We start from the raw sequence: 144,179 nt of genomic DNA, 5'->3' as shown, positions 1-144,179 counted from the left end.
TATAAAATAGCAATTTAACATAAAATTAAGGAAATTTGCTATATAAAATAGCAATTTTAACATGAATTAGTGTAATACAGAGTAAAAAGTTTGCTATGGTGTAGAAATAGCAGTACTGAGAAAAAATTAAGGCAATTTGCTATATAAGATAGCAGTTTTACACAAAAATAAGGAAATTTGCTACACAAATTAGCAGTTATAACAAGATTTAATGTACTACAAGGTACAAAATTTGCTATGATCGAAAATTAGCAATATCATCAAAATCGACAATAATACCAAGGGATTGGTATTACCCTGGATAGGGCTAAATAAGGGTTTTAACTGGTATTAGGCCCTGCACCGTGCACTCCAGTCCGACATGGCTCTTCGAGTTTGAAGGGGAAAGGGTGGGGTGTCAAAGGGGAAGAGAGGGGAGGGGGTGCAATGCAGCCAACAATCCCAGGTTACTGGACAGCCTCGTCCTTTCTTGTAATAAGAAATGCCATAAAATATGATTATATTAAGATACTGAAAAATGTAAATGGTGGACTAACGTCATACTCTCATAAAAAATGTATTAAAATAAATAAGACCAGGTCAATACCATTGGCCTGATTTAGAAAGGGCGGGGTAGAACAATAAACCCATAAAAGCTAAAATAAAAGTTGTGTAAAGGAGACACAAATCCAACACAATTACTAGATTACGTCAGTTTTGTGCAAAGATTACACAGTTTAAAGGACAAACAGTCACAAGACTGAATAATTGGGTGGGTGTTGGCTGCTCTCCCTCCCCCAATGACCTAGATTTTGTCAGTTATCTGACAATCCAGAAGGTATTTGGCGAGGGCAGAGAAGATCCGGCCCCTAGCTGCTCCCTTGGGGTCTAGCACGTTGGAAAGGTTTAAAACTAGTCCATGGGAGTGCAATGCAGCTTCGAGGTGGTCGCTCTGCGCCTTGTGGTTAGGACAGTGCAGCAGCATGTGGGGCGCAGTTCCTGGCACCTAGAACATGCGGGGTCTATACAGAGGACATACTTTGCTGAGTATCTGTCAGGCGGCCTGAGGGTTTTCGCGGTTTTGGTAAAAGTATGTCGACGGGAAGACAAATTGTCGGTCCGGAGATTCCACTCACCCACTACAAATTTCTTTGTCAGGGAGTAGATCTCAGTAGGTGCCAGGAGTTCCCCAGCATCTACGGCCCCCCTCAAGAGGCCCTCCTTTTTCCCCCTGTCGGCCTGCTCAATCCCGCTGATGTTGACATGTGCTGGACACCATACTTATGTGACCTTTAAAGATTTATCTAGGCACTGTTGATGAAGTTCCAAAATGTTAGCTTAAATGTCAGACCTAGATCTGCTTTTTCTGTTTTTTTATAGACTCAAGAGATGACATTGAGTCTGATAAAATAGCAGTTTTAGTAGGTTTATTAAGCAATAATCAGCACAAAGAGTATTTAAAAATTGCCAAACGTTCTGCTGTAAAAATAGAGAGAATGTTGCTGAGCCTGTGCGTTTTAGTAATATTTTTTTAGGGAATTACAAAAGAGTTGGCTACCAAACCAGAGTTAGGGCATTTGGAGCCGTCAGTGTAGATTTTTAGATGCTCAGCATACAAATTATCTATAAGGGAGAGAGCTTCTGACTTGATGAGTTGTGGCAAGTCAGTTTTCGTTATTTTATTAGAGAGTGATAGGTCAACATCAATTGGTCCAAGCGTCCAGGAGGGGGGGCTCAGGTCTGCTACAGGTACCTTGATCATAGATAAAGAAGTTAAGGCAATATAAGCAAATTTATTAATTTGACCTTGAGAGTCAAGGTCATTCAAAAGTCAAGGTCTCATTACCAGGTACAGTTCCATCATGATAGTAAGAAAGAATTGGAAGTTTGAAAGCAATAGCCTTGATACTTTAGAAGTAAAGTGGATCTAAACACAAAATTTAACAAAATATTCAAAGTTACTAAGACAAAAAAGGGCAATAAGTCCATTAAAAAGGCCAACCAGAGTTATGCAACTTGCCCTGTACAGTCCCCTTATGATAGTTAGCGAGTTTTCAAATTTTGAAAGCAATAGCTATGCTACTTTAGGAGTAAAATGGACCAAAACACAAAACTTAACCAAATGTTCAATTATTTAAGTATAAAGGGGCCATAATTCTGTCAAAATGCTTGATAGAGTTGTCTACTCTTGTTTATAGATTGAGATCATGTTGGTAAAGAAGTATGCAAAATGTTAAAGCAATATGTCAAGGGACATAGAAAAATATTGAGGTGGTACGCAAACTTTTACATAGATTTATAAATAATATGCATATTATAAGTGAAAAAGGACCATAATTCTTACAAAATGCTTGATACAGTGTTCTGCTCTTGTTTATAGGTTGGGGTCATGTTGGTCAAGAAGTATGCAAAATATTAAAGCAGTATGTAAAGGGACATGGGAAATAATTGGGGTGGTACGCAAACTTTAACATTTGCACGCTATCGCTTATGCTAACGCCGACACCGGGGTGAGTAGGATAGCTCCACTATATATATTTCATATATAATAGTGGAGCTAAAATGATTTCAATTCATAAGTTTTATGTCTTTTCATTTATGCATTATCAAAGATTATTGCCAATGCATTTGCATGATGCTTTGGTTGAGTTTAAGGATAAAGTTAAGCAAATAAAATTATTTGTCCCAAAATGCATGTCCTCTGAAGCCCCTGTTGGGATATGAACCCAAACCTCTTTCCTCTGGCCTGGAAAGTATTCTTCCTTGAAATACAAGGGCATGTTAGAGGAAAATGAGCAACTTGCAGACTATTTACCTTCAACAATATTTTATCTGTGGTATTATTTACAAATTCCATGAAGAATATTTTTACAGGATCTATCTTACACAACATAACAACATCACATTACACGCCTCTGTGAATCTGCAACACATTACAGCTTAAGTTCATTTTTGTATGATTTTGCATGGTTCATATATATTTTCCATTATTAAAAATTAAGTCATTTTTGTTTGAATACAAAAAATGAAATATCAATATACTAAAACTATCAATATTATTAACTAAAACCCCAATATAATAATATGAATCTTATAAGAAAATAAATTGCTTTAATATCTCTGTCTGAGAACAATTCTGAATAAAGATACATTGTATACATTGGCTAGTATCAAACCTGTTCAATACAAGTACAACATAATAAATAATTCAGGGGAGGAATTTCCTGTTACATGTAGATCAGATAATGATTGGACATAAATGAAGGGGTCAAAGTTTCCCTATAATCATGGGTGGTGGTATTTCATTGTAAAATGTTTTCTATCCTCAATGTGCAATTAAATATACTTTGAATATGTTTGTTCGGTTTAAACACGGTTCTTGTTCTAATAGATGCTGACCCCGTTGCAGAGGAGTATGTGAGAGCAAGGAACAACTCTGCATTGAGATTGATTCACTCTCATTAATAATAACACTAGAATAACAATTTTATCAAAGATACTGACAATACAGATTATGGCTTATACATAATTTCATAACCATACTAACAATCATTTATAATAATAATTATTATTATCAGTTATAAGAAAGTTTTATCCCTGATGGAAGAATGTTGACATACTTTCAACCATTCCTTGTATAAACATTATTAAAAAACAACAAAAACAAACAACTGCCACAAAAAACTAATATAAGGTTTTAATTAGTCAATTCATTTTTAGAATGATTGTGCAATACGTTGTCATCTTTTGTAGAGATTTACATATACCTAGTCATTTACTGCTGCATAATTTGTTTTAAAGTTCTAAAATACATTTATATTTAAATTAGTTATGATTTTTTCACTGAAAAATACGTAATATACAAAATGCCAGCAACAACTTAGTTTGGGTAGGCCCAGTTTTCTGGCTCGCTCTAATATCAGAAACTGACCACACTGGATGACATAATAAAAATTGTCAGTGTGTTACAGTACAATACTATTCCCATAGTCATATGTCTGCCTATGCTTAAAATATTTGAATCTTTCTTTTTCTTCACTTTAACTGCAAAGCTTCTCTAGGGCATTGACACACTGCGCCTATACTGGGAGTCTGTCTCACATTGATTTTCATTTTTTTTTTTTAAATATGTATGTTTTTAAGCAATCCTAGTAGTTAATGTTGACATTTTTTAACAAATTCTGTCTGAACATTTGCAAAATAAACAACACGCCTGCATGTGAACATCTTGGAATACCAAGTAAAACGACGCATCACAACGACTATTTGAAACTAAAACTAGGTAGTTATAATAAGCTTTAATAATAAATGACCCAGATTATATACCCAACTAAATAACCGAAATAGCTTGGGCCGAATCAATCTGCTTACATTATAATAACAATGTTATTTTTTGTGTTCACGCAATAAGAAAACTAACGAGTACAAATCGTGACGATCTTGTTCGGGGGTTTTGAGTGTACTTTCCGCATCTGAATTATTCACCATTTGCAATAATCATAAAATAGGGTAAGAATCGTTGATATAATACAAGGATACGGTCTTGCATTCCTCACGAACATGTTTATATCATACTGCGCATGCGCAAAACCTGTTGTCTTCCTGTATATCTTAACTGCCTCACGGTCTTGCAATTCTCACGCGACACCGGTACAGGGGTGAATGAATTTCCTTTAATTCTGTGAATTTTTTGCCAAAAATCCCTAGTATTTTTTTTATTAATGAAAGCTGAATCACAGAATTCTTTCCAATTTTGAGTTTTTGCGTCCAAAATAACCCGCTTTGCCTGATTTTCGAGGGACCTATAATTAAGAAGATTATGCTCAGAGGGGTTCTTTTTAAAACATGTTTACGGACTTGTACCGCATTGGAGCACGCCTCATTCCACCACGGGACCCTATTTCTGGCCTTAACCTTGCCGGAGGAGACCGGTATGCTACATTCTGCTATGGACAGTATCTTGCTAGTTAAGTTGTTACAAAACAGATTTGGGTCCTGGGAGTGAACATCTGCAAGGGAGAGACGCACTTGCTATTCTGGCATTAACAGCAGTAAGGTCAATGTGGGAGTTTAAACCAGTGGGTTTAATCCAATTAATCCAAATAAATAGGGTCAATTGGTGAATTGATAAAATGGTTAAATCACATTTATATTAATTTTAAAACTGTTTTCCTTGTAACAGTTAAATATGATAAATAAATAAACTATATAATTGTCAACATTTTTTTTCATGCATTTATATGTATGTATATAATAAAATGATGTCACTGATATTTTTATTTTTACTAATAACTAATTCAGACTATTTAAAACAGAAATAAATAAACTATATAATTGTCAACAATTTTTTCTTTGCATGCATTTATATGTATGTAAATAATAAAATGATGTCACTGATATTTTAATTTTTACTAATAGCTAATTCAGACTAATTAAAACAGAATTGCACTTTCCTTGTGCATTATTTCATTATTATTGGTAAAATTAGCAAATTTAATAAAAACTTATTGATATTTTAATAATTTTACACAATAATATTAATTATATTTAAAAGCAACAAAAAACTTTTTTATTTAATGAATTTGTGGAATTTAAGGAAAAGTTAATAATTTTACAAATTAAAAAAATGTTTTAAATGCATTAATATGAAATATATCAGTTCTACAAATACCAAATCTAAGCAGTTCAGTATCACACTCCACAATATCATGATCACCAACATTTTAAATCTGGTAACAAGTGTCTAATGGTGTTTTAAATGCAAAAATATTAAATATATCAGTTCTACAAACACCAAATCTAAGCAGTTAAGTATCACACTCCACAATGTCATGAACACCAACTTTTACAATCTATCACTTAGCGTCCCTTGCAGATTGGTTGACACTACTTTCCTCAGAAAGAAGAGAGGTTTGTACGACAAATGTAACGCCATGCTCGTCAGTCGTTGGATTCCTTCGGAGAAATTTCTGACACGTGAATGGAATATCAAGATTGGCCTTGATTGCATTTTTATACTGACGTTGTGTGATACATGGAGATATCAATAATGACCTTCATTTAGAGAAATGTTTTTTTGTTAAAGATCTGATTATATTAGACAATACACAAGCTGACATTTAATAAAAATGACCATAGTTGTATGAAATTTATCATCTATTAGAGCTCAACAGACTGTCTATTAGACTGACAAACAGTCAAACATTCACTGAATACAGATTATAACATGCAGATATATGAAAGATTCATTTTGAATCCGCCCCTGTTAAATACAACTGATGCATATATGACTACCATATATAAAACTATCAATTAAGTCAAATCAAATCTATTAATTAATAATAATTAATGCAGTGATAAACTATTTAAAAACGTTTTTCTGCATGAGAATGTGCTAATCTCATCGTATCCCCCTTTAAAGATGTCACCTAATCTCATCAATGCTGATTAAAGGGCCTGTATATTGCACCCATAATCTAGCTATTATCTTGTGTAATACACTTGCTAATCTAATCAATGCTTGTTTATTGCACCATAAGTGCCTAATATCTTGCATTCTTGTGTTTCCTTTAATTTTTAAAGAGTATTTTTGAGAACTACAATTCAATACTGGCTGTAATAAATCATGGCTTATCTTCATTATGTAACTATCATTTTATGCCTTTAATTCATTTTGAAAAATAAATTGACAATTTAAACAAAAACCTAGCAATTATAATGAAAATTTTACATGGAATTGTAGTGCTCCTGTATACACATATAATTCAAATGATGTTTATCTAAGTCCTTGATGAGAAATAGAATTCTAACATTATATAATTATCTAAAAAATTTGACTTACCACTTCCACATGTTCGATGCTGCCACTTGTGACATAAATCACATTCAATAGCTTCTTCTTGTTCACTTACAATGTTCTTACAATCTAAACAAAGATCCGACATTATGAATTCTAACACAAGAACACTAAGCTAATATTATTATATATATTATTATTATATCCAATTCACAAACTCTGAAAATGTCATTCACTATGGTACGTATGAATAATATTATTGCAGTAAATTCTAATAACAGAATGAATCAGTGTAAAATGTTTTTAGTATATATAGGTATAATTGTATTTGTTTGTAACAAAAGGAATTAATTAAATCAATAATAGTAATTCTTTACTTTGTAACATACCATTCCACTTTAAATGATCATCAAAGAACATAAAAGGTGTTCGTTTACTCAATTGATTAATACAATAGTTATAATTGTTTAATTTGTAACATACTATTCCACTTACAATGACCATCAAAGAACATCAAAGGTGTGCTTTACTCAATTGATGAATACAATAGTTATAATTATTTTAATTTGTAACATACTATTCCATTTAAAATGACCATCAAAGAACATCAAAGCTGTGATTTTACTCAATTTTTCAATGAGCTTAATTAATGCAAGAACAATTTAAGGCACTTGTAAAATCAAGAATAATTAGATATATTTAATTGGTATTTTTTTTGAGGCTTCCCTAAACAACCATATAAAATCATTAATTTATATTTTAATCAGTCAGGACTCAACTTACATCATTTTTTTACACATCAAATGCACTCAATTAATATACTAATACTTTATTTCCACTTTATTACAAATAACTACTGCTAATATACATTTACATATTATGCAGACGTTTCACCCCCAAAATGGGGGTGAAACGTCTGGGGAGGAAACGTCTTGGGGGAGAAACGTCTGCCACCCATGGCGACCGGAAGCTCAAAGATGATGAATGATGAATGAAAATGTCATTTTTTTTTTAATCAGAGTTTATTTTCAGGTCCTACCGGCCCCTTCACGAAGTCTTTGTGGTCCGACCTGCCCCTGTGACCTTTCAGGGGAAAAAGATTAATTTTGAGCCAAAGTAGGTAAAATTTACCCCGCCTTCCCGGGTATTCGCCAAAGATTTAAGATCCAAATATACCAGTGCACGGTGGCCAATGAGACCTTAATGTGCACTGGTAGTTGACAATTCAAAGACAAATTCTTGTCTGTACGCAGCTCCACCAAAGGAGTGCAAGCAAGCAGCTCTGCCTTTATGGCCCCTCTCGCTGTCACCGGCCGTCGTCTTCATCCCCGAGACAGTTTCCCCAGTGTGTTAAGCGTACTGAGTACCGCTGTCCCGGGGTTCCTCTATAAGGCAACCCCCTCGAAGTTCCAGACACGCTTCATTACCTCTCCAGGAAAGAAGCCTGTTCTGGTCCGCCCAGTATTTCCTCCACACTGGTGGTCTTGCTGTCCCACTTTATCCGTCCCTCTACAGACGGGACCTCTGGCAGGTCTGGGTCAGCGAGCTCTCGACAGCAATCCCAGCAGTGCGGAAGACGTCCGGCTCGAGGGTGACGGAATCAGCTGGATTTGCTGAGCCATCCGCAGAAGATCAGGCCACCACAGTCGATCTTCAGCAGGCGGCTCCTGGCCTCGGTCGCGACGAGCACGCTCCAGCTGCTGACCGAGATGAAAAATGTCACGACCCGTTTAAATAGCTGTGTGAAAGATAACGAATACATTTGAGACAACCCCCGTTATGCGAATCGGGTGTTTCGAAACTGACATCTGTACCAGACTGTCTGTTTCACGTGTTTTAATGAACAGTTCAAATGTATCGTATCGAAGGGTATTACCGGTGTAAGGGTAATTCCGGTGTATTCCGAATATCAAATATGTCACACGTGCCATGACGTCACTATCGTGATTTGCATACGCACTGTGTGTATTTCAGTTACCGGCATCTGTCAAACCGAAAATTAATAAGAAAATGAGCTTTTTGAGGGTAATTATACGATTTTCATGACACACCAGCTAAAATTTTATAATAAAAACCAACCTTGCATTGAAACTAACTCATTGTATATCATTTTTCTCAAGTTACACATGCTGCTGTCAAGGACGCTGATGTTTACAAATACCAACCGGTGTAATGGTAGATTTCTCCTCTAAAATGTGTACGATAGTACTCACCCAAACTTCCAGCTTGTTATTTAATTCAAAATAACACAAATGAAATATATATATTTATTTTTTAACAATATCATGCAGAGATTTACAGGTTTAAAGAAAAATTATTTTTTTAATACAGCTTCAACTTTCTGGGAGTAAGAGAAAGGGTCAATATGACCCTGGTCTCATTGCTGAGGCATATGGTGCTGTGAAGAACAAAGGCATGTCTGTGTACCGGGCAGCACGTCTCTATGGCATTCCAGAGAGTACTCTTCGTGACCGTACACTTGGACTACAGCCAATCCCCTGCTCATCAGAACCCCTACCAAGACCTGGGCCCCAAACTTTGTTTTCTGTAGCTGAAGAGGAACAGTTTGTTTGTCATGTCGAGTACATGGCTGAGATAGGTTACGGCTACTCCAGGAGTGAATGTGTGTGTTTAGCCACTGATTCCGCCATCAGCCTTGGGAAGAAGAAAAATTCTGAACCATGTCTTTCAGCTGATTGGTTCAGTGGTTTGAAAAAGAGATGGCCAGACATTCATGTTGCAAAACCGCAAAAGTTGTCTCTAGCCAGGGCTAAGGCCTCTTCTCCTGAGGTACTTCAACACTATTTTTCAGATCTGAAAAATATCATGGAAAAATGTCACCTGACCAATAGGCCCGACTTGATCTGGAACATTGATAGAACCGGATTATTGCTCGAGCACAGTCCAACAAACATTGTTTGCCAAAAAGGATATACTCCTCAGTCTGTCACCTCTCCTCGTGGCAACACTGTCACCATTCTTGCAGCTGGCAATGCCACTGGGTCCAGGCTCCCCCCATTCTACATCTTCTCTGGCAAAAGGTTGATGGACAGTTTGTTACTGGACACTACTCCTGGCTCAGCTGGCACATTAACTGAATCTGGCTGGTCAAATTCAACTGTCTTCTTGGAATTTCTTGAAACCCATTTTCGAAAGCATGCCCCTGTTGGCAAGGAGATCATGCTTATTCTTTTTGATGGTCACAAGTCCCATGTTAATCTCACCCTCACTAAATGGGGAGACGATAACAAGGTTAAATTCTTTGTTCTTCCACCACATACTTCCCATCTGACACAGCCTTTGGATGTTGCTTGTTTCGGACCTTTGAAGAAAGCCTATCACTCTGAATGTCAGTCATTTCTTAGACAAAATCCTGGTCTGAACATTACTCGTTACAACATTGGATCACTTTCTTCCAAAGCATACAACAAGGTATGACTCCAGAAAATCTTATTTCTTCTTTCCGTAAAACAGGCATCTACCCATTGAATCCCAGTGTCATTCCAGCTGTCAAAACGGCTCCGTCTAAAATTTACTCTGCTAATGAGTGTCTTCATCCTGTTGCTTCCAGCCCTTCCTGTTCTTTTCTTGAAAGCAGAAAAATAAAAACAGCCACATCTAATCCTTGAAAACGAAAAGCTCCAGAAACAATTGTTGGTGACCTTTCAAAATACTCAAATAAACTGAGTGAGCTTCCAAATGTCTTGGTACAATCCAAACATAATCAGCCTGCACCAGAACCCTCAACTTCAAGTTCAATGATTATTCCAACTGATGAAGACTCAGATGAACATGAAGGAAATGATCTCTGCTGCATATGCAAACAATTCCAACCAGAGTCACTACATTTGGACTATGTGTTAGACATTGTTCAGTGGGCTGAGTGTTCCGAATGCCAACATTGGGTGCATCTTAAATATTGCACCAAAGTCAAATTTGTGAGAAGAGGAGCAGATATTAAATGTCCACACTGCGACCCTTCAACCTTCATTGTAGAATCATAACTGAAAAAAAAACACAACATCTAATCAAAATTGTTACATGTTATTCATGATGGAATTATTTTCATTTAATGTTTAAATCTTTGATATTTCATTAAAAAAATGACATACCTCTTATAAGACTTTCAAATTCTGCATTTAAGATGGGCATATCTTCTTTTGACACTTTATATCAGGAGTGAAAATGAATGTGTGACATAAAATAATAGAAGTTTTGATCAGTACTTGTTTATGACTATTTTGTGGAGGTAAAATACACAGTGCACCGGTAATACCCACTTCCTGTAAAATATAGGTCAGCTTATAGTGGCTTGAAAAAACACGACAAATATACTGTATGCTGAGTAAATTCTGTGAAATTTTCATTGAAAAATGTAGAAAAGACATCCACCTACCGGATTGACACGCATATGCAGGTATGTACAAGTTATTTTGAATAATAATACTGTTCTAAATGTTAATACACCGGTAATACCCTTCACCATGATAAATGTACACATGTGGTTGTTTTCTGATTCTCTGATTAATATTCTTCAAAGCAGTACCACGATCGCTTACCTTTGATAATGGATTAGGAAAATAATCGTGACTTTCTCATGGATCAACATGTCCGCAGACGGAGTATTCGCGTCATCGAAAAAATGTGCGCGAGCGTTCCATTGATTGTGACTGTTTAGAGTTGTTCGTTTACTTCCGGTTTTTGAGGAAAAAACCCCATCAAATGTTATTGTTCATGACTGAATAATTTGTTTTGTTAAAAGTGGTAAGATTTTTTCGTAAATGATAACTTACTTTCGATTTGTTTCGGAACGGGAGAATTTAATTTTCGGATCTGACGACCTCACTGTAGTAGTAGTAGTAGTATAGTTGTTGTAATAGTAGTAGTAGAAGTAGTAGTAGTAGTAGTAGTAGTAGTAGTAGAAGCAACAGCAGCAGCAGCAGTAGTAGTAGGAGTAGTAGTAGTAGTAGTAGTAGTAGTAGTAGTAGTAGTAGTAGTAGTTGTAGTAGTAGTAGTAGTAGTAGTAGTAGTAGAAGTAGTAGTAGCAGCAGCAACAACATTGCCATCGGTTCCCATGAGTATTTACGAAGGATACAAGCAAACATAGCATGAGCTTTACTATTCGTATTAGTAAAATAAATGAGAGATCCGGCGCTATGCACGACACCATTTACTATTTCTTGTATGGATCGCATGGATAAATGAAATGATGAGGCTGATAATGATAATTCTGCTGCTGTCTGCTGCTTATGAGGATGCCGATTATGACGATGATGATTATGACGTTGGTGACGATGACGATGATCACGATAGTGAACATGTTTAAATTACTTACCACAGAGCATGTTCAATAATAATTTGTTGTACTCATACATTCAAAACATATTTAAAAACTGGAGATATATTTTTTAATTATTTAAATGTTAACCCTGTTTTAATAGGGTATTTCCAGTGACTGAGTAAGACCGTTGTAAACAACGTTTTTTAAAATGGATGTTATGTTATATGATGTTTTTGTATACATGAATTGAAGATACTTCTGGATTCCGTTGACCCAGTAAATGGTCGCAAATTATGTAAATAATCCTTATTTATATAATCCAATTATTATATAATGAAACCACTATATACTTATGTTGTTTCGATCAATATTATTTTCATTTTCCATTTTTCTTCTTAAAAACTCTCTGTGTATATCTAAAAGACATTTAGTTGTAATGCAAAACAATTAATAATATGTACAACTATAATTTGTAAACGGTGTTATACCTGTTGGGATAATTGCTAATCCGAAAATTCTTGTTTCCTATGAAAAATTAAGCATTGCTTAACAAATATAATAACATTATAGTAACAATAAATAACAGTACTTATACCCTAGTCACAAATAAAGACCGATCACCGTCCGGACATCGTATTTGTACGATTATCGGGCTGGCGCCCGGCCGATGATCGCACGTACACCGAGTCATTTTGTAGCATCGGGCGTAGTCCGGATTTATTTTAAGTCTTACTATAAATTTTACCCACGTCGGGCCCGGAAAGGAATAGAATTGAGATCCAAAAAAAATCGGACGATCAACGAAAGCCATTTTTATAAGCGAAAATATCGTAGTAAAAAAAACGACCAGGATCTTGACGATTCAGAGTTCGAGTTTCCCTAGCAAGCACTGCGACAAGGAACCGAAATAAATAATTTCTAATTGTTTTGTTTGGTCGATATGTTTAAGCAGAATGATCAGTGGCTTATTTTACGGATGTTAAAAAGTGCGGAAATTCTAACCTCGTGAAATGGGATTTTTACATAATTCAAAGATGATTGGGTTGTTGTTAGTTTTGACCCCAGACACATGATTTGAGAAAACTTATAAGAAGAAGAGATGAACATTATTTTGAATTAACACACCAAATATCGAACCATTGACCCTTGCGATTTCAAATGAGACGATTCTGGTAGTTGTCGATATTTACTCTACAAGTCTTTATAAATCATTTGAGTCCCTGGATGTGGCAAGTTTTGACGAAGATTTTCGGAGTTTTTTTTAAACACATATTTATTAAACAAGTAACCGATAGGGCTGGGTCAATTTTAATCCAAGAGGGATGATTTTAACAAAGCTGTGACAGGACCAGTATACGATGTTTAACAATAAATAATTCCCTGCCGTTACGTTTTGAGAGAACAATTTTTTTTGTCATTTTTGAGTTAAAAGAATAATAACTTATTCAAGTGCATATTCCAGATGATGATATTGTTCTGGGTTTGTATATGCTTCCGACATCACTTAGTTTTGATTGGACACTTTTCCCTATCAATAGACCAGCTATAATCTTCCTTGTTAAGAAGAATTCTTACAGTTCTCAAGCAGTGGTTGAAGTGTGCGGTTATGATTTGGTATTAAAAACTTCCTTTTGCAGTATGTAGAGGATGAATATTAAATCATTACAATTTGAATATAACAATCAACAAATGCAACTTAAAGTTTGTATAGACTTAAATTATGAGTTTTGTTTCACTATCGAAGTATATGGTTCTTTAATATTTATATATACACTCAAATTACACTTTAAGAGTTGCGGCATGCGAAAATTGGTCTTAGATCGTTTCGGCCAGCGTAGCTCCGGCCCAGCATGCGCAGTCTGGGTAAACGCTGTACTGTCCGCTTTAAATCACGCAAGGCTTCGTGGTCGCATTAGGAATCTCCTGACAAGATTACGAGATGCGCAGTCTGTGCTATAGCTAAGCTGGGCGCATATGGCATAATACCCATTTTCGCATGACGCTGGTCTTAACAATCCCTTTTTTCCTAAATATAAATAAATGGAACATCAGAGCACACTACTTTTCACTAAAAATTGAAGCCAAATTGTGTTATGTATAGCAAACTGGCAAAATTCTGAAGACTATTCTGACTTTAATGACTGATTTGACCGACTGAACGAGTACAGTCAATATGCGATTTTAACGTTACACGCAGTGGGTCTTCCATCATGTTAAACTACTATGTAAATTATACTCTTCCACGTTGCGAACTCTTTCTCTGCGCGGATGTGGATGTTTGAGTGATTTTGTGCCCTGCACACCAATTTTTTAAACACCACTATTTACCTTAGTTTTTCTCGGAACAAGTAAAAACAGCAGAAAGGTCAGTCACCTCAACTTCTTCTGCTAATACTACTATATAGCGCGTTGGAAGCTCCGGGACATTAGGGCTGCCGATGGATTGGTTGGAGGAAGGCAATGTCTTTGCGACATGTATTGCTAAACTATCGATTAAAAACGTGGCATTTCTTGGCTTTTTTCGATTTAAAGTGGCAATTCAAGAAACATATTATGGCAATTTATATCATTACTTTCATGTCAGATATTATTAAATGGACTACAAGACATAGCTTTTTGATGGCCAATGATCGTTTAGAAAGTTTAACTTCTGATGTTGGCTTGGAACCTACATTTTAATGAAATAATGACGATGATGATGATGATGACGATAATGATGGTGATGAGGATTATATCGATGAAGATGATAATGTTGATGATACAAAATCAAATGTCATAATACAGACGATATCTACGTTTATTCATTTCGAATAATTATAAATGACACGGGATTAAATCTCATCATATACATTCTTAGAAGCAAGAAACTAATATACATTAATGTAAGAATATACTGAGTTTACACATTCAAGCGTTACAAACGACTATATATTAGCTTTATTGTAAATGATTATACAATACATTTCATAATAAAACAAGTTATTTTTTTTACAACATGTCGTCTAAGCTAGACTGCCTGATAGTATGTTTCTTTATGTATCAAAATAACATGAAATAATTATTAACCTTTCATCGACAACTGTGTTAGTTAATAATCTCTGTGTACTTTTACGGAATTGAAATTAATGAGTTTTAGATTTTTGTGGTTTTTCAATTGAAAAAATTCGAATTCGAAAGTCATGACTTTAAATAGTAACCATAATACGAATCAATCATTAAATATCGATCCGTTCTTGGTTTAGTTTCCACACAGAGGCGTAGCGCGGCCTAAATCTGTGCTACTATTCAAATGGTATATGCAAATAGAAAAACAATTATGTTCACCTACATGCATCTTTAACGAGCATATACATATACCAGTTTTAGTGCATGTTTCAAACTATTATAACATATCAGCCGTCCGTACAGATTTTAACTATTTGAAACCAGTTATAGTGTTTTATCAGACTGCAATTCTATATCAGCCGTCGATTCGCTTTAATATAAGTATTCACGACATATTAAACAATGTTTCTGTATTACACATCATTACATATGACTTCCTTGAAAACTACGTGAATTGTTATAATGAAGACGTACACATCATACGTTTTTGGGAATGACCTTATATAGTGTCTCATACAAACAGGAATTGTTATATTAAGCTCACATTCTGAAAGTGGAACAACTGAAAATTTAAATCAGACATGTAAGCGCTTAATTCCTTACATTAAATATATATGGCAGTCTGTATGAGCCCTTAAACCCGATATCGGACATTAAAACATCTGAATATGATTGATTGGATGATTTGCAGTACATGTTATGACCATTTTGATGACTTCAATACTGATTGTTCAGCACAAATGCTGCAGTAAATGGCAGAACCCTTTAAGATGTAAATTCAAAAACACATTATAATAAACACATTAGTATCAATAAGAGAGCAAAATATATATAGCAGGCAGAGCAGCAAATAAATGGTTGTCATGGAAACGAACAACCAGCGCATTTAATTTATTTATCACGTTATCCATAAAATTAAAAGCAGCAAATATAAACATAAGGATTATATTGCTTTTGTTATTATATTGTAAAATTAAAGACAATAACAATCGACAAACAATGATACGTATTGGTCTAAATGGTTATCTACACCCGCTTTCCATATAGCATATTTTACCGAAATGTGATGATATTAAATAAATACCACTAAATCTATCAGAACTTTACAGTTAGTGATTTTTGTTTTCAGGACTTTTACTATATTTAGATCCAAAGTTAATAAAACATGAGATCGGGGGGTAATGTATGATATTGAAACAAATAAATTAAGTAAAATCTTATAAGTACAATAATGTCAACACAAGCTTCTCAAGTAAGGAATAAAGACCCAATGAAACAAGTGTGCAAATTAAAAGAATTTTACTTGTTTTAATTGGTCCATTTGCATTTGTTAATAAACAATATATACAGATAAAATTAATGTTGATCAATTTACAAAATGGACAAAATGTGGTCGTCGTCCATATAGAAGAAGTAAATGATGTGATCGAACACGTTTCAAAAATCGTTCGGTATGTCTGAATGTTAGATTTCTAAATGTTAGTGATGTTTTATATTAAAAACAGATAAACCACAGACAGTGCCGAAAGGTGTGCACAATTACAAGTTAAATCTGTATTTACATTGGAAACAGGTGAAGAGGTGAATAGTATTAACAAATACTTCATGTAATGTTACTAGTATATAGTAACATTTCAGCATTGTTGCATAAAAACTTGGTCTACATCATCCATAATAACTTGAATTGATCAGTTAAAACTTAAAATCATTGTGATACTCACTCTCTCGTGAAATTGAAATAGTAAATGAAATATTACAATAAGTGGACTCCACGCAAACCTATACTTAACTAAATAACTTGTTAAATTGTTCATAGTATTTTAACGATATACATATACTGTAAAATTAATAGAACTATACATCCAATGTTTTTAGGTAAAATGGTGATGGTGCAGAAAACTCGTAACTCAAAAAAAAGCTGTTTTTCCAGCGAGAAAGTCTTGCATACAGAATTGCACTATATCTTGATAAGTATTTCATGCAAAATTATTGTAACTTGACTTTTTAGAGACATATTCCACTTGGCAAAATGTTAAAACCTAGTACTTGGAAAGATTTGATTTCATTTTCAGCATGGTTATAGTCAACAATTTCCAGTTTAGTCAAAACTTTAGTTTATATCCTTTTGTTTAATAAAATTCGTTTTGAGAAAACCTAATTTTACGGTTGTAAAACCTCATTTAAGTGGGATCAGAGCATGATGCAAAAACAACCACAATTGCTAATTTAATACACCCTTGGTTATAAGCTTTACGCAATGTTAGGCATTATTTGCTCATCACGATGTCACTTTGTTGTGAATTTTTGTCTGTTGTTTTCTGACCATTGTAAATTAGATTCTACATACATCATGATTGTTGGTGATATGTTGTTTTGCCTAGATGTCTTACTCATGTTTTCTACTTAACTGAGCTTTACGGAGAGCCAATAAAATATTGCACAGATCATCGGCAAGTAGGCCTCATTGAATACTAAAAAAAATCCGTTTTTAACAAATACCTAAGCAACTGGTAAGCACAATCAAAAACGTTATATATTGTCTTCAAAAATAGTTAAATTTTATATCTTAAAAATTGTTTGACAATCTTAGTTATGTTGTATAGAATAATGTATAGAGCAATTGGGGAAATCCCCACCTATTATGTAGATTTGTTTATACAACGAATATACACATTTTTAGTTTTGCAATTCATACGAGTACATGTGTCGGTATGGGTTTTGAGCTTCGTGTAATATTGCAGAAATGTCAACATCGAAGCATAATTCAATTTTATTGTCAGTTTACAAAACAAATTTATTAACGTCATCAAATAAAGGTAATAAATAAAAACTTACCCTTTGCAAATTAACATCAACATTAAAAACAAGGCAAATGCGACATGCAAACCCTATAACATGGGTGGTAATGATAATGATGATGATGATAATGATGATGATGATGATGATGATGGTGATGATGCTTCTACTGCTGCTGCTGCTGATGATGATTGTGATGATGATGATAATTATTGAGGTGATGATGATGATGATGATGGTGATGATGGTGATGATGATGGTGGTGATGGTGATGATTATGATGATGTTGACGCGTGAGCCTTAAGTTTACCACTTGGTGCTTGTGAACAACACAGCGTCTTTTATGTTCTTATAAGTTCCAAGTAATTTAAAGTCCGCCAATGCATGTTGAAGTTACATTACAGAAAAAGCGGACGACCTGTTCGACGATCATAGTGATTTATATCAAGTCATACCTTCATTGTTGTGGTATTTGACCCATTCAAAAATACAGTGGAAATTTAAATACGATTATTACATTGTAGTCATGAATTATTTCCAAGCTATTTGAAATCAAAGTTATTGTGACTCAAGGAAAGGGAGTGATATTGGTGTGTTTAAAGACGTGTTTTGATTTTGAGCTCAACTGGTCGAAATCACATGGCATTTTTATAAGTATTTCGTTTACATAGCTTATTTACTTATAAACGGATAGGGAGGTTGAGGAAAGTTGATGGCGTTTCTCTCTCAGAAATGTAATTGCACAATGATACAGAGTAATGCGTGAAGGTACTCGTTGTTCGGTATTTCACAAAAACAAGCTGAAACCAGACTGTTTATCTTTAGTGTTGTTGTGTTTTTGCAGATATAAAGAAAACTTTACGCAGTAATAACATTATTATTCTTTTTGAAACAACAAACATCTTTAACTATATCGTGTTGGGCGTGATTTAAACGTGTGTTACAATACTACATATACAACTTTAATCTTCCAAAAGCACTCTTCAACAAGAGTATATATACAGAGAGAGAGAGAGAGAGAGAGAGAGAGAGAGAGAGAGAGAGAGAGCGATAGAGGAGAGAGAGAGAGAGAGATAGGAGATCTGCTAGCTATGAGAGATCGATTCGCATCTCTCTCGATCTCTCATCTAGCTCTTCTCGAGCTCGCTCTCTCGCGCGTCTCTAGCTAGATCGACTTCCTCTCTCTCTCGTCTCGCTCTCCTCCTCTCTCTCTCGCTCTCCCTCTCCTCCTCTCTGCGACCCTCATCCTCATGCCACCCAACGTTCATCCCATACAGTCTATCATATAGAGAGATAAGAGATATATTAGAGAAGAGAGAAGAGAGATATATATCGATATAGCGATCTATAGAGAGAGGGAGAGAGAGAGAGATAATAAATGCCAAAACGGTCAATCCCAAAGTATGATATGGAAACATGACTGAATTAGGAATTGTCATATTCACAAACGTTTAAAGTATACAAAGTGTTTAAAACATGGCGTACGTGCAAGACGAGTCGGGTTTAAGGACAAAATCATGCAATCGCTCGAAAAGCTCGAAAATAATTACCGATTTAACCAGGTGCATGACATAACAAGCAAATGAATTGTAAAAGCAGAGAAAGCGTTGATGATGGAGAATTGCTTATGTACGTCTTCATCGTTTTTTTTCTACGATAAAATGGGCAACACAAATGCAGCGAACTAATTAAGGAAAAGAAGCTGTATAATATTGAAGCACATATTCATTCCAGTGAATGTACAATACCGTTAATTATCACCTGCTCATAATCAAAATAATACTATCACAATAATATCCAACATGTAGGTGTGATTTGTCGATGTATGTGTTCATCGTACGCATGTGTATGTAAAAATAAGGCCATTTATCTATGACAGTTTAACCGGTCGGAACAACCTGGCATTATGAGCATAACATCATAGTAGAGACTCTGCCTCAAAATATCATTGGCAATTGGATTAGAGGTCCTGCACTGCAATACCAAATGTAAAAGTTGTAAAAAATATATTACACCTTGATCATTATTTGCAAATTTGTGAAGACGCATCCTTTAAGGACATAATAACGATGATAATGATGATGATAATAATGATGATAATGATGGTGATCGTTCTGGTAAGTGGTGGTGGTGGTGATGATGATAATGATATATCTTTTTATTACATTCGCATCAGTGTTCGCGCACTTCCGGCTATAAAACTTACTTATCCGCGCATGACCGGAAAAACAGCTTGAACTGCGAACAGTTTCTCACATAAGGTGCTTATTGTTCTCAACGCAGTTACAACTTGCTTCACAATGTTACTCGTCGTATTCAGGAAGGAGCTATATCCGGTATAAACTCCATAGAATGACGTGAAGGCCTTATATAACGTTAAATACACGGTGTAGAACTGTTAACAAATAGTAACATTAGCCGACTAAATCGATCTTAAGCCTTTATTTGTAGGTAATATCAAACTCATAAGACTGAAAACAACGATGCAGTTAAATGCCATTAAGAATCTAAGTTTTATTTACTAAACTTAATATGCGTTACCAAGAAATACAAAACATAAAACAAAGTATCGACAGCGGAATGAGTTCATTTATTGGGAATTAAATAATCAACGAATAAGACACTGCAAGATACACGTCGTAACGCGCTGCGATTTCTGACACTGAGTATGCGAATTGAGATGAGCAATATATTTTAAGTAATGCTGGTGTATGTCATCCAGCGTATATAGGTCATCGGTAAAAGTACCGATATCAACCAATGTAACCAACTTATAAGGTTTCAGATTGCCCACATATGTATCATTATTCCTTTCAAATAAAGCATCATTGGCGTTGTCGGTGTCGTTGTTGCAATTATCATATTCATGATGATGGGAAGTGCTGCTTATGATCATTAGGGTGGTAGCGGTAATGAAAGTGATGATGATGATGATGATGATGATGATGATGATGATGATGATGATGATGATAATGATGATGATGATGATGATAATGATGATAACGACGACGAAGACGACGACGATGATGATGATGATGTTCATGATGATGATGATGATGTTGACGATGATGTTGATGATGCAGCGGCTGCTGCTGCTGATGATGATGTTGATGATAATGCTGCTGCTAATGATGATTGTGTGATGATAATGATGATGATGATGATGATGATGATGATGATGATGATGATGATGATGATGATGATGATGATGATGATGATGATGATGATGATAATGATGATAACGGCGACGACGATGATGATGATGATGATCATGATGATGATGTTGACGATGGTGTTGATGATGATGATGATGATAATGCTGCTGCAACTTATGATGATTGTGTGATGATAATGATGATGATGATGATGATGATGATCATGATGATGATGATCATGATGATGATGATGATGATCATCATCATAATCGTTGTTTTGTGTATTATTTAGCATTTGTTGGACGGGCTGAACATTCGTGTGACTGTGAAAAAAATAGTATTCACCGTATATCGCCAGTTTTTCTTAATGACACCTGTATCAATATGTCATCAGTGTAATAAGTGGTCACATGCGATGATTAACAACCAGAAGGGACCATGACTATGACCATGCATTTTTTATCAATATTGGTCGTTTGATCTTATTCGAGCATTCACAACACAAATTATAGGATACCTTCATATTTTTATATAATAATTAAATGCTTATCATTCCCAATAGGGATGTTATTTCAAAAATAAAAGCTACGGTAGCAGTGTGCCTGAGAGTTTTCGGTGAAACATTGTGCAGCCAGTTAGTAAACACATCATGGTTTTGTTAATGAATACAATTGATTAACAATATGGTACGAACACATTTTAACTGGGCAACAAATTGTTTTTCTTTTCTTTTGTAAACAACCGATCAATAAATGCATCGAATAAGAACTGCTGTTTAAAAATCACAATACATCAATTATTAGGGCGATTTTTATCAAGTCAGATCATAGTTTCAATTGAACATGTTTTCTCTGACAACGCCTCACGCAAAAATAGCTGCGGAATGATATCGTTTGAGGTTGTAGTTTCAATAACGACTGCATCCAGATTAACCAACCACACGGATTGAAAGTATGCATACATAATAATTAACAACGCATCCATTGTACAGGTTGTGAGAAATAGCGATTTGCAATCTGATTATGGACGTAGATGGTCAAACGTCTCAAACACACCGTACATTTATTTGGATTTAAAAAACACGGCTCGTGTGTTCGTGGAACCAACTTTCTTTAAATTATCCATTTTATGGCCAGAAAGAATGAGACCATAACTTCTGTCTGCATGGAATTAGCCTTTCATTTATTTACTTCAACAGTTTACGATCATACAAATAATGCTAAGCATTAGGGATTTCTGCCACAAAGTGCGTATCATTTCGAGGGGTCACATATGGGCCATAAGCTTACTACAATAGTCATATGTATTAATGTATTATTTGTTTTTCTGCATATGATCACAACATATTATTAACTACCGGTACACGTACTACATGTCAGACAGGGCATGTGTACCTCATAACAGTGACGTTATTAATAAGCTGAAGTAGAAGTTTCAAACTTAAAACAATGGGTTTTCCACCCTTTATATTGTTACAAATTAACAATTAAAGTTACAAATAGAGTTTATTGAGTTTATTGAGTCAATGCAATGACTTTCTTCCGAAACAGTCTATTATCATATATTTATATTCTTATTTTCTTCGGAAATAAGAAAAAATATCACCATTTGCAAAAAAACTGAGTAAAATGTACAAAAGTGAAGACTTACAGACACAATCATTGATGAATACATTCAGTTCATGAACAGAGTCATTTTAATGTGATACATATTAAGTCAATACTGAAGGTTATTAGGCCATATGAGAAATTTATATAAATATATTATATTATGTTGTATAATTACTTGTATTAACACATAAATAAATAGAAGCATTATAGGGAAGAATCTGGGAGTCTGCAAATTTGAAGTTACACAATTTATTATTTTGGCTACACAAAAGGTTGTTCATAAACTTAAGACGTAAAACATAATATCTCCCAAAGTAAAACTACTCTTTAAGACGTATAGTACTTTCTTGTAATAAGCAGATCATAACTAATAATAAGGACGTATACTTAAGTATTTTTCTCATACGGTATACCGGTTCGATAGCACGAATAGGGATACAATAGTATGAGGTGCGTGACGTTAAGAAAGACTTAACGTCTCCATTTCCAAGTAAAAAAAATGTGCAATTTATATAAACGTTTAGTTGACTATTGTTTGTGGTCCCTTTAACATAACAATAATTTAATATTCACCATCTAATTACTTCAGAAGGAAGTTTTAAATACCAAGTAATGCCCGCGTATTTCAACCACTGCATGAGGACTGTATGTGTTCTTCTTAACAAGAATGATTATAAACAGCTGGTATATTAATTGTAATAAGTGTACAATCAAAGCTAAGTGCTGTCGGAAGCATATATACCATTATTGTTATTATGTACTTTAATAAGTTTTATTCGTTTATCCTATAAAAACACTGTCTGGTAAAGACGTTTTTTCCAGAACATTTAAGTTGTGCACTTATTTTAGTAACACCGTTTTAATCACTTCCCACATGATGCTAAGTTTAGTAATCAGTTGACTGACATTTATAGATGACTCATGGATAGGCTATGTCTCTGATGTCTGTGCTAAGTTAAGTACTATCAGTTGACTGACATTTATAGATGACTCATGGATAGGCGTTGTCTCTGATGTCTGTGCTAAGTTAAGTACTATCAGTTGACTGACATGTATAGATGACTCATGGATAGGCTATGTCTCTGATGTCTGTGCTAAGTTAAGTACTATCAGTTGACTGACAATTAAAGATGACTCATGGATAGGCTATGTCTCTTATGTCTGTGCTAAGTTAAGTACTATCAGTTGACTGACATGTATAGATGACTCATTGATAGGCAATGTCTCTGATGTCTGTGCTAAGTTAAGTACTATCAGTTGACTGACATGTATAGATGACTCATGGATAGGCAATGTCTCTGATGTCTGTGCTAAGTTAAGTACTATCAGTTGACTGACATTTATAGATGACTCATGATAGGCTATGTCTCTGATGCCTGAGCGGACCTAAATGAAGGTCGCTTAACGTGGCCTATATTAGCATGGTGAAACACGCCATACAAATATAAATATAAATACATCTCGAAATAAAAGATCGTTCAGAAAAAAAAATCGTCATATGAAAATACTTATTGAAACATATTAGAGAAAACTTATATTGCTAATCGTAATAACAAAAAGATAGTTATAACAGTAACTTGGTATAACCGCTACAACAACAACTACTATACAACTAATATTACTCTACTACTACTACTACTACTACGACTACTACTACTACTTACTTACTACTACCTACTACTACTACTACGTACTACTAATACTACTACTGACTATTACTACTACTACTAACGACACTACCTACTACTACTAACTACTACTACTACCTACAACTACTACTACTTCTATTACTACTAATACTGACTATTACTTACTAGCTACAACCTACTTACTACTACTTCTACTACTACTACGACTACTACAACTACTACTACTACTACTATTACTACTACTAACTACTACTACTACACTATGACTACAACTACTACACTACTACTATCTACTACTACGAAATACTACTACTACGAAATACTACTACTAACTACACTACTACTACTTCTAACTACTACTATTACTACTAGTAATACTACTACTAACTACTACTAACTACTACTACTACTACTGTCTACTACTACTCTACTACTTACTACTACCTACTACTCCTACTACTACTACTACTACTACTACGACTACTACTACTATAACTATTACTACTACTACTACTACTACTACTACTACTACTACTACTACTACTACTACTACTACTACTACTACTACTACTACTACTACTACTACTGCTATTACTTATGATACTACCAACGCAAGTGACGAATCGAAAAAAAATTGTGTCATAAAGTGAAAAAGAACATTTAAAGCCACAGGTGGTTAGCGTGTGGCTATGATAATAATTAGTGAAAACATCTTTTTCAATGATAAATAATCATGTTATAACGAGAAATCAACTTTTCTATAAAAAAAATCACTATCAAATATATATAAAGTATATAACAAGGTATCCAACTCGAAATCATCGGGATGCATCGTTTTGAACAGCCATTACTTCATCAATTTTGCAGCGATTTTCATGAACCCGGTCTTATTCAACGCAGAAATGAATTTCCTTTCTGGAAATGTATATATCTTGTTATATTTCTACACATCATGGGTCAAATTCTAAGAGATAACGCGATCCACAATTCGCTTGACACAGTTAACAGACCGTATTTATGAATGAAATCTCCAGTTGTAAAGACACACCTCCGCATTGGACCAATGAAATCACTCGTGTGTTGAAAATGAAAGTTAGTTGAAATGTATGTAAACAAAGGTTTCAAAATGCGCTTGACAGTTAGTTTTGATGCATAATGCAACGGCAAGCACGGTAACAATGTTTTTTCATACGTTTTATTGAATTATGGTATCGAGGTTCGGGAACTTTGCAGGGAAAATGCCATTTACTCCGTAAAAATTTCCGTCTTCGAGCCTCTCCGATCGGTGTCAAGTGGGTCATGCAAGTTGTGTATCGTTTTATTTCTTTAAAATTTGCCCAGCATTTATAAAATTTAATATATATATATATATATTTATATATATATTTAATAGTGAATTTGTTTTTAATAGAAAAGTTGATTTTTGTTAAAATATGATTATTTATCATTCAAAAAGATGTTTTCACTAATTATTATCATAGCCATACGCTAACCACCTGTGTTTACAACACGATAACTGGGCAAAGGGCATAATTTCATGCACTAGGAAAGGGAAGTGTATGTCCCTTTTCCCTATATCAGATGTTAAGCTAGTAATTATTCAACTAGCGTTAAGCTTTTTCGCAACAATGTTAACCTTTGCTAAACTTTTGAGCTGTTGACAAATCCAATATGATTTGAAAATTATTTATGTTGTCCACTTAAAGCGACTACGTCGCAGATGGTTAATATAATACGGTCGGCAACCTTAAGAATAAGAAAATAATCATACAATGCTTTCATGTTACCATTGTCAAATAGTATATTCATAAAGCATTAAACCATGATTATGAACGACTTGTGTGAGAAATTACCTACAAAGTAGGCTAGAACATTTCAGTATATGATTGCATGATTGTTTTTATTTTTGGCCGTTTATGTCAAATTTGATTCCCATCTCTTGTTACGCAAGAGTAGTATCATATATGTAATTATTTGATTGATTTTTTTGTACTATTAAGTTTCTTTATAACTTGAAATTCATTGAGAAATATATTAAATAATATGCAAAATTCGTGGACAAAATATAAGCGCGTATAAGGGTTCGCCACGCGAGATGCCTGTTCTGTAATCGCAACGCTGAAGTCATTGACCGGTCGAAGTTAATTTTGAATTGATTGATTGTAAACCAAAGGCCTTCGGTTGTACGCATTCCGGATATGTTGATTCCCTGCGGACACACAAGTTCCCACACAGCACAAGACCACAACAAAATTGACTTTCTTTCAGTAAAATCTCAACGGCTGGAAATCATTCAAAACTTTCCTAAGTCTAAAAAGCAAATCAGGAAGGAGTGCTTGGACAGACTTCGGGTCGTCACGGAATGCTGCTTCAGGCCCGAAAGGACCTCATAAACATCGAACACACACATGAGGAGCTCTGATCAGTACGAACACAATGGTGCCTTGAGCGCGGAACAACCTCATAAACTTCGAAATACACACGCACATAAGATTATTTAAAACAATGCTTTCAAATGACTAAACAAGGAAGTTTCTTAAGCATCTTGTTTTCATGGATTTGAAACAAAGGTTGACATGTGTCATATTCGCAATCTACGATGTGTCATTTATAAGCTAAGTTTTTACTACTAAGAAATAATTGCATAAGTATTACCAGGAATTGAACATTGTTCTCTCATCATGAACAATTTAATTGACACTTGATACTAGTAGTACAATAAAGCGAAACAATTTTGGTATGTAAAAAACAATCGTTATATGTTTTGCTCTGGGTTTATTGACATCTGTCTGCATTCACTAGTGTTTGGAGGACTTCTCAGAAGAAAGATTGTTTAATACCGCTGATACATGTGTGCTTATGCAAAACACATCTGCTGCATAAATGTCGAGTTTTTTCCTGAAAGAACATCGTAACAGTTTATGGTCAGAACCAACGAAGACTCGAATACAGAATTATCGGAGCAAAATAAATACCTAACATTAAGAACCACAACAACTTAAACGGGCAAATCGAAAGTTTTTTCCCGTTAATTTATAAATGCATTAACACATCAAAAGTTCCAAGTTTTAAAGCAAATATAAACGTAGTTATAATAATATATTGATGAAATCGTTACGAAAAATACAACAATCACAAACACATTCCTTCTGATACACGCCTTTATTAAGATTTAAACAACACACATAGCCAACTGCAACATTACAGTCCCGATATCGAAAGAGCGAATGCGTGTATCATCACTTGATGTACATTTCATGTATAACGATTTTATTTTTATGACTGATTTTCAAGGGCCCACACTTGTTTTGTATTTTTGTATTTATAAAATAAATATGTTAATGAACGTTTGTAAAACAAGAGACGAATGTGTTAATCATCCTGATTACCGGTAAATAATGTTTGATTTAAATACGATACCGTGTTTTGAATCAGTATATGGATTCACACTATGTCCCTTTAAATCTTAAACGGTTAAGACTACACCTAGTGGAAATGGTTGGTACTTGTAAGCCTGTGACATTTGAACAAGTGATTTCCGTATGAGCACACTTCTTTCATAAAAGCAAGGCAATACGCGTAAGTGCAGCAGAATGAATACGAGTGGGCGTAACCCAGAAGATTCAGGAGTGCACACAGACCGATATTAACGTATTGAGGAGTGCTACTGACGACTTTCGAGTTTTAGAACAGGAAGTGGCGGACTCGGTTCTACGGATTGAAACTTTTGAAAAGTTGCAGTAAGACACGACAGGAGCAGTTAACAAAACACCAGCTTAAATTGCTACTGTTGAACAGAAAGTGTCAGCTACGCAGAGCAACACTCACACTCTCCAGTAACGGGTTCAACGTCTGGAGGGGGCACATAAGGGATCTTTACGACAAAAACAACGACAATCGAATCACAAGTCCATTTAATAGTGTTCAATAAAACTTACATTGTGCAAAACATGCATTCCTTAGACATATTCATCAGTTGTAATTTTCTGAACAGTGAAGGACAATGTATTACCTTTCTTCAGGTACTTTTGTTTGTTTCTCGACCGAGCTCTTGAAAACAACACATATAACAAAGACACTATCATCAAATTCGATCGCGTTTACTACAACAAAGGAAACCACTACAGCCCCAAGTACCGGTATCTTCACTTCACCTGTGAGTGGAGTATACGTCTTCATGTTTCACGTTCAATTAGATGGTGATCCAAACGACACGAACCGATAGCACATGTTTCATTGTGTGTGAATGGAGATATCTACATACACGCAATTGTCTGAGGGCGTGACACGCAATTTGACTGGTGGGAATGCTGCTGTGTTGGAACTATTAAAAGGGGACAGAGTTTTTATAAGTACCGCACATTTGAAAGAGAATTATATCATTTTTGATGTTGAACCTCGTTCAGTTGCGAACTTTTACATATGATTTCGTAGAATTGAGGTTTGAGCATTGTTTGTAACTTATGTACAAAACCAATTCCCATTACATTTATATCAAAATAGCTCCTCTGATATTCTTTTGGCTTTCTCATTTGTACTTTTTTGTCGATGGTGTAAATTTTGTATTTTTTGAACTACGATATGCTTACTGTTATACATTTAAAAGAGCATATAAAGGGACTGTCCAACAGTCAAAAGCGTCGTTCGACGCGAATCGATATTTAGGCGAACTACGAGGATTGCAGAAATAGCTAAAAAATACCTCCGCATTTGACGTGAGCGTGGATGGTCGAGTTGTAAAGTCGGGAGACATTTTACTCCAAACTCTATGACTCTAGGGGTCAGTGGTTCGAGTCCTGTGGAGGTTAATGTTTTTCTTCTTTTTTAAATTTGTTTTCTTATTTTTTACTGGAGATATTTTTGTTCAAATGTTTAAATTTATCAATATAAAGCATTTAAAGCAGTTAATGACATGCTTTAATACATGCCAAAATCTGTTAGACAGTCCCTTTAAGTTAAACTTATTTAAACTTGCATTTCAAGCGGATCCAGTTTCCCGTGTGATTATAGGAAATATGCAATTGCTCATAGTGTATCTAAACATTTATAAATAAAACAACGTCTTAAACGGACTGTTATATTAACTTTATTTGTATGTATAAACTTGCGATTTGAATCGAGAGCATATTCAAAAAAACCTAGAAAACAAGCGATTAATGATTTAAATCATCGCAAAACGTAAGAGGAATTTTCATTCACTATATTATAGATACATATCATGAAGAAACGTGACCCAGACACAGGGTTTTGTATTAACAACACAATTCGTAAAGATATGAATAACGAAAAGGATAAACCCCATATGTGTGCCTCCGCGAATCATATAAATTTGATCTTGGACTGCTATAATAAGAAAGGGTTTTTTCCGACATTAAATTCACAATTAATCAGCTTAAGCATTACAAAGCAATTTCTTTCATATTAAACTTTGCCTTTTTATCACATAATAATTATATCCCTGCTAAAATGACATCCGTTGTAATTAACGAACTTAATAAGAAAGGGTTTCTTCCGAGAATCAGAATTAATCAGCTTACGCATTTCAAAGCAGTTTCTTTCATATTTAACTTTGCCTTTTTATCACATAATAAATATATCCCTGCTAAAATGACATCCGTTGTAATTAACGAACTTAATAAGAAAGGGTTTCTTCCGAGAATCAGAATTAATCAGCTTACGCATTTCAAAGCAGTTTCTTTCATTGTATACTTTGCTTTTTTATCATATAATAATTATATCCCTGCTAAAATGACATCCGTTGTAATTAACGAACTTAAATGACATGAAAAATAAATAAATATGCAGAATGAAGCTCCAAAAACATTATCGGAAAACTATTCTTATTTAAAGCAAGTGACCAATCAAAAGAAATAAAATACACACAAAATGGCATTACTATTTTAAAAAATCACCGCACAGAGTCGCGCAATTTAAGTTGTTTTGTCTGTTTATGTAGATTTGTACATAAGGGTTTTCATACATTCAATATTCTTATATATTTTATTATTGAGTCCGAAATAGGAAATGTAACGAAGAAAGGTGAACACGTAGGTAATAAATCGTTTGGCAAAAGTCATTTCTAATTAAACAAATATTTACAGTTTATGTTTTATTCCGTAACAAATATTTCCTACGATGTCGCACAGATTTCATATTATGATCGCTCAATATAATGTTCAAATTTTAGGAAGATACGAATTTATATAATCAAAAAATCAATCAGTATGTTGTTACGTCGGTGTCATGTAAACTTAATTTGAATTATCGTTATTTCAACGTCATATGATTAAAATTGAATTAAAGTATTAGCAGTTGGGTTGAAAGAAATGATATGTTTACTCATGTATTTTGAAAAAGGGTTCAATATAAGTAAGTTGATATTATATATACAGGTACTCAATTTGATTAATATATTTAAAAATGTAGTAATGTTCTACACAAATGTTTTCATTTAATACTGTTATAAAGACACACATGCTAATAGTAAAACCCTATTATTAAAAATTGGTACCATACTACAAATTTTGCATCAAATGTGATATGATTATGAATCAATATACTGATTCAAAATCGATTCAATACGAAGAAGTTTCCTTTTGATATTGTCGATTTAATTCATGTATTATCACTCATCTAGATTAACCTTAAAACCAATTGACATTTCCAACCGCGCCTACCCGAAACGGATAAAACTGTAGCCTTTAGTGCGTTACCGTATAATAAACGAACATAAACATTGCAAAACGAGGGAGGAGCCAATTATTCCTAGGGAAAACGTCAAAAAACCACATACGTATGCCGTATAATGTTGTTCACGGAACATCAGGTGCTTCAACTAATGTTATATGTCAACATTTGATATGAGACCACATGAGAAAACATTGTATTATAAGAACGAGCGGAAACAAATGAACCATGTAGTCAAATTGTTATAAACTAGTCTACAAAACAAATAGATTGTGTTACTAGAGAGAACAACATATACTACTTATACTGTACAATGCAAAGCTCTCGTGATCGACCGGAAGTACAAATAACTTCTTCGGGTAGTTTTGGGGAATTTTGGACAAGAACCGAGGAAGTAAAATGAATGCCGAAACTTAGCATCATAGTGTTATGGTTGTTGTTTTTCTTTTAAATTTAAACGTGTATTCAATTGATTGAAATTAAGACTGACAATGTTGAAAAAATATATGGTTGACTAGAGCACCAGTTAAGTATTAATTACAGATACGATTAATTGCCCTGCAAGAAGGCTCGTGGTAGAGATTCTCTTAAACTCGTTAAATACATTTAATATTCACTTACTTATCAGTATCAATATCATCATTGCGAAATTCCAATTGTAATACAAACACATAGTATATCATTCCGATTAAAATTTTACAATAATGATGCACTTTATATGTGTTTGTCGCCTGCGCTTTTAAATGTTTAACTTGCAGTTGTGTTTCAAACGCATAAGCACATTAAAATTGGGTTTCTAGCCGATAAACACAGTGTACTTGTGTTTCAAGAAGAAAAACAAATTGTAGTTGTGTTTCTTAAATTAACTTTTTAAATGTTAGTAAAGTCTCGGTTTACATGCCTGCTAGATGCCTGTTGGCAACATGTCGAGCCCATTTGCAATAATGCCTGTAATGTTTAATAATCTTCACATTGCATATGCTTTACTTTTGACCTAAAGAGTGAACACGACCTATAATTGGTCACATACTTACTTTTGGTTTTAATACATTTTGTGATTAATTATTTAAAAACATAGCATGATGACTAATTCATTTTAGTCAATTCTAAATTTTTTAAATTGCATAATGAAATGTAATGTTTGCTGTCTGTTCGAACTTGATTATGCTCACATTTGACCTTTGGCTTATAGTATACAAGATGTACAATGATAATGATTGTGATACTTGCTACGACCCTTGCTTATGCTCATTGATTCGTGTAAACGCATTAGGTGGGACAGGATGACGTCGATGAATACCGATCGATGCCGAGTAGTGCAGTATGGCAAGCGGTTCGACGCATAATCCCAAGAAACTAGGTTTCTCATGAGAACCTTGATTTTCAGAATGAGAACCTAGGTTCTCGCTTGAAGATTGCACATGGCTTCAAGAACCCAAGTTTTCAAATGAGAACCTAGGTTTTCATTTGAACCTAGGTTCTCATTTGAAAACCTAGGTTCTCATGAGAACCAAGGTTCTCAGAATGAGAACCAAGGTTCCCATGAAAAACATAGTTTCTTGGGATTATGCGTCGAACTGGTTGCCCTATCCATGGTTTTCATTTGGGAACCATAGGTTCTCATGAGGTTCAGGGCGCAGGATCAATGGGGTTCACATATGATTACACACGTGCTGGACAGAATGAAAACACGCCGTTAAGGACTTTATTTGTGCAGATATCTCAAGTTATTGAAATATGTTTTCAAAGTCGTTAGTGCATAAGTTTTTCTTGCAGTGTGGGCCGATATCTTACGATTGAAACAGACATTATTACACATTATCAATAGAGATTAAACTTCTTTTTATTACATTATGATTGCTTACTATATCACATACATACTTGAAATACAAAACTGTACCGTACAGTCGTTTGAGGCCCGAACAAGGGAACTGAACCGAAACTCATTTATGCTGTAACAATGAATTATGTATCGATTGATCTGAATTTGTTTCAATGTTTAGTCCCAAAAAATATTTACAATTAAAGACGTATTTCACAAACAGTTTAATTTTTTATTAACGTGTTCAGACCAATGTCGACCGATTACTTTTCTAATTTCATTTATCAAGAAGTTTCCTCCAAGTTTCGTTGAATATTACTTGGCATTGTCTGAACATTGTTCAAAAAATGTTCTTGGGGAGAAGCATTCACTATTTTACGTCTATTGATTATCATTCTACACATATGCCGTTAGCGTGTGCCAAGCTATGGGAGACAACTGGAGGTTAGTTATGGCAAACGGTTCGACGCATAATCCCAAGAAACTAGGTTTTTCATGAGAACCAAGGTTCTCATGAGAAACTTGGTTATTCATGAAATCCCAAGAAACCAGGTTTTTCATGAGAACCTAGGTTCTCATGAAAACCTAGGTTTTACGTTTTCATGAAGAACTAGGTTTACGAATTCCTAAGAAACCAGTTTTTCATGAGAACCTAGGTTCTCATTTGAACATCTTAGTTTATGATAGACAACCTATGTTCTCATGAGAAACTAGGTTTTAATGAGAACCTAGGCTCTCATGGACACATAGAACTTAGGTTCTCATGAGAAACCAGGTTTTCAAAAGAACCTAGGTTCTCATTCTGAGAACTTAAGTTCTCGTTTGATATCCAAGGTTTTCACAGTAAACTAGGTTCTCGACATTTTTTCGCGTTGTTCTCTCTGATAACCTAGGTTTTCATTAGAACCCAATATTTTATTTGGGAACCATAGTTCTCATGAGAACCTAGCTTCTCACTTTGAGAACCAAGTTTTCATTCTGAGAACCTAGGTTCTCATGATAAATCTAGTTTCTTTGGATTATGTGTCGAACCGCTGGCCATAACTAACCACCAGTGCAGTGCGCGTTAGCCGGCCGATCTGAACCTTATTAACAATGTAAACAAATACTTAATTCAAACATGTGACAAACATTATTGCTTCTTCTTCCTGTTTTTCCGCCTGTATTTCCGCGATGGTGATCTGAAATATTAACTTCACGATGCTATGTTCTTAAAACGTTTTCTAAAAAGAAGGGATGTAGTTGACACTTGATCGTAGTTTAATTTCATCGTTCTCAAAAGTTGTAAATATGTCGCTCTGGTCTCTTTCCTACCATTGAGTAATTAAATGATAATTAAATTGAATGCGCTAATTCTCTTTTATTATTGTTTATTTTAAGTTATTTAATTTCATAGTTTGTTTTGTTTTTTTGGTATGATTAAAGTGCATTGTATATGCTTGTTCAATTAACAAAGGTTTTAACTTGAGTTTATTTTAACAGCGATGAAATAAAATATTTACATATTTGCTTTGTAAACAATTTGATACCAAGGGTTTATTGAATAAATATACCAAAAATATGATTTACTTCAGTGATCTGAATCGTTTGAGAACCTTTCACGTTTATTATTTGGATTATTTGGATTTTATTTAAATTATGGCGTGTCACTCTAATTTCGAGGTTCTTATTTTTGGCGCACGCGTATTCAATTATGTTGTCATCTGGTCACATTGTTGCATAACACATACTGTCGTAGGTTCTTTTGACCTAGCATGTAAACCGATCTTTTTTATAAAAACGACAACTCTCGGGATTTTGGTAAATACTTTTTTGTTATGTATTTTCTGAGGTTTTCCTCGAATAACAAATGTTTCTTTGAAGTAAGTTGCATTTCATTAAATGAAGTCATTATTATTATCATTATTATACCAAATTTATATATCGACCTTTTCATGCAAAAATGCACATTCAAAGTCGCTTTACATTAGAACATTTGACGTATCGCAGAAACGAATACATTTTGCAACACTTTTCCAAAAGAAATCGATCAAAACTACTCAATTTGTATATCTATAAGACAATTAATGAAACAATAAAATCTAAAACGTATGCTTTAAGTACTACGTAAAAACATGCACAGTAACCGTAGATTAAAAAGATCAGCAAGACGCTATAAAAACTACTCAATGTGTATAGCTATAAGACAATTAACGAAACAAGAAAATCCAAAACTTACACTATAAGTACTTCGTAAAAAACCATTCACAGTAATCATAGACTAGAAATATCAGCAATACACTATATTTTCGGCATGATCACTAGGTGAATTTCTAATTCTTATTTGAATTTATTTCAGCTTATATGTAGATATCTGGTTTCGATTATGTTAGGGCTATACTATAACCTGATCACAATGTGATATCGTTATTCTAACAGAAATCTATTCCAGACGTTTGGTAGTCAGTAAATGAGTCATACATTGCTATTTATCGATTTAATGTTTTGTTTTAACTATATATTTGAATGTTATGTATAAGTATGTATTATTAGCCATACAATTGATGCACAACTTACAAGTAACACGGATTTTGTATAATTAAGAAAATATGAATTTGTCAAATCACACGTGTAAAACCACAAGTTCCCAAACCCCAAAGGAATAAGTATACTACCTTTAAAAATGTTTAATTGCAGATCATGTTGATCGAAATGTTATGTAATGAATTGAATAAACCACTGCTTAGGTTACATACGATTGGAGGAAGAGGTGAGTTTTCAGTACCTTTTGAAAGAATTCATTGTTGAAGAACCTCGAATGTTTGATGGAAGTGAGTTTCATAGTTTGGGAGCAGTGTACATGAAACTTCGCTCCCCGTATGATACGGATTGAATCTTAGTTGGAATCACTAATGAAGTCGCTTCGTTCTTGGATCTTAAGTTTCGCCTTGGTACGTAGACTTCAAGAAGTTTTTTTCCAGATATACAGGCGACTGTCCATTCAAGGCTTTGAACGCATTGGTAAGTATTTTGAAGTGAATTATTTTTTTCTACAGTGAGCCAGTGTTATTTCTTTAGGATCGTTGTTATATGACTATAGCGGGATGTTCTTGTGATAACACGCGCCGCAGTGTTTGAACATGTTTTAGTTTCTTGATAGCTGATTTTTGTGTTCCATTCAGCAGTACATTGCAATAGTCCAGCGTGGCCTATGGTGTAAAATATTGCCTGATGTGACCTATTTACCTGATTTGACCGAAACATGTTCTATTTATAGCATTAATATCCTGTTTCATGTTCATTTTTGAATCAAACCAAGCACCGAGATTTCAAACGAATTGCGGTGGTTTAATTGTCGAGTCCCCTACTTTAACAATTAACCCGTCTACGTATTTCGCGTTGCTTTGACTTAAAAATACTATGAACTCGAATTTGTCGGTGTTAAGTTATGTACTATTATGAATCATTTTCCATTCACCGCTTCATTCAGGTGAGTCCAGTGATTTGAAGGCCATGTGTCTGGTAGTCAATAAGCAATGCTGTATTACATGCAAGCGATAGGCACTTATGCAGTGATGTATCAGTTCTTAACAAGAAAGGTCTTTTAAAAAGTATTGATGTTAATTTTTTTTAGTTAACAACGAACGTCAATAACATTAAAAATTCATAATACATACAGTCGCGAATGTTTTTTTCCTGAACAACTCTTAGACTCATTACAGCCGCATACATTAAATGAGTGCGATGATAGTTTACAATCTTATCTCGGAGACACTTCTTAGAATGTAAACCCCCAGCGAAGACAAGTATTCTCGAAAACAAGCAAACTAATAAAAACATATTGTGTGTCACTCTGTTTATTACCCCAGATAATAATTAAAAAATGGTTCGGTGAATCAACAAGTACTCGTGCATAACAATGAAAGCCTATTAAAACATGATACATCGGTATATGTCCTCTATGTCGCATTTTGCCATGTTTGAAATATGGAGTTTAATTTGCAAATGAATATTTTACATTTTATACGTTTCGCTTAAAACAAAAAATATATATATTATGTTCAAACATGCAGTAAACTTTATTTAAATGTTTGATCTTCCACAATATTACCGTCAAAAAGTACAACGCTGATATCGACACGTTTACTCGTCGATATTATAAACCACCGCACCTACCTAATTCAGGGGAGATAAGTTTTTTGTATATTCCCGAAAACCGACCCCACTGTAGGTTGCCAAAATACGCGTCAATTACTCGTTGAAAACGTACTTTTAGCAAATAAAAAGTACATGGATTTAATAGAACGATGAACAAACTTGAAGAATTTGACCAACATATTTCGCGATCGCGTTGATTTCTTTGCCGATTTTTTATGGTAAGTTTTCATTTTAAATTATTATTTGTTTTATTAATAATTCTAAGTATTTAATGGTGTTATTTAGTAGAAAAATGAAAACTTTACATAATAAATAAAAAAGAAATATTTTGCGCGTACATGTTATGTTTGTTATTTTATCATTACCTGGTAAAATACAACAAGGGAGGTAACTGTTACATTGTAAACAAACAACAACAACAACTTGGCTGTAACACTTGAGAAGTATATTGGTTTGTTTAATAATATAATTATAATACTAACACCTGTGTATGTTTTTATTTATTTATTTGAACAAATTGAACTTGTTTTTGTGTAAACATTAAGGATAACAATCGAATGTAGCTGTTTAATTTATGAAACAAAATTTTACGATTTGTACCAAACTTCATTCGTACCAAATTTCATTTATTTTACATAATTATGGAAAATACATTGATACAGATAGTCTTACCCATTGATTAAAATTGTGTATATTTTATAGATTACACAGTCACTAATGAACTATGAGTTAAGAACTGTATGAGTATGATTCTGAAGGAACTGATGGCAGTGATGCAGTTATAGAGGTACAGACACTGGCAAGCAAGGGGAAAGCAAGGGTTATTTGAGAAAATCGTTTTATAAATAGTTTAACAATTTGTATAAGTGCTATGTTTTAAAAGCAATACAATTTATGTAATATATATTTTTGGAAGGTATAATTATTTTATATTCTTTAAAAGATATAAGATTATTAATTTAATTAAATGAGCAAATGCGATATCGATTTGATCATAACATTAATACATAAATATGGCATATTTTCGATGAAAGGAAATTATTTAACGCATTGACTTGTTTTCGTTTGACATGAAACAATAACTTGTTTGTATATTAAATAAAATATCATACACATTTTCATACTGTTTTACGTAACTATATACAATGTACAACTAATAACTATAAATAAATACATGTGTTTTAATACATTTATTACAATGTTATAATACTTTTTAAAATTAAGATTTCAGATTCGGACGAAACTTTGCCGCCATCTGACAAACAAACACAGCCACCTCTGGAGGAATGTGGTCAGGAAGTTGAATGGTCCCAGTCACCTTAGGATATTTTGTAAGTCATGGTGAAGGTAAGCATGTGTCAAGTGATATTTAACAGGACTACATTTTTATGCCCCCAAAGGTGGGCATCTAGTGATTGCATTTCCGTCTGTATGTCCGTCTGTCCGTCATATTTTTTCAAATGTCTGTGCTTTGAGGTTATATGTTACTTTTTACATAGAATGTCAATGGAGAAGGAGTATCAGATTGCAGATTGTAAGCCATCATCCAAGTTATAAGACTACATCAATGTTCACTTCATTTTCATCAACACACAGCAATAATATCAGTATTGTGGTCTCATTGGAGCAATTAAGCACTGAAATGGATAAACATTTTTCACATTCACATGGTATAAATGCCTTTTTCATTCTTTCTAACTATCATCAGCAAACGTTAAACTAACAGTTCAATTTACTAAATAATGCAAAATAAGGTTATGGTTGTTTTTCAATGTCATTGTTTACAAAAACATATATTTGGTAATCATATAGTATTGCTTATACATATTTCATCTCTATCATTATCCCCACGTTTTTCGGAGAAAAAGTGGAGATATTGTGATGATGTGCGTCTGTCCGTCTGTCTGTCTGTCCATCCTGGCCACCTGCTCCTCCTACACTATTAGCACTAAACCTTCAAACTTACATAAATGGTAGCTATGAGCATATGTGCGACAGTGATAGTGACGAAAGTTTGATCTGACCCCTGGGTCAAAAGTTATGGGGGTTGGGGCGGGGCCGGGTCAGAGATTTTCACTCATTTTTTTATGTTATTTTACAAAAACTTCTTCATTTCTGCACCGATTTACTTCAAATTGATACTGAGCCTCTTTTATGACAATACGGTAAATCTCAACTGTGCGTTGCCCCTTTACCAACCCTGGGGCGCCCCGGCCACATAGGCCACGCCCACCAAAAATTGCCTATTACTATAATTTCTTCATTTCTACACCGATTCATTTCAAATTGATACTAATCCTCTCTTATGACAATACGGTCAATCTCAGCTATGCATGGCCCCATTACCAACCCTAGGGAACCCCGCCCACATAGGCCACGCCCACATAGACCACGCCCACCCAAAATTGCCTTTTACTATAATTTCTTCATTTCTACACCGATTCACTTCAAATTAATACTGAACCTCTCTTATGACGATACGATCAAGCTCAGCTATGCATGGCCCCATTACCAACCCTGGCCCCGCCCACATAGGCTATGCCCACATAGGCCACGCCCACCTAAAATTGCCTTTTGCTATAATTTCTTAATTTCTACACCGATTCACTTCAAATTGATACTGAACCTCTCTTGTGACAATACAGTTAATCTTAACTTTGCATGGCCCCATTACCAACCCTGGGGCGCCCCGCCCACATAGGCCACGTCCACCCAAAATTGTCTTTTACTATAATTTCTTCATTTCTACACCGATTCACTTCAAATTGATACTTAACCTCTTTTATGACAATACAGTCAATCTAAACTATGCATGGTCCCATTACCAACCCTGGGGCGTCCCGGCCACATAAGCCATGCCCACCCACAATTGCCTTTTACTATAATTTCTTCATTTCTACACCGATTCTCTTCAAATTGATACTGAACCTCTCTTGTGATAATACGGTCAATCTCAACTATGTATGGCCCCATTACCAACCCTGGGGTGCTACGCCTATAATAGGCCACACCCACCAAAAATTGTCTTTATCCCCACGCTTTTTGAAAAGCGTGGGGATATTGTGGTTTACTCCGCCATCCGTCTGTCCGTCCTGGCCACAATATCCTCCTACGCTATTAGCACTAGAACCTTGAAACTAACACACATGGTAGCTATGAGCAAATGAGCGACCCTGCACTATTTGGAATTTTGATCTGAACCCTGGATCAAAAGTTATGGGGGTTGGAGTGGGGCCGGGTCAGAGATTTTTACTCATTTTTTAATGTTATTTTACTATAATTTCTTCATTTCTACACCGATTGTCTTCAAATTCATACTGAACCTCTCTAATGACAATACGGTCAATCTCAACTATGCATGGTCCCATTACCAACCCTGGGGCGCCCCGCCCACATAGAGCACCCACCCAAAATTGCCTACTTCTATTATTTCTTCATTTCTACACCGATTCACTTCAAATTGAAACTGAACCTCTCTTATGACAATATGGTCAATCTCCGCTATGCATGGCCCCATTACCAACTCTGAAGCGCCCCGCCCACATAGGCCACGCCCACCCAACATTGCCTTTTATTATGACTTCTTCATTTCTCCACCGATTCACTTCAAATTGATACTGAACCTCTCTTATGACAATACGGTTAATCTCAACTATGTATGGCCCCATTACCAACCCTGGTGCGCCCCGACCACTTAGGCCACGCCCACCCAAAATTGCCTTTAACTATAATTTCTACACCGATTCACTTCAAATTGATATTGAACCTCTCTTATTACAATACAGTCAATCTCAACTATGCATGGCCCCATTACCAACCCTGGGGCGCCCCGCTCACATTGGCCACGCCCACCCAAAATTGCCTTTTACTATAATTTCTTCATTTCTACACCTATTCACTTCTAATTGATACTGAACTTCTCATATGACAATACGGTCAATCTTAACTATGCATGGCCTCATTACCAACCCTGGGGCGCCCCTGTGTCAAACATGCGGCGTGGGGATACGCGTCGGCCTCTGCCGCGCCATTTCTAGTTGCATTTAAATTGTATTAAAATGAATCTAAACGTATTGAATGTTTATTTCCTTTTCAATATTTGTCATCATAATTAATGCAGCAGTACTGTGGGATAAAGTAAAGCCATTTATTATTTATTTTTTATCTTTATTTCAGGATTATTATTTTTATATTCCATCCTATGGTGATCGGAGACTAAGAAAATAATGTAGACAAATGAGGTATTATTGATATTTTTAGTGTATATTATTTACATTAGTATGTTCACAGTCCCAATTTTCGAATTATGTACACAATATTATTATTTTAACAAAATATTATATGAGCCTAAATCTGGGAAAATGAGCTTTATGCATAAAGTGTCCTCCCAGATTAGCCTGTTTATAAAGTGTCCTCCCAGATTAGCCTGCGCATAAATTGTCCTCCCAGGTTAGCCTGTGCATAAAGTGTTCTCCCAGATTAACCTGTGCATTAAGTGTTCTCCCAGATTAGCCTGTGCATAAAGTGTCCTCCCGGATTAGCCTTTGCATAAAGTGTCCTCCCAGATTAACCTGTGGAGTCCGCAAAGGCTCATTAGGCACGACAATTTCTACCTAAAATTGATTTTGTTAAGGGTAGAGATCTTTAAACAAAAATACAATAAAAGCGGAAAGCGTCTTCCCTGATTAGCATGTGCTATTTATTGTACATAAATAACCATTTGAAAAAATGGTTTGCAAATAAAATGTCATATAAATGAACTTTCATGTCATGAAATTACATTGTGCAGGTATAATAAATTAAATACTCATTACACAAGTATGCACTTGAAATTATATTATTACATTATATTTTCTTAATGAGGTTTTTTTTTGCAAAAAATACACAGTATTTTACTTTATTATCATAAAAAATGTGCATTTCAATTCATTACATTGTGCAATCCAGGAGGGGGAAGTTCTAAATAACTCGTATACAGCACTGTTGCAGCCAACCGGGTTTCCTAATCTGTGTGAAATGTGTAATATATGTAAAATATGTTAATGCAATCTTTAATTCTGTCATATAAACAAAAATATAAAACTTTTTAATGTGGGGTTATATTTTCTTTCTAAAATGTATATCCATTTATTACCTCCCCTGAACTTTGCAATTTTTATCCTATATTTAAACATTAACTCTTTTACATACAGGGTACACAGTGTATATTTTCTGATTAGTATTCACACTTATAATTGAAGAAAATGTATAATTTGCCATTGATTATGGTGACATTAAAAATATGTGGTGGTTGTTAGACCGTCACCGTCACTAACTTAGTCTATATGCAGAAACAATCATGTGTTTACGTGCCGTATTAACAAAACAAAAGAAACAGTGTAAATAGTGGGGATCCCCCAAACGCGTATATTGTTTGTGCTATACTACACAACAATGAATACACAGTTTTTTAGATTATAATTTAACACCGTAAGATAAGACAGAACGATGTCTATTTTGGGTAGTTAAGATATGTTTAACAAATGCAAAAATTGCAAATATATATTCTGGCATAGTGGCGGGAAATTTCTTCAACATTTCATTGGATTCAGTAAAGGTTAATTATGGTGAAAACCTGGGGACGACAGCTTTGCCGAAAGGAAAAAAACGCAGGAGACGAACACTTCATACCGCTGCTTTTTGAAAACTATTTCCGTTTCGAAGTTTTGACGCAGGATCGTTGATTACGAACATACTCTTTAATTTTTAGAAACATTAACACTTTTCTATTCATTATATGTTAAATTGTATATTTGTTTGCGATCGCTTTCATTTATTGCGTCTGGTGCAATGCTACCAGGTGGATTATTTATATTAAGAACGAACCACCTCAATCTTGTAGCAGGTAATTTTAGCGCTTAACTGATGATGTACTTGTTCGCAAAAGTTACTTGTGAACTATCATAGACTCGTCATAAACACATTGTGTATATATCCACGCGAATCAACTTGTCAAGCATGCAAATACATGTAAATATATTAAAAATAATTTAGTGTTTGCTCGTAAAACGGTTACTTTCTAAAGAAAAAACCTTTCCTACCTATGAACACGCCACTTTAGGTTTCATAACACATCTAAACACAGCTCAACATTGAATTGTAGTAACATTTTACAGAAATGTTAATCTACTTTGAGCATTTCTTTAAACATGCTCTGTATAGTAACTTTATGGCGTTTAAAATTCACTATATTTTTGTTTTCGTTAACCTGGTTCTTTGTTCGACTTTGAGTTCTTCGAATATTTGAGCATTCAAAGTATCACTTTTTCTGTTTTTGATATGCTTCGGTACACTCAATAAACAAAATTACACGAATGAAAGACTTAAGTTTGTGTTGTGTTGCGTCATCAGAACTGGTGCAAAACACTATTTGATGTATTCTCTTCCTAGAGGTGTGACATCACATGTTTCGTCTTATTTCAATATAAGATTTATAACGACACTCACTGTTCGACGGAAGGTGCATACACTTAGATATAAGTCCGCGGAAGAAGAAAATAGTTCCCTTACAAGCATAAAATCTGTATTAATTCGTATATAAACCATGTTTGGACACAATCACTGTATAATAATAATATTATTATTAATAATGATAATAATAATACTAATAATAATATCAATTTCCAAAAGGTAACATATTGAGCAGCATGTATCATTAAAAACCGTTTAGAAAAACAACTTTATGTAAAACATATCGGTTTAATACAACAAACAATAACAACATGTATACAAATCAAAACAGCCCATTATATAACGAACAGTATAGTATTTAAGTTGATGCACGCATATGCAATTTCACAAAGCACATTTCAAATAAATTGATATAACATAATACCGCTAGATCAGAGACGTTGCATCTTTACCTTAAAGAACATTACGCAGAAGCCGACGGAGAAGCCACAAGAGACGCCGACGGAGACATACGGTGAGAAGTCATGCTCGGACTGTGCGGTGAATATGGATACATGTAATTATGTTATGTGACTATTTAGCCACAAATGTTTGCCGTAATCGATCAGCCCGTCTGAAAATCGTTTCTAAAAGTCTAAATAGGCTAGCGCAATTTGCTTATTTGAAACAAAATACACAGTGTAACATAAAAAAATTTAAGAGCAGTATCGTGCTTAGAAGTTTGATTTACAAGACGCATTGAGCTTTTTAAAGACCAGCGTCATTCGAAAATGAATCTTATGACATATGATGCAAGCGTAACTGCTGCGTTGTTATAGACCATCATGCGCATTTTGTTCAGGAGATCCCTTATGAGACTGTGGTGCCTTGCGTGATTTTATAGTGGAATGCTTCGGTCCTTACACGACTTCGCTTGCCGAAACGTTATTAGACCCATTTTAGAATGACGCTGGTCTGAACGTGAAATATGAATGTGTAGAAAGAAAACTGCATGTTTATCAAATATTAACAATTTAACATACCATATCTTTCGATGATGAAGAAATGATATAATAATAAGCCTTTTGAGGACACATTATTCGATAACCCGAAGTATATTGCTTATCTACCAACACTATAGTGTGGTTCGAATATACGAGCATTTATTAACACACCTTTCCTGCTGAAGATATGCGATTAACAAGTGAAATACAACAACAACAATACATTGGTTGTTACAAATTCAAACATGTTTCCCTTTGAAAAAAAATATCAAACATGTTAAGAAAACAACTTGGCGATTAGAGTTCAATGTAATTGTTGAATAAAGAAACTATTTATTTCTCTAAACGAAAACGCGTAAAATCGGGGTTCATGTTTTCTTCAACTCGCTAAATAAAATAAATCTACACTAACTGTATCAATATCAACATCGCTAAATGTCAAATTACAATTCTTAAACAAACACAATAGTATAAAGTTTACGATTTTTTATAGTTAACAATAATCATTAACTTAGAACTAACTGATATCACATTGTCTACTCAAATACATTTATATGATTGTAAACATTAAAATGTTTTAATATTCAATATAAATTACTTATTAGTCGCTGCACACGCTGAACGTGCCAGTTAGCAGCATTGTTTGTACCGTCAAAACGCAACGATTCCTCGTAGTAATAACACGCCCTTGAACAGTCGCCTTCCATTTCATAGCAGTGACCAAGCAAATTGAGCGCTGTCTCAGGATGATGAATGTTGATGTCATTTCTTGGATCAAGTATATACGACTTGAGTACTTCAAGCGCATATAGCTGTTTGGTGCGTTCACCTTGTCCTCCATACGTAAGATACTGTAAATAGTGAAGAAAAGGACAAGCATCTACCTCAGCGTAATCCATCCAATGTTTGGAATGTTGATCTCTCTGTGCAACCTCCTCTTCAGTCATAGCGCGGTTCATTTCAAACCACATTACGTATGGGGCGCAGTGCGCTTCATGTCTAATAAACCTGACACAGAATGAGAATGGCGGTTCTCTGCGTACGTTGTCACAATTATCTGAGATCATGCTAGCGAAAACCTGGAGATCTGTTTCTCCTTCCACTTGTAACATTCCACATAGAGCCTTGACCTTGCAGTGATACCTCTTCTCCACGTCCTCTAACGCTCTAGCTGCCGCGTGAAAATGTCCAAAGCAGTATAGCAAAGAAGCCAACTTTAAATGACTAGAGGCAATATCTGTGTTTAAACAAAATTCAAAACGCCTTATAATTTCGATGAAATTAGGGTTTGGAAGTCGCAAACAGTTAGATGATTGCACTGAATTATATACGGCATACAGGTGATTAATAAGGTCGAACGCAACGTTTTTCAAATGTTCATTCGTGAAGCCTTGAACAACAGTGCGTAATGTATTGTATATACCTTGTTGGAATGTCGAATTCGAACTCTGTATTTTATATATTATCTCTGTCAAATTATAAAGTAATGTTTTCAAGTTCCCGAACATTAGCAATAAACTGATACTGTTACGTAAGACTACACCTCCCAGTTCTCCCTCTCCACCTTGTCTGATCCTCCGTATAAAACACGCTTGCAATCGACATCCTAAGTTGTCTATATCAATATGAAATAAATCTTGCAAGCCATTCTTTATTAAGTAGTTAACGTATTTATTTCTCTAAACGAAAACGCGTAAAATCGGGGTTCATGTTTTCTTCAACTCGCTAAATAAAATAAATCTACACTAACTGTATCAATATCAACATCGCTAAATGTCAAATTACAATTCTTAAACAAACACAATAGTATAAATTTTACGATTTTTTATAGTTAACAATAATCATTAACTTGGAACTAACTGATATCACATTGTCTACTCAAATACATTTATATGATTGTAAACATTAAAATGTTTTAATATTCAATATAAATTACTTATTAGTCGCTGCACACGCTGAACGTGCCAGTTAGCAGCATTTTTTGTACCGTCAAAACGCAACGATTCCTCGTAGTAATAACACGCCCTTGAACAGTCGCCTTCCATTTCATAGCAGTGACCAAGCAAATTGAGCGCTGTCTCAGGATGATGAATGTTGATGTCATTTCTTGGATCAAGTATATACGACTTGAGTACTTCAAGCGCATATAGCTGTTTGGTGCGTTCACCTTGTCCTCCATACGTAAGATACTGTAAATAGTGAAGAAAAGGACAAGCATCTACCTCAGCGTAATCCATCCAATGTTTGGAATGTTGATCTCTCTGTGCAACCTCCTCTTCAGTCATAGCGCGGTTCATTTCAAACCACAATACGTATGGGGCGCAGTGCGCTTCATGTCTAATAAACCTGACACAGAATGAGAATGGCGGTTCTCTGCGTACGTTGTCACAATTATCTGAGATCATGCTAGCGAAAACCTGGAGATCTGTTTCTCCTTCCACTTGTAACATTCCACATAGAGCATTGACCTTGCAGTGATACCTCTTCTCCACGTCCTCTAACGCTCTAGCTGCCGCGTGAAAATGTCCAAAGCAGTATAGCAAAGAAGCCAACTTTAAATGATTATAGGCAATATCTGTGTTTAAACAAAATTCAAAACGCCTTATAATTTCGATGAAATTAGGGTTTGGAAGTCGCAAACAGTTAGATGATTGCACTGAATTATATACGGCATACAGGTGATTAATAAGGTCGAACGCAACGTTTTTCAAATGTTCATTCGTGAAGCCTTGAACAGCAGTGCGTAATGTATTGTATATACCTTGTTGGACTGTCGAATTCGAACTCTGTATTTTATATATTATCTCTGTCAAATTATAAAGTAATGTTTTCAAGTTCCCGAACATTAGCAATAAACTGATACTGTTACGTAAGACTACACCTCCCAGTTCTCCCTCTCCACCTTGTCTGATCCTCCGTATAAAACACGCTTGCAATCGACATCCTAAGTTGTCTATATCAATATGAAATAAATCTTGCAAGCCATTCTTTATTAAGTAGTTAACGTATTGTAAAAGAAGTTTCTGTTTCACAATTGACAGTTTTCCATCGAATAAATTCACTCCAGCTATGATATAATGAGGAAGGCACCCCAATCGCAGCCATTTCCTTAATTCTTGTAAGCATAGTAAAAGGAGATACATGATGTTATGTTCCTTCCACAGAGAAGGGTGTGTTCTCTCTATGGTAATGAACATTAACGTTTTGCAATGAAAACTTGTGGTACAATCCCCAACAATTTTACTAAATAAGGATTTTTTAATTAATTTTAGAACTGTGTAACATTTTATTTGTGTCATATTAAAACTAAACATTAGCATTCGTTCAATAAGATTTGGAGACAGTCGCCATTCTTCGCGCTTGTAATCACTATCTGGATGTCCTGCAGGTACCAAGAAACAAGGGGCTTTACGTGCAGCCTTCAGTAATTGGGCAGGCGGCCAGTGTCTTCCTCTACATCTGTCCATCCAGTGCTGTATTTCTGGAAGAGGTTTGCAGACGTGAAATGCCGATACCAAATCCCAGTTGGGATCATTACTCACAGAAGGTCCATTTTTGGTTACCTCTCCGAAATGTGATGCTACCTGCTCTTGTTCCTGTTTCCATCTTTCTGAGCTGAACAGTACTTGCCCGGAATCTTTCCTTACACATCTGTCATCGTCAATAATGGTTACCGCTTCAGGTGTGTATTTGTGTATGCCCTGAAGCAAGTACTGTTGAGGTGGAGTGATGTCGTCACGAAGCATCAGATAATTACACATCCCAATCTTCCAGTCTCTCCAGTCTGTCATGATGTTCGTATCTTTGTGACTTAATAGCAAATCAATATCAGAATTGAGACCGGGAGTTGTGGTGCCTTCAGATTGGCTACCAAAATGAAAATATTCCGCACGTAGTTCCAAACATTGTCCAGCTATCGTCATCATGCGTTCTCTCCGCAAATATGATTTTCTCCGCTCCATTACAGTGCGTTTTCCGGCCCCGATATCATCCAGTACATCTGATATCCGGAAAGATAGTGCAGGGAAGTACTCTGAAATCTGGACGTAAAGCTATTGTGTTTATTATTATTATTTAATCATAATCAGTGTTATAAAAATACATTTACAATAGTTATGTATTATTATTGAAAACACCCATTAATGCATTAATTTTCAATTATATGTTTTTATTTAGTTTACACCAATGTATCATGGTCGTATAGCATTACAATTTACTTGTTACTACTGCGGTCGTGGTTTAGATACAATGAATTGCATGTGTATGATTAACATGGCCTTTTCCACGAATGAACGAATGACTATTTTTTAACTTTGTGTCATTGATGAAAAAGAAAGCAAGAACTGTGTGCATGGATCAATATAACACTACATGATAGCCGTATGTGTAAAATACATGTTTGTTCATGATTAAGAATCATTTAAAATTAACGATATTAAAACGCATTAACAAACACCAAACCATGGGTTGTTTCTCTTTTAGTTTTTTTAAATGTTGATTTCATGAGGTCACTTTCAATAACTAAATACTCTTACAGAAGTACGACAGTCAGGATGGCTGAGAGATTAAACCGAAAAATTCGGAACAAGGACAATAATCTTCTTGATTTAAATTTTTTTGTAAAGGTACCGATTCCATTTTATATCCTTCTTTAGGTTAAATCTGCTTGCAGTTTGTTAATTGTTCACTATCTAAATAATTTCGTTAAAACTATGAGGATAAAGACTTTCATGACGAACTTCGATGATGAAAAAAATCTGTAGACAACCACTATAATTAGTTTTATTAAAAGAATCACTTTTGACATGTTTCGCCTCATTTGAAACACAATACACATATGTTTGTTACATATATTACGTGTCTTATTCCCAAATGTAAACTGATCAAAACGTATCTGATTTAATATCACAACTTAAATGTGTGTCTGTCAGATCGTCCGTAGATAAAATGCCAATACAAATCACGAGATCAACAATTGACACCTAAGCGAAATTATAAAAATTGTATCGATTGCAAATAAATATATTAATGTCTTCATAACCATCCGGGGTTATTTTGTTTGAAAACAAATACCGATAAATACGAAACAGTTACAACGACTCAAGTATAGGAACACGCTTTTGTAATTTATATAAAGTACCAATATTCTTCACGCTCACATTAGTGCATTTGAAACGCTTTAAAGATGTATAATTTATTTATTAATAAAAAACAAACCATCGCGTTATACCGGCAAATTTGTCAAGAGATGTTGATCCCGTCTGCTGTTTGAACACCTCGGTCGATCCACATTGATACAAAACCTCCCAGCACCAAGATTGAGTTTCGAATTGGGAGCACGTACCTTGAATAAAACATATCAGTTTATGTTAAAAAGTAACGAAGTATGAAGAAACATATCAGTATTCTATAAAAGTGATGATGTTTTGTAACCTACGCTCACCACTCAAACCAAGTAATATTATGAAATGTACAGTCCGCCAATACAGTCTGTTCTTTCAAATGGTGTCAGTTAACATAACAATTCCAAATGACAAAGTATATGTTTCTAAATACATTGTTTTTTAATTTTCGAAAAAAAACACGTTGACCGAACGCGGACATATGTAAATGATAGATTTTAATTGTTAATTGCAAGTAAAGTTTCATTGGGCTACATAATTAAAAATTAATGTAATTACTTAACATTTAAAGGGGCCTTTTCACGTTTTGGTAAATTGACAAAATTCAAAAAAGTTGTTTCAGAATCGCAAATTTTCGTTTTAGTTACGATATTTGTGAAGAAATAGTAACAATGAACATTTACCATGCTCTAAAATATCCATTATATGCATCTTTTGAAGATTTGAAAACCTGAAAATAAGCATTGCAACGCGAAACGATTGAATAATTTCTAAAGTTCTGTTGTTGTCGTTATATTTTGTGAAACTACGAGAGATTGCTTATATAAAGTACAAAAAATACGTCCCCTCATAGCATGAGCACGGATGGCCGAGTGGTCTAAGCAAAAGCTTTTAACTCCAGGGGTTCGTACCCTGTCGAGGGTTATTTTTTTGTTGTTTTAATTTAATTTTTATTTTTTTACTGGACATTTTGAAGCCCAATGTTTAAATTTATCAATATAAAACATTTAATGGCAAACTTCAATACATGCCAAAATCTGTGAAAAGGCCCCTTTAAATAACGTGAACACTTTCTTCAAAACACAATGGTCAGAACAAATCGGCTTCGTCCATAATTATGTTGCAAAATAAAATAACATGGTCAACATAAACCGGCTTCGTTCATAGTATGTTGCACAAAAAGTACATGATAATTTACTTCTTTTATAGAAGGAAAAAAAGGCTTCTGTCTTGGAAGCACGTTTGTATGTATCCATCACAAAACACAAACCTTGTTCTGTGTGCCTGTTTCATGAGGCAATGCCGGCATAGACGGTAGACAATTGACCGTCCTGTTGATCGTATCCGGTTCCTTCTCCATTTTGTCCAGCCTGAAGATATGAAGAATGACTTTTTCATATTGTGTCGTTCGAACATTTAATTAAAGCATCGATGGCATTCAAATGAAAAGAAATAGTGTATGTGTTTTTATTTTTAATTTTTCCAGCTGCTAAATGTTTCGCGTGCGTGCTTTAAAGAGCTTAACTGGAAAACATCGACGTATAATTTTATATTAATGCAATTTCATATTAAAATACAGTTTACGCAAACTGAAAATACTCATAAGAAATTGTAAGTTAATCTATTGTGTTCACATTAGAACGCTTTAGAACAACGTTTTCCACATTCGTTACTAATAAATACGAGCTATTTTTTGATAGTGTCATCGATTTTTAATCTTTATTTTTATCAAAGTATGTTCAACTTAAACGAGCGATTCTCTTTCAACAACGGCTAAGTGTCATAACAAGTTATCTCTGTCTCACATACAGTACAGCGATGGAACATTGCAAAAATATAATAGTAAAACTACAAACAACACATGAAACGATATCTCCTATTAAGACCACAATAATCTTAAATGTTCTGTTAACAAGGTTTCACAATAAAACCAGTGAGCCAGTTGTTCACCTATTGTAAGCAAATACCGAACTCGGACTAGTATAGGAACTATTTTTCTTGTCAAGCTTCATAAAGATTGGCCTATAAATGCGGCCATTGGAGTGTTTCCTTGGCAAAGATTAAAGACGAAAGAAGTATCAAAAGAAAACGCAATAAGTACGACAAACGACGGGAAAAGTCAATTACAAAGCCACGCCATGATCACAGATTTATCATTTTAGATAAAAGTGAGAAGAATAAAAAACAAATGATAACTATTTTAGTAAATGTAATATGGTTATGATGGCGATGATGATTACAATGATGTTGGTAAAGCTGTGGTTACGATAATGTTAATCATTGAAATAATGATTAAAGTGATAGCTAGCACGACCTCCCTACGAGCACATAATTAGGAGTTTTAAAAACGCGATGATCTTCAAATCAAAACCGAAACAAATTTATTTATGGTGGACATAGCAATATATCTATGAATTACGTGCAGTCGCAATGGAAATTTAGACTTTCTCTGGTTTTCGATTTATAATAGCCATATAATTGATGTACTCATTGAAGTACTGCTACTACTACTTCTACTACTACTACTACTACTACTACTACTACTACTACAAAAACAAACAAGAGATGTGTTTGTCAGAAACACTATGCCCCCTAATGCGTCGCTTTTTTTTACCTCAGACCTTGAAGGATGACCTTGACCTTTCACCACTCAAAATGTGCGGCTCCATGAGATACACATGCATGCCAAATATCAAGTTGCTATGTTCAATATTTTAAAAGTTATTGCAAAACTTTACTGTAAGGTAAACGTTTTGGTGACAGAATGACAAAATGACGCAATGACAGAAAGAAAGAAAGAAAGAAAGAGAGAAAGACAGGCCAAAAACAATATACCCCCGATCTATCGATCCGGGGGCATAAAAAACAACACAAAAGCACAATTATTTCTACTACTTCTGATACTACTTCAGGCGCAAATGAAGTTCCGGTACATTGGAATCGCGGGTGGGGTAGTTGCGACATTTTTTTAAACTCACGATGCAAATTCACGGCTTTTCCTATCGTTTCCTATGTAAAGCGGAGAGTTTCAAAATACATAGTTTGACCATTTATTTCATTACATAAATGTCAGATATTCGTAAATGGAATTAAAGACATAGGTTTTTGGGACTGAATGATTTTAGACAATTTAAAATTTGATATTGGCTTGGAAAATCAATTTTAATGAATAAATGATGATTATGGTGATGGCGATGGTAATAAAAATGACGGTGATAAAGTTGATGATTGTGCAAAACTAAAAGTCATAAAGACAGACGATATCTACACGTCTATTAATTTTGAATAATTATAAATATGCACCCATATACATGCGATTATATCTCGCTATAAACATGATAAGAATCAACAAACAAAATTTGATTATTAAACATTGTTACATCATATGTACTGATTTAATGCATACTAATATACACCAATTGAAAAATATACATTTACTCAGTTTATATAAGCGTTCAAAACGATTTGATTTACTGTATTGTAAAGGATAACACAATACATTTCTTAATAAACAAATATACAACATGTTGTCTACGTTATGCTGCATGCATCTTAAGAACATTAAATAATTAAAATATATTTACAATAATTAATAACGATTACCTTTCATTGACTTCAGTGTAACTTGACAATCTATGTATACTACAGCGAAATCGAAAGTAATGTATTAAAGATTGTTGCGGGTATTTCCATTGACATAATTCAAACGTCATGAATTTACATTGTAACCATAGTGCAAAGCAATAATCAATTATCGATTCGGTTGGGTTTTACTTTTAGTGCACATGCGTTGCGCGGCCTAAATTCGTGTTACTATATATATTATTTACGAACATAAAATTAAATTTTAATGTACTTGTGTCTTCAACAATTCTTATATGTTCGGCAACCCACATATTTTGGGCACTATGACATTTTTTTAAAACGTGCGTCATTAATCTTTGTTTAGAAAATTGTGTCACATAGATGTTTTTTTGTTCAAAACATCGAATCGTAGATTTTATTTTGAAAAACACATCAAGGTTAACAATTCGCAAAATTTGTTAATGGCAAGTATTATATTTCAGTTTTAAACAGTATGCTGGCGTTTATTTGTTCATCAGACTATTAATTAAATGATTTATATCAAAATTACTTCAAACGTTTCACGGTTTCCTATAAAAATGATAACTGATGATTGGTAGGAAATATATGAATAAATCAGTGTTGCTAAGGTGCCTTCCTAGATTTGGCCTGTTACTAAGGAAATACCCGATAGGCAAATTATCTTTCCTTTATATTGCTGTAAGGACATACGATGTGTAATAAAATGTCTCACATGTGTGGCAAGCTTTTGTCAATTTGTGGCCGAATATACCGGAAAAGAGGCTACTATGTATAGCGCTCTTTCAAACTGTAGATAATCTGTTAACATATTATCGGTCTGTAGAGCTTTTAAATATTTTAAACGAATGACAGTTTGTTATCATATATATTATATTGTTTGGGAAAAAAACATTGCATTGTAACGTACATTCATCTGTATCGATCAAATCCCAGTTATAGCGCTTTTTCAAACTGTAATAATATTTCATCCGTCTTTACACCTTTTACATAATTGTAAAACGAGCTATATTTTTTTTATCAAACTGAAACAATAAGCCATCTCTACGCACTTTTCGATTGCTTGTAAGTTTTATATAAACACATATATAAATCTAAACACAATAAATCAGGTAACTTTACCTTTAACATGGATTAATAACACTGTTCCACTTTTCAAGCCTATATTTTATGTTTGAAATCTTAAAATCGAAAACAAATCTCAATTAACTTTATGTATACTGTTGTCCTAAAACATCCAATTGTTTTCAAATCCACTTAAAAACGCACACAGCCAGATCCATTATGTGTGCGATGCGTTATCTCTGCTTGTTTAAGGTTTTACCCACACATGAATAGAATCGTTCGTTGCAATATTGATTAACTGAGACAAGCTAAACGTTTTAAATTTCACAAACTATTAATAGAATCGTTGGTTGCAATATTGATTAACTGAGACAAGCTTAACGTTTTAAATTTCAAAAACTATGTTTCCGAGCTTATTTTTAAAAACTTATTTCGAGTACAAAACAGGATTACTTTTCTTCCTTTTCCTTAAAAGATTTGGTCGACAGGAATGCTTTTTATGTAATCTGGTAACGCAAACGTTTCAACTTAATGACAAATATGAATGCAAATAGTGTAAACGTTTATTTTTTGTTGCAAGTATATACGTTTTAAATAAGCATAAATGACAATGTCGTTTTGTTAATGCAGTACTTTATAGCTCGTGCAAATGATAGACAAGAACTTATTAATCGTTTGCCGCATACATACATTAACACACTAACAAACTGGTTCAGCAATTTCAATGCTGACAACACTTCCAATTAGAGCTTTATTTTATTATCTAGCAATTAAATCTTCAATCTTATAATATAATATATCTATAAAAAAGTGATGATAAAACAAATAAATCATCCATCTTTTAACACAAAACCCATTACCTGAAAACAAGACTCAATAAAATATATATGCTGCGCACTGTGAAAACAGGACTCAATAAATGTGATTAAAGTATTGCTCTACATTAGCCGGTGCACACCACATAGGCTAATCGGGGACGATACTTTCTGCTTTAATGGAATTTTTTGTTTACGATTAGTCTCTTCTAAACGAAAATTCAGTTCAGGGGGAACGTGTCTAATATAGGACGACACTTAACGCACATGCATTAAGCCCCGTTTTCCAAAAAAGAGTCTCGTTTGTATTCCCGTGAAAATGCATCTTATTCCAAGAAAAGATTCAGGTTTCAAAGTTTCTAAAACTTCACTGACTTCAGGTTTTTCTATAACATCACTGATTCATAGATTAAATGACAAAAACAATAATAAAAACTTTACATTACCATGGTACGGCTAAAAGCCTCAACTACCTTCTCCATTCTTCTATGTGTACATATTTGAAACAAACAATAGGCTTAATTTTAAGTTTGACATTTTGTAACAATAGACCAAAGAAGCCTTGATAAGCTTATTACATATAATATGATACCATTTTTGTTAAATGATTCTTTTAAATTTCTAAGTTTTTCTAACCATCACTATTTTTGTACTGTCTATTTGAGGCAATGAGTTTTTTCTATCCGTCTTTTTTCAGCTTTAATGGGCACACAAACAAACAGGTAAGTTTTTTTCTAATCAGCATAATCTTGTTATTGCCTAATTGAGGCAGAGAGTTTTTTCCCAATCTTTTACCAGCTTTACTGGCCACATAGTAAACCTGATTTTGCACAACTGTAGGTTTACTAGCTGGAACCCTGTGCAGTCTCATCATTTATAGAAACCTCCTTCATTTCACCTGCTTCATTGTCTTCACACACACCACCCCTGCTACCATTCTTACAATTTTCATCTTTTAGATTATCAACTTCACCAGCAGTAGCATTATTATCGTCACTACAAGCATTATCCACAACATTAGCAGTATCATATATTACATCCATATATCCTTCTTCTTTAATATCACTACAAACTTCATCATCAACATCTTCATCGTCTTCTTCGCTGTCCGAGTCGGAAATAATCAGCGTATCGAAATTGCTCTTGTCCCTTACGGATTTATCAAAGAAGTAATCAAACGCATAGTTTTTGTCACTTTTTTCATTCGCAATTAGCTCTTGACTTTTCTCTTTTGCATATCTCTGCACCTGAAATACATTAACAAATTATACCAGATAGGCAGATATGTATTTCAATAATATTCACATACTGAACAATCATTTTTATTCATGGGACAGCAATTTTCATTCATTTTGTGGGTTTCTAAATAATTTTAATTAAACACATCTGAACATGACCAATACAAATTCCTACATGTCTTTCTCCAAAAAATCTGAAATCTTTGAATTTACGAGTCAACAAAACTGTCATTGGAAAATAACACATAAAATTTCAGGCCAACAAATGTTAATGATTTCTGCAATGTTCAAAAGTTACTGAAAAACAACCGTTTCAGGTTTACAGATAAAATGTTTTAAAGCCTGTTTAAACTGATTACTTCACAGATTTTGGCTCTGGAATTAGTGAAGTCTGTTCTTAAAGGCCTTAAATTGACAGATTTAAACATTGAAGATTAAAAGCTCAAAGAAAATATTAAGAAAATAATTCAAGAAAGAAAAAAAGCACCAATAGGAATTAGACCGGGGGGCCCTTCGGTTTAAAATGTTGTACATCTTTTTGTCCACCCAGACTGTTGTATTGCATTTTATGCTTCATAAAAGATATGAAAAAATAAAATCACAGAAAAACATGCCTCCAAATTATTCAATCATTTTGTATTTGTACCACGGCACAGTTGTATCAGTTTCAAGCGATGATCATTTTTGAAATTCAATGTATTTTGAGTATTTGTCTTCTTCAAAAGTATTAAATACTTTTCTCCTTAGTGTGCAATATTGTTCTTTAAATCTGTTTGATAAAAATTTAGACAATTTTCCTTCCATCTGTCAGCAAACAAGTCCCTAAATTAAAACATGTGAAAATTAAAAGGATTTTTGGGGTCTGAAATGAGCCTAGTCCTGAGTAATGGGGTTTACTGCATGTGCCTAAAGTTTTGTCCCAGGTAAGCATCGCACATGCTAATCAGGGATGACACCATCAGTCTAAACTAAATTTTCTCTCAGAGAATTCCTTTCAACAAAATATACCATACCAGCAGAATGTGTTGTCCCCGATGAACCTGCGCAGATTGTAAAGGCTAATAAGTGACGACATATTACACACATGCATTAAGCCCAGTTTTCCCAGAACGAGGCTAATATGTGTCTTGTTCTGATAAAACTGGGCATAATATATGTGCATAAAGTGTCGTCCCAGATTAGCCTGTGCAGTCCGCACAGGCTATTCAGGGACGACACTATCTGTCTAAACTTGATTTTCTTTAAGGAGGGACTTCCTTGAAACTAAAAATACCATTAAAGCGGAAAGTGTCGTCCCTGATTAGCCTGTGCGGACTGCACAGGCTAATCTGGGACGACACTTTACGCAAATGAAATAAGCCCAGTTTTCTCAGAACAAGACACATATTATCTTAAACCTGACACATTTAGGTTTCTCACATAAATAGTCATCCACAAAACATATACGGTCACAAGAATGTAAAATATCCTCTTGGACAACTATCCAGATGAAACCGAGTGACGATGTGTAGCAAAAATTGAACTTTCATGAATCATTTTCCGAAAATGCAAAAGGACTCAACAGCTTTCGATGATTGATTGGTTACAGATGCATGCATACAAAAAGGCACTTCGTGTCCATCATTAAGTTAATGAATAATTCAAATCTGTAATAAGGTGTAAACATTTGTTCCATATATTCTTGTACCTTGTACTGTATGACATTACAAATAAGAAACCGTCGGAGACGGGTGATGCTCCCCAAAGTTTTTTTTCTGTCACAATAATGCACTTTATATTCAGATAAAAGGAAACGTCTTGAGGGCACAGTAGTTGGGGGGACAAGAATTTTTTTATATAAAATTTCAAAGTGCCATAACTCTGTGAAAAATCATCCGACCAAAACCTGCTGATAATATGCACATCTCCTCTTGGTAGTGAAACTTCCCATAAAGTTTCTTTCATTTCCGGTCATTAGTTGCTGAGAAATAGCCCGGACAAGAATTGCACTATATATACAGTTAATGAAAAATTTCAAAGAGCCATAACTCTGTGAAAAATCATCCGACCAGAACCCGCTGATAATATGCACATCTCCTCTTGGTAGTGAAGCTTCCCATAAAGTTTCATTGAATTCCGGTCATTAGTTGCTGAGAAATAGCCCGGACAAGAATTGCACTATATGTACAGTTAATGGAAAATTTCAAATGGCCATAACTCTGTGAAAAATCATCTGACCAGAACCCGCTGATAATATGCACATTTCCTCTTGGTAGTGAAGCTTCCCATAAAGTTTCATTGAATTCCGGTCATTAGTTGCTGAGAAATAGCCCGGACAAAAATTGTGTCCAGACGGACGGACAGACGAAGCGGCGACTATATGCTCCCCCCAAATTTTTTTGGGGGAGCATAAAAATGTACAGATAAAAACCATAACAGCTTGTTGTACAAAGAGTACAGATTTTCTTCCGAGACTTAGGAATTGCAACTACAAGTCTTATAAAGAGAGTAGCATTAAGGGGGAATTTTACACCACTTATTCATTTGCTTTTGCTTATAATGATTCAGCTCCTAAACCACATACCTATACATTATTCTGTTTGCCTTTGCTCTACTTAGCTGATACCAATAACTTATTTTGTTGGCCCTAGTTTTACTGACCTGTGCAATGAAGTCTGACCCTTGACCCCTGATATCCAGGTCGGTAACCTTGTTAAACAGCTGCTCAGGGGTCATCACTGCATGGGCTCCACTTTCAGAGAAGAACTGAAAACACACAGAACAAAATGGCGATATCACAAAACACAAAACATGGTGTAAAATGGCGATTTTACTTTAAAATAGGGGGCCATAACTAGGCAGTAAAAGTGTTTGCTATCTATGATAGGTTGTCTTCTCAAAATCATAAAGCATGATAGGTCTTTGGTGGTTATGTTGACTATATTCACCATTGTAACAGCCTCATATATTTAGCCTCATTCTGGCACATTCCGTAAAGTGTCATCGTAGATTAGCCTGAAAAGACTTAATGCACATCCGTAAAGTGTCATCCCAGATCAGACTGAAAAGTCCGTAAGGCTTATCTGGGATGGCACTTGATGCACATACAATCACCCCAATTTTCCAAGAACAACGCTAAATTAAGCACTGAAATTGTGAAGAAAGAAATTTAAAATACTGTGCCTTCAACTGTGCCTCTAACAATATCATTTATTTTAAGCATTATTTTTAACTTATTTTGACAACTAGTTACTATTTTCACTTACGTTAACCACATTGGTGGAGTCCCTATAGAGGAACTCGAGAGCTCGAGGGTGGTCTAGGTACACCGCTTGTGAAACGTCAATGATCCACACTGTGTCTGCATGCCACAACATGTTGTACTCACTGAGGTCCGCATGTACCAGGCCACACTTCAGGTACATCTTACGCATAATCTGGGATAGACATAGGTACATCTTACACATAATCTGGGATAGACATAGGTACATCTTACACATAATCTGGCATAGACATAGGTACATCTTACACATAATCTGTGATAGACATAGGTACATCTTACACATAATCTGGCATAGACATAGGTACATCTTACACATAATCTGGCATAGACATAGGTACATCTTACACATAATCTGGGATAGACATAGGTACATCTTACACATAATCTGGCATAGACATAGGTACATCTTACGCAAAATCTGGCATAGACATAGGTACATCTTACACATAATCTGGGATAGATATAGGTACACCTTACGCATAATCTGGCATAGACATAGGTACATCTTACGCATAATCTGGGATAGACATAGGTACATCTTACACATAATCTGGCATAGACATAGGTACATCTTACGCATAATCTGGCATAGACAAAGGTACATCTTACACATAATCTGGCATAGACAAAGGTACATCTTACACATAATCTGGCATAGACATAGGTACATCTTACGCATAATCTGGCATAGACATAGGTACATCTTATGCATAATCTGGGATAGACATAGGTACATCTTATGCATAATCTGGGATAGACATAGGTACATCTTATGCATAATCTGGCATAGACATAGGTACATCTTATGCATAATCTGGGATAGACATAGGTACATCTTACGCATAATCTGGCATAGGCATAGGTACATCTTACGCATAATCTGGCATAGACAAAGGTACATCTTACACATAATCAGGCATAGACAAAGGTACATCTTACGCATAATCTGGCATAGACAAAGGTACATCTTACACATAATCAGGCATAGACAAAGGTACATCTTACGCATAATCTGGCATAGACATAGGTACATCTTACGCATAATCTGGCATAGACAAAGGTACATCTTACACATAATCTGGCATAGGCATAGGTACATCTTACGCATAATCTGGCATAGACATAGGTACATCTTACGCATAATCTGGCATAGACATAGGTACATCTTATGCATAATCTGGCATAGACATAGGTTCATCTTACACATAATCTGGCATAGACAAAGGTACATCTTACACATAATCTGGCATAGACATAGGTACATCTTACACATAATCTGGCATAGACATAGGTACATCTTATGCATAATCTGGGATAGACATAGGTACATCTTACACATAATCTGGCATAGACAAAGGTACATCTTACACATAATCTGGCATAGACATAGGTACATCTTACACATAATCTGGCATAGACAAAGGTACATCTTACACATAATCTGGCATAGACATAGGTACATCTTACACATAATCTGGCATAGACATAGGTACATCTTACACATAATCTGTGATAGACATAGGTACATCTTACACAATCATAATCTGAGATAGAGATAGGTACATCTTACGCATAATCTGTGATAGACATAGGTACATCTTACGCATAATCTGGGATAGACATATTATAGATAGATATATTGGGAATATAAGCATAACCAGGCCACACTTCAGGTACATCTTGCCTATAATCTGGCATATATATATACAGGGAAACATAAGCATAACTAGGCCACACTTGACATACATATTGCGCATAATCTGTGATGTATATAGGTACATCTTGCGCATAATCTGGCATAGATATGCAGGGAATATAAGCACCAGACCACATTCACCATGCATCTTATGCATAACCTGGGAAAGATATGTAGGTCACACAATCTAATGCATAATTTGGCATAAATATTGAGAATATATGCATAACTGGGCCACATTTACCGTTAAGCTAACACATAAAGATATGTATGGAATATAAGAATAACCTGGCAACATTTAGAAAACATCATACGCACAACCTGGTAAAGATATGCAGGGAACATTATTATGAATACATTCAACATTTACGATCCATCTAACGCATAACCTGGGATAGATATACAGGGAATACATGTACATTGTATAAGCATAACCAGGCCACATTTAAAGGACATCTTACGCATAGCCTGCAATTGATGTGTAGAGTGTAAATGCATCACCATTGAAACTGCATTGTAACCCCTCAAAATTTCAAGTAAAGGGTTGTTTGACTCCTTATATTCAAAATCTATCAACAGCACTTAGACTCAAGTGCTTAATGGAGCAAAACAAAAATGTGTCCTCACAGAACAGATTCCCATTCAGTCTCAAAACTCACTTTGTCAAAAAACGAGCAGTTATGTAGCCTACATTGCTTTTTGACCTACTTTTGACCTCTAAGTGTTTTTCATCACCTTTGAATTAGGTAGACAGGTGACACAGGCAACATGTTGTCTCCTGCAGGTGGTCATACAGGCAACATGTTGTCTACTGCAGGTGGTCATACAGGCAACATGTTGTCTCTTGCAGGTGGTCATACAGGCAACATGTTGTCTCCTGTAGGTGGTCAGGAAGACAGGTGACACAGGCAACATGTTGTCTCCTGCAGGTGGTCATACAGGCAACATGTTGTCTCCTGCAGGTGGTCATACAGGCAACATGTTGTCTCCTGCAGGTGGTCATACAGGCAACATGTTGTCTCCTGCAGGTGGTCATACAGGCAACATGTTGTCTCCTGCAGGTGGTCATACAGGCAACATGTTGTCTCCTGCAGGTGGTCATACAGGCAACATGTTGTCTCCTGCAGGTGGTCAGGGAGACAGGTGACACAGGCAACATGTTGTCTCCTGCAGGTGGTCATATTAAGAAAGCCATATGTCAGAGTATCAGTCTGGACAAGCTGTTTTATGGCAACATTTGACCTTTGACCTCTGAGCATGAACTTGACCTTTGAGGCAAGGAGTTGGGTGCTAAAAGTCTTATGACGGATAAAAATTGCGCCAAGTTATCCATTAATATTTTGCAAAATTTTGGATGGTAAAAGTATTTTCTGACAGATATTCAGACACGTTTGAGACTGCTATTTGCTGCCTTTGTCAAAGGGGGCATAACAAAACAATCCTAGCTCTGGAAAAACAGGGCTATATGCATGTGCATAAATTGTTGTCCCAGTAAAGCCTGTGCAGTTTGCACAGGCTAATCAAGGACTACACTTGCCGCCTAAACTGGATTTTTACAAAGAAGAGACTTGTTTTAATTGATAAATTATCTTTACATGGGAATGTGTCATCCCTGATTACCTTGTGCAAACTGCATAGGCTAATCTGTGACGACACTTTCTCACATGCATTAAGGTCTGTTTTCCAAGAGAGCGACACAAAACTAGTCCACACAATTTAACCTTAAATTCATACCTTCACCACCTGGTCATAAGCGTCCTCTATATTTTCTGCTGACAGTTTGGCATGTTTCAGTTTCGGTGCAGGTTTGCGGTCCTCCCCTATGAAGGTCATCACCAGGACATGCTTCTTTATGATCTGTACCACTGGACATGGGATGTTGAATTTGTGCATTCTGAAACAGTGATTTTAGGGGGTTCAAAATTGGAGCCTCTAGAAGGACCGATGCCAGATGGAAAAACTACATATTTTACCAAATGATACCTACATGGAACCAACAATTCCAAAGTAAAGGTTTAATTTTTGTGTTGTAGTTTAAAAGTCTCAACATTTAGTTCATCTTCTATCAAGCGCTATTAGTTGTACCTCAGTAACTATACCAGTGAAATCACTTTTATTCTAAATTTTAAAGCACTTGTTAGCCAAAAAACAACAACACTTATCTCCCAATTTATAGTCAAAATGACGTGATTTTTCCCATTGCAAAGGGACAAGGCCCCATTCGCAAAATGGTGAACAAAAATACTGAATCAAATTTGAAATAAAGCGCTCCTAATCAATTGTCATTTTTATGCGAATCATAAAAAGTTTGAGCTTAACGAACAAAATAAGATGCGAAAACTGCGCCCGGAACTGAGAAAACACTTTCAGGCATCCAAAATTTTGACCTTCACAAATTTTAGCCTAACGAAAGAAAGGCAGCGTAGATGGGATTTTAAGACCGACCAGCCCCCCCCCCCCCTCCAACACACAAACAAAGGATCATAATACAGCCAAAACTGGTCGCAGTCAACATTCCTCCTCTACAAATTAAGAGAATTCACAAGTCAATGTTTGAGCAACATCTGCAAAGCAATTATAGAGAGGCACAACACACAAAAGCACCATGTGTTAGACCTATACATTCGATTGTTGGAAAATCTGACATCAGGCCATAATTCTATCAACTTGTCACAGCCAAAATTCCTTTTTAAACCATCCTCAACACATAAAGGTCATATAGCTGCGAAGTTTTTAACGAGATCTGTCCATGCTATATATTCTATTGTTGAAAAACAGACAGCCATAATTTTGCAAAAACTCATCAGGGCCTAAATTCCTTTCTTAACAATCGTCAACACATTAAGATCATTCATCTGTGAAAGTTTGAGTGAGATCAAAATTGTAGAAAAAAAGTGGAGTTGAAAACACATGTTTCGGGACATAAAAAAGAGACATAGAGACTTGATGCAGCAAAATAACCCACTTGAGATAGGTTGAAATGGTGACTTACCAACCCAATAACACAAAACCATATATAGAAAAATATTGTTTTGGGGCGTACAATCAGCGATGTTTTTCATTCTTTATAAAGTACTGGAAAACAGAACAATTCCAATCAGGAAAATAACTACAAATTTCCCAATTGCTGTCCAAAAATATTCCCAATAGAAGGTTTTCTTTAAAAAAATATATAGATATCTTTTTATAAATAAAATACAACATTTAGTAAGTTTCCATACTAAGCTCTATGTCTTGAACCTCAGTAAATATAATATTGATAACTTGACAATACTAAGTTATCACTTTACAAGTTTTTGGGAGCAACAAATCAAATACATCACTTACCTGCCCAGATTAGCACACTCCTTCATGGCCCACATCTTGATGATCTTCCTGGGGTTCTGTTTCTTGTAGTCATCCTTGGAGAAGCGATGGTCGCCATGAACGTACTTCTCTCGAGTCTTGAACTCGCTCAGCGTTGTTTTGAACACCTTGATTGCCACTTCTGTCGCGAGGGTTCTGCCCTCTATCCTGAAAAGAAATGAAATAACAATCACAGTTGTTTGTTGCATTGACATCATTGACAGTATCTGATGGTTCAGGTTGGAAATTAAGTCTTTAAAACTTACATTTTATCAGAAAGATTTTAAGTCAAATTTGATTTTCTTTGGCACTGCAAACGCATACAAATGCATATCTGAGTCGTAAACAGTCAATTAACTCCGCACCTTCCTCCATAAGCGTGTAGCACGACAGACTCCTTCCCAGTGCTGATACTGCCACTGATCGACTCAAGGGTGCCACTGTTCACCAGCTTGTAAAGCAGGAGGCGTGTACGTGGATCCATGGCATGCTCCTGTAACACAAATATATGTAACAATATATGCCTGCAGGGTGCCACTGTTCACCAGCTTGTACAGCAGGAGGAGCGTGCGGGGATCCATGGCATGCTCCTGTAAAAGGCAATCGCATAAATATGATAATGAAAGGGGATTAATCACAGATACTCCAAGAGACTAATCACGAATATTCCAGGAGATTATATCGTGAAATGATTGAGTTGACTAGTATTGTCCACTTATACACTTTACAGGATGAAATTAAACCATCCTATCAGGATGTAGACATTGCCAAAATACTCATCCCTGGGATAACCTTATACCCATCCCTTGGATACCCTAATACCTATCCCTGGGATACCCTAATACCCATCCCTGGGATACCCTAATACCTATCCCTGTGATACCCTAATACCCATCCCTGGGATACCCTAATACCTATCCCTGGAATACCCTAATACCTATCACTGGGAAACTCTAATACCTATCCCTGGGATACCCTAATACCCATACCTGGGATACCCTAATACCTATCCCTGGGATACTTTAATACCCATCTCTGGGAGACCCTAATACCTATCCCTGGGATACCCTAATACCTATTCCTGGGATACACTAAAAACCATCCCTGGGATACTCGTATACCGGTCCCAAGAAAATTTTTTGTCACTTTGTCATTGTGTAATAAACTAAACATGCATTGATTGTATTATGAAGTCAGTCATTAAAATCCGCTCACAATTTTGTAATAAGTTATCATACAGTCTCTTTACAAATAAAAATAAAACAAACACAACGTGCTTACCAAGCGCACAGTAAAGTCTACATCCATTCACACCAAGGAATCCAAAATCAACAAATAAAATGTAATTTCCTTCAATCATAAGTAGGGGAAAGAGCCTTTACATCAACCAAGGGCCTGTACGTACCGCAGTGGAGTGTTCCTTCTTCTCGTGTAGTTTTTGCTGACGTCTGTCTGCTTTATTGCTGTGTCGTTTCAGATGATTATAAACGTTGTTTGGCAGCCGCATGTCCATTTCTTCACAGTCCCCACTCTCAAACTCGGGCGTGAACTGAGCACAGAAAACACTCAAGTCTAGTGAAAGCATGCGAGTCTAGTAAAAGCACCAGAGTCTAGTGAAAGCACTCGAGTCTAGTGAAATCACTCAAGTCTAGTGAAAGCACTCGAGTCTAGTGAAAGCACTCGAGTCTATTAAAAGCACTCAAGTCTAGAAAAACTTCATTTAAGTAATAGATAATGCACTTCGAATTTTTATCATTTATCTTTAAAAAAAATCACAAAATATGACTGAATTTAACCTAAGAGAAAATAAAAGAACCTTTCCCTGGGAAAATGAGATGAATTCATGTGCCTTAAGTATTGTCCAAGATTAGACAGTGCAGTCCACATAGGCTAATCAAGGACTCGTCCCAGATTAGACAGTGCAGTCCACATAGGCTAATCAAGGACTCGTCCCAGATTAGACAGTGCAGTCCACATAGGCTAATCAAGGACTCGTCCCAGATTAGACAGTGCAGTCCACATAGGCTAATCAAGGACTCGTCCCAGATTAGACAGTGCAGTACACATAGGCTAATCAAGGACTCGTCCCAGATTAGACAGTGCAGTCCACATAGGCTAATCAAGGACTCGTCTCAGATTAGACAGTGCAGTACACATAGGCTAATCAAGGACTCGTCTCAGATTAGACAGTGCAGTCCACATAGGCTAATCAAGGACTCGTCCCAGATTAGACAGTGCAGTCCACATAGGCTAATCAAGGACTCGTCCCAGATTAGACAGTGCAGTCCACATAGGCTAATCAAGGACTCGTCCCAGATTAGACAGTGCAGTCCACATAGGCTAATCAAGGACTCGTCCCAGATTAGACAGTGCAGTCCACATAGGCTAATCAAGGACTCGTCCCAGATTAGACAGTGCAGTACACATAGGCTAATCAAGGACTCGTCCCAGATTAGACAGTGCAGTACACATAGGCTAATCAAGGACTCGTCCCAGATTAGACAGTGCAGTACACATAGGCTAATCAAGGACTCGTCCCAGATTAGACAGTGCAGTACACATAAGCTAATCAAGGACTCGTCCCAGATTAGACAGTGCAGTACACATAGGCTAATCAAGGACTCGTCCCAGATTAGACAGTGCAGTCCACATAGGCTAATCAAGGACTCGTCCCAGATTAGACAGTGCAGTACACATAGGCTAATCAAGGACTCTTCCCAGATTAGACAGTGCAGTACACATAGGCTAATCAAGGACTCGTCCCAGATTAGACAGTGCAGTACACATAGGCTAATCAAGGACTCGTCCCAGATTAGACAGTGCAGTACACATAGGCTAATCAAGGACTCGTCCCAGATTAGACAGTGCAGTACACATAGGCTAATCAAGGACTGTCTTAACTGGACTTTCACGAAGAAAAGACTTCCTTTCAACAAAAAACACACAATATAAGCGGAAAGTTATGCCCCTTATTAGTCTAATCTTTGACGACACTTTATGCATATGCGTTAAGCACTGTTCTCCCCAAAACGTTTCAGATATGTGGAAATTGATTGCTTCAAAATTAGTTAAATATATGCTGACAAACCAAATGACAGACAGACCAAGTAACTCCCATGCACTCCCTTTCAGGGGGATTATAACTACTCTAGATGTTGGATACGTACGTCCATCATTTTTGAAGCGTTTTTCCGCCCACAAATGACTGCATCATGCTTTGTAACGATGTTTTTTCCTCGGCCAGAATATCCTTTGGATGATGCCACTACTGGACTTTTCTCTGGAGAAACAAACCATAAATAATGATAATAAAGTAAAAGATATGAGCCTTGCTCTGGGAAAACAGGGCTTAATGCATGTGTGAAAAGTGTCATCTTAGATAAGCCTACGCAGTCTACACTGGCTTATCAGGGAAGACACTTTCCGCTTTTATTGAATTTATATTTGAAGGAAGTATTTTCTTAGTGAAAATCTGGGTGGAAAGTGTTGTCCCTGCTAAGCCTGTGCAAACTGCATATGCTTATCTGGGAGGACACTTTACACACATGCATTTTACTCTGCTTTCCCTGAGCAAAGCTCATACTTGATAACACGCTGCTGAACCCATAATCATGCCCCCACCTCCATGGAAATCTTGTCTGCAGTGATTTATGGGACCATTGATTAAGTGTAGGATCAAAAGTAAATGTTCGAAGACATCTTGCATGCAAGTATGAATTTAGTATCACAGACATTAAGGAAGTGTTATTGGTGATAGACTAAATAGGTCATTTGTTTTTCAAAACGTTCAACCTTCTGAATTATTTTACGCCAAAAGCAATGTAAATGTAAACATCAAGTGAGGTCAGGTGATGAGGTTTTATTGGGTGTGCTCATGGACAACATTTATGCAAGTGTATAGATTTTAGCAAGCGTTATTCATACATGTATGAGACAAAGGACGTCATTGAGACATTGAATCATCAGGATTAGTAAATGTCAAGGTCAAAATGAGGTCAAGGTCAAAATGAGGTCACGCCAGTGGGTGTGTTGGTAGTGTTCATCTATGCAAGTATCATAGCTTTGTATGAAGAATATTGATGATAGAAAGGACAGGCCGATTGCTATATGGCTTCCTGTATCTGTAGATGATGGGGCATACAAAACTATAAAAGAAAATGTATTAAAACAAGGGCCTGAATGCCTAAGTCTATCACCTCAACCATATGGAAACTTAAATGTTCTGTATAGAGTGTGTAATGTTTGTGTAATAACTGGTAGGTCATTATGTTTTAAAGTTCGATATTTTATTCAATCCTACCCCATTCTGTCTTCTTGTTCTCGTACTCATCATCAAAGCACTGGCTGTCTTCCTTTTCATCATCACTGAAAGCTGGGTATTCTAACTTGTACTTCTCAAACGACACTTTCACTGTAAAACAGGGAATACAAAGAATGATTACAGTTGATTATGAATAAATCGAGAATTACCTTGTTCAGCTAATGTGACCAAGTACCGTACCTAATATTTGAATGCAGTAAATATCAAACAATTAGCTTTGTTTGAAAAGAATGCATTTAAGTTGTTAAAAACAACAAAATTACCCTGTCCACAAGTGTTGCTTTCATTGAATTTTATGACTAAGTTCCTCACAGTGTTTCTCTTATTGAGGAGTGAAAAAGTTACACACAAGTATTGATCTTATTAAAGTGTGAGGTGTGACTAAGTTTCTCACCAGTGTTTCACGTTTTGAGGTGTGACAAAAGTTCCTCACCAGTGTTGCTCTTATTGAGGTGTAACTAAGTTCCTCACCAGTGTTGCTCTTATTGAGGTGTAACAAAGTTACCCACCAGTGTTGATTTTATTTACATGTTGGTGTGACTAAGTTACCCACCAGTGTTGCTCTTATTGTCACCAGTGTTGCTCTTAATGAGGTGTAACAAAGTTCCTCACCAGTGTTGCACTTATTGAGGTGTAACTAAGTTCCTCACCAGTGTTGCTCTTATTGAGGTGTAACAAAGTTCCTCACCAGTGTTGCACTTATTGAGGTGTGACTCCTGTGCCTGGAGCAGCTGGTTGTGTTCCTGGTCGTACTGCATCTGAAGCATGCGGGCCAGAACTACGTCACTGCTTGTGTCCCCTTCACTGTTCGCTGCTTCTATAAGCTCCTGGATTTCTGGCTCTACATCAACACTAAATCACAGAGGATTACACAGTTTTGAATGAATGTTGTTCATCAGATAAGAAACAATTTGGAGGTATACAGCACTACATCGCTACAGATGTCCCCTTCGCTGTTTGCAGCATTTGGGCACTTCAAACTTCTTAACATCAAGTTTCAATGTCAACGCTGAATGATAGTACATGTATTTGGTATTAACTTTTTAGTAACCATCTTTAGTAACCACTTTTGGGAAATTTTTAGATAGCTATTGGGAATTTTGTAGTTTAACCTTAGTTGGGAAAGATCCTTTTAGGGGTACTATTCAATGAAGGAACAAAATCGCTGCATTTCATTAATATAGTTTATAAAGGGTTTCTGTCAATGAAAATTGGTGTCCTATTAAGTATCTGCCAATGGACAAACCAATTTTATATTAAAATCAGAAAAACAAAGGACTAATAGATAATGTACTAAAAATGATGTTTTCTATGTGGATTATAATTAAAAAGACAAGGATTCAAGGTACTTTCATGTTGTGCTTTTGTTAATAATTTACATGCATACAAGGATTCAAGGTACTTTCATGTTATGTTTGTGTTAATAATTTACATGTATACAATAATGAATTTCAACAAGAAATAGTATCAAGTAAAACAAGTCACACAAAATGTGCATCTTATCACAGATTGCAAGTTTAACAAAAGGAGGGTCCTGACCAACAATTCAGAGGTATTTAATGCAGAAAACTGCTTACCGTGGAATCTGTGATATCAATTTACCATAAAACTTACCCGGCAGCCTCCGGAAAGCCGCACGTTTTGTCTTCTTCTTGTTGAAGCTCGCTAGCCAACTGTTCGCTCATCACTTCTTCTAGACTACAAGGGGCAGCATTCTGATTGGTTGATTGACCCCAGGGACTTGATTGGACAGCCTTTCCCCATGGTGATGGTTTCACTAGTGTTTGGGTATGCCCTTCTGCTACGATGCCTTCCATTTCAGTGTTTGTAAGAAAATTTGCTGTTGAATGATTTGATAAAATGGCCGAGAAGTTTGATTGACCTGTCCTGTGTGAATGTTGTCCGCCTGTGTGGCCTGAAAATGACCAGTAAATGAGTAACAAACATGGTTATTAAAATGATTGCCTTTAAAACATGTTAAGTAGTTTAAAGTAGAAGATTGTTAGTTCAAATAATTAGACATAATCTACCGATGTATATTGCCCTCAAATTTATAGCTTTTGACTTTGTTTCCTGAATAAAATTATTACTTACCACTCGTGTGTATCAATCAAGAAGCTGTTAAGGAATGATGTGAGGCGCCGTATTTTGTATGGAAAAGACAAACATATAATCTATTTTTGGAAAACGTCCTCAATAATTATTTTTAACCACATACTTTCAATTTGTTGTGCAATTCGCTGTACAAAATTTAAACAAAGCGTCTGCTTGATTTGGACGAAAATGTCACTCGTCAAACACCGAAGTAAACGTTGTAAAGTTTCCTATTTATCTATAGGCCTAAACATTAATGTTTCCACTCTGGGATTAATAGACATACCTTTCACTAAAACAAATGCATATATCGTTGGTTATAATAATTTTTGCATTACGGAATTTTATAAATCTAAAATTGCCGTCGTATTAACCAATCGCTCAATGCACCCCGATTTTAATAAGGTTGCAAGGTACTATATCATGGTGGTGTTAACTTCATAGCAACATCGTATTCTTGACTTGTGGTTTCTGTCAACATACTCGAATAAAGGTACCGTAAAAATAAAATCATTATTCTGTTACTGAAAAGTGTATGTATTAAAATTTATGTTACACAATATTTACCAAATGTGAGATCTATTAAAGGGGCCTTTTCACGTTTTGGTAAATCGACAAAATTGAAAAAAGTTGTTTCATATTCGCAAATTTTCGTTTGAGTAATGCTATTTGTGAGGAAACCGTAATACTGAACATTAAAAACCTGAAAATTATAAAGCGTTGCAACTCGAAACGATTGAATAATTTGGAGAGTTCTGTTGTTGTCGTAATTTTTTGTGAAACTACAAAGACCGCTTATATGAAGTATAAGATACATCTGTGGTTGTGAAAGGAAGGATGGCCGAGTGGTCTAATGCGCAGACATTTTACTCCAGGACTCCATGGGTCAGTGGTTCGAGTCCTTCTGAGGGTTACCTATTTTTTCTTTTTTTAAATTTTATTCTTGATTTTTTACTGGAGCTTTTTAGATCCAATGTTCACATTTATCGATATAAAGCTTTTAATGACAAACTTCAAAACATGCCAAAATCTGTGGAAAGGCCCCTTTAATTAAAAAAAAAAAGCATCCTTTCTTGAACAACAACAACAACTAAGCGTTAAACTTTCCTATTTATGTGTAAGTTTCGGAATTAACTCCTTTAAATCAATAGAAGGTAATATTGTGAATTTTATTCTTATATTGATGAAATATTTTTTCTTTAACATGAAGTGCAGAAAACAAATACCAAATTTTAATTGTTTTATCCATAGATACATGTAGTCTTAAACTTAAAATCCAGATTGAGAAAGAAATAGCCTTCAGTAATGACAAATTGCAAATCTTTAATCAAAAATGGAATCGAATTAAATTCTCATAATGCTTGTCCACTGATATACTATTCACTGACTCTTATTTTAAGTTATCTTTTTCAAATATTTTTTAGTATTATTGTTTTTGTAATCTTATAAGATCATTTATTATATATAACAGAACCCTCACTGTTTTCATTCAGATCGAAATGTCATACACCAAGGTCTAAAACTTTATCAGGCATAGTTTCTGTATACTTTGTTAGAACCATTGTTTGCAAATAAAAAAAAACATGTATGTATACAATATATGCTTTAAAATGAAAAAAAAAGTAAAACATATGTTTATATGTAACATACATGATTAACTATTTTTAAGTCGAAATGTAAATATTTATAAAATACTAAATAATGATGAAGAGAAAGTCACAATATTTTATTCAGGAATTATAATAATACTGCCTCAAAGTTGTACTTTTATGTAATACATCATATATATTATATGCACCAATATGTATTTAAAAGGTTTCTAATCATAATTGTCATCCTCCTAAACATTGAATTGTATTTTATACCATTTATAGTTTTTTAAGTTGACCCTTAAATTCTGACCCTTTTAAATGACATTTTATTCTTTACAGGTCGAAATGTAGTGAAAACTTTGAGTTTAGCTATATGCCTAAATAATAATAATAAGGAATTACATAAACATTTTTCAGAGGACATTAACCTCAAAGAGTGTACACAAGCCAGGTGTCTGTCTTAAATATTGGCATAATGGAATCAAACCAACATAATCAGCAGCCAAATTATACAGAAAGGTGAGCTGTCTTTCATGTTTCATATTATCGATTTGAAAATATACTGCAGTCATACATCTGTGTACAAATAATTTCTCAAGTTGATCTTCCATACATTTTGCCTGCCAGGAACCTATGTGTGTTTGCTTGGTTGGTATGAATAACTCTTTCAGTACTGGAACCGAATTATGAAGGCCTTTGAAAACAGTTTGGATCCAGATGAGATGCCACAGCATGTTGCCTCTCATCAGGATCCAAACTGTTTGCAATTCTGATAGTATTCTTTGAAAAAAATCGAAGAAAATGCTAATTTAAGATATTCAGCAGACGACATTTTAGCAGACCACAAATATCCCAGCATGCAAAGGGTTAATGACAGACATTATTTCCATTTTGGATATTGGTCCTGCACAATAGGGTAATGTATTCTGATTCATAGCATATCAGTCTAGTATGGGCTTGCGTGATTGGTATATTTTATAACAAGAGATGTGTTTGTCAGAAACACAATGCTTCCTATTGCGCCACTTTGAAATAAAATTTCAATACATCATTTGGCAGGTTGAGAAATTATCTCCCTTTAAAGCTTATTACTTCCATTGGATTGTATTTTTTTTACTTTTGACCTTGAAGGATGACCTGGACCTTGACCTGTCACCACTCAAAATGTGCAGCTTCATGAGATACACATGCATGTCAAATATCAAGCTGCTATCTTTAATATTGCAAAAGTTATGGCCAATGTTAAAGTTTTCAGACAGACGCTCAGACTGAAAGACTGGCTGACAGTTCAACTGCTATATGCTACCCTACCGGGGGCATAACAAGGCAGCCATGATGGCCCTGGTGCGCTCCCCTGAGTGCTAGGGAAACGTGACCTAGTGACCTAATTTTGGACACCAACTGTCATCAATATTGAGGTGTAAAATGTGGCCTCTATGGTGATTACCAAGTTTAAATTTGGAGGCACGTGACCCAGATTAGAATTGTCCTAGATATTGTAAAGATCCATATTCTGACCAAGTTTCATCTAGATTGAACTAGAAGATACATTAAATGGAGTAATAAAATAGGATGAATTTACCTATTTGACTGATGTAACGTTTTCATATGCCCATCAATGGCATATTAGAGCATACAAAAAACCTCAAGTTTGCTTATTTTATAATGGCATTCAAAATAAAAACCAGCTCATGCGTTTACCGTTATTTAAAGGAAAGTTGAATTGATAATTAATCATGATATTAAAATTATAATTTGTTGTATCACAAAGTTTGCATTGTGACCTGAATAAGTGGGCACACCTTATAACTCCAGGAAAGGTCCATGGTCAGCCGGAAACCAAATAGGACCAGCGTCACGGCGTAAGAGGGATCGCCACGGGGCACAGCATACCCGTGCCATCAAAGGCACCAGCACTCCAGCTAACACAGACACCGACATGTCAAAGCATATCGCATTGGAAACTGAAGCTGAACTACGTGACTCATCACCCATGTCAGACCTGGATGCTAAAACATGGACTTTGGGATCAATCCCTTCACCAAATAAGTTCAGTCCTTTCAAAGTCCCAACAAAAAGTGGCAATGTCACACCGGGCAGTGCGTTGAAACAGGACTTTGTTTATAAAGCCAGCGGTCAAGTCACGCAGAGCAGTAATACCACGGTAGTCAATGTCCACAAATCTGACCTTAACAAACTCGGCTACAGGGACTTGGAGCACTGGTTGTCAGTTCCGGGTCATGTCTACATAGGGCGCGACATGAGTCGTTACGTGCCCGGAGCCATTGGAAGCATTTGGGGCAACCCCTTCAGGTCTCGGAAGCTTGGCAACGCCGAGTCCTGTCAGATGTACAGGCAGTACGTCATCAATGATACTCGTATACAGAGCAATGGCAAAACTCTACTGGAGTCATTATCAGAGCTTAAGGTATTGTCATTCAAGTCATGTATTATTTTTTATTCAAGGATAATTTTAGAGAATCATTGTTCTAGACTCTATAGAGGTTAGTCATTGTTCTAGACTCTATAGAGGTTAGTCATTGTTCTAGACTCTATAGAGGTTAGGTGTTCATTGTTCTAGACTCTATAGAGGTTAGGTGTTTATTGCATTGATAAGTTTGATTGCTCGTTTTTTGGAGACGTTAAAGGCACTGTTTAGTAAAATAATTAATTGCCTGCTAATATTTGTATTAGTTCCAATGAAAGAAAATTATGTATAGTTTGCGGAAAACTCGTTTGTATGGAATACACTTAAGTTTTCCATTATTAATAATTTCTGCAGTTTATAATTGTTTGGAGTGGGGCTTAAAATAAAGGTACCAACTGCTTTGTTGCATAGTGCATGGCAACTCCTTGGCAACTTAGTTTGTCCTTTCCAGAGTGCCTCCTACTTAGTAAAACCTTCCAACTCTCCCCCCCCCCAAAAAAAAAAAATTGCTTTTTTGCTTTACTGTTTTGCTTTCTTTGCCAGGGAAAGACCCTCGGTTGCTGGTGTCATCCCGAGCAATGTCACGGTCACATGCTAGTGGAGCTCATAGCAGAGTACTGCCCATGATCACCAGAAGTTCAAGTGAATGGACTGTAAGGTCCTCTATTTGGACCAGCATCATCTCCCTATGGACCAGAAATTCATCTACATTGAACTGAAGTTTCTTATCAATGTAGTGGAAGTTCATTTCTATAGACCAGAAGTAACAGTAGATATATGCAGGATTTGCAATGAAAAGTTTTTTAATATGGAATAATTTCCATTCATCTAGAATCACCAGATTAACTTGTGCCCTTTGAAGAATCACACACAAAATGTGCATGCTCTTTGTATAAGTCTGTTTCTGGGAAAGCAGGGCTAAATGCATGTGCGTAGTGTCCCAGATTAACCTGTGAAGTCTGCATTGTTTATAGGAAGTCTCTTCTAAATGAAAAACCGTTTTATGCACAAAATGACATCTCTGATAAGCCTGTGAGGACTTCACAGGGTTTGTATGGAACGACACTACACACATGCCTTAAGCCCAAGAACATTGCTAAAAAAGTTAAACCGCTGAAAATGTGATGATACAGTGCATTGAACACTGGTTGGATAGTAATATTTTATATCATATGTCTTTCATATGGGACAGAAAGATGCAATATTTGGGAAGAGCAGTAGAAAAATAGGGGACAGAATGTTGGTGGGTATAAGTTGCATTAATTTAAAATAGACAATTGTTTACATTTATAAATCAGATATTTTTATATATTATTGACACACGTATTCACATAGAATGTCGAGTTGTAATAATATCGCAGTATTAGACTTGTGGTACATATCTGTGATATTTATAAATCTGCATCATTTAATTTATGGTGTCAACTTGTACACTTTATGAAATGTACTTGCTGTTGATGTTTTTGAGTGATAATGTTTATCACACTAAATGTCTGAATACACTGTTAGACTATTCATATGTATATATACATAGATATATATACACATACACACACTGCTTTGTTGATGTTTATTTGTGTGAGTGTTATTACAATAGCTATTTTGTTAAACTGTTCAGTGTGAAATATATATTCTGTTACAGACCTGTGTTCAATTTTAAGTACTGGCAACTTATTTCACTTCCTGGTCACAAGTGTCGAAATTTTTGTTTGTACTTTAGATCCCCTATTATATTCTGATTAAAACAGTCATTTCCAACATCGAGGGATGGAGTCAACATACATGTAAAAGTTAACATTTTATTCCGACAAAATGTAACAGTATACTTAACGAACACATCAAAAAGAATTTGGTATTGAAATGTACAATATAAATGAATTTATCAATATACATATGATCACATTCAAAGGATTTAAATAAAATCAAGTAAAAACCTAATTGCCATCTTTTAATAAATGTGGCCAACAGTATAAACTGTATTAGCATAAATTACACATGCATTTTGTCCTATAGTATATTCAGTCTTGGTTTTGTCTGTGCATATGTTTTAAGAGCTACATAACATTTGTAAGTTGGATATCCTTTTATCTATTTAACTTACGTTTTCTTCATAACAGTACTTTCAATGTATTCATGTTATTGCGGTAGTAGATAAATAATCTTTAACTAATAAATAAGTAATACACAAGCACATTCAAGCATGAAATGAATTGCCGTTAAGCTATTTAAGACCAATTCAGCACACACGTTTCCAACTTCTTCCTCATCATGTTAGTCCTTCACCTCAATGCAGTTGGTCTTCATCATCGTGAGCCGTGAAATGGGGCATCATGGGGCATCTGAAATAAGCACAGTGTTATATAAGCATTACAGCCACAAGAGAGCTGGAGTGGCAATGTGGCGCTCTCCTGAATAAAAGGATCAACATTACAAGAACATAATTGAGGAATGAAGCCATGGACTTTTCAAACAAAAACAGTATTTTTGTTTTAGTTTCTGTCATATTTATATTACTATTTATTATATAATACCGGATTTATATAGCGCCCTTTTCATGCAAGAGTGCACGTTCAAAGGCGCTTAAATCATCATCAGCAGTAATGACAGACTTTGATTTGAGACTGCAAAGAAAACACAAAAAAAAACTGTAAAGTTAAGTTGTTTCAGTTTGATTGCCTTATTGAGATGCTCTGCTTTCTGGATAGAAACAGTGCTTGGTTTCTTTGCGAGAAAGATGTTATGAATTAATGTTATGGGGATAGAACCTGGTACCTTTAGACACATTGACACCATATTACTACACCACTGCATGTTTTTTGAACAGACATTTAAAGGCATATTTATAAGATTATAAATTACTAAGGACTGGTATAAAAACAATAAACTGTCTATATAATACAGACCAGGTTATATAGAATGTGCAGGTTGATATACTAACTAGTGTAGAAACACATAAATTAGTGTGTTCATATTCCTCAATTCACAAGAAGGAAGCAACATTACTATATGCACAGATTCCACACCAAGTCTAAAGTACAGTATAGGCCAGGCTGGATAGAATGTGCAGGTTGCTATAGTTACCAGAGTAGAAACACATGAAATATAGTGTGTTCATATTCCTCAATTCACAAGGAGGAATAGACATCACTACATGCACAGATTCCGCACCAAGTCTACATTATAGTATAGACCTGGCTGAGTAGAATGTGCAGGTTGCTGAAGTTACTTGAGTAACTTAACATGTGTCAGAGACATTGAAGCCCCCCACAACAAATGTTTGGCCACGGACAAATCCATATAAAACAGTAGTTACAAAGACAAATGGTAATAATTCAGCCAAAACTGGTTGCAGTTAAAATGCTTGACTTTAAAATCATATACTACTAGAAATGGCGCGGCAGAAGCCGACGCGTATCCCCACGCCGCATGTTTGACCCAGGGGCGCCCCAGGGTTGGTAATGGGGCCATGCATAGTTGAGATTGACTGTATTGTCATAAGAGAAGTTCAGTATCAATTAGAAGTGAATCAGTGTAGAAATGAAGAAATTATAGTAAAAGGCAATTTTGTGTGGGTGTGGCCTATTTGGGCAGGGCGCCCCAGGGTTGGTTATTGGGCCATGCATACTTGAGATTGACCGTATTGTCATAAGAGAAGTTCAGTATCAATTAGAAGTGAATCTGTGTAGAAATGAAGAAGTTATAGTAAAAGGCAATTTTGGGTGGGTGTGGCCTATGTGGGTGGGGCGCCTCAGGGTTGGTAATGGGGCCATGCATAGTTGAGATTGACCATATTGTCATGCATAGTTTAGATTGACCGTATTGTCATAAGAGAATTTCAGTATCAATTTGAAGTGAATCAGTGTAGAAATGAAGAAATTATAGTAAAAGGCAATTTTGGGTGGGTGTTGTCTATGTGGGCGGGGCGCCCCAGGGTTGGTAATGGGGCAATGCATAGTTGAGATTGACGGTATTGTAATAAGAGAGGTTCAGTATCAATTTTAAGTAAATCGGTGCAGAAATGAAGAAGTTAATGTAAAATAACATAAAAAATGAGTGAAAATCTCTGACCCGGCCCGCCCCAACCCCCATAACTTTTGACCCAGGGGTCAGATCAAAATTCCAAATAGTGCAGGGTCGCACATATGCTCATAGCTACCATGTGTGTAAGTTTCAAGGTTCTAGTGCTTATAGTGTATGTCAAGATATTGGCCAGGACGGACAGACAGACGGACAGCGGAGATAACCACAATATCCCCACGCTTTTTTAAAAGCGTGGGGATAATAATTGACAATCAGGTCATGAATCTGTGAAAGTTTTAGCAAGATTCATACAGATGATTAAGACGAGTTGAATACACACAATTTTGGGACTTTCTATTCTACTATATATGGAGTTAAAACTGAGAAAGAGTCATAATTTTGCCCAAAACCAATGCAGCCAATATTCCTTTCATTAAGATCATCTACTGGTACATATTAAGGTCATTCAACTGTGAATGTGTGAATGATCCAGAAGATCAATGTAATTTAAAAACACACGCACATGGTAGTAGTTACGGATGGACGAATAAGTGCAATGCTTATTGCCTCCATTGTCTGAAAATAGATATGTCTCAAGCATATCTGCATGATTCCCACAATGACTTTTGTCTTGATACTCCATTTAATTCAAAACAATCAACTAAAATACACTGACAGAGGAGCTCAATTTCCAATGATGGGTAATATATGTTTGTTGAAGTTTTATTACTCAAGCATCAATATATTTTTAGTTAAGCATGATACAAAAATCACTTTAACAGACGGACAGATGGACAGCAGCAAATACTAGAGTATGTCCACTCCACTTCTGAAGAATGGGACAAAGAATACAAAATGATGTGACAAACCAATGACTCATCTGACATAGTTATAGAACAAGGTTAAAAAAGATTATCTAACATTAGCTGATGCATTAAACCTTTCCCACTCTGAAGCAAAGTGAGAATAGTTGAATGCAAACAGCATAAAACCAGAACAGCCTGTGAGTAACTCGCAGTCTGTTAAGGTTTTACGGTGTTTGCTGCTCATCAGTATCTAAGGGTTGGAAATGAAGCCTTACAAACTTGAATCTAGTAAGAATTGTTTGTATTTAAATTTAACCTTTTTAGGGACTACAAATGCTTAAAAATACGTTTCATCAACGATTAACCACTAGTTGTAAATTACGTTTTACATAAATTGCGATGTTTAAATGAAATCGCGTTTCATCAAGGAAATAGTAAATAAAGAAGACATGAATTTCATACATATATGTAATGGTGGTCCATTTTCTCATCGACGATGACAGGAGACGAAAAATACCAATGCCAAGGCTTTTTAGGGAGAGAATTGTTCTCAAAAACATAAAGAGATGAGAACATTGTTTCAAGGCATCCTCTAAGTAGGGGCAGAATAGAGCGTTTGTTAGTTTTGATCCACTTGCTGGCGATCTCATGCCATTGATCCCGTCACTCAGGAATGTAAATAGGGCGAAGAAACCTTTGATTTCAACAATTACAATTATAAAATTGTATTGATTTTCAAACAGCAAATTAGTAGAATTTAACCCAACAATTTTAGAGTAGTTGCCCTTTGTTTAGTATTTGACAACACATGATTCAGCAAAACGTTTCATGGATGAATCATTGTTGCCTTTCTTAATAAAAGCTTATGATGATCATTAAGTTTATCCTAAATCGTTGTGTTGCTTTATAAATGATTTATGTTTAACTCATTCTATTTTGTGTTGACGTGTACTTAGTGATTACTATAAATGAAGACTGATTTACCCCACCCGCTAATGTTGAACTTATAATACTTTTACAAGTTGTGCTTGAACAGTACTTAACCTTGAAGGTGTTGAAAATCACACGTTTTTAAGCGAGTCTCTCTAAATAAATTGAATGGTGATTATACCATCATGATCATGAAAATGAATATGACATCAAAATACTGTTTGTGTTTGCCATTTTCAACAAGTTTATAGTATTGTTGAGTTAATTAGATGGTACCTTATGTATTTAATAATTGCAGAAAATGTGCCATAATTGTTTCTATATTGTTTTCTTGTGCTTAACATTTATTTATTTGTTTACTTCAAAGGTAAAGGGTTAATGCACATTTTGGATGTATAAATTAGGTGATATATTTTACAGTCATTCACATTGTGCACACACCTACATTGTATTATTTGGGTACTGCTCCTCAGAGTAATTTCAACTTTCCCGTGATGGAGTCCACGACATCCAGTTTGCCAATGATACCCAACACTGTCTGAGACCCAGCAGCAATCTGAAAAACAAAATACAGTATATTATTATTTTATGCTTTTCGATGGTTTATAGAGAAATATCAGTGAATTAAAACTGATATTACACTGTATCAAACTGTGAAAAATAACAGTGAAAATTATCGATAATTGTTATTGTTTGACAGGAACTATTTTTAGATATCTTTGGTTTCCCAATTATCACCCACAAAGTTACCAAAGGCGAATAACTCTGCATTGAATGTTTATAAAAACAAACGGATTAGCTTCCCTTTAACATACATGTACTAACATTTTGGGCGCCCAACGGGTAGTTATATTGTCCGAAATAAATACAAAAATAATCATTTGTGAGAATAAAATAAAAATAAAAATTGCTGGAGTTGGTAGAATATGGATTTTAATTCACTAGTGATCATAGAAGTACATATTTCGCCACTCGTGAAAATACTATTTTCTATGATCACTCGTGAATTAAAATCGATATTCTACCAAATCCAACAAACATCCTCTATATAATCAATATTATTGGGACATTAATTTTCTTTTTCATGGGTCAACAGATCACTGAATTTTACACAAAAACACACATTCCTTGGTTTTTTTACAAAAATAAGAATTTCATGAATTTTCTTGTCAAATGCTTTTTTTAACAGCACAGAATGTGATGCTGATAAATCTTAATGATTGTATAGTAGTAACCTGTGTTCTGCCAGCATCCTGTACAATGTAGTTTGGAAGGTCTTTGGCTTGAGCCTGCTTTGACAGATCCACAAGCTGTGCTGCATTGTCTGCCTTTAGGACAATCTTTGTCTCCCTGTGAAGGAAAATTTCAAAATCGGAATATAAATGTGACTTTTATGGAGGTTTTAGAGTAGCCATAAAAGGAAAATCGTCCACCCCTTGGTGGCCATGTTTTTGGACTAACTAAAGCCATTTTTGAACTCAGATGACAAAAAATTAGAATAAATGTCCCGACCAATTTTATGATTGGACTAAACATGTGACTTCTGAGTGTTTTCAAACTTCTTCTTTGACCCATTTATGCCTGGTGGACTCTCCCATCCTTCTGAATTGAATCAATTTATTTTCCAAACTAGGGATGTCTAGTATATTTATTTCTATATTTAGAACATTTCTTACAAAAATTCCTTTAAGCAAACAGCGCAGACCCTGATGACACGCAGAATCATGCTGCGTTTCATCTGGGTCTACGCTGTTTGCCAAGGCCTTTTTTCTAGACGCTAGGCATAAATGGGTAAATCTGACCTAGTTTTTGACCTCACAAGACACAGACTCCCACTCCGCCAAAATATGAGTCTTGTTCTGAGAAAACTGGGCATAATGCATGTGCGTAAAACATTGTCCCAGATTAGCCTGTGCAGTCCACACAGGCTTATCAGGGAAGACACTTTCCGCTTTTATGGTATTTTTAGTTTGAAGGAAGTCCCTCCTTACCGAAAATCAAGTTTAGGCAGAAAGTGTCGTCCCTGATTAGCCTGTGTGGACTGCACAGGCTAATCTGGGATGATACTTTACGCACATGCATTAAGCCCAGTTTTATCAGAATGCGTCTCATATTATTGGGACAGATGTTGTGACCAAGTTTCATGAATATGACCCACGACACACAATGCAGGATAAAAGAAAGACTAAAGCGATTATAAAAGATCAACATGAAAACCTTGTGCTAAGGTGAGCTAAACAAATGCGATCCAGTTTTCAAAATTGTCTAAAATATTATTGGGACAAATGTTCTTCCCATCGTTCAAGGGTATTGGTCAATAAATGTGGCCACTAGAGTGTTCACAAGATACATGTTGACATAATATTGTGATTGACCACAAACAGATTCAGAAAGGTGATCACAAAAGCTTACAATAGACCATTAAATTGGGAAAATTATACATTATTAATATGATTATAAATTACGTAAAAATGGTGAAACAAACTATTCTTTTGGAACCTTACCCAAACTGTTCCCAGAACCCCAACATTTCTCCGTACTTCTGCAGGTTATCGATCATCATTCTGTGCAGCTGCACCGCGGCGTGCGCGCACTGAGCCCCAACCTTCCCCACCCCCATGTTCAACTCTGCGTTCACCACGAGCACCATCTTGTACATGTCCAGGCCCTCGGGAAACTCAGCTTCATCATCATCTTCCGCGCCCTCGAACTCAACGTCCTCCTGCGTCATGTGGTGTATTTTAGAGCCACGTTCTCGATAAACTGGGTTTAATGCATGTGCAAAATTAGCCTTTCCCGACAACAAGGTAACTACTTTTTGCCTACATTGGATTCTTGTGTAGAAGAAATAGAATATGTCCACACAAGCCAAAAGTTAGGGCCCGTATTCACCAACCGATTCTTAGACTTAAGAATAAAGAATAGACTTAGAACCAAGAAAAATGTGTTCAGTGTTTGAATATATACAGGCCTCCACTGGTGATTATGTCATTAACAAAATGTTCTATATGAAGAATAATATAGATAGAGATATTTACTGCAGAGTTTGACTCAAAATTAAAGAAATTCTTGAATATTCTAATTTAAAGAATTTTCTTTATTCTTAGACTTAAGTCTAAGAATTGTTTGGTGAATACTGGCCTAGGACTGCACAGGCTAATTTGGGATGATACGTGCATTAAGCCCAATTTTCCCAGAACACAGCTCTGTTTTGAGGACCTCATGCAATGTTCAACAGCAAAAGCAATTTTTTTACAGACATAGTAACAACAAATGTCAGTAAATACTGAATTGTTCACTGGGTAATCCAAGCACAGGTTTTTTGTAGCCATTTTGGGAAAAGTTTGGGAAAAGTCTGGTGAAATTGCGACTTTTTTAATCAATAAAATGGCAAAATTTGGAAAAAAAATATCTACGAAAGGGACCAAATTGGGATTTTTTTATCATCAAACATTGAGACATCAGGCCTTTTCATGGCCATTTTGGGAAAAAGTGCAATTCATGCGATAAGTTATAGTTATATACCCTGTAAGATGTTAATGGAAAAAAAATTAGATATAATAATCATAAGACACTTTCTTAAAAAAAATTTTTTTATTTTAAATTGGGATTTTTTTTTTTGGTTTGGGATTGGGTCTGTTTGCTTTGGGATGGGGTCCATTTTAAAGCCTTTTCTAAAAGTCAGAAAAAAACCTGAATATTTAGATGTCTTGTTCATAGTCTGAAATAATGACAACATTCACAAAAATGTTGAAAGATTAAAAAAATGAATAATGCATTAAAACGAGAAAAAAATGAACTAAAAAAAAAAGAAAGAAAAATGCCATAAATATGTTTCTTGGATAATATAAATCATCAATCAAAATCAGAAAAATAATAAAGCACTTTTAAAGCTATTCAATCATATTTCAACAAAAACTTGAACTACCAACATATTGTTTAAAAGTGCCTATTCACAGATTTTGGCATGTACAATGTAATGAAGTTTGTCAAACATTAAATGCTTTACATTCATAAAAAACAACAACATTGGGCCTAAAAATCTCCAGAAAAAAAAACAAGAATACTGGGCTCGAACCACTGACCACTGGAGCACTGGAGTAAAAAGTCTTCCGCTGAGACCACTCGGCCATCAGTGCTCATGCTCATGCTATGAGGGGCTGTGTTTTTTACTTTATATAAGCAATCCTTGTAGTTTCACAAAATATGACGACAACAACAGAACTTTCCACATATTCTATTGCTTCGCATTGCCATGCTTTATAATTTTCACGTTTTCAAATCGTCAAAAGATGCATATAATGGAATATTGGATATTTTAGAGCATGTTAAATGTTCAGTATTACTATTTCCTCACAAATATCATAACTAAAACGAAATTTTTTGAATCTGAAACAACTTTTATATATTTTGTCAATTTACCAAAACGTGAAAAGGCCCCTTTAACTACCAGCAAAGGAACTAGCAAGGTTTCACTGTAGCCATGTAAGGAAAACCACCTCAATCTTGGTGTTTTTATACAAACTGGAAATATTTTCAAACATGCCCATGACATCATTAGGGCAAATAATTTACCTAAATTCCTCATGATTGTACTAAACATTTGACTTTTAAACTTAACAAGGTAAGTGTTTATAAGGCACAGCAAACAATAGACAAACGGCAATCACAAAAGCTTTTTTCTATAAAAAGGGCCACAACTCTGGTTGGGACAAAAAGATCTGGTGGTTCGCAAGTTCACATCCTCGTTAATATCTTTGTAAACTTACATCCTTTTGTAGCAATACATTTTAAGCAGTGCGGGACAAAAGTGAAAAATGTTTTTGTTCTTTTTTAAAGTGGCCATAATTTAAGTTGGGTTAAAACGTGCAAACTCAACTATGAATGTCCCCAATATGTTTGAAAAGTTTAATCCCTATAGCACCAATGTTACCCGACAAAAAGTGGAAACAGACTTGAAAAGCGTGAATCTATATGCCAAGACCCCAAATAAATGTAGGGACATAAAAACAACAACAAACAAGAGCTTTCTCCATAGGATGACATATGCCCTGACGCTTTGATAGAAGTTATGAGCATTTTTCCAAACCTAAATGCTGATTTAGAAACCTAAACGCAGACCCTAAGTTCAAGGACAAGGTCAAAGGGGTAAGATTTTGTGTGCGTTTGGAAAGGCCTTGTCCATAAACACATGCATACCAAATATGAAGGTGACATCTGAAGCGACATAGAAGTTATGAGCATTTTTCGAAACCTAAATGCAAAGTGTGACGGACAGACAGACAGAGGGACAGACAGATGGACTCCACTATATATGGCCTCCTTCAGGGGAATAAAAACTGTGCAAGATTCTTCAGTTGGGCTAAGAATGAAGAGTCATTACTTGGGGTGTTCTAGCTACCTACCTCCAAAGGTCCATCAAGATTTTTATCCTGGTTCTCTATGACCCAGGCCGCAGCAAGGTCCGCATTGTAATTCCCTGTGTAGTAACATCCCTGTGAATACAAGATTTGAAAATACTAGAATCCGAGTTACCATTGAATAAAGATTTGTTTATTTGCATGAAATTACATCAAGCATGACAAAAGTTACCCTCCCCCCACTCGGACAAGCATTTTAATGGCAAAATTTCACCTCTGACATCCAAGCGTAACCTTGACAGCTGTCTTAGTAAGACAGTCAGGAGTCTTGTAAACACAGAATTTTTATTAAAGTACATTTGACAATGGAAGCTTATGGCAATAATCCAAACTTCCCAGGATGCAGCTTTTCTGCATGACTTTGGAATTGTTTATAATCTATTAAGGTGGTGGATGAGCCATAATACTTGGAGCAAATGGAAAGACATACACACAGACTGCTTTATGCTGCTGATTTTCATGTAAGTGGCAAGTCACTTGAGCATCAAGAGCGTATCATTGAAAATTATTAAGGAAAAGTGCTTAAACCCACAACCACAGGAAAATCAAGCAGTCTAGCATAGCTACATAGGCACTCTAGCAACTAAGTTGTGTGGCTGATTCAAACCCACAAGCACTCATCTCCTCTCATGAACCATTAAGAATGTCACTAGGCTTTTTTATTGTAAAGTATTTATTAATAAAGGGCATGCATGGTGCAGGGAAAGAACCAATGGCCGCTAGAATACTAGCACAGCTCTCAATCAACTGAGCTAGACCGGTTCTTGTCCCAGCAAACTTCAGGATGATGAAAAATATTTAAATTGTCTTTGTACATGTACCTTGATTGCAGCATTACGAGAGAACCCTAGGGAAAGCAAAGTCTGTACAATTTCTTCCTTAGGCTTGAACTCTGGGCCTGTAAAAAAATGTTCAAAGTTGTATAATGCAAAATTAATACTCTTTGAAATATATCAGGGCTCAACATTAACCTAAAAACTAACTTGCCCTGCCAGGCAAGTACTTACAAAATCTACTTGCCCTGAACGTAAAGCCACTTTCCCAAACATAAAATATCACATTAACTGTAAACCTCATATTTTTTAAATAAAATCAAAATGATACACCACAAAACCTTTTTTTATTTTTGCACATTTAACAAAATGATTACAGCAATTAAGGTCTAATTAAAGTCTAAATGTAGATTTGTGCCAATATTTGATTAGTAATGAAATAATGAGTCATTTTCCTCCGAGTCTTCGTCAGCAAACACAGGTCTACGTTGCTAAATAAACTAGAAATTTTCATCTGCTAACAGAACTGTAAAAAGCAGGTGAACCGTAACAAAAATGTCGATTGAAGAAAAGCAAAAGATTGTTGAAAATGTATGTCGCAAAAAAGAAGACCTAAGCTATTTGTTGTTTTTAATATAGTTATATAATTTTAGTAGTTTTCTTCGTGACTGAAAACACCAACAATGTTATTTATAACTGAATAGTTATGAAAAGATAAACACAATAGTATTTGAAAGCGGATGTTTGGAATCCTAAACATTTACAGCGTTTCAAAGTTTGGAAATGCATGCGCACCATGCATAGTTAGTTCGGACTTCCGCAAACAATAATTGCCTAGGTAAATTATATTCGTGCATTAAGCAAATTGTTCGTGATTATTTGTAGAATTTAACCACAGAAACACATGTTTTTCTTTGTTCTTTTTTGCACTTCCCTGTGCGGACAACTAGAATATAAAATAACTTGCCCGGACCCAACTTTTACTCGCCAGGGGCAATCGGACAACCATTAATGCTGAGCCATGTATAATGGTAATTTTGTAATTTTTCGACAAAATACGCACAATTTACCAGTATCTAGCACATAATGATTTACATATATGATTCAATGTGTGGATCACCAGAAAATAATCTATTAATAAATGTCGAGTTTACCTGAATCTTCAACATTCATGGTAGTGGAGAGAGGTGTGATGTCTTTAATGTCCAAGGGATCTAAAACAAAGTGTTTTTAAATATTCATAGAATGTCTTGTCTGTCTGTACCAAATGTGTTTGTCTCGGGCATAACTTTTCTTAAAACTAGATCTTTTAGTATCAGCGATAAAAAAGCGGTACCCATAAAAGTTTTCTTTTTTAAAATCATGCAAAAGGCAAAACGTTACTCAGCTAACTTACTGATCACAAGTAACAGAGAACACAATTAAAAATCAATAAAATATCAATGAAAGTGGACTAATTGTTAGATATTTCTTAATAAAAAATAAATTATTTTCCATGAAACTTACTAAGTCTCGTCGAAAATGATTCGCAACACGATTGTTGTCCGAATGAAAACGTAGGCGAATTAACAAGACACTTATTTAGGTTAAAAAACACTAATACTAGTATAAATAAAACAAGCATTTACGACATAATACCCTTAAAATAACGCTTAAATAAGGTAAGGCTTCACAAGTTTCCAAAAGCTTAGACATAAAGTAAAGCAGTTTATCAACAGTTCTGTTATTTAAATGAATACTCGGTACAAGTAGCGTTGCCTCTTCGTGCACGCTTCTTATGAGGAAAAATTTAGTCGAGTGGCGCATTTATCCAAAACGACAACAACAACTTTCAATATGGTTCTTGCATCAGACAAAATTATAGAATAAAGGATCATTGGTAGTTTTCGCTAGCTACAATTAAACAAATTCAGCTTTTGTATTGTGTAAGTACAATCATTACGAAATGTTGTAGTCAATTTTCGGAAAACAAATGACCATCCGAATTTCTGTCTGTCCGAAGTAGACTAGATCAGGCTACATGCTACTAATTGTTGTTAGAAATGAACTTGCTATTTATTAGTTTCTAAATTACGTCAATCGGTATCGATTTTATAGTTTGTTACACTTTTTGTGTTGAAACTTTAATGTGTATACTTTGAAGGTTTTTATATGGAATTGTCTATCGTATATAAGATAACAGAATAAAGCAGAAAATTAAAGTGTTCACACACTGGTCAGCTCTTGTGGGTGTATTGCATATAACCCATAAACGTAACTAATGGTAATGATTGGGCCTGGGGACAAATACAATTTAATGTTCTTATAATACCTTAAGCACAAGGGAATGTCAGCCTCCATCGGATTGGTTGCGCGTCTCCACATCAGGCAGCTTGACCCGACAGCATGTGCATATCACAAGTACACAACCCCGGTGCCAACTCTGCATGGGGGTGTGTCACCAGATGGTCACCATGGGGGTGTGTCACCAGATGGTCACCGGCACTACAAAATAAAGAGGTAAATTTGAATGTGAAAACAATTTTAATATGACATACATTTCATGAATGTTATCATTTTTAGGATAAAATGGACTCAGATGACCAAGGAGCAACTCCTTCGGAAACACAAAAGGCAAAGTCTCCAAGACAAAAGACAGCCAAAGGTAATACCAACTTTGTTAGTGGCTTTCTTAATAAAAACATGATAGTCACATATTAAAAGTAGGAATTGGAAAAAATATTGAAATATTTGCATATTCTTAAACCCACCTATAATTGAAATCCAAAATTCTTATTCGATTGAAAATTATCTAAAAAGCAAACTATTGGAACATTTTAGTGTGTAAAAAATAATTACAGTCTTCATAAAAACACAGAAGTTTTAATACTACAAAATCACATTTAGATTGATTACATAATTAGATGACTGTCATGTACAAAGCCATGTTTTGATAAATATGCTGTAATCAATTATTGACGGTTTTATAGAAGGGTAGCTACCAGTGATTTTTTTTCCTTCTTTATAAATTACCCGTAAAATCTACTTTCGCAATTGAGGAATAACTTCAAAATTCTTATAAGCCGGACCCATAATTCACAATCTCAAAATTTCACGACGCATATTTTCTCAATATCAGGTTTTTTGGCGCTTATTAGCTCGGCTGTTTTCGAAGAAACACCGAGGTATTGTCATAGCCAGCTCGCCATCCAATGTCCGCGGTCCACATCGTGCTAAAACCTTAACATTTTGTTAAGGTTTTGAACATTGGCTCTAAAATCAAAGTGCTTCAATCTACAACTCTGAAACTTCATATGTAGTTGCACCTTGATGAATTCTACATGCCACGCTCATTTTTGGGTCACTAGGTCAAAGGTCAAGGTCACTGTGACCTCTTAAAAAAAAAAAATTCTGACAAGCTTTCATTTATTCAAAAACTGCACCCGCAGCTGAGCGTGGCACCCGTTATGCGGTGCTCTTGTTTTTCAAATTGATATGATACCAGTACTTTTCCCATATGGGCAAACAAAATCGCTGTCTGCATAATTGGCTAGTGAATTTCCAGTCAATTTGCGTATGATCTACATGGCTACGCTAACATTACACTTCCGGACTGTCAATATGGTAACGCTAACATAACCCTTGCTTATGGTCTATATGGAAATGCTTACATCACACTTGCTTACGGTCTATATGGTAACGCTAACATCACGCTTGCTTACGGTCTATATGGTAATGCTAAGATCACACTTGCTTATGGTCTATATGGTAATGCTAAGATCACACTTGCTTACAGTCTATATGATAACCCTAACATAACACTTGCTTATGGTCTATATGGTAGCGCTAACAACACTTGCTTATGGTCTATATGGTAATGCTAACATAACACTTGCTTATGGTCTCTATGGTAACGCTAACATAACACTTGCTTATGGTCTATATGGTAATGCTAACATAACACTTGCTGACGGTCTAGACTATATGGTGACACTAACATTGATACACTTGCTCACAGTCTATATGGTAACACAAACATCACACTTGCTGACGGTCTATATGGCAGGGGGTTTTCCAGCCATTTTGGTAAAAAGGAATCTGGTCAAATTTGGATTTTTTAAATCGATAAAAGTGGTAAATATGGGAATTTTTTTATCGACATAAAGAACCAAATTGGGATTTATTTTATCAACAAATATTGACTCAACAGGTCTTTTTCCTGGCCATGTTGGGAAAAAATCTTATAAATTTGAGTTATATATTTTGTAGGTTGTTTAACAAAATATAATTGAGATATAGAGTCTAATAATCATAAGGTCATAAGACACTTCTGTCCAAAACATTTTTTTTCTTTTTTTGGACATTGGGATCATATTTCTCCTCCAGTGAAACCTGAAGATCAAGAAGGGGCGGAAGGCACAGAGAAAACCCCAAAAGGTAAAGGAAATAAACAGCAAAAATGTGACGCTCAACCTAAGAAAGAGAAAAAAGAAGCCACCAAGACAGCAGATAAAGCTCAGTCAAACAAAGAGAAAGGGAAGCCTGGGGATGCAAAGCAATCAAACACAGAGCAGAAAGAGAAAACCAAGTCTGGGGATGCTGCCCAAGGGAATAAAGAGAAGAAACAGGCAAGTAAAAAGCCTGATGATGGCGAAAAGGAAGAGAGCCAGGGTGATGCAGCACAACTTAGCAATGCTGAGCTTAGAAGAATGAGGAGAGAAAAACAGGTACCATATTTTAGCCTTGCTTAGGGAAAATAGGTCTTAATGCATGTGCAAAAAGTGTCATCCCAGATTAGCCTGTACAGTCAGCACAGGCTTATCAGGAACAACACTTTCAGTCTTAAATGGAATTTTGTTTAGATGAGACTTTCTTTCATGGTAATTACCATAAAGGTGGAAATTGTTGTCTCTGATTAGCTGGTTCAATCTAGGACAATACTTTATGCATATCCATGAAATCACGTTTTCACAGAGTGCAGCAGGTCCTGTTGATCTCAATTAAAAAAAATTGCAATTCCTGCTGTACCAAACTTCTATTTGTATTAGTTTCAAAACCACACAGTGTATAGTTTTGGAATTATCAGGAAGAGAAACAAACTTATTACGGTATGTTGCCAAGATGGGAAATTATCTCTAGTACTGGTACTTTGGTACCCCAGACAAAAAATAAGAAGCCTAGATCCAAGGACACTTCATAGTTATATTATAGTGATTTTTATTAAAACTAAATCAGACCAATACTTTACAATTGAACACTTTTATAAGAACGAATCTTGGAGATTTGTTTTAATAACCTGATTAAGTACCAGAATTTGGAACTTGACTTGACCGGACCTGATTAAGTACCAGAATTTGGAACTTGACTTGACCGGACCTGATTAAGTACCAGAATTTGGAACTTGACCGGACCGGATTAAGTACCAGAATTTGGAACTTGACTTGACCGGACCTGATTAAGTACCAGAATTTGGAACTTGACTTGACCGGACCTGATTAAGTACCAGAATTTGGAACTTGACTTGACCGGACCTAAATCTACTTGTCAACAGGCCACCACTAATTTCTACTGATTCTTATGATCGTCACAGGAAGCTCAGCGTGCTGCTAAGGAGAAAGCCAAGACTCAAGTCACAGCGGCTGCACCTAAGAAAGAGGCCCCAGTCCGAGTACCAGACAGCTTGAAGGCTGACGTTCCAGAGACCCAGAAACGTGTGGCAAAGAAGCTGGAAAAACAGCAAGTAAGTCATGGTCAAAATTATGTTGTTTCGTTGAAAAAAAAGTTTTATTTAAATGTAATTAGCTTGATTGCATCTAAAACCTAAAGCTTATTGAAATGTTCTCAAGTCACTTTCCTGGGTAGAACCCGTTCTTGGCTTCTTTGGGGGTGATGGATATAACGCTCTTACACTGGGGACTAAGCCCATAACCTTGGCAGACACCTTGAGCACAACACCATGTTGACTTTTGTGTTAAAAATGTTTGAGAAATAACAGAAAAGTTTTGAATTACGGTTGTATTTTGTTGTAAAAAAAGCTATGAAAACATCATGTAAGTTTATTATCCTAGTTTAAAGCAAATAAACCCTTAAAATCACAAAAAATTGTACAATATTTAAAGAAAATAAAGTTAACACAAAAAATCAATGTTCCTAAACAATAGCGAAAATTTCAATCCTAGATGTGGTCTGGTAACATAGATTTAACAAGATACAAAATGGTCTTTTTTGTTTTTTGCTATAAGGAATGTAGATTTCTTATGTGTTTACTTTATTATTTTTGTCACCTACCGGTGAAACTGAAGGGGACTTGCGCTCTGTGTGTCTGCAGTATGTCAGTCAGGCAGTCTGTCACACTTTTCTGGATCCTATCATAACTTTAAAAGTTCTTAATATCTTTTCATGAAACTTCAAACATGGATAGATGGCAATGTGGAGATTATGCACATCATTTCATTTTGTTCTTACTTCAAAAATTCTGGTTGCTATGGCAACATATATAAAAAAAAAAAAAATCTGACAGCGGTGGAGTTTCACCGGTAGGGGACCATATTGCTTGACAATAGTCTTGTTTTATGTATTGTGCAAAATGTTCGTTGATTATTAGGGTTTATGTTACTTTAACGGTGGAGGTAAAAAAGTTGTAAAAAAATAGGTAAGTTTAAAGTTATGTTTGTTTTTTATGTTTGTTTTTTGATGGGAATAAGCTGGTTAAAACAACTGGTAAGTTGATAACCATAGTTAACAGTGGTAGCCTGTACTTCAACAACCGAATGGTTTACCCCTCTTTCAGATCCCTACACGTACGTCTGCCCAGCGCAAGGTCCGACTGTTCAACCACCTGCAGCAGTACGAGAAAGAAGTCTCTCTCACCCAGTCACTACAGTGAGTCAATGATATATACAAAAAAACAATGTTTATCAGGTTACTAAGCAAATACCATTTGCCTGAATCCAGACACCCTCAGAAAACAGTGTTTTGACATTGAAATTTAGAACACACAAAAATACCTGTATAACTTAAATTTTGTTACTTGCTCGGCAGTCTATGTGTTTGGACATTTCATTTTTACCCCGAGGTATTGTCATAGCCAGCTCGTTATGTTATCAGACCTCTGCCGTAGGTGCGTGCTAAAACCTTAACATTGGCTCTAAAATCAAAGTGCTTCCACCTACAACTTTGAAACTTCATATGTAGATGCACCTTGATGAGTTCTACACGCCACACCCAGTTTTGGGTCACTAGCTCAAAGGTCAAGGTCACTGTGACCTCTAAAAAAAAATTCTGACAAGCTTTCGCAGCCAAGCGTTAGCACCTGTTATGCGGTGCTCTTGTTAAATTTGTTTAATACTGTATTTTTTAATGTATTGCCAGGCACTGCATATGCAATTGGTCTAGTAACTTTAAATAATATGACTAGTGGATAGAAACAAGAAATTCTCACAGTTCAACGTTTCTGTAGTTTAAAAATTCATGTCCTGTATAATCTTTGATATTTGTTGACATTAAATTTCTTGGTTATTCAATAAATTACTGTTTTGTAGACACTTCAGGTTATAAATTTCAGAATTTGGAAAAAAAAGAGGATTTTACGTGTTTCATTTTCTGATGTGTTTGTGTTAAATTTGTGGATTGGTCAACCGTCAAAATCAATGTAAATTTATGTGCCATTAATAATAATGATTGTACAGCATTTTGTTTTCTTTTTTTAGGTGCCTGGAACCATGGTTAAATGACTTCCAGTGCAAATTATGTTAGTTTTCCAAAACTTTAAAGAAAACATTGATTTTTAAATACTCTTGGGTCCTTTCCAGTTACAATTGTCATCGTGTAGTTACTTTATTATGCAGCAATTCCTGAGCCATTTAGTATTTTGGTTATGTTTAAGCATGCATTTTATGAATAGCAAATTGCATTAGACCATTATTAGCCTCTATTTAGGATGCTACATTTTTACCAAGGAAAAAACTTAAAACTACTTCAGGTTTTTCTCACATTCACAATATTGTAAATGGGGTGAACCTATTAAAGTATAACTTGAAAAGGCTACAAAGTATTTACAGATTTCCACTACAACCATTTTTAATATATATTATGAACAGTTTTAACCCCCGAAAATTCAATTTAAAAAGTTGTTGGGCTTTTTACATTAATACAATGCTATCCTGAGGGCGAGCAAAAAATTGTGCTATCCTTAATATTAATAATAGACAGCATGTTTGGCCTAAAAAAAGTGGGTGCTCCTTATTGTAAGTGTTCTCTGAAGCTCGACAGCCAGCGATATCACCGGTTACTGACTATCTTGGCGCCGGCTAATTTTCCCCAAAATACCATTTCAAAACAGCGCAAAAAAGCCTGTTATAGTTTTTAGTCATTGGCTACTTTGAAAGTATAACTGGCTACTAAATTTTCTATGGAGAACGCGTTATTCATGGTTGGTAGGGTGAATGTTGACAGGTTCTCCAGCAGCGGAATGCACCCTGCCATCATACGTCTGGGCCTGCAGTACGCGGAGGGGGTCGTGAGTGGGTCCAACGCTCGATGCATTGCCCTCTTAGCAGCACTGAAAATGGTGGGTATACGGACATTGAAATAAGTAGTTCTGCTAAGCAAGCCGATGTTCTTATATGAGCTTGTGGGTAAACTTGGCTCAATGAATACGCATAAAGTGTCCATCACATTACCGGTATGTTAGATTAAAATGAATTGTTTTAATGTTTGTGTTTTTTCAAACAATATACAATAAATTTAGTCCACATGATGCATGGCTATTTAGTTACTTTAGGTACTGCCTAGGACATCTTAAAACAAATGAAGTGTTTTGACCTATAAACTTTATAAATTTTCTTTGTAAGCCCTTGGATGTGTCTCTTCCCAAATACAAAACCCTTCCTAATGTTGAACCGTTGAGTGTATATGATCCTCATTCTTTGAACACTGGGCTCAATGCTTGTGCATAAAGAGTCATCCCAGATAAGCCTGTGTAGTCCTAACAGGCTTATCAGGCACAACACTTTCTGCTTTTGCGGTATTTTTTATTTTAAAAGAAGTCTCTTCTAAGCAAAACAAAGTAAAGGTGGAAAATGTCGTCCCTGATTAGCCTGTGCAACTACCATGTTTATTTGAGACGACACTTTATGCACTCGCATTAAGACCTGTATTCTCAGATTACATCTGAATTGATTTTTTATCCAGGTGATACAAGACTACACAACTCCTCCCAAAGAAGAACTAAGACGTGATTTGGTCACCAAAATCAAGCCATGCATCAGGTAATTGGTCTCCGTGCCTTATTTTTATTTTTTATTTGGAAGAAAGTTCCTGTAGCCCATAATTATTTTCTCTGTATATTTTTTTTAATATGGGTACCATAACACACTGATTTAAGACTTATGTACATGTATACTAGTTGCTCAGTTGATAGAGTGCGGAACAAAACAATGGATCTCTTGTTATTCTTTTCAGTTTCCTGAACCAGTGTCGTCCCCTGTCAGTCAGTATGGGAAACGCTATCAAGTACGTCAAGTGGCAGATAGCTCACACCGAGGGGTCCCTCTCAGACGCTGAGGTACAGTCAGAAAGTATCCGAATATATTAGCCTCTTTCTGCGAAAATTGAGCTTAATGCATTTGTGTAAAGTGTCTTCCCAGATTAGCCTGTACAGGCAGCAGAGTAAAGTGTCTTCCCAGATTAGCCTGTACAGGCAGCAGAGTAAAGTGTCTTCCCAGATTAGCCTGTACAGGCAGCAGAGTAAAGTGTCTTCCCAGATTAGCCTGTACAGACAGCAGAGTAAAGTGTCTTCCCAGATTAGCCTGTACAGACAGCAGAGTAAAGTGTCTTCCCAGATTAGCCTGTGCAGACAGCAGAGTAAAGTGTCTTCCCAGATTAGCCTGTGCAGACAGCAGAGTAAAGTGTCTTCCCAGATTAGCCTGTACAGACAGCAGAGTAAAGTGTCTTCCCAGATTAGCCTGTGCAGACAGCAGAGTAAAGTGTCTTCCCAGATTAGCCTGTACAGGCAGCAGAGTAAAGTGTCTTCCCAGATTAGCCTGTACAGACAGCAGAGTAAAGTGTCTTCCCAGATTAGCCTGTGCAGACAGCAGAGTAAAGTGTCTTCCCAGATTAGCCTGTACAGACAGCAGAGTAAAGTGTCTTCCCAGATTAGCCTGTACAGGCAGCAGAGTAAAGTGTCTTCCCAGATTAGCCTGTACAGACAGCAGAGTAAAGTGTCTTCCCAGATTAGCCTGTACAGACAGCAGAGTAAAGTGTCTTCCCAGATTAGCCTGTGCAGACAGCAGAGTAAAGTGTCTTCCCAGATTAGCCTGTGCAGACAGCAGAGTAAAGTGTCTTCCCAGATTAGCCTGTACAGGCAGTAGAGGCTCATTACTTGCCGCTTTAAAAGTACTTTTGGTAAAAAAAAGTTCATAGGGAAAATTAAATTGAGATGGAGAAAAAGTGTTGTACCTGCAGACTGCACAGTCTAATCTGGAGACACACTTTACGCACATACATTTAGCACTGTTAAATCATATTATTTCTATAAGATGTGCATATATTGAAATTCTCTTATCAATGGGCTTTTGGGGGAGAAAAATCAACTTATCCATACCCAATAAATTGCTAAATTGAATAAATAATTATGCAATGCCTAAGAAAATCTGTTTGTATTTTTAGTTGATAGCCATAACCTTGACTTAATAATTTAAAAAAAAAAATGAAATTGTGTCTTTGGTAGACCCAGTACTTTTACTAAAAGAGAACTTGTGAGAACAATAATTTAAAGCGGATCAAATTTTGATCAAACTCTCCATGAGTTGATGGGGGAAGCTTATCCAGAAATCACTTCCATAATACCACAGCACCCTCTTTGTTGATATCATTCCAGGCCAAAAGAAAGCTGTGTGAGTCAATTGACGATTTTCTTCATGAGAGAATCATAGTGGCGGCCCAGGCAATCTCTGGGGAGGCCAGGGCCAAGATATCTGACGGCGACGTTATCCTAGTGTACTCATGGTAGGTGATGTATTTCCTGTCCGACGGCAATGTGATCCTAGTGTTCTCATGGTAGGTGATGTATTTCCTGCAACCTAAGATAGCTGGACCCAATGTCCTCTATAATGTGACTTTGCACATTATACAGACTATTAAAGTAATAACATTTTAAGTCCTCTAAAATATCGCTATGCAAATGCCTTTATTCAGCCTGTTTAAGTAATAAAATTGGAGGTCCTCTATAATATCGCTATGCAAATGCCTTTATTCAGCCTGTTTAAGTAATAACATTTGAGGTCCTCTAAAATATCGCTTTGCAAATGCCTTTATTCAGCCTGTTTAAGTAATAACATTTGAGGTCCTCTTAAATATTGCTATGCAATGCCTTTATTCAGCCTGTTTAAGTAATAACATTTGAGGTCCTCTAAAATATCGCTATGCAAATGCCTTTATTCAGCCTGTTTAAGTAATAACATTTGAGGCGTGCTCTGGGAAAGAGTGTCTTAAAGCATGTGTGTTAAGTGTTTTTGCAGATTAGCCTGTGCAGTTTTCACAGACTCCTTAAGGATGCCACATTCCACTTTGACTGGATTTTCGTTAAGAAGACAAATTTTTTTAACAAAAATTCAATAAGAGCTGAAATTGACGTCCTTGATAAGCCTGTGCTTACTGCACAGGCTTATCTGGGACGACACTTTATACAAATGCATTAAGCCCATTTTTCCAATAGCAAGCAAGTTTTATCATTTTATTTATCTTTCATTTCTTCATCCATCAAATATAGCTTTTTAATAGTTACACGGTGTATCCAAAATCAGCTCAAAAAGCATGGAAAAGAATGGTAAAAAATGTTAAGTCAATACCATTTTGATATGGGGGTTTTTTTCTATAAAAAATACTACTTTCAAGTTGATGCGCATTATGCAAGTATATTAATATTGTTCTTAGCACAATCTTTTCTTCAACAGTTCTTCGATAGTTCGCAAGGTCCTTGTAGACGCACACAGACATGGTAAACAGTTCCGTGTGATAGTTGTTGACAGTCGTCCACGAATGGAAGGTAAACATTTCTGGTTAAAATCTGATCAAGAACATGACTAGTTGCTTATAAACTTGAGGTTGCTTCTGGGTAGACTGGCCTTATTGCATGTGCTTAAAGTGTTGTCCCAGATTAGCCAGTGCAGTCCACACAGTTCCACTTTTGTGAAGTTTTCCCTGCACAAGGCTTTATAAGCTGAGAATCAGGAAAGTGTTCCAGATCTTAAACCTAATTGACTTGACTTGATATAATTTCGCCCTTATTTTCATGTAAAGCTCTAATTTCCAGCTTGTTATGTTTTCCTAAAAGATATGAGCCGTGCTCTGGGAAAACGAGGCTTAAATCATGTGAGTAAAGTCTAGCCCCAGATTAGCCTTTGTGCACTGAGAACAACAATTGTCGCTTTTTGATTTTTCATTAAAAGGCCTCTTTTCTAAGCAAAAGTGAGTTAGGAAGAAAGTATTGTCCCTGATTAGCCTGTTCGGAATTAACCGGCTAAACTGGGACTACACTTTACATACATGCATTAAGCCCTGGTTTCCCAGAGGAAGGCTCATTCATAAGTTAAAAATAGACTTCAGTTTTTCCACCAACAAAACTCATATTGGTGGCAAGCTGGAATGGACTCAGGTTTCCTAGGTGTATCAACCTACCGACCACTGCGGTAACTGGACAGTAAGGACATTCATTAATGTATGGCTAAAACCTCTACGACTTATGTAACTGTGTACTTCCTTCCTCTGCAGGGAAGGAGTGTTTACGACGCCTCGTTAAGGAGGGAATCCAGTGTTCCTACGTACTCATCAATGCTGTTTCCTATGTCATGACAGAGGTATACACAATATCCATATAAGAAATGAACTACAAAATTAGAATGAATGTAGCCATAATATTTCCTCATTAAAAGTCCATCTTTTAGCGCTTTTAATTTTCTTTGACCAGTCTTTAAGTTTAAGTCAATTGTACAATTAAATCATCATCAAATATAAAGCCTTAACTTTTACCATGTGACTTGTTGATTTTTAGAAGTTTTATTTTGACTCCTCAGTTTCATCATTATAAAAGTCAAAATAATGATTACGGACAATAAATAGATGTCAGAAAAAATCTAAACGACTCACTGAACAACGCTTTTTTTTAATCAGTTTTGAATCTTGACTTTTGAAGTCTAATGAAAGTCTCATAAAATGTTCTTATTGTCTCGGCAGGCGACCAAAGTGTTCCTGGGTGCACACGGTCTGTTGGCAAATGGTTTCCTCATGTCACGTGTGGGCACTGCCCTCATCTCGCTGATAGCCAAGGCGAGCAATGTACCCGTGCTGGTCTGCTGTGAGACGTACAAGTTCTGTGAGAGGGTCCAGACAGACTCCTTCGTCTTTAACGAGCTCGGTAAACATTTGAGTCATGCAGAAAGTGTTGTCTCAGATTAGCCTGTGCAGTCTGTACAGGCTAAACAGGGATGACACTATGCTTTTATGGAATTGTTCATCTAATGAAAGTCTTCTAAATGAAAATCCTGTGTGGGCAGAAAGTGTTGTCTTGATTAGCCTGTGAAACCGCACATAAATTAAGACCAATTTCACACAGCAAGGCTTATTTTATTTGCTGAAAGTCACTATGATTTAGGAAGATTGGAAAGTATAAATATGAAATGTTTTGTACCAAAATCTGCATTTACCTTTAATATTTAAAAAAAGTTTAATGAGAACAAACTTTGTTGTGAAAAAAATCTACAGCAAAACACAACTACATTTTTATATTGAAATTATTTTCAATGAAATATCGTTTGGATTTGAAAATTATTAAATTGTAATTAATTCACTTAAGATTTTGATAAGTTCTGTTGCAATAGTTGAGCCAAGTGTTTCTGTTTATCTCTACAGGCGATCCAGACGACGTTGTCGACATTGGTAAGAAGTCCCCATACCTGTGGGACTGGCGTGACTACGGCTCTCTGACACTACTCAACCTCGTGTATGACTTCACGCCACCAGAGTTCGTCTCCGTGGTGATCACAGAACTAGGCATGATCCCCTGCACGTCTGTGCCGGTCGTGTTGAGAATGAAACAGACCGAGACCGGATTCACTTGATTTTCTTTGACCTTTAATTGGTTGAACGGTTTTCAGGCTATTAGTATAATGAAGATTGTGACAGTATGTCAGGTGTTAATAATTATTGTATCAATGAGGTTTTTGAAGTTTTCTTGCAGCAAAAAAATGCATTCTTTTGCTGTTAGCTTTTACATTCAATAAATGCAAAATTGTATTATGTGTGTTAAATAAGTAAAACCATAGGTTTTTTCACTGCAGTAATGATGAATATGAAGATATATATCTGGTGCTAAATGAATATAAATGATCTGAATTGTGGCTTTTGGCTTCCTTTCTACAAACATGAGGTGTCTTTGATGAGGTATCCACAGACAAAATTACTGTTCTTCAGCCTAGTCATATACGGTTGTTGACACCCATGATTTCATTTTCATGCGTATTGCATTGTTGTTGTTGTTGTTGTTCTTTAAATTGAGTCATGCTCTGGTAAAATAAGGCTAATTGAATAATCTTAAACTGTTGTCCCATATTAGCCTGTACAGTCAGCTTAGGCCAATAAGGCTAATTTAATAATCTTAAACTGTCGTCCCATATTAGCCTGTGCAGTCAGCTTAGGCTAATCTGGGACGTCACTTTTGGCTTTCATTTACGAAAACCCTTTAATTGTGTTAAAAGTACATGCACATGCATTTAGCCCCATTTTCCCAGAGCGTTCCAAAATTATTTTCACTTGCGGTCTACATATTTATATAAAGTTGATATTATTGGTGTCACTCAGTTTATTGATAAACTAGTATAGATTTTTTGCGTAAAAAATAAACAAATAAAAATGTGTTCTACATTGTTAACAATTGTTTCATCAAACATACATTTGGTTAAAAACCTTAAATATAGGGTTACATTACATCAGTTAAACATACTTCATTTAAGTTGTCATTTAAGCATAAAATGAGTTTTTAGTCAATATATTTTATATGCAGAAACAAAATGTACAGTTATTTTTTGGAATGGTTTTTAAATAAGTTTCCTCAGGGTTTAAGCCATTAAAAAGCACACATAATGTGTCCCCCAATACATTTCACAAGTTAATGCCAGTATAACCGAACAATATTGTATTTCTTTTAGATCCCTTTAATTAAGTCTCATGAGTCACAATTCATAATTATATTGCAATCTACACATAAACACCTCACTCTTGGAAAACAGGGCTTAATGCATAAGGGTAAGTTGGTCCCACATTAGCCTGTGCAGCCTGCAAACTTTCTGCCAAAACTTGATTTTTGCTAAGAACAGACTTCCTTTTGGTGTACAAAACCATGAAAGCCGAGTACACAGGTTAATTTGGGACAAAACTTGAAACTTGTGCATTAAGCCCATCTTCCTACAGCGCGACTCGTATATCAATGGCATACGAGCCAATATTGCACTAATTTCAACAGTCTTGTCACTAGATCAGCTGGATACAATCTTCATCTCTCTTGCAGCCGTTTCATGAACGTCACCTCGTCTTTGTTGTGGATTCCGTAGCTGTAATAAGAAAAGTACTTTAATTTAGTGTAGCTTGACATCCTTTGGTCACGTGATAAGCACATGATTATCTTAAGACTTAGTCAGATCTGAATTAAGATGACATTTGTATAGATCACGTTCAATCGTCTCTGATAATAAATAACAATAATGATGTTTTCAATACAAAGGTACATGGCAATTATTTTTAAGAGTTACGACTTTTTAATTTTCAATTTACAGCTCTGTCAATAAAGGCTTAAATTTCTATCCATGCACAACTCCAGATCTTAATTTTAGACATTGCAGCAATCTGTGCTTCCCAAGCAAATGTTACATATTAACTTCAATGTTAGAGGAACCCAATCTTTTGCCAAATTGCAACAGGAGCAATATTATAAAACTGACCTTTGACAAGGCCCTGCTCTTTGATTTTCTGGTTTTGTAACAGTTGGAATATTGTAAGACTAGGCCTAACTCTTTTATTCTCTTGTTTTGTAACAGAAGCTATTTTGTAACAACTGCCTAACTCTTAAATTTCCTTGTTTTGTAACAGTAGCAAAATTGTAAGACAATGCCTCACTCTTTTATTTTCTTGTTGTCATCCGTGAGTCGCTGTCCATCAAAGTAAAGCCAGTGTCTCTTCCATACATATTTCCTGTAGAGGTGAAAGAGTATAATAGTAATTCTTGCTGATGAAAAACCAAGAATCAATCGGAGACAAAAGTTTGAAAATTTGAAAGCAATGTATGCCTACATACAAAATTGCATAACTTTACCTACATCCCAACTCAACGGATCCAATGCTGAAAATTTGTTAGAAGTATTCAGTTGAACTATTCAATTAAAAGCCAACCTTAACAATGCGAAAATAATGGGTTTTATAGAATACCAGTGTTGAATACAGACCTTTGTTGTTTTTACTCCGAGCAAATTCTAAGCATTGCTAAAAATAAACTGCTCAAAATTAAACACTAACCTAGTATAATTCCCTGTGTATTCAATTCAGTTTTGAATGCTGCTTTACCAGACATTGACTTACCAACTCAGTGTTGTAGGCTGCTTTACCTGACCTTGACTTACCAACTCAGTTTTGAATGCTGCTTTACCAGATATTGACTTACCAACTCAGTTTTGAAAGCTGCTTTACCAGACATTGACTTACCAGCTCAGTTTTGGTTTTGAATGCTGCTTTACGAGACATTGACTTACCAACTCAGTTTTGTAGGCTGCTTTACCAGACATTGACTTACCAACTCAGTTTTGTAGGCTGCTTTACCTGACATTGACTTACCAACTCAGTTTTGTAGGCTGCTTTACCAGACATTGACTTACCAACTCAGTTTTGTAGGTCCCTTTGCTCTGTTTTGTTGTAATACGAAATGTCTCTTGATAGCATGCTTTAGGTCTAACACAGTTGCATTCTGGGTTACAACAATTCCTGCAAAATAGTTCCATCAGTAAAAACAAAATGCCTTGCACAAAGATCAGAACATTAAATGATTAGAGATGTTTGTACAGTTAAACAAAATACCTCACACAAAGATCCGAGCATTAATGGATTGGAGGTTTTTGTACTGTTCATAACTATATATGAATTAAACTAATAAAAATAATAAAATCAGTGCCAGTTAGGCGTGAAAGGTTGTGGTACCTGATCCTTCATTTTCCAGTCAGCCTTCTTAATTTGCCATAAACTTTACGCTTGTCTATTGTGTATATATTGTTACATATGTAATGTAAGGCTTTAATTAATTTAGTGTATTAACTTCACTGCACATTAACCAGATTTGACATTAAACATTAATATGGGAAAGTTCAACGACTTGAATAATTCCATTAATGGATTTCTGATAATATGAGAGAATTCAAGAACAAGCTAAAATATACTGGTAAATGTAATTGATTTATCTTATTGAATATCTCTTTATCTGAATGAATTGGCGTTAAACCCTGTAATGAAACAAAGCCCTGAATTGCTCAAATCTGCTATTCAGGCAACAGTGTTTGTTTTTTTTTTCAATATTTTTGAATGGGGCCAGGGTTCTTTGGAAAGGAAAAAGTCACATTGTTTTGACTAAATTTGGGAAATTGGTGTTTTTGTCTAACAAATACTTTCAAATTGAGAATAAAAATTGATCAATATTATATTACTATGGTTCAATGTATACAGCTGGATAGGGAAAGGAACTTAATGTTGAAATTTAATTACTTCTGTTTTTGTATTATTTTTGTTTTGGAAACCATCACTTGGAAATTTTAGGTAGTAATTTGTGATACTTTTTGAAAATAGGAGAAGGCAACACATGCGATAAAAAAAAACATTGGACAACTGACAAAACATTACCCATGACTTGGTTGTCAGCCCGCCGTACATTTACCACCATGGCTTGTCCGTATTCCAGGGCAATCTGAGACTGTATCTCGTCAAGTGTTATCTCTGCTGGTAAATCACATAGTAGAGGGTCACCCTGAAATAAAACTAATAGAAATCAAAAGAGGAGATTCCTGAGTTTACACAACTACTAAAGAAAAAGGTCAGTCCAACATTTTTTGGGTTTACTTATACATATTTACAAGTAAACAAATATTTTGTTCAACTAACTTTTGTTTGTTTTGTTAATGTGTATATAAAATAGAGGGGTTACAGCTGGGGGTCCAGATTGGGGGAGTGTGGGGTAGCATCTAATGCTGAGTGCCTGTGGTCTGAAGATGACTGGAATCGGCCTTAAAAAAGGTTGATGGCAAGAGTAAAGTGTGCTCGAGTCAGAGTGTGCTAAGAATGGTTAGCTCTACTAATAGAGCTAATATTAGAGCTAATAAATAATTCTACTAAATAGTAATCATACTAATAATTCTAATAAAACTAATTTAAACTTATCTATTTTAGCTCAATTGCATAGAAATCCTAAAGCTTATTGGAAATGCTCTTGAGTCTGTTTCCTGGGCCTAAAACCAGTACTTGATGTCTATAGGAGAGATATAATTTAGTACAGAGCACTCCCACGGTGGAGATCGAACCCATGACCTCCCAGTTGCTAGTGAGACACCATATCCACCACGCCACCTTAGATCAAATCTAGTATAGGGCCCACTTTCACACCAGGTTTTTTTTCCTGTCAATATCACATTCGGGATTAGGAGTGATAAAGAAAACAGAAGGTTCAACAGTTTTGCATTGAAACACTCAATCTTTGATGGACATGTATACCAACTAGCATTAATTCAAACCTGTATGATATCTGCCAGTTCTTTCCGCACCACTGAAATTGCCTCAGTGTGCGGCAGACTTTCTTCCACTCCATGACTTCCTGGAGCATCTTTGTGGGCCACTTCAGACATCCAGTTCAGTCAGTGATCTTTGCAATTGCCTGTAAGAGGCTGTAATTTTGGGGGAAAATCACTGCTTGTATTAGGTTTTAAAGTGATTTAATTTGGCTTTGCAACAGTTTTCTATAACTGATCACTGAAAGTAAAACCCAATATTTTCCCAACTTTATTTCTAATCTACATCTGCTAGTTGATTGATGTTTAGTGTACTGTAATCTATACTGGCGTTGTTGTTGTTGTTGCGTTTCTAGCTTTAGATCATTTAATTTAAGATCGAATTATTTTATGATTCCAATACATAATTAAGAAATAATCAATATTTCAAAGATAAATCTAAGTTGTCATATTTACAATGCAGCAAATACTATACCATATATTAAGAACTTACTGATTTAGCAAATTTACAAAGCCGCTAGCTGTGCGTTATGACACCCAAATATGACAAAGATACACTTTGCGAAGTCAATGATCTCGGTACGTATCATCAAAACTGCTTATTTTATTTATGTCGTTTATTTCGTGTTGTGGGTCGGTTCGAGTTAACTGGGTTCTGGGCAATGTTCGTATTCCCTGTTTCATGGTGCCGACCCCACTGAATTGTTTAGTCGATTATCCAGGAACCGCGTTTTCCTAAAGTTCCTAAAGCAAAGAAATGTGCTTTAAATTCCACTTCTACTCCAAACGTTATTACCGTTACACCTTCACGTTTTAAGTTAAAAATTATTATTTTTTAAATCACATGACAATGCAGGCTTACTAAAGACAATGTGTTTTCAATAATGAAAATAGATGATTAGCGTAAAACTAAGTAAGCTTTCATCACTCTTTGATTAATTGAGTTTCTAATTCCTTTAATGTGACATTTTCGCCCGGGCATTTTCAGATAACTTATAATTAATTGTCAAAATAAATATTGATGTATTTATTATAATTAGAATTGTAAAATGCTCTCCATATGTTGAGATTTAGACTAAGAGTGTTTGTAAGCCCTATGTGTCATATTCTATACCCCTCTGGCTAGATAGCCATGGGCAAATCATACTATATATATATATATATATATATATATATATATATATATATATATATATATATATATATATATATATATATATATATATATATATAATAAGTGATATCCTTTGCGCTGCGCTTTACCATGACCAGATGATTCTATATAAATTGTATTACATTTTCGAGGCACCATTCCAGGGCAAAGCTTAATTTTGATTGATTTTGAAAACATGAAGAACATATCTAATAGCCCCCCCCACCACCAACCGACCACGTGACTCATCCATAAAGACAAAAGGAATTCGTGATTTTCAACATTACACATTTTCAAGTATAAACACGCCTTTTGAGCATGTTTTGCTTATGTTACATGCTATTTAACTTGAATACAATATGTCAAGCAATATAAACGACAAATAAACAAACTCACATCATTTCACAACAGTGTTCATTATTTAACTAATCCTTAAATCGTCCAATTTATCATTTAAAATGTATATAATTTCTGGTTGAATCCAAATGCTGTCAGTTTTTCTGCTTCGCATACCGAACATTCCATAATAGCCATGTGATGCTTTTTGTAGAATGTATTGTAAATTAGTTTACTGTTCAACATCAAATGGTTTCCCGCAAAAAGAGCAAGTTTGGTTGTACATTAAAATCTCTTAATCAAATTCATGCAAATCGTCCTACCTTTACACAATAACACATTTATAAATTTACATTTAATTATACACGATATGACGAGTTGTAATTAACAGATTTAATTATTTAGTGCATTTGGCATTCTCATAAATAATTGTTAAAGGTTTTATGTATAAATTCGATAAGCTTCTCAGAATATTAAATGATCATTGGAGTGCATTATGAAAATGGATATTATGAAAATTCTATTACACAACTGCCAAAAATAACATCGATATTTCAGTTTGAACTGAATAGAAAAGTGCTGGTTTAAATTTTAAGAGGTGTGCTGATCTTTTTTATGCTGTATAATAAGGTTGACTGTGACCGTCGAAAATACCCTACATGATGAACATGCGGATTGAGTATCTTTTATTGAGTTAAAACGTAAACAAACTTAAACATTTTTTCAGTTGGTCTGCTCGAAGATTTTTTAGGGTAATGTATTGTGTAATTACTAACATTGATTGTATTTATATTTGTGCATCTTTATAACAACAACAAAAACCTTGCACCGTCGAATTAAACACAAGGATATGTGGGTAAATATTTGATTAGGTTCCATTCTTAATAAAAAAAATCAAAAACACAATAAGTAAAGCAGTGTCGACAGACCGTTTATCAGTTAGGTACATGTCAGACGGACGTCTGACCTAATGTGACCCAGATCGCGATTATGAAGGCTTATTTGACGCACGTCAAAAGCTGTGAAGAGAACACCGTTACGGACATAAATACTCGTTTGATAATATAATTTCATTTCAACTTAATTTAAATGAATTTTTTGGCGTTGTTTCATTGTATAAAGTGATCATGAGTGGCTATTACATCAATTCCAAATCGTCAGTGACGTTATCAGAACATTAAGTGCGTAACGGTGTAAATACACATTTTAATTACGTTTTACAACTTTAAGAATTTCTATAAAATGTTTGTGTACATGTTTATATACTTAATTATTCTTTCATTGGACACCTTTTTGAAGACTTTATGATGTTAAAACACGTTTGCAGTTTTTGTTGAATCTTAATGTATATAAAAGTCTTCTTTTTTATGCGGCGTAACGGTGTTGTCACATTTGTAACGGTGTAGACAGATAATCTTATACTTTCATATTCTTGTTTATTCGCATCGTGTTTTTTACTAGAAAGTATGTCAGATAAGTTCCATGTAAAATGTGTAATGTTGTTTGAAAGACAATCGGCGATATGAATACGAACTTTATTCGCATCATATTGTTTGTATAAATTTATCCACACCGTTACGATGTTTGTCAACACCGTTTCTCATTTAGCGTAACGGTGTGGAACGTAACGGTGATGACATTCGGGAATTCTGACAGAACTGATTCCAATTGTATTAATTCTCCATTTTTGTCTGATAAATTCCATGTTAAATTTGCGATATTGTTTGAAAAACAATCGGCGATATGAAAACGAAGTTTATTCACACCATAATGTGTGTATATTTTGTGCACACCGTTACGATGTTGTCATCACCGTTACTCATTCAGCGTAACGGTGTGGACTGTAACGGTGATGACATTCAGGCATTTGATCATCCACAAACAGCATGCTGCTTGTCTCAAAAATACATTACGCACACATTATTTTGTGGCATCTAAGAATACATAATATTTGAGAATCATAAAAGAACAGGAAGTGGAAATAGCAAAGAAAATGGAAGAACGGTGTTGACACTGAATAAAAGTACAATGTACGTTCAATATTTTACTCACTTTTTGATGATTTTCACATTTTTCGCGCTCTGTTCATTGCTTAATTATGACGTAAGAGGTTGAAAGAATGTTTACTTTTCGAAAAAAGTAGTATCCCCGTATCATAACCGTGCGGTAGATGAAATTCTCTTCGTAACGGTGTCGACTTGAAAAATTACGGTCAGAGCCATAACTGACCATTTATAAATATTCTGCATATAAAGCTACTAAATTTAACTGTTATTAAGTTAAGTTTAAATATATTTAGCTCCATATGGTTGTTTCTTTTTTAATTTTCGTTTGACAATCTTTTATAAAACAATCAAGAAAATTACCCTTTAAGAATTCGGACAACGCACCGTTACTAAAATGGGGGTTAGTTGCTTCGACAAAGCATAAAACTGCTTTAAGCGTGTGGACTGCTAAGAACTCTTATCTAATATTGTTAACATATTATTTAAAATTGTAATTATGAAACTTATCTCTGTTAATGTCTACCATTTAGATAATTGTTGAATGTGGACAGTAAATGGAACCTAATCAAATATTCACCCATGTACGCACGCATGCGGTTTCTAAAAATGTATTTAGATATTTTAGGTGTTAATTCAAGTCATGTGACGATACACGTGTGGCTTCTATAAAAAGAACTGTAAACAAACATGTATTTTGTACTTTACGTAACACAGTTTTTATTTATAAATCAGAACTTGTACTTTAAAAACTGTAATAGAAGTTGAAGACAAATATCAAGGTGTGTATAATCTACGTAAACAAACTTACATAAGGCAGGAGCATAACAGCTTAGTCAATATAATTAAGCATACACAGATTTACTCTCGAGTCTGAACGCGAATTGTTTCAGCAATACTTCTCCGATCAACGATTGAGGACGATTTTCTTCCAAGTCTCCCTGTCACATTAACTAAGGTAGGTCATGACTTAGGAACCTAGAAAAATAATGATGGGATGATTGAAGTAACAATTTTGGTCTCACTGATGTGTAGCTTAGTTGTTTTTAATGCTCTGAGCTTTTATGTCAGATTACATACTTACGGCTCATTTTTCTTGATTCAACCAAATTCCACGTTAAAAAAGTGTCTGAAGTCTGTATATTAATTGGTTTCAATCAACCTAATAAATTGTATTAAACACAACTAGAAATGGCGCGGCAGAGGCCGACACCTATCCCCACGCCACATGTTTGACACAGGGGGCGCCCCAGGGTTGATAATGGGGCCATGCATAGTTGAGATTGACCTTATTGTCATAAGATATGTTCAGTATCAATTTGAAGTAAATCGGTGTAGAAATGAAGAATTTATAGTAAAAGGCAATTTTGGGTGGGCGTGGTCTATGTGGGCGAGGGCGCCCCAGAGTTTGGTAATGGAGCCATGCATAGTTGAGATTGACCGTATTGTCATAAGAGATGTTCAGTATCAATTTGAAATAAATCGGTGTAGAAATGAAGAAGTTATAGTAAAAGGCAATTTTGGGTGGGAGGGGCGCCCTAGGGTTGGTAATGGGGCCATGCATAGTTGAGATTGACCGTATTGTCATAAGAGATGTTCAGTATCAATTTGAAGTAAATCGGTGTAGAAATAAAGAAGTTAATGTAAAATAACATAAAAAATGAGTGAAAATCTCTGACCTGGCCCCACCCCAATCCCCATTCCTTTTGACCCAGGGGTCAGATCTAAATTCCAAAAAGTGCAGGGTCGCACATATGCTCATAGCTACTATGTGTGCTAGTTTCAAGGTTCTAGTGCTTATAGTGTAGGAGGAGATAGTGGCCAGGACAGACTGACGGCAAAGATAACCACAATATCCCCACGCTTTTCAAAAAGCGCGGGGAAAATAACAATTCACAGCAGCATCAATTTGGTGTGGATAAATGGTTGCTCAAAACAAAAAGTTGATATAAACCTTAATCAAACTGAAAACTAAACTTTTGAATTTTAAGATTCAATCTATCTTCCAGAGTCTCAGGAGATAGGTGATGTAGCACAATTGGTTGATTACACACGTGGTCTATCTTTCGGAGCATTCCAGAGATAGTCCATGTATAAATTAGAATATTTTAACATTCAGCATACTGTGCGTTTTCCATTGCCAAAACATACACATTTTCGTGAACTGTTGACGTGTTTAAAACTTGGATTAATATAAATATTTTCTACATTCGGTATATGTTTATAATTATCTGTATGTGTTTATTTATGCCAGAAAATGTTTAATGTCACTCATTTTACCTTAAAGTGCCGCCCGGATTCCAGGCGGCAAAGTTTGCATTGAAAATGCAATTACTAGTTGCAACTTCCAGCAACCAAGAGTGTCAATAGCTGGGTGGTGGATTTTAGCTATATATAGCTATATAGTATATACTCATATATAGTTACAATGTTATATAGTATTATAATTTATACATTATATGAACATTAAGTATCAGTGATTCACTATCTGAATGATGACTGTTGGGTTAATGTTGAACAAATAAATAAAAAAATGCTGTAACATTTTACTAAGCATACTGTAATAACTCTAAGCTTTCGGACACTCTAATTTTCTAACAGCCTTTTTTGATTATAAAGAAGTGAAGACTACATAATTATTTTCCCTTATTCTAAATTCAGACATGTATGGGTTTTCATCCATACTTTCTTTTACTTATGCACAGGCTAATCTGGGATGACACTACGCAATGCATTTAACCTCCTTTTCTATGAGTGAGGCTCATGTATATATCTTTTCAGATCATATTGCTGTTGGTCATTCTGCAAAATCCATCAACATGGTTTGGGTATTAGATGAACGAAACTTGGCTCTGTGCGCTATCATCACAGCTGGGATGCAGTTTTCGTTCTTCCTTGTGGCGTGCTCATGCAAGTTCGATAAGGTCACAGACTTTGCGGGAGGAACCAACTTTGTGGTGCTAGCCCTGTTGACCTTTCTCATGGCTCAGGTAAATTTACAAATTATGAGGCGTGCGCTATAAACACTCAGCTCTCAATGCAGGTTTTTTAAGTGTGGTCCCATGTTAGACCGTGTAGTCCACACTGGCTTTATATCAGAAGGACATTTTCTGACTATAGTGGAATTTCTTAACAGGAAGGACTTTGTTTGAACAAAAAAGTGTCATTTAAGCATAGGGTGTTGACCCTGATTGGTAAGTGCGGACTTCACAGGTTTATTTGGGATGACAGTTTACGCACATATATTCAAACCACACACCTTGAAATAAAATGCATAAATCAATACATAAAGATGCAATTTGAAAGTGTGCAAAATTGTCATTAAATCTATAGCCTAGTTAGCAAGTGATTTATTATTTTTATGCCCCCCTTCAAAGATATAGATAAAGGTATATTGTTTTGCACATGTCGGTCCGTATGTCCGTCCGTATGTCCGTCCACCAGATGGTTTTCGGATGATAACTCAAGAACACTTAGGCCAAGGATCATGATACTTCATAGGTATATTGATCATGACTGGCAGATGATCCATATTGATTTTGAGGTCACTAGGTCAAAGGTCACAGTGACGTGAAATAGTAAAATGGTTTTCGGATGATACCTCAAGAACGCATACGCCTAGGATCATGAAACTTCATAGGTAGATTGATCATGACTCGCAGATGATCCCTATTGATTATGAGGTCACTAGGTCAAAGGTCAAGGTCACGGTGACCTGAAACAGTAAAATGGATTTCGGATGATAACTCAAGAACACTTAGGCCTAGGATCATGAAACTTCATAGGTACATTTATCATGACTAGCAGATGACCCCTGTTGATTTTCAGGTCAAAGGTCAAGGTCACGGTGACCCGAAATAGTAAAATGGTTTCCGGATAATAACTCAAGAATGCTTAGGCCTAGGATCAGGAAACTTCATAGGTACATTCTTCATGACTCGCAGATGACCCCTATTGATTTTCAGGTCACTAGGTCAAAGGTAAAGGTCACGGTGACCCGAAATAGTAAAATGGTTTCCGGATGATAACTCAAGAACGCTTATGCCTAGTGTTCTGCAGGGAAATTAATGGATAGCATTTAACCATGAAATTAATAACAACATTGTGTTGCCTGTTATTTACTTTAAATATCACTCTGTTGATAGAGAATTAATTTCACCATGCTCTTGTTTCCTGTAGCAAATTGAATAGATGTTTTGACATTTAAAATAGCTGTTAGAATAAGCTTTGTTTTTAGTTCAGTTAAATTTTAGGTTTTTTAGAGAAAGCAGCATAGACATGGAAATATTTTATAGCAATAATAGGAATAATAGAAAAGAGTTGTTTAAATGCTTTATATGAAAAGTAAAGTATATTGTGAAATCTTTAAATAACTATAGTGTAATAAAAGTATCATATAGTTGAAAAGTGCAATAGTGTGTGTTTATTATTTTTCCTGAGGCGGATTTAAATAGAACCCTATAAAACAATTTGGTAGCAGAGCGAGGTTTGCCTATTTCTACATCTCACAATGGATGACAAAGAAGATGAAGACACTCCTCAAGAGGCCCCTCAGGAGAATTTGGTAGAATTAAAAGTGAAGAAATCACGATGTAAAGCAGCATTCACAAGGGCGCGAAATAAAATGAAAGACATTTTAAGCGATGATACGCCAAATAAAGATCTTGCGAAAGAGTCTCTTGACAAGGTTGAAGAGGCTATGGACATGGCAGTGCAAAGTGTTCAAGACTTAGCCTTAGTGGTTAAAGATTCAACAGAATTGGCAAGTACTTTGAATGAAATTGACATTTTTGAAAAACAGTATGATGACCTCGTAAGTTTATATGATGAAGTTTTCACAGTAAGCTTCAAGTCTGACCACAAAGTAAGCTCCAAGTCTGACCACAAAGTAAGCTCCGAGTCTGACCACAAAGTAAGCTCCAAGTCTGACCAAGATCATGAATCAAACCATGAAGACGACAGTAAATCAGATTACGCATTAGGCAAAGACATGTGGAAAGAACTTCAAAGAGTAAAGATTCCCGTGTTCACTGGTGACAAAACAAAGTACCCTGCATGGAAGGCAGCTTTTCAAGCATGTATTGACGAATCGCCAAGTACCCCACAGTACAAACTTCTGCAGTTACGCCAGTACCTAGGTGGCGAAGCGCTACATTCTATTGAAAATCTGGGACATTCGAAAGAGGCATATAACGCTGCAAAGGAAAGGCTTGACAGGAAATATGGTGGTACCAAAAGAGTAGTGAACCAATTCTTAGATGAGTTAGAGAATTTCCAGCCGTTAAAGAATGAATCACCTAAAGAACTTGAAAAATTCGCTGATTTACTTGACATTGCAGTTATTAACTTAAAGGAAGTAAACCATCTTCATGATCTTTAAGGAGGATCGTTATACCACCGTTTGTTAAAGAAACTGCCACAATCCATGTTAACACGCTATATGAGAACACTCCATGACAAATCGTTACCAGACTCTGTTGAAACATTGAGAACGTTTGTAAATGAAGAGACGGAATATGCAGTTCATGCAAATGAGACTATATATGGTTTGAAACACCAAGAAAACCCGCGAATGAAACCCCAAAAGACCTTCTTCCTAAAAACAGACGCAAGGCAAAAACAATTTGTTAAATGTCAAATTTGCAGAGAAAATCACAATGCATGGGAATGCATGAAATTTAAGGCTATGAATGTAGAAGAACGATGGAAACAAGCAAAAGATGCTGGACTTTGCTTCAGATGCCTTAAAGGTAATCATATGGGGAAAGAATGTAGATTAAAGGGACAGTGTGGAATAAAAAGTTGCACAAAGACACACAACAGACTATTACATAGAGATGTTTTGAATGTTAATGCTAAAGCATTTCACCCAGTACCACAAGAAGATGTCTCGAAGACATATAGTGCTCATAATAGATCAAGTATTGCTCTGAGAACCATTCCGGTAGTAGTATCAACAGGCAATCGTGAATTAGTCATCAATGCATTGTTAGATGACGGGAGTACAACGTCTTATCTTAATGAAGATGTTGCATGTGAATTACAACTCCAAGGTGAAAGAAAAACCATTGAAGTAAGTGTGATGAATGGAAAATCAGATAGATTCAGCACTATGAATGTTATGTTCAAACTCCAGAGCTTAAATAGAAAATTTGAGCGTTCAATGGAAGCACAAACAACACGAAATGTTACTGGGAAACTTCAAACAGTGAATTGGCAAATAATGAAAGAGCAGTGGCCACATCTTAAAGACATACCATTCCCAAGTACTGGTAGAAAGAAGAAGATAGATTTACTGATAGGTCTTGACTATGCGCACCTTCATAGGTCACTTGGAGAGATAGTAGGTGGTGATGGTGAACCAGTGGCTAGATTGACACCACTTGGATGGACATGTGTTGGGCCAATAAATAGGGAAAATAATCATCATAGCACCAGCATGTTTGTGTTTCATGCTAATAATACCTTGGAGACTTCATTGAAACAGTTTTGGGAACTTGAAAGTGAAATGGAGTGTAACCAAATGTCACTAGAAGACAAGAAAGTGCAGGTTAAAATAGAAAACAGTATTGAACACAAAGACAATAGATACATAGTTCCATTGCTATGGAAATCAGATAAAGAAACATTACCTGACAACTATAGTAGTGCCTTAAACAGACTATATGGTACTGAGAAAAAATTGAAGAAATCTCCTGAATTGAAGCGGGAGTATAGTGATATTATTAGGAAATATGAAGAGAAAGGCTTTATTAAGAAGGTTGAAAGAAAAGACAATGAAAAAGGATGGTATTTGCCACATTTTGCTGTAGTGAGGCCAGAAAAGGAGACAACAAAAGTTCGCATTGTGTTTGATGCATCATCTAAACATGAAGGCACAAGTTTGAATGAGTACCTAAGTCCAGGTCCAAAATTGCAAAGAGAACTGTTTGATGTGTTGCTAAGGTTCAGAAGAAATCAGATCGCAGTTGTCTGTGACATAGCGGAGATGTATTTGAAAGTTGGCCTAGCAAGTGAGGATCAAAAATACCAAAAATTCATATGGAGAGAATCACCAGAAAGCCCCATTGAAACATTTGAATTCACACGTTTAGTGTTCGGAGTTAACTCATCACCATATCTAGCCCAGTTTGTATCTCAACATAATGCTGTGCTCCATGCTGACATATATCCGATGGCGGCTGAGACAATTCTGAAGTCTTCTTACATGGACGATAGCATGGATTCTACGAAAAACGTGACAGAGGGAATAGAACTATGTAGACAATTGAGAGAGCTGTGGCAGAAAGCTGATATGCATGCTAGAAAGTGGATTTCAAATTCACTAGAAGTGTTAGAAACAATACCAGAAGAAGATAGAGGAGCAGAAATAGATTTAGGAACAGGAATTCTGCCAACAACTAAAGCTCTTGGAATATCCTGGCAAGCAAAACATGATGAATTTATATTCAAAGTCGGTGACGAAATGACCATGCCAGATGAAATCACAAAGAGAAATGTATTGAAGACTGTTTGTAGGATATTTGATCCTTTAGGTTTTTTAGCGCCATATGTAGTGCGAGGGAAACAAATCATGCAAGACATCTGGTTAAGTGGGGTTGACTGGGATGAAAACGTGAGAGAAGCAGAGAAGTTGAATTTTGAAAGGTGGTTCGAAGAGCTTCAACATTTAGATAAGATAAAGATTTCACGTTGTCTCAAAAACGAAAATAATGAAACACAGCTGAAGTCAATGTCAATTCATACATTTGTAGATGCGTCATCAATTGCATATGGAGCAGTAACATATTTGAGATGTGAGTATGAAAATGACGATGTGACTGTACGCTTTGTAGCTGCAAAAAGTCGTGTTGCTCCCATAGAATCTACTAGTATCCCAAGACTTGAACTACTTGCAGCAACACTTGGTTTAAAACTGACATCAAGGATTTGCAAAACTCTTGAAATAGAAATCAAACAAGTAACATTATGGTCGGACAGCATGAATGTCATATATTGGATACGAAATAACAGCAGACAATTCAAAACATTTGTTGCAAACAGAATTGGTGAAATTCACAGAGTAACAAATCCAAGTCAATGGAGATATGTTCCAACAAACGAAAACCCAGCAGACTATGTGTCAAGAGGTTTACCTGTTAACAGTCTTGCTGTTGCGAACAATTGGTGGGAAGGCCCCAGCTTCCTAAAAGAAAGTGAAAACGAATGGCCAAAGAGCGAAATTGATGTGGGTAATGATGGAAAACTTGAAATGCGAAAAACAGCACAAACATATTTGCGTACATTTTTTGTGTCACAAGAAGAGTGGAGACTTAGCCCGGAAAGATATTCAAATTGGACAAAACTTGTTAGAATTCGAGCATGGGTCATTAGATTTGTTGAAAACTGCAAAATGAAGAAAGAAGATCGAGTCAGTGGGCCATTGAATGTGGTCGAAATTGAAGAAAGCAAGACTGAAATGATCAAAGAGACACAGAGAAGATATTTTGCAGAAGAGTATGATAAACTTAGTAAGAATCAGAAAGTAGGAATTTCCAGCAAACTGATCAAACTGAATCCAAGATTAGACACCGAAGGGGTGATGAGAAGTGACAGTAGATTAAAGTACTCTGAATTTCTTCCGTATGACACTAAATATCCTGTGTTACTACCCAGAAAGAGTCCAGTTACAGAGTTTATAGTGAAAGATGCCCATGAAAAGAACAATCATAGCGGAACAAACCAAACACTCTCTGATCTGTCAGTGAAATACTGGATTGTAGCTGCTAGAGAACAAATAAAGAGACTGGGAAAACAAGTGTTCTGAATGCAAACGGAGGAAAGGCCATCCAAAGGATCAAATCATGGCACCTCTACCAAAAGTGAGAACAAGAGTAACCATGCGTGCATTTAGTAATGTCGCAGTAGACTTTGGTGGTCCATACATTACAATCCAGGGAAGGGGAACAAGACGAGCAAAGAGATATCTCTGTCTATTTACATGCTTATCAACACGGGCAGTGCACCTAGAAATAGCCTTTGGTCTCGACACAAACGCATTCTTGAATGCATTCTACAGAATGGTGAATAGGAGAGGTTTACCAGTTTCAGTGTATTCTGACAATGGCACTAACTTTGTCGGGGCAGATAAAGAACTAAGAGAACTAGTGCAGAATGTTGACAAAGACAAAATCAAAGAAAGTGCTGCTAACCGAGGAATACAGTGGTTTTTCAACCCTCCTGCGGCGCCACACTGGGGTGGCGTACATGAAATAATGATTTAATCAGCAAAACGAGCAATATCAGCAATCTTGACCTCAGCTGATATATCTGATGAAGAGCTCATCACAGCTTGTACTGGTGCTGAAAGTTTGATTAATTTTCGTCCACTAACGTACCAGCCTGCAAATGTTGATGATTGCACACCGCTTACTCCTAACCATTTCCTGTTTGGACAAGTTGGAGGTCAATTTGCTCCAGACTCAGTTGACAACACAGATTATAGCCCAATTAAACGCTGGAGACGAGTACAAGAACTCGTGAAACACTTCTGGAAACGTTGGTTGCGAGAGTTTCTGCCAATGCTTGCTGGCAGAAAGAAGTGGTTTCAACAACACAGAGACTTTAGGATGGGAGACGTTGTTCTTGTTGTCGATCCTGAGCAGCCTAGAGGTCGATGGCCGCTTGGTAGAATAGTGGAGATTTTCCCAGGAGCTGATGGTCATGTTCGCGCTGTCAGTGTTCGTATTGGACAATCAGTTTTGAAGAGATCAATTACAAGACTTTGTTTAATTGTGCCAGAGGAAGAAGATTAGAGCATAAACTCAGCTTCAAGACCAAGTGCAAGTGTAAATAAGCTAATTGAATGTTGGTTGTTGTGTTAAGTGGCATAATAATCCACAAAGCAACCACAGTTAATACTGATAGGTGTAAAAAGTTTTATATGCAGATTTGCAATTTGACTCAGAGTGCATAATAATAACTGTATATCCTATTTTTGGGAAGACAAACATAGTGAACATTTTGTGAAACTGAAGAGCTTGAAATTTTGCTTGATGTCTTGTAATTACATTTTAGTTTACTATACATTGTATGACATTTTGATGATAGAGAATGTATATTATTTGTTGCTTTTATTACAAACTTTTATCATATATTTGCATGTGAAATGTTATAGTTTTGTTTATAAAATAATGCGATTGTGTGTAGTTGAGAATTTGGAGATTAAAGTGTCTTGTTTGTATTGTAGTCTGATATTACAGTAAATTATAGTTAGTATAGTAATAGTAACGCTTCCACTGAATCTAGATAAGCAAATAGTACAGAAGATATGTCATACTGTTAACATTTGATAGAATACAGTATAAGTCTTATACTTACAGCATTTGATAGAATATATTATATGGCATACTTTTGAAATTTGACAGAGTACAGTTAGCATAAGCAGTTAGCATACATCTGGTATACTTGACATTTTGATAAACTAAAGTTTATCAAGGTAGGTGAGAATGTTCTGCAGGGAAATTAATGGATAGCATTTAACCATGAAATTAATAACAACATTGTGTTGCCTGTTATTTACTTTAAATATCACTCTGTTGATAGAGAATTAATTTCACCATGCTCTTGTTTCCTGTAGCAAATTGAATAGATGTTTTGACATTTAAAATAGCTGTTAGAATAAGCTTTGTTTTTAGTTCAGTTAAATTTTAATTTTTATAGAGAAAGCACCATAGACATGGAAATATTTTATAGCAATAATAGGAATAATAGAAAAGAGTTGTTTAAATGCTTTATATGAAAAGTAAAGTATATTGTGAAATCTTTAAATAACTATAGTGTAATAAAAGTATCATATAGTTGAAAAGTGCAATAGTGTGTGTTTATTATTTTTCCTGAGGCGGATTTAAATAGAACCCTATAAAACACCTAGGATCATGAAACTTAATAGGTACATTGATCATGACTCGCAGATGACCCCTATTGATTTTCAGGTCACAAGGTCAAAGGTCAAGGTCATTTGAAAAAAAAGTTATGAGCTATTGTCATCACCTTGGCATCAGCGTCTGGTTAAGTTTTGTGTTTAGGTCCACTTTTCTCATAGCTATTAGGCCTAGGATCATGAAACTTCATAGGTACATTAATCATGACTTGCAGATGACCTCTATTGATTTTCAGGTCACTAGGTCAAAGGTCAAGGTCACAGTGACAAAAAACGTATTCACACAATGGCTGCCACTACAACTGACAGCCCATATGCGGGGCATGCATGTTTTACAAACAGCCCTCATTTTTAATTTTAAAACTGAAAGTAGGATTTCTATACGTATACGTCCATTTAGACAAACGCGATTATTTTTAAGTTTTAAAGCGCAAAAAAAGACGGTTTTCTACCTTGTAACAACCAGATATATTCTTATTGGCATAGATAAAATAAAATATTTAGCCTAATTAGCAAGTAATGTTTTTTTTTGAACGGTACTGCTTTTAAAACAGAAAGTAGGATTTCTAGACATTATGATACGTCCATTTCAACAAACGCGATAATTTTTAAGTTTTCAAGCGCCAAAAAGACGGATGTCTACTTTGTTACCACAAGATATATTCTAAAATTGGCATAGATAAAAAAAAATTATTTATACTTAGATTTACTTTCATTTCAAGGTGTGTGGCTTTAAGCCCAGTGTTCATTTTAAACAGCTTCATTAATTATTTTAGTGGCCCATGGCGGATCCTTTTAAGAGGAATAGTAAATGTTAAAATGGAAATTTTCTGGTTGAAATATTTTAAATCACATTGAACATCATTATTATTTGGTAGTATTATTATAAAAATACACACAATTCATTTAGTCCCATTCCATATCTCATAAAGTATATATTTAGAAAAACATTCCCAATTGAGGGTTTCCAAATAATTAAAAAAATCAAATAAAGTGTAACATTGAATTTATTACCTATATTTAGTAAATATTATGTTGAAAACATTGTCAATTTGAAGTATTCTTTAGCATAAAATAACAAAGAAAACACAATTGTTTCCAAATTTAAGAGAAAATCACTAGTCCAGACATAAGCTACAAGACAGACAGACAGACATGTTTATGAGATAATATAGGCCACTGGCCAAAAGTACAGCATTACATGTAAATTTATCAAGCAGATAGTTGTGACCATCTGTATAATCATTAAACCATCACACTTCCAGTCTCCAGACATATACTTCAAGACAGAGAGCGGTGACTACCTGTATAATCATTAAACTATCACACTTCCAGACATATGCTTCAAGACAGATAGTGTGGACTACCTGTATAATCACTAAACTATCACAATTTCAGACATTGGCTACAAGACAGATAGTTGTGACCACCCAGAGGTGTCAAAGTTCGGGATTATTCCTGAATTCAGGATTTAGGCCCTCAAAAACTGATTTGATATTGATATAAATTAGAGGATTTTTGTTCTGGTATTAAAGATTATTGTCACAAAATGTCATTTTACACATAAAAATTATTTTAATTTGACATATGTGACAACAATGTAACACAGTTAACATAATTAAATGAATTATTAACCCTCTTTTGGCACTGACCCTCCACATGCTAGGCTTATTTTCAGGATTTTAGATTTTAGCCATTTGACACCCCTGTCACCTGTATAATCACTTAACTATCACAATTCCAGACATGGGCTGCAAGAAAGATAGTTATTACTACCTATATAATCACTTAACTATCACATTCCAGACATGGCTGCAAGACAGAAAGTTGTGACCACCTATATAATCACTTAACTATCACATTCCAGATATATGCTACAAGACAGATAGTGGTGACTACATATATTATCACTAAACTATCACATTCCAGACATGGGCTGCAAGACAGAAAGTTGTGACCACCTATATAATCACTTAACTATCACATTCCAGATATATGCTACAAGACAGATAGTGGTGACTACCTATATAATCACTTAAAGCGGGTATATACGATTTTGTCAAATATTTATGAATTTATATAAAATGTGTAAAAAATTAATAAATATATATTTCAATATAAATTAAAATAAAAGTTAAGAAGAACATGTGTCGAAAAATGCGAAATAAGCCAGATATTTAATTCTGAAATTGAAAACGGCTGTACAGCCGAATTCGCAAGCATGTATACCATACATGTACGATGTGAATCTAAACTTAGTTTAACGGTTTATTTGAATTCCCGCAACGATATCTATTCATACGACACACGAACACTAACTCCGATCCTAATACAAGGACGAATGCTTCGGTTATTGTAGGAAAATGTGTACGTCACAATCGGCTCGGGGCGCTAATTTGTCTTTGCTGCATTTTATGAAATTCGGCTTTAATGTATAATTTTTCTTTCCCATTTTATGTTATTGTAGCATATTTTATCAATATATTACAATTAAACACATATAAAAAATCGTATATACCCGCTTTAACTATCACATTCCAGACATGGGCTGCAAGACAGAAAGTTGTGACCACCTATATAATCACTTAACTATCACATTCCAGATATATGCTACAAGACAGAAAGTTGTGACTACCTATATTATCACTAAACTATCACATTCCAGACATGGGCTGCAAGACAGATAGTTATGACTACCTATATAATCACTAAACTATCACATTCCAGACATGGGCTGCAAGACAGATCATGGTGACCACTTGTATAATCGTGTGGGGAGTGCGGCTCTCTGGCTACCTGCTCTACAGGATTATCAAGATTGGGGAGGACAAGAGATTTGACGACAAACGGGATAGCTGTCTGGCATTTGCTGGCTTTTGGACCTTTCAGGTTTGTTTCAGTGTAACTCGAAGGATTCAAGTTCATATCAGGTTAAGAATTTTGGGTTGAAAATGTTAAGAAGGTAAAAACAAATACCCAGCTTCTTATTGTTTTAATATCAGAGTTAGTTATCTTTGTTTGTCCTTAAAGCTGTTTTCTCTATGTCCAATATTTAATTCTTCACTTACAACCTTTATAGTTTTTTTGGCACCCAAAGAGTTCATACGTATTTTAACAAAAAAGCTATTTTCATTATTAATTGTTATATCTGTTCTATTTAGGCCTTCTGGGTTTTCACAGTCAGTCTACCAGTGATAATTGTCAATGCGGGAATTAATGCCGGGGTTCGCGACTATTGGACGGCACAGGACATAGTGGGACTGGTTCTGTTTATCCTTGGACTTCTGTGTGAGGCCATATCTGACCAGTCCAAGTTCATGTTTAGGAACGACCCTGCAAACAAAGGGAAATGGTGTGACACAGGTATGGAGTGACGATTGGCCCTCTTGGTATCCCATGTTTATATTCCTTTCTAAAAGAAACGCATTAGAGAGCGGAAATTTGTTTATATGGCTTACACACAAACTCCATCACACAAGTGCACAAAGATACACACATGGAAAATAATCACGAGTTTTTAACCAGGTTTTCCGAAGGAAAAAACTGGTTATTAGATTGGCGAATGCGGGCGGGCTGGCTGGCTGGCTGGCGGGCTGGCTGGCTGGCGGGCTGGCGGGCTGGCGGAATAAGCTTGTCCGGGCCATAACTATGTCGTTCATTGTCAGATTTTAAAATCATTTGGCACATTTGTTCACCATCATTGGACGGTGTGTCGCGCGAAATAATTACGTCGATATCTCCAAGGTCAAGGTCACACTTTGAGTTCAAAGGTCAAAAATGGCCATAAATGAGCTTGTCCGAGCCATAACTATGTCGTTCATCGTCAGATTTTAAAATCATTTGGCACATTTGTTCACCATTATTGGACGGTGTGTCGCGCGAAATAATTACGTCGATATCTCCAAGGTCAAGGTCACACTTTGAGTTCAAAGGTCAAAAATGGCCATAAATGAGCTTGTCCTGGCCATAACTATGTCATTCATTGTGAGATTTTAAAATCATTTGGCACATTTGTTCACCATCATGGGACGGTGTGTCCCACGAAAGAATCACGTCAATATCTCCAATGTCAAGGTCGCCACGACTAAAAATAGATTTAAAAAAAAAATACAAAGGGGGTTAATTTTTTTTGGTCATTTCAAAAGTTCAGTTTGAGTTTTCTCCCTTTATCAGATTTTTTTTTCACAATGAAAACCTGGTTTTGTGACAATTTTGTCCCTTGTTAATGTATATTATTATGAATAAAATTACAAAACATGAGTCTCGCTCTGGAAAAATGGGGCTTATGGCATGTGTACTCCGCACAGGCTTATTGTCCCTGGTTAGCCTGTGCAGAATGCACTGGTTTATATGAGACGACACTTTACACACACTGATTAAGCTCTGCTTTCCCAGATCGAGGCTCTTATAAAACAATATATATATTATTAAACTGTCATGGCCCCAATGCTGGAAAGTCATGGGCAGTTTTGATTGTACTATATGCTACTTATTATTAGTTGGAGATTGACGGATGGACAAATTTGAAACAGATAACATTCCAAAAATGACGGACACAAAATCCTTTTTCCATAATTCAGAAATCCACAAATTTGCCTGTCCATGATAAAGACATATTTTATAAAACCACAAAATTGCATGCCAATGAATATAATGGCTTTACAGTATATGCATTTATTTTGCTGTGTTCAGGTCTATGGAAGGTGTCCAGGCACCCAAACTACTTCGGCGAGATCCTCCTGTGGGCCGGTATCTTCATCATCAGCACCAGTGTTCTTTCGTACGGCGAGTGGGCCGTGGTACTCTCCCCTATCTTCATATCCGCCATTCTACTCTTCCTCAGCGGTATACCTCTACTGGAAAAGAAAGCCGATGAGCGATTCCGAAAGTAAGCTCTTTTGTTAACGTGTTACCAATTAGATAGGCATTTTGATGTGTTTGTAGTCCTTTAGAAACTAAAATTAAAGTCCTTCTTAGATGTTAGTTTCTAAGAATTAAATTATGATCCTTTTATTCCCCCCCCCCCCTAAAATTTTTTTTTAGTATTTCCCCCCCCCCTTCCCCCCCCCCCCAAATTTTTAATATTAGTAAGCATGCATAAATCCCAGTTTTCGCTGAACGCAGCTGTTTTTGACTAACAATTTGTGTATTACCTTTCAGGAACGAGCAGTATAGAGAGTACAAGGCCCGCACCAGCGTGCTGATACCCCTACCTCCACCTTGTTATGGGTGCCTGCCCCGGGCCCTCAAGTGTTTGTTCTGTTGTGAGTTTCCACTTTATGACCACTTGAATGAGGAAACCGAGAAAATCACGGTCACTAAAGACCTGGTTGCTAAAACTGAGGCTGAAACTGTATGAAATGTTCACTTGAAATGCATGGTTTGCATGTTTCTGGATAAGGAAATGTCTTCTACCAGTTATTGTTATGTCTATTGGTATGATATTCTTAATTACGGTATAAACAACAAACTACAAATAAGTAACACACTGAGACAAGCTTAAGACGTTTTCTTGTCTTTTGTATATCAGTGTAGCTGTCGCCTGTGCGTGGCTATGTTGAGTATCATTCATGCAATATGGGTCTTTTAGTCTGGACAAGACTGTGATGAACGAGAAATACGTTAACATGTGTTGTTTTAAATATAGAAATGGCTAGAGTTGAAGAATTACATCAATCCTGTGTTAACATAGGCTAGGCAAAACAACTTAAATGGCATGTTGATGGCGGTCTGCTGTTTTCACGTGTTACTTGATAAAATAATTGTATTTCTGTTCTGATAAATCTCACGACATGTGACACTTTATCGCTTCGAATGTCTGCTTATTGATCAAATGAGTGAAATTTTGTTAATATTTGTGATATTCTTAACTACATGTATGTCATGTGTGTAAAGTTCAATATACATGGATTCCATGTTGACGTCAACAGTCTGTCTCATTTGCATTGTGTGCTTTGCACTGTAAACCGCTGAATTAGATTATGTGCGGGTTGTCATATTTTGTGTTATTGTCTAGTTTTCTACCCCTTTTTAAAAAAAGTCATAATAAATAGCATATATATGGTTGGTAATTTTGATATCATATAAATAGCAGACTCTGATATCTGCTCGAACTTTTTTGTTCTCACTTGCCTTAATAGTTGAATTGGTGCCTATGTGATCATTTAATGTTTATTGATTCACGTTTGAACGTATATTTTAAGTGCTTCATGCGTGCCATACTGTAGCTATTTAACGGACCATGACGATACACGTACGTGTTTTTGTCCTCTACCGGTTTCACTGGAGGGGACTTATGGTTTGCGCTCTGTGCGTCTGTCTGTGAGTCAGTCTGTGAGTCTGTCTGTCACACTTTTCTGGATCCTGCGATAACTTTAAAAGTTCTTAATATTTTTTCATGAAACTTGCAACATGGATAGATTGCGATGTGAACATTATGCACGTCATTTCATTTTGTTCCTACGTCAAAAATTGTGGTTGCTATGGAGACCAAAAAAAATAATCTGAAAATGGTGCAATTTCTGACAATGGTGGAGCCGGTAGGGGACCATATTGCTTGACAATAGCCTTGTTATTACATACCAATTCACTTGCGGCAATTAAATGTTAGCCAATAAAGATTATCAATCAAAAATTTGATTTGAATGGAAGCATATTCAGTTTTAAGTTGTAGTCCATTATGTGTATAAAGAAAGTATACTTATTTGTATTTAAATGTAAGCAATTCATTTTAAATTTACATTTTTATGTCCCCCACTATAGTAGTGGGGGACATATTGTTTTTGCCCTGTCTGTTGGTCTGTCTGTTGGTCTGTTTGCGCCAACTTTAACATTTTGCAATAACTTTTGCTATATTGAAGATAGCAACTTCATATTTGGCATGCTTGTGTATCTCATGAAGCTGCACAGTTTGAGTGGTGAAAGGTCAAGGTTAAGGTCATCCTTCAAGGTCAGAGGTCAAATATATGTGGCCAAAATCGCTCATTTTATGAATACTTTTGCAATATTAAAGATAGCAACTTGATATTTGGCATGCATGTGTATCTCATGGAGCTGCACATTTTGAGTGGTGAAAGGTCAAGATCAAGGTCATCCTTCAAGGTCAGAGGTCAAATATATATGGCCCAAATCGCTTATTTTATAAATACTTTTGCAATATTGAAGATAGCAACTTGATATTTGGCATGCATGTGCATCTCATGGAGCTGCACATTTTGAGTGGTGAATGGTCAAGGTCAAGGTCATCCTTCAAGGTCAGAGGTCAAATATATGTGGCCCAAATCGCTTATTTTATGAATACTTTTGCAATATTGAAGATAGCAACTTGATATTTGGCATGCATGTGTATCTCATGGAGCTGCACATTTTGATTGGTGAAAGGTCAAGGTCATCCTTCACAAGGTCAAGGTCATCCTACAAGGTCAAACATCATATAGGGGGACATTGTGTTTCACAAACACATCTTGTTTATTATTTGAAGACTGCTTGCTGTACTGTAAACCATCATACTTTTAAACTCGTGAGTAAATCTGATTAGGATGTGGGCATTGTTCTGAACAAAACAACAAATTTCTGTTCAATACAAAACGTGGTCCCATATTTATATATTGTTTTCTTTAAGAAAATTTGTTTTCAAAGTAGCTAGCGCACACTCTTCCGGTGATAAAACATTGCATGGTTCTTAGATTTACTTTTATTCGTACTCTTTTTTGTACTACCTCTTCTGTTATATATACATAACTATTGAACGACTTGTATAAATAAAACGTTTCTAAATATAGATATTGCTGTTGCCATAGTTTTCCTGCATCCACATACATTTACTCTGCTCAAACATTTTCGTCTTTGACTTATGTCAGTGTCTCTGTGGAGTTTCCTCAAGTCTTAGTTACGTGTAGTGCGAACAATTCTCAAGTCTTAGTCACGTGTAGTGCGAACCATCCACAAGTCTTAGTCATGTGTAGTGCTAACCTTCCTAAAGTCTTAGTCACGTGTAGTGCGAACCATCCTCAAGTCTTAGTCACGTTTAGTGCGAACCATCCTCAAGTCTTAGTCACATGTAGTGTGAACCATCCTCAAGTCTTAGTCATGTGTAGTGTGAACCATCCTCAAGTCTTAGTCACATGTAGTGTGAACCATCCTCAAGTCTTATTCACGTGTAGTGCGAACCATCCTCAAGTCTTAGTCATGTGTAGTGCGAACCTTCCTTAAGTCTTAGTCACGTGTAGTGCGAACCATCCTTAAGTCTTAGTCACGTGTAGTGAAAACCATCCTCAAGTCTTAGTCACGTGTAGTGCGAACCATCCTCAAGTCTTAGTCACGTGTAGTGCGAACCTTCCTCAAGTCTTAGTCACGTGTAGTGCGAACCTTCCTCAAGTCTTAGTCACGTGTAGTGCGAACCATCCTTAAGTCTTAGTCACGTGTAGTGAAAACCTTCCTCAAGTCTCAGTCACGTGTAGTGCGAACCTTCCTCAAGTCTTAGTCATGTGTAGTGCAAACCATCCTCAAGTCTTAGTCACGTGTAGTGCGAAACTTCCTCAAGTCTTAATCACGTGTAGTGCGAACCATCCTCAAGTCTTAGTCATGTGTAGTGCGAACCTTCCTCAAGTCTCAGTCACGTGTAGTGCGAGCCTTCCTCAAGTCTTAGTCATGTGTAGTGCGAACCATCCTTAAGTCTTAGTCATGTGTATTGCAAACCATCCTCAAGTCTTAGTCATGTGTAGTGCAAACCTTATTCAAGTCTTAGTCACATGTAGTGCGAACCATCCTCAAGTCTTAGTCACGTGTAGTGCGAACCTTCCTCAAGTCTTAGTCACGTGTAGTGCGAACCATCCCAAAGTCTTAGTCACGTGTAGTTCGAACCATCCTCAAGTCTTAGTCACGTGTAGTGCGAACCATCCTTAAGTTTTAGTCACGTGTAGTGCGAACCATCCTAAAGTCTTAGTCACGTGTAGTGCGAACCATCCTTAAGTCTTAGTCACGTTTAGTGCGAACCATCCTTAAGTCTTAGTCACGTGTAGTGCGAACCATCCTCAAGTCTTAGTCACGTGTAGTTCGAACCATCCTCAAGTCTTAGTCACGTATAGTGCGAACCATCCTTAAGTCTTAGTCATGTATAGTGCGAACCATCCTCAAGTCTAAGTCATGTGTAGTGCAAACCATCATCAAATCTTCGCTGTAAGATTTCGCAGGTAAAACGTCGGATTTTTCCGTAAATTTTTTGGTTAAATGCAACTATACTATGATTCAATTTTGTTCAAAGCAATTTGATATTGTCGCTGGAGCATACCTTTAATGCTATTTAATTTTGTGTTGTTTAAATATTGTGTAATGATTACACATATCAATATCACAATGAAACTTAATGGGACGCGCTGCGGAAAACAATGCATATACATTAATAACATAAAGTATAAAGAATAATATAAAATAGCTTACCACAGTGTCCGATCAATTAATAATAATAAATTTCCTTTATAATTAATATAAAGAGTAACAGATTTCTAACCCTCTTAAATTGTGAAAATTCTTACTGGTTGTGAGGGACGATGGAATTTGGCAGGGAAGAAAGAAAAGGGTGAACGAACAGCCCAAAAGGATCCTCTCTCTAAATCTTTCTTTCATTCAAACATTAAACATAAAGAACAATTGGACGTATACGGTAAACAGTGCTCACACGAAAGCACGTGCAGTAGTTGGATAGCCTCGGCCGACTTCGTAGATATACATTGTTAAATGTATAAATCCGAAGTATTCCGATTCACCAAACCACAGAAGACGACACAATGACAATTCACCTAGACAATACAAACGAGGACAAACGGAAAAGTCGGCGCATGCGCGATGACTATTATACTTTTGCGTGCACTTTAACGGCGCATGCAAATTCAATATAGGTAAAAACTGACATATAGAAAATGTCAAACGTGACATAAAGAAACGGTGTCATATTTCAAAGGCCAAAATTCAGCTCCGTTTTCGCACAAAAAGTACTCGATTTTCGTAAATTATCTAAAAGAAATCATTTCTGACTTTAGATACTTGATTAAACCACTTTAAATTACCCATTACTAATTTAACAAGTCACCGATCCGTCGTTCACATGTTTTTCATGTTCATATATACCTAAGTATTTACTTATTCAGTTGATGCTCTGAAAATTATATAAACAACATTTTTTTTTCAATCAAATGGTTATGGTTAGGGTAAGGGTATAAACGCATTTTATACTTTTTTTATAAGCTCAACAAACAATGAACACGTGTTTATTACTACGTTTGACTACATGGAGCGAAGTTATTGTTAAATACACTTCTCAAGTCGGACTTGTCCAGTATTATCAAACTTAGATAATGTCTTCAAACTTTACATGCTGATGATTTGTACCAAAACAAGGATAGCGTTTAGGTCAGGTGGAATAAAGGTCGCCGTTTCGAAAAATTAATCAGATGGAATCATCTGACTTTCTTTGATTATTAATTAGTTATCGTAATGATACTGAATACAATAATTGAGACATAGATTTGGTTTGCAAATGGTGTGGATTCGGTAAATATAAAGGTCATGCTTAATACATATAGAACAGTAGTTAATTTTCAACAGCTCAAGAATAAATGTAGCCACTGAAATGAAGTTAAATATGTAAATTCCATATAAATTCCATATACATACACATCGCTTGGGTTGCATGTGTAATTGATGAGGTCACTGATAAGATGACTGTTACAAAAGATTCTGCTTACGATTTTTTATAAATTTTGTATCCACTCTTTTAACATTTTGCTCATAACTACGTTATGCCCAGATCTATCATGGGATTGCTTATGTGGCGATATGAGTCAACGTCCATTGACTGAAAATACAGTTGAAAGTGTTGTTTTTTTTAACTCTATTAAAAACACTAGAGAATTGTAACTTACGTCAAGGAATTGCCCAATGTTGCTGTCACTAAATCAGAATCAGACAATGGTGACGGATTAAGATCTGAACAAGATCAAAATCTCAGCTAGTTGAGCTTATGTGATGAAAGCATGTACTAGTATATGCTCTACAAAACTTCATTTTTAATGGAATAAGTGGCACATTTGGCCAAGTTTACTGTATGTTTAGTAATAAGTTGGTATAAAAAGCAAGAAACTAGAACAGAAACAACACAAGTCGAGAGTGCAGTCCTCCGACTCCACTTGTTTATTAAAATAAGAACATTAAAGTCCTTTGCAAGCGTCAGTGCCAGCATATGCTAACTGTACATAATAACTGGTACGGCACTTAACGCACAGGCATTAAGCCAGCATATGCCGATTGTACAGAATGCTCTTGTTCGACATTTAACGCACAGGCATTAACCCAGCATATGCCAGCTGCACTGAATGATCTGGTACGACATATAGTGCTTAGGCGTTAAGCCAGCATATACCGATTGTACAGATTGATCTGGTACGACGTTTAACACGCAGGTTTTAAGCTCGTTTTTTTTCAAGAGCGAAGCTCAATTCATTCACAAAATCAGCATCTTGTATAATAGTCGTAAAGACAGTTTTTTTCGTACCACTATTTTATTGACTAGATCCACACTAAAAAAAACATGTATTAACAGTGAAACAAATGGTTTGAAATATTCACGGGATATGACAAACATGGGAATAATACACTTTTAATGTGCATAACATGTACATTTAAAAATACGCAAGCTGACACAGAAGACGACTATGTAATTTGTGCATGGTATATGCGTTTAAAAAATAGAAATGTAGTGTAAGAATGTTTGATCGGTTGTCGGCATTGTTTACACTTTTGTTAAATGGGATTTCGTCGAGAGAGTGTTTTGACATTCAATAAAAACAACACCTTTATGGATATATTTAAATATTTAAGGAACTGAACAATTAAGTCTCTTTTTGGGAAAATGGGCTTTCTGCCTGTTCGTTCAGTGTCTTCCCAAATAAGCCTGGACAGTCCGCACATGCTCATGAGGGACGACACTTTTCGCCTTTACTGAGTTTTCGCTAAGAAGAGACTTTCTTTGAACAAAAAAAAACATTTTTGCCCAAAACGAGGCTTAAATCTGCCATTGGTCATTGCCAAGCAAGAAGGAGGTCGTCCGCAAACTTAATTCAAATGTAGAATGTATTTGAGAACATCTTCAGAATACTCGAAATTTAAGGTCAGCATGTAAACATGTATTGATGGGGAAGTATAACAATGTATTCTTCTTATATCTAATTGAATAAATATTAGCGGGAATTCTTTAAAAATAATTTAAACAACACAATAATAACTGCTAGCATAATACACAAGAGTAAAAACGTGCATTGGAGAAAAAGTGCTTTTTAAGCCCAAATAGAGCTACGAAAAAATGAATATATGAAAAAAGGATCGTGTCTTAATGAAATGCACATAAGGCGAGTACCTAAGGTTAATACAATCTTATAAAAATCAGATACACTTTTCGTCATGGAATCCCCGCAAGCTCAGGCACGCGAAGAGCAACGTGTAAAGTGTTAGCAAACAATTTAGCACAAAAAAAACAACAACACAAGCCTCGCCGGCAAGCAATTCCACTGACGGGTTGTGTCATTTCCGGTACGGCGGCGGCTTAACGCTGCCAGAGGCTGTACATCCACTCCATCTCATCGCACGTGTAGGATGCGTAGCTTGGCACGCAGTACCCGTAACGGTCGCTCAAGAGGAAATTTTCGCCGCCGGAAAGCCTGATGCAGCAAAGGAACGCGTTCGATCCGTACTCCGTGTCGCGCGCGCAGCAGGAGTCTCGGTAGAAGCCGCAGATCTGCCCCAGCTTGAAGCAGTTTTTGTTATGGAAGTCGCGGTCAGCAAGAGCCGCCTCCGATTCTTTGCCTTGTGATAGTGACCGTTCATTTTCCACGCCGACTCGTTCGCGATTTACTTCCGCGTTCCGGTTCGCCGGACTTCCGTTGCGCTGCTGTCTTATCTTCACGACGTCTCGGATGTTGATTAACTTCTCGAGGGTTTCCACGATATTTTTATTGGTGTCGCCACTAGCCAGGATGTTCTCGACTATGCGTATCGCTTCGTCAAGAGCAGCTGTATCCGGCCCATTGCCACCACCGGAAATGGAACCAGAGAAGGCTCTGGCCATACCGTCGGCATGAAGGGAACTTCCGTCTCGCAGCGAACTGCAATACATATATACGTGTTGAGAAGTGTCTGTTCCTTATTTTTGGAGTGTGTTTTGGACATATGGACAAACCGTTGTTTTTTTTATATTCAAGTGTATTCAAGTATGCATATATTAATTGAAACTGTTCTGTTTTGTAAGACAAAAATGTCTTAAAATAATTGGAAAAAAACCGTCCTAAATGTGACGAAATAATATCGTTTTTTTCCTATTACAATTTGATCACCAAGGAACATGTTATAAAAAGTCTTACATTAACTCAATGTCAATTGATGATACAATGTCACCTAAACTCTTCCTACTGTATATACGGCGAAATTTAGCTTTAATTATTTTACACAATATCTTATTTTATTACTATGTATACTAAAAATATTGCAATATTTTACTTAATAAATGTTGAAAATTCAAGACACGAGTTCCTAGAAATAGAATGATCCTCGTTCTAGGAAACCTAAGTAAAATGCATCTGCGTAAATCGTCGTACCATATTTACTCGTGCAGTGTGCACGGGCTAATTAGACACAACACTTTCCGCCTGCATTGGATTTTTTTGAAAAGAAAGACCTATTTCAAACGAAACACTCCTTCAAAGCAGATAATGATGTATCTGACTAGCCTGTGCGAACTGCAAAGGATCATCTTGAATGACACTTTGCCCACATGCATTAAGCCCGGTATTTCTAGAACGCGGCTCTAATGTACCTTGTCAGTGACTTCAAGAAAGATTTCAGGCTTTCCTCCGAGTCTTTATCCGCAGAAAGATTGCCTAAAAATAACACAATAATTTAATCACACACATTTAGTAGGCAATTGTAGTTGCGGAATGCCTTAGAATTTGGAACTCTTCAATAAATTTTATAAAGTCATCGCATGTAGTAATGTTATTTAAAGACAGTTGGTTAATCGTTAATGCATTTTATGTATGAGTGGAGAAAGATGTTTTTGTTAATTCAGTTCCAGAGCAAAACGTGTTATATTTATTTATTGTGTGTAAACTTCTCTTCAACTTTGTTTCGATTAATTCGAAGGATGTATAATACAGTAGATATGACGATCTGCAAACAGTGTTTTTTTCATATATAAAAAGTAAAACAATTGTTAAATTATAAATGTAATTTTAAACAACAACAACTAACAAACAAACAACGAAGCCACATGTACATTCAAATCTAATTTATTCAAGAATCAGTCTGTAAGCAGGTCTTCTCTAAAAGGAAAACAATGTTTTATCGTATTACATGTTTTTTACGATATTAAGCATAAACAATAATGTGTGTTGCATAATCAACGGAATTTAAATCGAGTGTTAAGAAGTGTTTAAATAGTATGTATATATCCATGGAAATAACATATATTTCATAAGTAAACTAAACTGGTTTCTCCAAATTCACAAAAATAAATTAACATTCTTAACCTAAACATTATTTTATTAAAGGGACCTTTGCACAGATTTTGGCATTTTTTTAAGTTTGTCATTGAATACTTTATATTAATCAAATTAAAAATTAAAACATAAGCACTAAATAGATCAAGTAAAAAAAATAATAATATACATTTAAAACGAGGTTAACACTGAGCTCGAACCACTGACCCTTGGCGTAAAAGTCTATCACATAATCCATTCGGCTGTCCGTGCTATCAAAACCAGTGTATTTTATACTTTATACAAGCTGTCTTCGCAGTGTCACATATTTTAACGATAATGACAGAACTCTCCAAATTTGTCAATGGTTCACGTTTGTAACGCTTTATAATTTTCATGATTTACAACGTCAAAAGATCGTAAGAGATATTTAAGATCATGGTAAATGCTTAGTATTACTGTTTTGTAGCAAATACAATGGAAATTTGCGAATCTGAAACTGTTTTTATCAATTTCGTCAATTTACCATAACGTGCAAAGGTGCCTTTAAAATATACCAACACTGTTCAAAGTTGAAAAAATGAAATAAAAAAACTTACCTCCGAACAGCATAAACGTTATCATCAACACGGAATACGTGCTCCTTAAAGCGGGTATATACGATTTTTATATGTGCTGAATTGTAAAATATTGATACAAATATGTTATAATAACACACACTATGCAAGAAAAATGATACATTTAAGACGAATTTCATAAAATACAGCAAATACAAATTAGCGCCCCGAGCCGATTGTGACGAAGATAATTCGTAATTATTTTCCTACAATAACCGACGCATTCGTCTTTTTTGTAAGTGTTCATGTGTCGTATGAATCGATATCGCTGCAGAAATTTCAAATGAACCGTTAAACTAAATTTAGATTCACATCGTACATGCATGATATATATGCTGGCGAATTCGGCTGTACAGCCTTTTTCGATTTCAGAATTAAATATCTGGCTTATTTAGCATTTTTCGACACATGTTCTTCTTAACTTTTATTTTAGTTTATACTGAAATATATGTATAATAAGTTTTTTACACATTTTATATTTATTACTAAATATTTGACAAGATCGTATATACCCGCTTTAAAGGGATCTTTTCACGCTTTGGTAAATTGACAAAATTGAAATAAGTTGTTTCAGATTCGCAAATTTTCGTTTTAGTTATGATATTTGTGAGGAAACAGTAATACTGAACATTTACCATGGTCTTCTATAGCCATTATATGCATCTTTTGACGATTTAAAAACCTAAAAATTATAAAGCGTTGCAACGCGAAACGATTGAATAATTTGGAGAGTTCTGTTTTTGTCGTTAAATTTTGTGAAACTACAAAGATTGCTTATATAAGGTATAAAATACTTCATGTATATGTACTCGGCGGAATAGCTCAGTAGGCTAAAGCGATTTTACTTCAGGACTCTGGCAGGACTCCAGGGGTCACTGGTTCGAAACCTGGTCCGGGCAATATTCTTTTCCTTTTTTTAATTTTATTCTTGATTTTTTACTGGAGCTTTTACGATCCAATGTTTACATTTATCGATATAAAGCATTTAATGAATAAGTTAAAAAATGCCAAAATCTGTGAAAAGGCCCCTTTAAATGTGAAAACATGTTTCGTTGCGTCTTGATATTCAACTTATTTCTATCGGATTTGATTCAAAGTCTCTTTACTTAACTTGGTATATCTGTTAAATACTGTGTTTTTATCGTACGGGCTTACCAACAATTCGCACGATTATCGAGAATGTGTCGTTTGATTGCTTGTTCGTGCGAAAATATGATAAGACGTGTGTACATAACCAGAAGGCAAAAAGTATTTTAATTTGCAAATATTACCATTTGTAATATTTTCGTCCCCGATAAACAAACACATCTCGTTTTGAGACGTTCAATTATTCATTGCGCAGAAAACAATAATCAAGGGTTCTTTTTTACGTTTGAAGGTCCATAATCAACGTGACATAGACAACGCAAAACTTCACAGTGAGTCTCTCAATTGTTAATTGTCTGACAAAAATGTTTTATTGATTTCCTAAAGGATACTTGTTGTTTTGTGACCTCCATTTCCGGCAATATCGGAAGTCGACTGCATTCACACGCCACAGGCCTATATTCGGCGTAGTGGCAACTAGAACGCCAGTGCTCAGTTGACACTAGTTAAAATTAACAAACCAGTGCCGAGGCTGGCTAGACATCTAAAGTGGCATTGTTGGCGTCGCACTGAAGTGCTGCGACTCGTATGCAATACGTTTTTTTTTCGCTTATGAGAGGAGAAGTTATTTTACGGATCAATGTATATATTATTTTTGTCAGAATATCTTGCATAGTGGTGATTTATTGTGTAAATTAGTGTAAATAAGTACTGCATTTGTGCCTATTACATTTAATACAACATTTATTGCCAATAACTGATCACAGGGACTGGGCAATAATAAAAGATCACAGGGGCTGGGCAAATACGCAAACACTTGAAACTTTCTGGTTTTGTATAAAAACAAAACATAATCAAAATATATTTATTTTGAGGTTTTTCTAACAATAGCGCAGAATTTTGCTGTTCGAGTTTTGGTTAACGCGTATTTTCTTCAATTTTACAAGACGACAGCGATTACACGGTTTATTGCTTTATTGATAACCGTTACACTACAGTTACTTATTAATACCTTAGTTAAAAGGTGATTTTTCAAACGGTTCTGTAGTGTAGCAGTTACACGCTCGCTTCACATGTGAGAGGCCCAAGATTCGAGCCCCAGTAGAATCAAATTATTTTATTTGTGATCTATATTATTTTTTTTGTTTTGATGTAGACATTTTAGTTTAAATAAATATGCTGTTTTATTGTAACCATTTTTTGTTTTTATAAGTCCCATGAAATATGTGTGAGAGGGTGTGGTGGGGAGGGGGAGTTGTAAACACATTAAAACTTTTACAGTGTTTTTATATCAGTGAGAACTCAACCCCTATCGTTAATGAGCAACGTAGGAATAAGTTAAGAATCATCTCCCCTTGAAGTACGATTACACAATGAAGCAGATTTTTTAAAACCTACACAGTTCTGTTCCATTAATGAAAACTGCACACGGATGCCTGTATAAAAGGAAACCAATGTAAATAAAATGAACTATGAAATATTTGGGGGTTACAACACAAAATCATAGATAATGGTTATATTGGGGGTTATAACACAACATCATAATGGTTTTTTGGGGGTTATAACACAAAATTATATATAATGGTTATACCAGTATCTTTTTCTATTTTGTTTAAAATAATCGGCCAATATATTAATATTTACAGTAGAAAAAAAATAAAATTCCCGACGCCCTTTGATGCTTTGTATCAATACTTATCTTGTTTATAGTTGTTATATATAATTATATACAGGATATTTGTTGGATTTGCTGGGTTAGCGATTTTGATTCACGAGTAATCATGGATTTGTTTTCTATGATCACGAGTGAAATTAAAACGATTTTCCGACAAATCCATTGCTTGCAAATGAGTATTAGTATTTTTGCTAAAATAATGACGTCGTAACTTGATAAAAACGATATGATGCCATTTCACATTTAACTGTGAACAATATCGATAATTGACACTGTTAATTTTCACTGTTTGAAACAGTGAATTATCAGTTTTAAATTAATTAAAAAAATGAATTTACTGATATTTCTTTATAAACAACCGTAAAGCATGGAATAAAATACAGTAACGCAAAAACGACATGATATAATAATAATATTAATAATTTACGAAAACAATCATTGGATATATTTCAAGTTGTTTAATCACGGTTTCATAGGCAGTGTCCTTATCTACCCAGTGTGTAATCCGGGACTGGTTGCAGCTGGGGCAAGGTTTGTTGTCTGAGCTTTGTAAGGGTACAAGGAGTTTCAGAAAACCATGTTTATGGGCTGTCACAGTCTCGTTCTGGGTGAAAATGGGCTTAATGCATGTTTGTAGAGTATCGTCTCAGTCATAGGTAGGATGATAGTTTCCATGGAAAGGATTGTGTGACCAATATCAACACAATTTATTCTCTAAGTCCGGGGGTCGAATACGCAATCGTCGGATTTCTAAAGCCCATAAACACTTAAAATCTTAGAATACAATAAATAAGTCCACACATAAAAAACGATGTTCCTTATAGCAATAGCTCTTTTTGAGGGATAATATATTCAATAGATGCCCATGCAACATGTTAGTGTTCGTGTGTCGTATGAATAGATGTCGTTGCAGGAAATTAAAATGGAATATAGTGTTCCATACAAAATAAAAACGAGTTACAAGACCACATATATCGTTGACAGTTTTGCTATTGCTATACATAACTCTGATGTTTAATGGGTTAACATTACTTAAAGAAATGTTATGCAAAATGTTCGTTGATTTTGATGGTTTATGTTATTTTAATCAAGCACTCAACCAACTGATTTAACCAAGTACATCGTCGCATCGTTTGAGAGCTCAATATCGCATGATATCCGTTGAGCTCGCGTTTGGTCCATGGTTGTTTAAAGCGGCTGTAATTTGGCGGGGCATACTTGTCAATAGTTATAGATAAGGCCGATATGAATGCATTTAACGGACTGTCAATAGCATCTTCACAAGTGCAGACCTTTGTGTGTTTAGTTATGCAATATGGTATGCATGTACATTGTACTTATAAAGTTTAAACGTCCAAATGTTGTTTGTGGTGTTGTATGAAATAGTACTCATTACTACACATGTTTAAAAATCTGTTATTAATTCAAAATACCTTTCTCGGCATGGATGCCACCATCTTGTTTGTCATGTGATTACCCCGGCTAAAATTGGTCGAAATAAAATTGCCACGATCTCTTTAGTGGAATTCATCTTGTGATCAATGCGCTAAGTGGTATAAAAGTATTATTTTTTGCTTGACTGTTGAAACTGTGGAAACAACGCATGCTCCAAACTGGATGCATAATTGGGTCGGATGTATCATGCCTCAAACTGGATGTATATTGGGTCGGATATATCAATTGATTCCTCAAACTGTATGTATTCTGGGTTGGATATATCAATTGATGCTTCAAAATGGATGTATATTGGGTCGGATATATCAATTGATGCTTCAAACTGGATGTATATTGGGTCGAATACTAGTATATCAATTGATGCTTCAAACTGGATGTATATTGGGTCGGATATATCAATTGAAATATTAATCGAAATACCAAGTGGTTGTTTAAATTTATTGGCGTAATAATGATTATATGATCATTTAAACTGCTATGTGCGCTATTTGGATAAGCTACATAATTTAGAACAGAGTATCCGTTCAATTTGAGAAAACCGATTAGCTTAATTCAACTTACTCGTGTCGTGAACCCGGATGTCTAGATAAACACCATATACTTAACCGTTTGAGATTAAACTGTATCCCTATGTTTCTATCCATGCAGCCAGTTACATTTCATAAGGTACGACATGGACCAAACGTTTACCTCAAAATAGAACACCTCGGTCTAAGCAATATGTTTTACCTAAGTAAGGAATTGAGAATAAGACGTCATACATATAAATGCGGAGTCTTGTCGAACGTTTGCAACAATACGATCGCTCACGGACGTACATTTTTCAGCGACCACAAACTATATCGAGTAACAACGTCGAATAATTTGTGGTTTTTAATTCAGGCTACTAAAATGTGCGTGATAATGGTCGAGTTGAAGACGTTTTTCTCAGGTTTAACATGAAAACACTTACATTGACGATTGGTAGTAATGAAGTTGTAATATTATAAGCAATTCAAGATTCGACGAAATCTAACTTTTACCGACCAAAACTAAAAACAAACGCTTTGAAATAAGTCAAACGAAAAACGACTTGATAATGATTATTCGTATAGGTTCTATAAGCCCGAAGGCGTGTAATGTCTCGAGCAAAGACACTTCTGTTGTATCAACTGATGAAATTTTAGTACTCTTTGTATTATTGTTTTGGTGAAACAGTTCTTGCTTCGATCGCTTAATGACTGACACATTATTTACGCTATTTTTTGACACCAGTAATATAAAACAGTTGACATCAGTTTTTTAGATTTTGGAGTAGATACCAAAATCATCGCCATCGGCATCAACAGTTTTACTATAGTCAACATCAAACATCGAATATATTGTGCTGTTCACTCTTCAACAACACCAATTGGTTGACACCGTTGCGAATTAGTAGGGGAACGCACGTAGGCGTTCAAAACCATAGTGCGTCACGCTTTGTGATGCTTAAAACTGACGTTGGGAAATTCGGATCCGTCTAAAATCGGTAAAGCACTTGACTGCATATTAGCATCGCTTTGCGTAAACGGGACTTTTTGCATGCGCGTTAAGTGTCGTCTTAGACTAGCATGCGCAGCCCATAAAGCCTCGTCGGATGGAATTTTTCGTTTTAAGGACGTTTTCTAGTAGCAAAACTTCTGTTGAGGCGGAAAGTGTCGTCCCTAAATAGCCTGTGCGGAATACACCGGTCAATCTGGAACAAAACTTTACGCAATGCATTCAAGCCCATTTTGCCAATGCGTGGAACTGCATATCCATTCTCTAATTTTGATTTACCCGCGGTAATGCTATTGAAATTTAAAGTCCCTAAACGTTTTTGTACAAACACATTTTTTTTTTCTTATAAACATCTCGCTATCCAAGCGGCACAAAATCTCGCAATGACATCGCAAAAACGATTGTATAATATTGAATTGTATCCGTACATACGATGACAGCTTTTTTTTCATATCTTAAAAGCGTATGTGCACTCAAAATCAACAAATAAGTCGTACTATATTTATAATAATTAATCAGCTCATAAAAAATCATTATTACTCATAGCAATGGGCAAATATTTCAACGCTATACGTGGTCTGGTAACATAGATTTTACGCGATTAAAAACGCTCGTTTTTATTTTTGTGTCACAATATTTTCATCGGAAAAAAGGAACATATGTAGTTATAACACCAAGCTTATCAAAAGTGCATGTTCATTAAGAATCTAACTCTTTTGAAAGAAAAACCTTTTAAATGAATTAGGTATAAACGAAAATGTTTTTTCATTTAAAATGAACTTCACTTTCTTTTATTGGGACTGACGTGTTTTTTAGGCATGCTTGAAATATTTTTTTCAGCGGACCGATGCTTAAATTATAGCAGGGCACCACGATAATTGCGTCACAATTGGTCAATGGAAAACATAGAATAATGCAAGGAAACTCTTCAATAAAATTATATTTTGTACTACATGTTGAATTTAAACGAATTCGTCGTCTTGCATCAGTCTAGAGCTTCGTTCTCGGAAAAGTGGGCTTCATGCATGTGCGTAAAGTGTCATCCCAGATTAGCGTGTGCATTCCTCACAAGCTTATCAGGGAGTATACTTTCCGCATTTTTTATTGTTATTTATATTTTACAGGAGGTCGCTTGTGAACGGAAATTCAATCTAGGCGGAAAGTGTTGCTCCTGATTAGCCGGTTCGTAGAAGTTTTTTGAATTTAAACTGTAATAAATATAATAATTGAACAGGCTTATTTTCGACGACACGTAACGCACATACATTAAGCCCGGTTTTCTAAGAAAGTGGCTCAATTATACGTTAATTCATTCACACAGTCATATACAGCCACTATTCTATTTTTCTATACCAAGGAAAGTGATAAAAAGCTGAATTAAAAACAAACAACTCGTTATCGTCACTACACGACATGCCTAAGGGCATACCAATATCACGTACTATGTTAATGAATATTCAATGCAACATGTTGTCATTTCATGCCTCATTAACGTTGTATAAAGAGATAGACCAAACACGTGAGCGTTTATCGTCTGTCGAACGTCATTCCGGGATTCTTGGGTTTACATATGCCGAAATCGTTTCGGCCGGAACCGGAAGCTATCTGCGTGCAGCACAATGGTACTTGGGAACCATAGGCGTGTCTGACCCACAGCACTCTGGCCCACTTCCGACTTTTTATAACTCTCCACGTGAGAGACACTGACCGGCGTTAGTGCGGCCCCATGACGAACCGGGGGTGGTGCCGTAATTTGGGGCGCGTGTGTAGCTACCGCGCCATGATTTAACCTGCTTAGGTTCTGTTTTGGTGTTTGTGTAGGTTTGTCGATCATAGGTGAAGCTGACTTGACCATTCGGTTTATTGTTATTTTGATATGACTTCACGTTTGAGCAGTTTGGCCATGAGCTCTGTTGACCGTTTTCGATTTTACCGAAGTCGTCCTGAAAAATTCCAACGTTTGTGTTCGAGTGGTCGGACTTTGCGATTGCGAACGTCTTATAAATATTTGTTGTTGTTGTAGATTTGTACCGATGGGTTATATACTCTTACCGAACTTCCGGAAGGGGAGCTTTGCCATGAGTTCATTTCCGCGCCGTCTGCGATCGCAAGAGTTTATTTAATTACCTTGTTCATTTGATCCGTCGTTGTAGGTTTTTACCGATAGCGTATCTACTTTTACCGAATTCCCGGAATAAGAGGTTTGCAACGTGTTCTTTTGCAGGCCGCATGTGCTTGCAAGAGCGTCTTTAACCGGTTAACCTTTTAGCCTTCATATTGGACCGGTTATTCCCAGTTTCCGAAATATTTTCCTTACTATTGGACCGGTTATTTCCAGTTTCCCTAATATTTACCTCAATATTTGGACCGGTTATTTACCTTTCTATTGAACCTTTAGTTACCAGATTCCTAAAATCTTTACGTGAAAGTGAACCAATATTTATACCGAAATCTATAATGCATACTGATATTACTTGGTTTTCGTATATAATGTATCACGTTAATAGGTTGCTACTCATTTGGTTTACATCTTTGTTATCGCGTAGTTGTCTTCGAGTGTTATATTTTCAATAAAATATACAATATCAAATATTGCGTCATGTTATAATAACGATTTTTTTTGACGACCGGATGTAATTTGTGTTTGTTTTCGTCTGTAAATAGGAGTTATTGGCAATTCGAAATGTTATATGTAATGCTCAAGTTTAGTTGACCTTTATTAGCAATAAATAATCAATGGGATCCAAATAAAATACAAAACAATTTAAATATAATAGGAAGATCCGCCAGAGCCAAAGTTTACATTGCTGTTGGAAACTATGACGTCGTGATAATTTTTAACCGATGACGTATCTGCCTTGAACGACATTTGCCAGTTGTGTGCATTTACTGTGTTTCCGGTGTTTCCTTACGCGTTTTTAAGGATGTTATTGACGTCAATATTGGATCCGTCGGGGCTTGAACTGCTGGAAAAAACTTTAACAGCATGATAGTTTTGAACCGTCGGAGTATCTGCTTTGAAGTAGTTTCCGTTCGACAACTGTTGCCATTCATCCTGTTTGTTATTTACAGCGAATTCGTCTTGCATTATTTTTGCGACGTCAACGTTCGACCCGTCGTCAGT

The 144,179-nt window shown here is 35.6% G+C and overlaps 8 protein-coding genes and 1 long non-coding RNA gene across 21 annotated transcripts in view; 4 read left to right on the top strand and 5 right to left on the bottom strand.

Moving 5' to 3' along the window:
- Nucleotides 1-37,711: 37,711 nt before the first annotated feature.
- On the top strand, nucleotides 37,712-41,258 carry LOC127868136 (uncharacterized). The gene is made up of 3 exons (XR_008043895.1): nucleotides 37,712-37,804; nucleotides 38,242-38,348; nucleotides 41,194-41,258. It is a non-coding gene; the product is annotated as an uncharacterized LOC127868136 (long non-coding RNA).
- Nucleotides 41,259-43,805: 2,547 nt separating this feature from the next.
- LOC127864499 (uncharacterized) lies at nucleotides 43,806-54,650 on the bottom strand. 4 transcript variants are annotated; one of them, XM_052404138.1, is made up of 4 exons: nucleotides 54,299-54,650; nucleotides 50,844-50,943; nucleotides 49,681-49,794; nucleotides 43,806-48,490 (listed from the first exon to the last, which is right to left on the bottom strand). In XM_052404138.1, exons 2-4 carry the CDS (start codon nucleotides 50,931-50,933, stop codon nucleotides 46,373-46,375), a joined length of 2,322 nt encoding a protein of 773 aa, XP_052260098.1. In that variant the 5' UTR covers nucleotides 50,934-50,943; nucleotides 54,299-54,650; the 3' UTR covers nucleotides 43,806-46,372. The 4 variants fall into 4 exon arrangements, with proteins under 4 accessions (XP_052260098.1, XP_052260099.1, XP_052260096.1 ...); XM_052404139.1 differs by lacking the exon at nucleotides 54,299-54,650 and adding an exon at nucleotides 53,177-54,264; XM_052404136.1 differs by lacking the exon at nucleotides 54,299-54,650 and adding an exon at nucleotides 53,177-54,259.
- A 138-nt stretch (nucleotides 54,651-54,788) lies between these two features.
- Nucleotides 54,789-71,385, bottom strand: LOC127864501 (serine/threonine-protein kinase RIO3-like). Of its 2 annotated transcripts, none has more exons than XM_052404141.1 (12): nucleotides 71,299-71,385; nucleotides 70,533-70,833; nucleotides 69,607-69,770; nucleotides 68,898-69,008; nucleotides 67,765-67,877; nucleotides 66,003-66,146; nucleotides 64,963-65,090; nucleotides 64,580-64,765; nucleotides 62,987-63,146; nucleotides 59,540-59,710; nucleotides 58,935-59,039; nucleotides 54,789-56,303 (listed from the first exon to the last, which is right to left on the bottom strand). In XM_052404141.1, exons 2-12 carry the CDS (start codon nucleotides 70,733-70,735, stop codon nucleotides 55,902-55,904), a joined length of 1,887 nt encoding a protein of 628 aa, XP_052260101.1. In that variant the 5' UTR covers nucleotides 70,736-70,833; nucleotides 71,299-71,385; the 3' UTR covers nucleotides 54,789-55,901. The 2 variants fall into 2 exon arrangements, with proteins under 2 accessions (XP_052260101.1, XP_052260100.1); XM_052404140.1 differs by lacking the exon at nucleotides 71,299-71,385 and adding an exon at nucleotides 71,013-71,179.
- On the top strand, nucleotides 71,181-76,673 carry LOC127864504 (uncharacterized). 2 transcript variants are annotated; one of them, XM_052404150.1, is made up of 4 exons: nucleotides 71,181-71,223; nucleotides 73,022-73,123; nucleotides 74,420-75,032; nucleotides 75,576-76,673. In XM_052404150.1, exons 2-4 carry the CDS (start codon nucleotides 73,080-73,082, stop codon nucleotides 75,657-75,659), a joined length of 741 nt encoding a protein of 246 aa, XP_052260110.1. In that variant the 5' UTR covers nucleotides 71,181-71,223; nucleotides 73,022-73,079; the 3' UTR covers nucleotides 75,660-76,673. The 2 variants fall into 2 exon arrangements, with proteins under 2 accessions (XP_052260110.1, XP_052260109.1); XM_052404149.1 differs by lacking the exon at nucleotides 71,181-71,223 and adding an exon at nucleotides 71,262-71,505.
- Nucleotides 76,674-76,817: 144 nt separating this feature from the next.
- Nucleotides 76,818-88,942, bottom strand: LOC127864503 (probable peptidyl-tRNA hydrolase 2). 4 transcript variants are annotated; one of them, XM_052404148.1, is made up of 8 exons: nucleotides 88,924-88,942; nucleotides 88,136-88,195; nucleotides 87,030-87,106; nucleotides 86,194-86,283; nucleotides 83,293-83,510; nucleotides 82,024-82,138; nucleotides 81,234-81,344; nucleotides 76,818-77,371 (listed from the first exon to the last, which is right to left on the bottom strand). In XM_052404148.1, exons 2-7 carry the CDS (start codon nucleotides 88,152-88,154, stop codon nucleotides 81,258-81,260), a joined length of 606 nt encoding a protein of 201 aa, XP_052260108.1. In that variant the 5' UTR covers nucleotides 88,155-88,195; nucleotides 88,924-88,942; the 3' UTR covers nucleotides 76,818-77,371; nucleotides 81,234-81,257. The 4 variants fall into 4 exon arrangements, with proteins under 4 accessions (XP_052260108.1, XP_052260107.1, XP_052260106.1 ...); XM_052404147.1 differs by lacking the exon at nucleotides 88,924-88,942 and adding an exon at nucleotides 88,721-88,802; XM_052404146.1 differs by lacking the exon at nucleotides 88,924-88,942 and adding an exon at nucleotides 88,488-88,631 and having other exon boundaries at nucleotides 81,230-81,344.
- On the top strand, nucleotides 88,573-101,872 carry LOC127864502 (translation initiation factor eIF-2B subunit delta-like). 2 transcript variants are annotated; one of them, XM_052404143.1, is made up of 13 exons: nucleotides 88,573-88,642; nucleotides 89,544-89,625; nucleotides 91,347-91,687; nucleotides 92,551-92,700; nucleotides 93,751-93,842; nucleotides 95,415-95,529; nucleotides 96,153-96,229; nucleotides 96,423-96,525; nucleotides 97,840-97,967; nucleotides 98,915-99,006; nucleotides 99,732-99,817; nucleotides 100,194-100,374; nucleotides 100,869-101,872. In XM_052404143.1, exons 2-13 carry the CDS (start codon nucleotides 89,550-89,552, stop codon nucleotides 101,075-101,077), a joined length of 1,650 nt encoding a protein of 549 aa, XP_052260103.1. In that variant the 5' UTR covers nucleotides 88,573-88,642; nucleotides 89,544-89,549; the 3' UTR covers nucleotides 101,078-101,872. The 2 variants fall into 2 exon arrangements, with proteins under 2 accessions (XP_052260103.1, XP_052260102.1); XM_052404142.1 differs by lacking the exon at nucleotides 88,573-88,642 and adding an exon at nucleotides 88,766-88,906.
- LOC127864505 (U11/U12 small nuclear ribonucleoprotein 25 kDa protein-like) lies at nucleotides 101,806-106,321 on the bottom strand. 3 transcript variants are annotated; one of them, XM_052404152.1, is made up of 6 exons: nucleotides 106,263-106,321; nucleotides 105,776-105,925; nucleotides 104,892-105,015; nucleotides 103,880-103,985; nucleotides 103,128-103,202; nucleotides 101,806-102,565 (listed from the first exon to the last, which is right to left on the bottom strand). In XM_052404152.1, the coding sequence occupies exons 2-6, from the start codon at nucleotides 105,884-105,886 to the stop codon at nucleotides 102,508-102,510; spliced, it is 474 nt and encodes a 157-aa protein (XP_052260112.1). In that variant the 5' UTR covers nucleotides 105,887-105,925; nucleotides 106,263-106,321; the 3' UTR covers nucleotides 101,806-102,507. The 3 variants fall into 3 exon arrangements, with proteins under 3 accessions (XP_052260112.1, XP_052260113.1, XP_052260111.1); XM_052404153.1 differs by having other exon boundaries at nucleotides 105,776-105,915; XM_052404151.1 differs by lacking the exon at nucleotides 106,263-106,321 and having other exon boundaries at nucleotides 105,776-106,144.
- A 1,595-nt stretch (nucleotides 106,322-107,916) lies between these two features.
- On the top strand, nucleotides 107,917-127,939 carry LOC127864498 (uncharacterized). 2 transcript variants are annotated; one of them, XM_052404134.1, is made up of 7 exons: nucleotides 107,917-107,959; nucleotides 110,155-110,219; nucleotides 112,043-112,251; nucleotides 122,910-123,071; nucleotides 123,344-123,545; nucleotides 124,875-125,070; nucleotides 125,343-127,939. In XM_052404134.1, the coding sequence occupies exons 3-7, from the start codon at nucleotides 112,081-112,083 to the stop codon at nucleotides 125,539-125,541; spliced, it is 930 nt and encodes a 309-aa protein (XP_052260094.1). In that variant the 5' UTR covers nucleotides 107,917-107,959; nucleotides 110,155-110,219; nucleotides 112,043-112,080; the 3' UTR covers nucleotides 125,542-127,939. The 2 variants fall into 2 exon arrangements, with proteins under 2 accessions (XP_052260094.1, XP_052260095.1); XM_052404135.1 differs by lacking the exons at nucleotides 107,917-107,959; nucleotides 110,155-110,219 and adding an exon at nucleotides 109,921-110,043.
- Nucleotides 127,940-143,963: 16,024 nt separating this feature from the next.
- The window catches only part of LOC127865690 (uncharacterized), a 5,762-nt gene continuing 5,546 nt past the window's right edge, over nucleotides 143,964-144,179 (bottom strand). Inside the window, exon 3 of the mRNA XM_052405635.1 lies at nucleotides 143,964-144,179. This exon is cut by the window's right edge and continues 541 nt beyond it. Coding sequence (XP_052261595.1) covers nucleotides 143,964-144,179 — 216 coding nt within the window.

This window comes from Dreissena polymorpha, chromosome 1 (assembly GCF_020536995.1).
Source record: "Dreissena polymorpha isolate Duluth1 chromosome 1, UMN_Dpol_1.0, whole genome shotgun sequence".
Classification (NCBI taxonomy): Eukaryota; Metazoa; Mollusca; class Bivalvia; order Myida; family Dreissenidae; genus Dreissena; species Dreissena polymorpha.
The sequence above is the reverse complement of the archived record's forward strand: the minus strand, read 5'-3'. Positions and strand labels throughout refer to the sequence as shown.

Bases quoted from the DNA above. Each gene is read 5' to 3' on its own strand.
- LOC127864499 (XM_052404136.1), bottom strand. From the start codon at position 53,286: ATGACGTTTGAATTATGTCAATGGAAATACCCGCAACAATCTTTAATA. The intron at 50,944-53,176 runs GTAATCGTTATT...TCATATCTTCAG, and splicing joins TACACTGAAGTCAATGAAAG to GCTGGACAAAATGGAGAAGG. The intron at 48,491-49,680 runs GTATAACGCGAT...CTTTACGTCCAG, and splicing joins ATCTCTTGACAAATTTGCCG to ATTTCAGAGTACTTCCCTGC.
- LOC127864501 (XM_052404141.1), bottom strand. From the start codon at position 70,735: ATGGAAGGCATCGTAGCAGAAGGGCATACCCAAACACTAGTGAAACCA. The intron at 67,878-68,897 runs GTAGGATTGAAT...TTGTTTCTCCAG, and splicing joins GAACAAGAAGACAGAATGGG to AGAAAAGTCCAGTAGTGGCA. The intron at 56,304-58,934 runs GTCAGTAAAACT...AATGTATTTCAG, and splicing joins GGTCAGACTTCATTGCACAG to GTGCAGAGATATGCAAAAGA.
- LOC127864504 (XM_052404150.1), top strand. From the start codon at position 73,080: ATGGAATCAAACCAACATAATCAGCAGCCAAATTATACAGAAAG. The intron at 73,124-74,419 runs GTGAGCTGTCTT...TTATAACTCCAG, and splicing joins CAGCCAAATTATACAGAAAG to GAAAGGTCCATGGTCAGCCG. The intron at 75,033-75,575 runs GTATTGTCATTC...TTTCTTTGCCAG, and splicing joins AGTCATTATCAGAGCTTAAG to GGAAAGACCCTCGGTTGCTG.
- LOC127864503 (XM_052404146.1), bottom strand. From the start codon at position 88,605: ATGCTTGTTTTATTTATACTAGTATTAGTGTTTTTTAACCTAAATAAG. The intron at 87,107-88,135 runs GTAAACTCGACA...ATTTTTTTACAG, and splicing joins CATGAATGTTGAAGATTCAG to GCCCAGAGTTCAAGCCTAAG. The intron at 82,139-83,292 runs GTAAGGTTCCAA...TTTCCTTCACAG, and splicing joins GGGTTCTGGGAACAGTTTGG to GGAGACAAAGATTGTCCTAA.
- LOC127864502 (XM_052404143.1), top strand. From the start codon at position 89,550: ATGGACTCAGATGACCAAGGAGCAACTCCTTCGGAAACACAAAAGGCA. The intron at 95,530-96,152 runs GTGGGTATACGG...TTTTTTATCCAG, and splicing joins TCTTAGCAGCACTGAAAATG to GTGATACAAGACTACACAAC. The intron at 96,526-97,839 runs GTACAGTCAGAA...ATATCATTCCAG, and splicing joins GGTCCCTCTCAGACGCTGAG to GCCAAAAGAAAGCTGTGTGA.
- LOC127864505 (XM_052404152.1), bottom strand. From the start codon at position 105,886: ATGTCTGAAGTGGCCCACAAAGATGCTCCAGGAAGTCATGGAGTGGAA. The intron at 103,986-104,891 runs GTAATGTTTTGT...ACTATTTTGCAG, and splicing joins GGCTGACAACCAAGTCATGG to GAATTGTTGTAACCCAGAAT. The intron at 102,566-103,127 runs GTGAGGCATTGT...TTCTTATTACAG, and splicing joins GACAACAAGAAAATAAAAGA to CTACGGAATCCACAACAAAG.
- LOC127864498 (XM_052404134.1), top strand. From the start codon at position 112,081: ATGGTTTGGGTATTAGATGAACGAAACTTGGCTCTGTGCGCTATCATC. The intron at 112,252-122,909 runs GTAAATTTACAA...ATCACATTCCAG, and splicing joins TGACCTTTCTCATGGCTCAG to ACATGGGCTGCAAGACAGAT. The intron at 125,071-125,342 runs GTAAGCTCTTTT...ATTACCTTTCAG, and splicing joins GCCGATGAGCGATTCCGAAA to GAACGAGCAGTATAGAGAGT.